This window comes from Phoenix dactylifera, unplaced genomic scaffold, assembly GCF_009389715.1.
Source record: "Phoenix dactylifera cultivar Barhee BC4 unplaced genomic scaffold, palm_55x_up_171113_PBpolish2nd_filt_p 001151F, whole genome shotgun sequence".
Taxonomy (NCBI): Eukaryota; Viridiplantae; Streptophyta; class Magnoliopsida; order Arecales; family Arecaceae; genus Phoenix; species Phoenix dactylifera.
In genome coordinates, this window is record NW_024068490.1 from 5,018 (window position 1) to 138,132 (window position 133,115).

Here is a 133,115-nt window from a genome sequence, read left to right on the forward strand (position 1 = left end):
ATGGTGGGGCAATCTGTAGTTGTATGATCCGACATATCGCAGATACCACAACACTCGTTTCTAAGCTCTATAGTCTTGACAGGCTCAACCTTCCTAAGCTCAATTTCTTCTACCTTCCTAGTGAGGGCTGCCATTTTAGCATGAAGATCATCCTCAGTTCTGAGGTTGTAAAGATCTCCCTGTACAGAGCTAGTAGGCTTAGGTAAAGACTTATTGTTTTTATCCCCGTTATCCCAAAGTTGGGCAGTCTCTGCAAGAGAATCCAAATACTCCCATGCCTCATCAGGTTGTTTTTCTAAAAATCTTTCATTGCATATGGTCTCTACAAACTGTTTCAACTGTGGAGATAAACCTTCATAAAAGAAGCTAATAGTTCTCCAAGTTTCGAACCCGTGATGAGGGCATGAGAGAAGAAGGTCTTTAAATCTTTTCCAACATTCATAAAATGTTTCATTGTCTTTTTGTTGAAAATTGCTGATATGTCTTTTCAAAAAGTTAGTCCTTTGTGCGAGAAAGAACTTTTTCAAAAATTTTCTCTGCATATCTTGCCAAGTTCTTATTGATCTAGGTCGCAAGGAGTTTAGCCATGTTTTGGCCTTATCCTTTAGAGAGAAAGGGAACAATGTCAACTTGAGAACATCCTCGGTGACGTTTGGCACTCTAAATGTAATGCTCAATTCTTCAAAATTCTTTAAATGAAGATACGGACTTTCGGACTCTAACCCATAAAACTTGGGCAGCAATTGAATTACCCCTGGTTTGATGTCAAAATGTCCTACATTATCAGGAAAAATTATGCATGAAGGCTGACTAGTCCTAGCCGGTTGTAGGTATTGTCTTAGGGTCATAACATGGGGTTCACGTTCTCGATCGTGGTGGCTTCCTGCATCTTCATTTAAATCAGCCATCGCACAAGGTGTGAGATACTGCGAAGGAATTTCAGGGGTGTGTCCTAAGGGATGATCTAAAGTTGTACGACTTAATCGACCGGTGTCGTCCCTATTCCACTTTAGCATGCAAAATATTTTCCTCTCTTTTTTTTATTTTTTTTTAATGTAAGTGCTATCTAAAGATATCTAAATGGACAACCTAATACAGAAAAACAAAAATCTATTCATAATCAAGCATGCATCAAAACATTACACCTCAATTCCTAATGTTTTTCTTAAATTTCTAGACAGCTCCTAACTGGTTTGAAGAGGACACCTAAGCCTCCAATCCGGTCTAGTAACCTAGTCGACCAGGTAGCTCCCAGGTAAGTGGAGGGGTCACGATGCATTTAGCAAGGGTCCCACTTAAAACCCACTTTCCTCGAACAGAGACTATCTCCCTTTGAGGGACAAAGCTTGCCTAGACATCGACTGGGCCATAGAGCGAAATTGGTGCAACTTTCAGTGGTCTTCATCCTATTGAGCTCGAATATCCTTAGGGGCCAACGTCCAGTTGATTTTAGTTAAGCTTAGGATATTTATGCACTGGGGTGATTTTTGGTCTAAGGACGAGTGATGAAATTCCGACCTTATCTTTTTTAATGGGTTCAGCCCTTAGAATATTTTATGCTGATGCCTTATACTATATGCAACAATCAAAAGATTTTTTCTTTAATGTTTTATGACATGACATTAAATTTCATTGAATAGTTGATCAAGCAAATTATTTATTTCTTTTTTCTTAAATTTTATGAGTTGAAGTTTGAAATTTGAATTCTGAAATTTAAAATTTGAAATTTTAGGTTTTCCCTCTTTTTTTTAAATTTCTTTTTTTCAATTTTTAATTAACAACAAGGGTTAATGAGATATAATAACAATAAAATTCTGATTCTAAAAATTTAAACAAAGAAAATTCAAAATAGAAATTAGCAAGATTTTATATTAATCTAATGGTCTTAAAAGTCTCAGAATATCAATCAGACCATTCCAATAATCGATCAATCAGACGGCTAATTTTTATGATATCAGAGTTTGATGCAGACTATGCAGGGAATTTAAAAAAAATAGTAGTAAAGATTTAATTTTTTTTTTGAAAGAAAAATACTAACTACTAAGGTAAAAATTAAATCTAAAATTATACTAATAACCCAGCCGTTCCCCGGCAACGGCGTCAAAAACTTGGTGCTTTCGAAAAATTGTTCTCCCAAGTGCAGGAGAATCGCACAAGTAGTATAACTCGAAAGTCCGAGGTCGATTCCTCAGGAAACGGTCTATGAATTATTAGCATAATTTTTAAATGTAATTTTCAGTTGGTTTTCAGAAATTAAAAACAAAGAATAATAGATCAATAAATAAAGTTCGATGATATAGAGAAGGTTAGGGATCCAGAATCCTTCTTGACAATATTACTTTCAATAAATAAACTCGGCGATTCTTGATTAAGGATTAATATGATAGAGTAGTTCTAATCATGGAGTATACAATCTAAGAACATGAATTCAACATCCAAGTATTTATCGTGCCGGTTACGTCTACGACAAATCAAGCATCAAAACAATCCATGCATCAATATATATAAACCATACAAGTCTATCTCATAGATGAGTATGCAAGAATCAAAGTCATACCAATAGATATTAAACAATTAGAATACAAGTTTAGAGTATACTTGATGAAAGCAACATGCCAAGGGTTCATCCATCACCCTTTGCCAAAAGAAATTAGCCCTTCATTCAAGAAATTAGCCTCACCATTTTTTTTTTATTCTTTTCGGAATAGGGCTCTTTTTTTTTCTTTCCTTCCCAAACGGCTGGAGCTCCTCCTCTGTTTCCTTCCTTCAACCGCAGCAGCCCCCGCCTCCTCTATTCTTCCTCTTCTTCTCCCCAAATGAGCCTCCCCCTCCTCCCAGCCGAGAGAGATCCTTATATAGTTCGTGAGAGCCCTATTGCTCGCCGAAAAATGGGCGCGGATGGCTGTGGAGGAGCTGATTGCGGACGCTGGAAACCCTGGGCGGTGATCGCGGGAGCTGGAGCTTGGACGATCGGGATAAATGGGGCTGAGAGGTAATCGCGGCTGGATCCGGTGCTGAGAATGGACGCGATGGAGGATCGCCACAGATGCTGGGATCATGAACACAGGAGAATCACGCTGAGAGCTGGACGCGTGAATGGAGGAGGTGGACGCTGGGGCTGCGCGTGAGGATCACTGGAGAAGATTGCTCACAGTGCGACGCTTCACGAGAAGCTCGCACAGGATCTGGAGGCTTGATACGGGTGCTCCGCGGACGCTTGGGAGGTGATCGCGGTCAAGACGGGATTGCGGGGAGAAGAGGACCGGACGCCGTGGATGAAGCGGACGCTGGGACTGGGAGGTTGAGAACGCGGTCAAGACGGGAAGGGAGCTGATCACTAGTGCGGATGGAATCAGGATGCTAGGATTAGGTGCGGGAGATCAGATCACAGATCCTGGCTCACGGACGGCTGGAAGCTTGGGTTGCATTGCAGAATTTGGGGAATCGCTTGGGTGCGCGGAAGAAGAGTCATAGATTATGTTCTGCAGTTGGGAGGATGCATCCTTTTTAGATGAATTTATATAAAATAATGTTAAAAATTATAATAAGTGCTAAGGATAAAATATTAATCATACAAATGTTAACATCTATTATTTATCATTATTTTGCTAGCATTAGGCTAAGTTAATTGGTACTTAGATCGCACTTTTGTGCTCTCATCAGTGACCAAACTCTCCTCCCGGCCACCACAGCTGGTTCTCCTGATCTCTCTCTTCCTCTCCTCGGTGAGGACCACCACGGCGGGAAGAGCCCATCATCACGCTACACCCCTCCTAAGCCAACGTCGCTACTGATTTTTCCCTAATCTATCTTTCCCTTTGTCTCTCATTGATGATTCTTCAAATGCCATGGTTTTGGCATTCTACTATAATCATTGATTCTTCAGGATGACTCTGGATCTCCATTTATTTTTTAAAATCTCTTTTTTTTCATTTCTTATTTGGTGAGCATTTTTATTCTTATTAGATTTTTTTGTAAACTAAGTTTTAAAGCTAATTTTAATAACTAGGTACCGGTTGCCAAAAGTGTTTTTTGTGACTCTCGAATAACCAAGATTCTTAGAGAGAGATGAGGGAAAGGGTTCATCTGGGTCTTGGTTTATTTTCTAAAAATCTCTATTTCTTATTAGGTTAGCATGTTTCTTCCTATTATATTTTTTTCCTATTCTACTGATATCTTTTATTGCATCCAAGATTTTTTTTTATCCTTTACTCTTTATTTTTTCATTTCAATATTTAATTTATGTCATCTTCACCAAATTGAATTCCTGATATATCACTTGGGTGCATGTAAACTAAGTTTTTAAGCTACATCAAATACATTTAGAAGTTTAATAACTAGGTACCAGTTGCCAAAAGTATTTTTGTGACTCTCGAATAACCAAGATTCTTAGAGAACTCAAACCAGAATTTCACAGTTCGGATACCAAAAAAAGTGAAAACGAAATTGGACTTTGGTTGGTATTTCATCTAATAACAAGATTGATAACCAAATTGGACTCGTTCACAGCTATGGTTTATGGAAATGCATGGAACATAATTTCACAAATTATATACAAAAAAGGAATCAAATTGGGCTTTGATTGGTACTTCTAATTAGAACCGGACTGGGATCTATCAGTAATAACCAGAAAAAAAAGGGGGAAAAGGTCTTCCATGATTTTAGATCATTTTGGTGGATCTTATTAGGCTTCCATGGGAATTAGTAGCTGGATGAGAAATAGAACGCAATTGGACCATATACAATCTTAGTTAAATTAATGATTAAGTATTCTCTATTAGTATTGTTATTACATATCAATGAGGAATCTAAAAATGAACGATATAGGAGTCCTCCTCATGTTATTAATTAGCTTTCATTACTAGGAACCCAAGATAGAAGAGTTCTCCCTTGCATCTTTCTCTAATTTTTTACTTCCAGATCAATAGATATTTTTTTTTAATTATTTGAAGTATTTTGTATATTTTTCTTATTTTATATTTTCTCATTTTATTAGTTGATATATTTGTAAAATTTTCTTATTTTATATATATATATATATATATATATATATATATATATATATATATATATATATATATATATATATATTCTTGCCTAATATTTTCTTAATGATTTCTTAGTTATACTTTTATAAAAATTATGAAATATTTTTATAATTATTCTATTATTCAATCCATTCCAAGTATTACTTGTAGTAGAAAACTTAACTCATAGCTTTAAAACCAATATTTTTTTTTATTTCCTCCTACATTATGATGGTATTTTTACTAGTAAGCCATTATCCACTTAATGGGACTTGGCATTGAGACGATCGAGGGTGACCTATCATGCCGCTTTGTTGGCTCATGCTCCAAGGAAACAAACACATTTTGTCCTCACATTACTCTTTCTTCTATGTCTATTGGAATGTTGTGAGGAACATGACTCTCCAAGTGTGTGTGTGTAAAGGCTCAACATTATACTAAGCTCTTCATTGACCATATGAATGTCCATAGAATAATATTATTAATATAACTTTTTATTTTAAATAATAAATAGATCTATAATAATCAATTGGTACATATAATGATCAACTATTACATATATATAATTTTCTTCTTATTATATATATATTATTGACTAATATTTTTTTAATGTTTTCTTAGTTATACTTTTATAAAATTATCAAATAATTTTGCAATTATTCTATTATTCGATCCATTCTAAGTATTATTTGTAGTAAAAAAACTTAACTAATAGCTTTGAAACCATTACTCTTTCTATTTTCCCTAGCATTATGATGGTATTTTTACTAGTAAGCCATTATCCACTTAATGTGACTTGGCATTGACATGATTGAGGGTGACCAAGCTTAGCATTTTGTTGGCTCACGCTCCAAGAAGAAACACATTTTGTCCCCACATTACTTTTCTTCTATGTCTATTGGAATGGTGTGAGAAGCATGACTCTCCATGTGTGTATATGTGTAAATAAAAGCTCGGCATTGTACTAAGTTCTTCATTCACCATATGAATATCCATAGAATAATATTATTCATGTAACTTTTTATTTTGAATAATAAATAGATCTATAATGATCAATTGTTACATATGTGTGTGTGTGTGTGTGGAGGCTCGACTTGAGATGAGCTCTCTATCGCAATATGAACACCCATATTAATAATGTCACTATATGATTTTTTTTTTTTTTACTTTGGATAATAACTAGAGCTTTTATAGCTTATACAAGAGGAAGATGGGCCTATAATGATCACTTGTTAATAGATATATGTTATAACTTATAAGTGGGTATTATATTATCTATTCCTTTAATTATAAGTAAGTATAAGTGGTAGATAATGGAATATCTTAATATTATCAAAATCAAGAGTATCAATTATACAAGTATAATTGATACTTAAGAAGATTATCTAACTAAAATAGATAAGTATAATAAGTCGTATACTTACCTAAAATGATATTACTATGTTAGTTTAGATATTTGGCTGAAGTTTTTGGTCAGCCATTATTAAAGTTACATTGCTCAATATGCAACAAAAGTCTAGCTATTGAAGTCTTCTATTTTTTATAATTTAGTACATTGTTATATTGCATTTCAAGAATAATTGAAAAAAGAAGAAAAAATACCTTTGTATTGCATAGTTCCGGTATTAGTGACGTTGGTATTACTATTAAGAGTTTTTCTTTGAAGTCTTAACTTATGCAGAGTTTTTCATTTGCTATATAGATGATAGTATTAGTGATATTAGTATGCTAATCATCATTAAAGTTAATTGCTTAATGTGCTGCAAAAATTTGGCTATTGAAGTTTTCTATTTATTATAATTTATTACATTGCTATATTTTATTGAAAGAACATTTGAAAAAAAGACAAAAAAACTCCCTATGCATCATTCAGGTTATATGCTAGTTTATGTATAAAGAAAGACTTATATGCATATAAATAGATTTAATTGCACTTGAGTGGATCTCCACTTCAATCGAATCAGGTTTAGATCGGATAATAAAAGTTTCATATTGATAATACGAACGTCAGATATGATCTACTACCTCTAAACTACATATACATCATAAATCATATAGATTTGGGGACTCCTAACATATGCATGGTCAAAGAAACATATATTATTTCATGTTATTTAAACTGTCCAATTTTTTGACCACTTAATGTATATGCTCAGGGTCTCCAAATCATATGATTTTTGGTGTATAGAGATAGTAGATAATATCCAACAATTTAAATCATCGATGTCCGACCTTTATTGTTTATTCTACAGTGAGTGAAGATTTACTCAAGTATGGCTAAGTCTATCTCTCTCCAGATCTATATAGGCATGTGCAATCATGATTTTTATAAGTTAGAACGAGAAATATTTTATAGTTAAAAATTTAAAAAAAATATGATATTTATTCTTGGCATAAAATATTTTATATAGTACTTTGTTGTTACTTGGCATAGTAATAAATTTTATCATGGCTACCTTATTGTGCAACAATTGTTGCAACTTACTCTCAGTATCTTGAAAATTTGTTTTATCGTAATATTATGATAATTTTAATGCAAAAGTAGTATTATTATTTCATTTTTAATCCATTACTTTTTTATTATAATGCTAATATCACAACCATTAATAATGTCTATTACAATGCATTAGTTCATGTTACAACAATCTATTATAATATAAATTGATGACCCAAAGATTGATTCAAAGATTGATTTTGATAATCACAAAACCTTGAAGTATAAATACTAATGTTTGTGTTGCAAGGAGAAAGATATTTATTTTGCAAGGAACATAGCAAGTTGGAAGAACACAAGAAGGCCTCCAAAGCTCTCAAGAAAAGTTGGAAGAAAGCTACAATTTATTGGCCCAAGTCTCAAGTTCAAAGGATTCAAATTGGAGGAGCAAATTCAAAGGAAAATACAAAAGAATAGTCTTCGAGTCGACTCCTGAGGAATTCGAGTCGACTCCGATGCTTGTCGAGTCAGCTCCAGAGTAGAACGAGTCGACTCCAGGGAGTAACAAGACAGAAAGACAGAAAAGATATTTTGGACCCTGAGAGGCGAGTCGACTCCTGAAGAACTCGAGTCGACTCCAATAACTGTCAAGTCAATTCCTAAGGAAAACAAGGCAAAAGTCAGAGAGCGATTTTCGACCCTGAGATTCGAGTCGACTCCTGTGGAACGCGAGTCGACTCCGATGGTTGGCTGGTCGACTCCAAAAAGGCGAGAGTCGACTCTCAGTGGAACACAAAGAAAAAGTCAGAGGGCAGTTTTCGGACTCTGAGATTCGAGTCGACTCCCAGACAGCTCGAGTCGACTCCAAGGCAGCGCTACACCAAGATGGCAGAAGGCTGTGTTTCGAAAACTGAGAGCCGAGTCGACTCCGGAACAATTTGAGTCGACTCCAAGATCAGACAAGCCAAAAATACAGAGGATCAGTTTTCGGGCTCTGAGAGCCGAGTCGACTCCAAGAGAATCCGAGTCGACTCGAGGAAGAAAATCAGAAAGAATGTCCTCTGAATTCATGGGATGAGCCGACTCCGAAAATGCCAAGTCAGCTCCAGATGTTGGCGAGTCGACTCCGGGTTAAGTCGAGTCGACTCCCAGTCGAGGATGCACAATAATTCAAATTTGGAACAGTGGCCGAGTCGTCTCCAGTAAAGCACGAGTCGACTCCTGCAACAGACGAGTCGACTCCTGATCGCGCGAGTCGACTCCGATCCCAACGGTAATATTGTCAGGAAGTGCAGACTGTGTCCAACGGCTCTATTTTTGTCTCTAACGGCTATATTCGTATTTCCACGCCATCAAAAGCTATAAAAACAAGAGGAGAGCTAGGGAAGAAGTTATGGAAGTGGGAAAGAACATTTAGAGAAGAGATCTCAAAGAGATTACAAGAGAAATCTCCCATAAGCACAAAAGGGCCATTCAAAGTAAAATAGAGAGAAGAAGAGCATCCAAGTGAATCCCAAAGCTTCCTCTCCATTCGTGTGCTGCCTCGGTGATCCTCTACTTCGTGCCAAATCAGAAGAGGGTCAAGTAAAGAAGAAGCCGAGCTCCTTCATCTTCAAAACTCGTTTGAGGGCTTCTCTTTACTCTATTTGTTTATATTGTCATATTTGCTTGTTTAAGAAGCTTTGTTTTGTTTTATAGTTTGTTTTAATATCTTGTAACTTGATTCAATCAAGGGATTGAATCAAGGGGTTAAGGTTTGTTGGTGAGCCAAAGGGAAAACCAACTGTGTAAGGTTTGTTGGTGAGCCAAAGGGAAAACCAACTATGTTAGGTTTGTTGGTGAGCCGAGGGTAAAACCAACGAGTAGGGTTCGATTGTGATCCCGGGAAAACAATCGGAGTGGTTCTAGTCGGTGAGCCTGAAAAAACCGACCGAGTTCGTTGTGCGCTCGTAAAACAACAAGTTGGGTTGTGAGCTTGTAAAACAACCGGCTGTAATCGGTAGGATTATAGTAAAATTCCCAAGAGGTCTTGGGGAGTGGATGTAGGTGCTGGGGTGCACCGAACCACTATATGTCCTTTGTGTTTGTAATGCCTCTCGTTATTGTCTAACTAACACACTTACTTACTTAGATAAATTGCTTGCTTAATTCTTATCCGCACATCCTTTAGTTGCAAGCATATTTAATCAAGTCGAAGTCTATACATCAAACCCTTGCTAAGTTTAACTTTCACTGTGCATCTATACAACTTAGCATAGTTAATCAAAAAGTTTTAGAAGTAGCATAAAAGTTTTGAAAGACCCAATTCACCCCCCTCTTGGGTTGTATCTACTGGGCAACAAGTGGTATCAGAGCAGGTGCTCAAATATTATTTGTAGTCTTAACCAACTAGAGCCAAAGATCATGACAACCCCACATAACGTATTACCTGCTGAGGGACTGTCCACAAACAGACCTCCACTGTTTGATGGATCTAACTATATTCAATGGAAAGCTAGAATGAAAATCTTTACTTAATCACAAAACTATGAGCTATGGAATGTCATAACAAATGGCCTACACACACCCACGAAATTAATTGAAAGTATGTTTGATAAAAATTTGGCTGAACTAAATGCTAAGGCTATGAACCTATTATATTGTGCATTAGATAGGAATGAGTTTAATTACATATCTTCTTGCATAACTGCTAAAGATATATGGAATATGCTTGAAGTTAAATATGAATGCCCTAACAAATCTGAAACATCATGTGTAGAAGAAGTGCAGTATCATATTGCAAATTCATGTTTCATGGCACATGAGGTACATGCTGAAACTGAAAGCAATTTTACATTTGATGAACTTCACGATGCCTTTTCTGATTTGTATTTAGAATATAAGAAACTTGTTTGTAAGAACAAGAACTTGAGGAAAGAAAATCAAGAACTAAATCAGAAAAACCAACTTCTCACTGAAAGCCATGATAAACTTAAGAAAAATAATGAATTGCTTTCAGAAGATAACAAAAGATTAACTAAAGAAGTTGACACATTAAAACCCGTTGTTGAAAGATTTACTTTGAGCTCTGAAAAGTTGAATCTAATGATAAATAATCAAAGAGCTGAATTTGATAATATTGGATTGGGATGTCAACCTTGGTACACCCAAAAATCTTTCAAGGATATGTTTATTAAAACAGTTTCTAATCATTTTAAAATAGATTCTTATAATGTTGATAAACAGGAACAAAGGTTATGCAAAATCTCTTCTGTTCCTAAATCTGTACATTACAAATTTGATAAACCTAAAAGGCAAAAACAGAAAACTGAAGGGTTATCTACCACTCATGTTAAATCCATGTTTGTTAAATTTAATAAGAAGATGCAGAAATACACTTCTTGTAGCCCTAAAATCTGCAAGCCGATGGACAAAATAGCTATTAAGAAAATATGGGTTCCAAAAGGAACAATAATAGCTAACCTGCACGGACCCAAAAGAGCTTGGGTTCCTAAGTTGAAAATCTAAATATTTTCTGCAGGTGTGTCTAGCACTCAAGGCTCCAACAAAAGATGTTAAATTGGACATTGGGTGCTCTAGACATATATTAAAGAATGAAACTTAAAATATACTTAAGAAAAGTGACTAAAATGGAAGAAATAATGAAATTAGTAATTCTTGCATTCTCTCATACTGAAATTGTTTTATTAGTTGATTAAAACACATCTTGCAAGTATTAATCATTCTTTTCTTGTGATATAAGTAATATTTCTGATATGAAAAGAAAATATATCCAAATCACTCCATCTTTCTAGATTATGCTTTACTTATAGATGGATAATTTGGTAAATCAATTCTCCTAAGAATAACTCAATGAATTCTCTATATGCTTGACTGAGAGTTTTTATCCATGGCATTATTGTTCATTGATCATAGATATGAAAATGTGTACTTGGTATATCTTTGAATATATGCATTATAAATACTATGATCAAAGAATTCTTTTTGGCATATAAAATTAACTTATGCTAGTATGGACCTAATCTCAAAAGATCTTGTCATTGGTTTACTTAGAATATCTTCTGCAAGGTCAAAGTTTACTATGCATGTTAACTAAGGAAACAAACAAGAATCAATTTCTAAATCTAAAGATGTTGTTTCCATCACTAAGTTTTCACAAGCTTACATTGGATTTATTTTTGGCAAGTAAAATTAAAGTATTTTCTGCATTTGCTAAATCTTGTGAAAGGGATCAAATGAAAAAGGTTTGCAAACTATGAAAGTAAAAGAAGTATCATGGCATAGTGTTGAAAACCAATTTTGTATTAAGTTGTGCACAGAAAATAATATTGAATACAATTATTTCTGCACCAAAGAACACCATAAGTAAAATAGGGTTAATAGAATCCTTGAAGAAATGAAAAAGGCAATGTTGTACGATAGTCATTTAAAAGCTATCATCATTGCTTGTCATATATATGGTTTCTATTAGGTCTATTTTTGATGAAAACTCCATTTGATCTTCTGAAAAATAGAAAATGAACTACTGCATATCTTTCATATTTTTCAGTCGTACACGTTATACCTGATATATTCTTATGAAAATAATGCCAAATCTGATAAAGATATTTCTATCCTTGGATATCATTCATCAAGCAATGCATATAGAATATTCAATAAAAAGATTCTAGTTAAAGAAATATCAATTCAGTTTATTCTTTATGAGACTAATGATTCATTATCAAGATACTAAAATCAAATTAATCTTTTACATATGACAATCTGAAAACTTGTTAATAATTAGAACCAAATTGAGTTTTCAGAAATGCACTTAATGAAGAAAAATTGGTGACTACTAAAAGATTCAATCAAGAAAAGATGAATTAGATCTTGATGAAATTCTTGCATGATTAGAAGTAAAGATCACCATTATCATTTGCTTGCTTTATGAGCTTTATATTCTGTCAAATGAATGTGTAGAATATATGTCTATGTGGTTATTTCATTTAAAAAAAAATCTATGTAAAATAACCACCTTATTTGAAAACACTCATTACCAATATGATAAAGCAATATGTGATTTGGAACAAGCATCAAAAGCATGATAAAATAATTATTTCATCATACACCTAATAGACCAGATTGTGTGATCATTATGTGCCCTTATGCAAGACTTCAATCTAACTCTAATGAATCATAATTTATTGATAACAAATGAATCATAATCTGAATTTTGATAGAAACAATTGTTTAAGGCAATTTGATCAAAACTTAGCTAGCATGCCTTATTGATAATTATCTTAAGCAAATAGAATCTAAGCTAAATTGATGTTGAAAATAAGAAATTAATTTGACCTTGATGAATCTTCCTATTGCTTCACATGCTTGTCCTTGAACAGTCTTGGTTAATGAAACTATCTCTCTAGTTCAAGTGACATATGTTTGCTTATGTTTAGGCAATCTTTTGAGTAAAGTGACTCAACATTCAATTATTATCATATCTTAGGTTGAGTTACCTAGTTAAGAAATATGCTATATGAATGTTTTGTATCTTGAAGAAACTAATAACTTTCTTTCAAGAAAGAAAAGAATTTTGTTAATAATGCAGGATCCTTGAGCAAGAAAATGAGAGATTTCAACTTGAAGGACACCTCCACATAAGATACAACAAACATTCAAATGCAAACAAGAGAGAGGATCTTCTTCAGCCAAAAGTTCACACGTAAGAAATCTAGTTTGGCTTGAAGAATATATATAATGAATAGGTAATTTTAGATACCTTTCTCACAAATTAATTGAGCAAAGTCAATAACTTAAATCTTATGATGGCATGATTAAATTCTTTAATTATTAATTTTTGATATCATGTCTATATGTGTATTGACTGACTTATACTTTTAAAAACTGTTTCATGGTTTGCCCAAACTAAATGATTTCTTAGCCTATATCATAACCATGAAATACACAAGTATATGCTTAAAATTTTGGATGTAAAATAACTTGTGAGAAGTTATGAATCCATGAGCATAATGAAAATGTTGTTTGCATGATATACATATATATGATACATAAGATTAATTCTTTATTCTGCTCTTTCATGTAAATTACTTGAGAATAACAAAAAGAGAGAGAGATAAAGAAAAGAAAATGGATATTATTCAAGAGAAGTAAAATCTAAATAAAGGCAAATACTTCATCTTAAGGAAAAGCAAAACAAGCATAATATATTTGACTTGTGAAAGGGATAAAATCCGTAATGAATTACACTTAAATAGAGGGAGAGTTTAAAGTAAATAGTTTAACCTTTCTATATTGCTCATCATAGGGATGGTGCCAATGGGGAGGCTAGTGGTAGTACCCGGCACTATTTGACCCAACTATTCGGTGTAGGGCATATTAGGGACGGCACAAGAGGGAGGCTAGTGGTAGTACCTCGTGCCCCTTCCCAACTCCACCGGATAGGGAGCAAGTAGAGTATAGAACATAGGAAAGTTAAAAATGAAAGACAAAGTAAATGAAAGTATATAAGAAGAATCAAGTCAAATTTTTAATCACTTGAAAACACACTTTAAGGATGAAATCAGTGCAAAATTATATTTAAATAGGGAGAGTTTATTTGAAAAGAATAGATTTTGATTCTTGACATGCTTGTTCTTAGTATTTTAATGCATGACTCAACACATGATATATTTTGCATATGGTATGATGTCTTGATTTATGGGTTCTCAATATTTTGTAATGCTCCATGCTTGGACAACTTGATTGAATGTTTGGAATATTACATAAAATTTTTGTTTGGCATTATTGAAAAGAAATTTTCAGATTGGTTGTTAACAATCATCATTAAAACCTGAAAGTTGAATAAAGGAGAAGAGAAGGATATCTCTATTTAGGAAAAATAAATTGATTTTGTTCTATCCTTCAACTTGCCTAAATTTGGTATATAATGTTCAAATTCGTACCAAAACTCAACATTTAATACAAAGATTCTGAATATGCTCTTATATGTTTGAAATATGTATTTTCAATCGTAATGATTTAAGATGAGCTATAATGTGGAAGATACATATCTCAAATTATGATTTTGAAAGCCTCAATTGAAAATCCTATGTAATTCAGAATCTGATTTTGTATACAAGCTTAAACTCAATATGATTTCTAAATAAAATCTTAATGTAAGAAAAACAGAATTAATTCTGATGCCTTTGGTTGATTGCTCCGATACGCATCCGAAACATATCATTTCTTATCTTCAAAGTGTACTAATATTGGTCCAAATGATGTGTCTTTCGATGATCTTGATTGCAAACAAAAATTTTTAAATATATGATTTTATTTTGATATTAAAAAGATTTATTGTGTTTCATGAATACATTGGTGAAAAACTATGATTAAGAAATTGAGTTCTATAAATATATATACCTCAATGATCATCTATATGTTTTTCTCTCCTACATTCTTAAAGATTTCCATCAGAATATCAATAGAGTGAATGATCTTAAAACTAGAAATATTTCAGTTCACTCAAATGACTCTAAAAGAAAGAAAATGTAAATGCTTTTGAAAGAAATTGAGCTTCAATTGAATCATTTTCTGATTAATACTTTTATACATTTTCTCTAAGATTAGGAGAAAGCATAACTTGTTCTTAAAGGATTAGAAAGAGTGATTACTATAAATTCTGAATAATTCTAGATCACTCTACATTCTTGATATTACAGAATTTCAGTGTTATTCACGTTTATCACTAAAATCTGAAATTCAACAATTTAAAATGATTAAAGAAGAATGCATCTTTTGAGGGGGAGCTTTAGATATTCAGTATCCTATCCCAAAGACACTTTATTTTGATGCATGCTTTGAATTTTATGGATTGATTTTGATGAACCTCCTTATATTGCAAGACATGCTTTAATTACCTTGAGATGAGTTCTATAAAGGTTGTCTTATCTCAAACCTTGAGTCTTATGAAAATAAGCTGAAACTTATAGAAAATATATTTTTGAGATTGACAATTTTGTTGAACATTATCTTAGGATTCTAAACTCTTAAATGGAATGATCAATTGAGGGGGAGAAAGAAAATTTCAGAAGGAGAGGTCTTATTGGACTTAATTGCATAAATCTATAGCTAAAGGAGAGAGAAAGAATACTAAATGAAAAGTAATCCTAATACTCTCCAATATGTATCATCTGAAACTTAAATCTGAAAATTTTTATGATACACCTTGAGGCGTGTTATTTGGTTAGTATATCTTATGCATCACTCATGAACCAAATTACAAATCTTGAGAGCCTCTAATTTAATGAAACAGGAGGAGAACAATGTATTAAATTTTCTTGAGTATCTCTTAGAAAATCTATTTTGAAATTTACTAATGAGTCCAAATTGGCTTGCTCTTTAGAACTTAAATTGTGTGCCAATTCCTATTTTTATGTATCAAATTGTGCTTGTTTTCTAAAGGAATAAAAGAAAGTATTTAAGAAAGCTCTAAGATATATCAAAAATTGCATGAATCCATATTTTGGTATTTGTGCCCCAATGCTCTTATTATCATTAAAGAACTTTGAAGTCATTAAGAATTAATGATCCAAGAGAATCCGAGTCGACTCGAGGAAGAAAATCAGAAAGAATGTCCTCTGAATTCATGGGATGAGCCGACTCCGAAAATGCCAAGTCAGCTCCAGATGTTGGCGAGTCGACTCCGGGTTAAGTCGAGTCGACTCCCAGTCGAGGATGCACAATAATTCAAATTTGGAACAGTGGCCGAGTCGTCTCCAGTAAAGCACGAGTCGACTCCTGCAACAGACGAGTCGACTCCTGATCGCGCGAGTCGACTCCGATCCCAACGGTAATATTGTCAGGAAGTGCAGACTGTGTCCAACGGCTCTATTTTTGTCTCTAACGGCTATATTCGTGTTTCCACGCCATCAAAAGCTATAAAAACAAGAGGAGAGCTAGGGAAGAAGTTATGGAAGTGGGAAAGAACATTTAGAGAAGAGATCTCAAAGAGATTACAAGAGAAATCTCCCATAAGCACAAAAGGGCCATTCAAAGTAAAATAGAGAGAAGAAGAGCATCCAAGTGAATCCCAAAGCTTCCTCTCCATTCGTGTGCTGCCTCGGTGATCCTCTACTTCGTGCCAAATCAGAAGAGGGTCAAGTAAAGAAGAAGCCGAGCTCCTTCATCTTCAAAACTCGTTTGAGGGCTTCTCTTTACTCTATTTGTTTATATTGTCATATTTGCTTGTTTAAGAAGCTTTGTTTTGTTTTATACTTTGTTTTAATATCTTGTAACTTGATTCAATCAAGGGATTGAATCAAGGGGTTAAGGTTTGTTGGTGAGCCAAAGGGAAAACCAACTGTGTAAGGTTTGTTGGTGAGCCAAAGGGAAAACCAACTGTGTTAGGTTTGTTGGTGAGCCGAGGGTAAAACCAACGAGTAGGGTTCGATTGTGATCCCGGAAAAACAATCGGAGTGGTTCTAGTCGGTGAGCCTGGAAAAACCGACCGAGTTCGTTGTGCGCTCGTAAAACAACAAGTTGGGTTGTGAGCTTGTAAAACAACCGGCTGTAATCGGTAGGATTATAGTGAAATTCCCAAGAGATCTTGGGGAGTGGATGTAGGTGCTGGGGTGCACCGAACCACTATATGTCCTTTGTGTTTGTAATGCCTCTCGTTATTGTCTAACTAACACACTTACTTACTTAGATAAATTGCTTGCTTAATTCTTATCCGCACATCCTTTAGTTGCAAGCATATTTAATCAAGTCGAAGTCTATACATCAAACCCTTGCTAAGTTTAACTTTCACTGTGCATCTATACAACTTAGCATAGTTAATCAAAAAGTTTTAGAAGTAGCATAAAAGTTTTGAAAGACCCAATTCACCCCCCCTCTTGGGTTGTATCTACTGGGCAACATAAATAATAATAACTAATTTTACTATATTTTATTGCAAATAAATACTATTTTAAAATTTAAACTATTGTATCAAATTATCTTCAAAAGTGTTTGTATGTTCAAAAAAACTATTTGTATATAATAAAAAGTGAATGAAAAGGCAACATTATAACTCTATTACAATAACCACTATAATATTGGTTATTTATTATAAAATTTTTAAATATTATTTTTGAGGTAAATAGTGGTTATTATAACCGTTATGATATTTGTTGCAGCTAAGAATCGATATGACCGAGGCGCCAAGCTGGTGAGTTGCTGGAGAGCTCGGTGGTCGACCATTCAGGTTGTGAAGATCAGCAGAAAGTCGAGGCATAGCCGAGATAGCGCAGGAAAGCTAAGATCGTGTTCGAGCCTTCGCTCTAATGTTGGGCCTGAAACAATAAAAATAAAAATAAAAATAATGTCAACGAGTATTTGGTGAAAGATCCTCTAATATCTAAATCCGAAGAACTCTTAAGAAATAATGGAGGAGGTTGTAAAAATGGTAGAGCAACAACACAAAAATCTAGAATGCCCAAAAACAGCTCTTTTAGGGCTCAATTATATTATAACAGTACAGCACATATTTAGAGTCTTGCGAGCAAGGGCCGAAACCATGGCTGAAACCATTATAATGATCCTTGTTTTTCTTGAAAATTGATAATCGTTTTAGACTTATTTTTGTGAGTTTGGACTTCTCTTGAATTTGCACTGTGAACTGTCCCATGTAATAATGCAACTTTAATGGTGCAGGACAGTTGAGCGACTTTTATTAGTGATTTTTCTGGGTTATTGTAGCATTTCTAAAACAATAGTTGAAAGCCGACGGCTGGAGGGAGGATATAAAAGAAGAACCCTCCTATTATGTAAGTTGATAGATATATGATGCCAACGATGTATTTTCCTTTGTAGTAGATAAGACATTAAAAAGAAATAAACTTAATTGGCTTATAATTGGAAAAAATTTGTAAACTAGTGATTCTCAAAATTTTTCTAGCTAATTATCATTGGTTGTTAATTGTGATTGGCATATCTTGCCTGCTTGAAGTATGTAATTGGTCCAATCGTTATGCATTCTGATTTTTTGGTTGATAAATTTAAAACACAATTTTATGGAGACTGGGGATGGTTACATCCGGAACATACCATATTTCCTTGAAATTAAACCTATTCAGCAGCTAACGCCCATGATTCGAAGCTTGAGTATCCAACAACAATACTTTATCATTTTAAAGCACTTTCAAACAATAATGCATTGCTGATTAATATAATCAACAATTATAGATCTTTAGGTGGCAAACATGAATAGTTTTCTCAACCATGGGCCAAGGACACTCTACATCTTGAGAGCTTGCAAATTGACAGCAAAGCTGACCTTGCACTAGCCTGTGATCAGACTTTCCTGAATTGAAATGTAAAAGAATAATGATGCAAAAGGTGCAGAACTAGTATCCCCCTACTTCAACATGCATGTCTCATCATACTTTATGAGCTCTCTTTCTTTCAATCTTCCTAACCTCATATATCTTATGTTAGGATAATATTTTTGTAACAACATGCGAGAGAGAGAGAGAGAGAGAGAGAGAGAGAGAGAGAGAGGTGGGGTTGGCTGGGCCAGTTCGACGGAGGCAGCTTTGGGAATGCCCAGCAAGAAAAGCAGGCAGGGAGGTGTAATATGGAACGCGTCGTACTCTCCACATGAAGTCTGCACAGCCAAGCAGTCTCGTCAGAACTCCACATGCTCTCCTTCCTTTCCCTGCTACCACTACCAGTAGTACTCGCCCACACAAACGAACCCCCCCACCCCTAACATACATTAGTTTATATAAATCTCATACTTTGTATACGTGATATGATCAGCTGAAGGTGAATTCAAAACTGGAAGGGAAGTTTTAACCCTGTATATAGCGTGTAACATCACCGGCCACCCACCTTCAACCATCAACTACTAACATCATAAGGTTGCCATCAAAAGCTTTCCCTGGAGTATGCTTCTGAGATGTTCTCCAGGACCAGTTCATTTGCTCTCCCAACAGCTGTTCCTGTTATTATTACCATCTTCCAGGATTGTATCTTATACTACTCCTTGCACGTCAACCCTTTTCCTTGAAGTAAACTGGATCTTTTGAGCTTGTTGATTGGTTGAGTGGCCGGATGGATGTATGAGAAGGTAAAGGATGGTCGTGCTTCTTGCTTAGGCTTACTGAGGGTAATCAACAGCAAGCGTGCATGAAGCAATAATCCACTCGCGTGGGCTACAAGGGACCTGGGCGGGTGATCTCACACCGCAAGCTATCCCGCTCCCGCAGGGCCCAGTCGATCCCATGAAATAGCGGACGCTGTAATGGGTGTGGAGCTGCCGTTTTGTCCATCTACTAACTACTATACTAGATATTATACTCTACAAGTGGTATGCACCATGTGACCGTGCATGCAGCCAATCACAACTGCTTCTTTCTAGGGATCTCATTCCTCAAGTGCTCATCTTGGTGCATATAGTGGATACAATATAAGGTATAATTTTCCTACTATACAAAGTTATAAACTTCCCTCTATATTTTTTGGTTCCCCTTTTTTTTACCCTTTACACCTCTTGGAAGTTCCTCTTCTAGTAAAATTGATGGCATTCATCCATAGAGTTAGCTAGATTAGTCAAAAGTGTGAGGACTATTGGGGAATAAAAGGTTTTCAGAGTGTAAAAGCATTAGGATTGAGCTCACCCTCGTGTATTATGTAATGGGCGCACTCTTGTTTAAGGGGTGTATGGATAGGTTTGGGTTGTATCTTTCGTGGAAAAGAATAATGATCTTTTTTCATGACATAGGCCATTGGATTGCGCCCCACATAGATCTTCAAGCACTACTCCAAACACCTTCATTCATCTATCTACAGAGATCTAAAAGTGACTATTGCGCAATCCAACAATGGATTCAAGTGAAGAAAGATGAATCCTTCTTTTGTACGAAAGATACACTCCAACCCTATTTGAGTTCCTACAGCTCAAACCAGCTTGTAGACTAGTTGCCTTGCGGTCTAGCCTGGCCGTTTGGAGGCATGCAACTTAATTGCGAGATATAGGTCCAAATGTAGAATAGGCTACAAGTCATAGTCAAATTGCTGCAGCTCAACTCATGGCCAATCGGCTGCAGGACCAGCTAAACTAACTTGAGCAGCATGGATCAATTTGAGCCACTGCTCTACATAAAACTTCTTGACTGTCCATCCATTAGAGAGAGTGGAGCACAATTATTTGTCTGTCTGTCCCATCCAGGTGTCATTGTCTGCCCCCACTTACCCACCTCCTTCCCCTCTTCCATGCCATAAAGTTCGACAATCTTTGCATGCTCAATTGTGCCTTCCTCGCCATGACCCAGATCTTCTGCCCAATCCCTATCTCAATTAGCTCCATGGCTTGCCTCGCTGACTTGGATCTTTTCGGGATTAGGATCTTCAGCAAGATCACGATGGTACTCAGCTTGATTCCTACGCTCTTGTTAATGTAATTGGATGAGAGTCAAATCTCTAGCTAGATCATTGAGGCGATCATTGAGAGTCATGAGTTGGGGATCTTGAAACCAAGCAGTAACATATTGAGGGGAAGAGTTTGGGCTTGATTCAAGTTAGGCCCATTAGGGCTTCAGGTCAGGCTTGAGTTTGAACTCAAGTCGGGCTCGAACCTAACTCGGGCAAAATTTTAGGGCTCGACCTAGCCTAAAGCTTGAAAAATATCATCTAGGCTAGGCCTAGCAATGTAGAAACACATCTCGAGCATGCCTAGTTTTAACTCTAGCCATGCCCCTCATTCACCATGCCAAAATTTCTTATCTTTTACCCTTTATTTAATGCTTTCTCATGAGGATATGCATAAATTTTCTTTTATATTTTTAATATATTAGATCTACTTTTTTACATTTTAATATTGTCATTTGATTTCCTATTTTTGATAGATAAGATCTGCATTTTCATCATTGTTCGTTCGATTTTTTCTCCTTTTTCAATTTTTTTCCTATTTTTATATAAAATTCATTTTTCCCTTTTTCTATAAATACTCTAGTTAGTGAATTGTTTGCTCATCATAATGTTTTAATAAAAATCCAATCTAGTGATTTATTTCTATTCTTTGTTACTAATTATTTCCATCTTTTTTTGTTTATTAGATTTTTATATTATTTTTGAAAAATTGTTCTTAAGTTCTTGATAGAAAAACTTGAAATGATACTGATCATGTTTGACAACACTTTGGATGACATGGAGATGCTTTGTTGAAGAATATTTTTGTATCTTATTATTTCAAGAACTACATCTATTTAAAGAAAAAGATGAAATATACTGATTTTCCTACGAACTCTATTTTTCATAATTCTAATTTTTGTTTTTTAAATTCTAAAAACATATTATTGAATAAGTATGCTAAAATTGGGAGCAACCATTTAGTAAATTAAGGTTGCACAATCATGTTAAATAAACTAGTTAAGACCATAAAGAATATTTGATGATAGTCAAGAATGAAGGTATACTCAACCTCATTTACTGGATGATTGCATCTCCTGCAGTTATGTCAAACTAAAAAGTTTATTACAACTTATAGTATCTCCACTAGCAACTTTGAAGATTGAACAATATGTAATTCATTTATACGCAACTCCACCTACATACACTACAGTTAGACCTATTCAAGGGCTGAACGGCCAGCTCGACCTGCTCGAGCTCGAAGGTTTTTAGACAGGCATGGGCATGGGCATGGATTTTAAAGCCAACTAGCAAGGTTGGACTTGAAATATAAGCCCATCTATTAATCGGGCCAAACTAGAGATTAGGCCTTGAAGCCTAGCTTGAGCCTAGCCAGCCCAAATCTTAAATTGGTAACCCTAGGTAGTCCTCCTCCTCCTCTGTCCTCCTCTAACCTCATCTCCCATTCTCCTCCTTCTCAGCCTTCTTTCGTCCTCCTCATCCTCCTCCTTCCTCCACCTCCTCCTCCTCCCTTTCCCCTTCAAGCCACAGATTTCTCCCCTTCAAGCCCGAGAACCAACCTGGAGCCTGAGTATGTACCTTGGGCTTAGGAAATAGGCCCAAACACCGGGCCAAGGTGGGTTTGGTCCTAACTAATTTTGGTTATACTTAAGGGCTGAGCTCCGCATGAACCTAGCCCAACCCATCTGATGAATAGGTCTAACTGTAGTGTATCTTCAAATGTTAGCCCCTGATCAAAGGATGTTGCCCACTCTTTTGGCCCAAAGCATTTAGCTACAACAAATTTATTATAATGATATTTAAAGATAATTCTTTGTAGGAGGTTGATATACAATGAGACTCTTCTAAAACTTGAATCCTAAACATAGTACAAGCTAGGCTAAGTTGCATAAAAATCTACTCAATTATTGATTTTGCTAAAAGATAGGTTAGATTAATTTTGTACAAAACAATAAAAGGTCTTTAAACAATTTCGCCATTTTATCTATGTGGATACCCCAAGGATGGAGAGCCATGACATTATTCAGAGATGTTCGCAATACCACCAGTTTTTTAAGGACAAAAACTGAAAAACCAGAAGGAAAAAGCAAGTAGATAAGGCCGGCCAAACAAAACTTGAGCTTAATGTAAGATTTAAGGATTATATTATTGAAAGCTTGATGAACAAAGCAACTCCTCTAATCCTAGGCACAAAGATCTAGATCTGTACTTAGTCATGTGGCCGAATAAGGTATTTGAGCTTTTCACCTATTGGGTAAATCAAGAGTTCTAGTCTCAACCACACCCTGATATTTAGGGACTTCTAAGGAAATGAAACAGAGGCTGTTATACCCTTCCATCCTATCTAGATGCTCAACTTTTCAAAAAACAAAATCTACAAGTTACAAACTAAAACTATAGGAAGTAAGCAGAAAATAGAAAAGAGAGCAAGCAATGTTATGGTCAAGGAGTAAAATTCATTATATCAATAAAAACATGCTATAATTCAAGATTACAAGATCTAGATAAAAATAAAAAAGAAAACGAAGTGATTTTTTTTTTCAATGTTGTCCTGGTATGCTCCAACGACATGATCTCCTCCTCCTTGAAGAACATCTTGAAGGGGATCTTTCTTAGCTCGAGCTCCTTCTAGCTTTTGGCCCCCTTAAATTTGAGATTAAGGTGGCGCTCTTTGGCTCAAATAGATCTAAATTTGTATCAATTGGGGAAAAAAAAGGGATAAAAAACTTGTGGCTAAAAGTATCCAAAAAATTAGGAGTGAATAGCTAATAGATGAGAGAAGGGATCTAATAGCAACAAGGTTACAATTCTCCTCACTTGAGAGCTATTTGTAGAGACTCGAAGCAAATCAATAGTTAAAATTTAACTTTTTAAATTTTGATAAGGATTGAGATGATGCCAAATAGTATCCGTTAATTGTCTTAAGGAGATAGCAACGGATCAATGACAAAAGATTGGGAATTGGATGGACTAGATACTCCCTTCTAGATTTGAGGGTTAAGAACTTTTTTTCTCCCATTTATTTTAGAGGGACTGTTAGTTAGATCCCAAAACTTTCAATCCAAATGATATTCTTGCTTTTTTTTCATTTTTGGAACTCTCACGTGAATTTTTGGATATTTTTGAGATATTTTTTTAGAAGGGTAGATGTGTCCAAAAATTATTACATTAAATTAGGCACACATAGGTTATGAAGAGAGGCTATGATTCAAATTTGAGTTTGATTTGAGCTCATTTGGTAAGGTTTTAGTGTTGTCCGATTTCTGTTTAACTAAAAATACGCTAAACAGATCGTTATTAGAACCGACAAACAAAGTTTAATTTAATTTTACTCTTACCTTTTCTACTCGAAGAATAGTGGTCGTAAGAGGTCGATCCACAGGGAGGCGATTGAAGTTGCATAAAAATTAAAACGTTCACTCGGATTCGAAATCGATTTTTGAATGATAGAAGAAAAACATTATTTTGAGGATGTTGATGGATTCTCTAGTCTACCGGAGATTTTTTTTTTAATTGAAATTAACTAAAAAATATGTACTTAGATTCAAAGAGCATTTATATATTTAACTAATCAAAGAAGAGCTTTGGCATAAATTAAAATGGATGAAAACAAGAAGATTGAAGCGAACACAAATTGCATGAAGGAAGATTTAATTATATTGCATAAAAAGAAAAATTACAGAAGTTGAAGAACGGAACTTAAAAATGCAGAAATTAAATACAACAGAAATTAAAGCTTTAGCATAAATTGGATGAAAACAGTGCTAGAAAAATTGCAGACTGGAATATAGATTGCATAAAATAAATTTATGGATTGCATAAAAGGACAAGTGCTTACAAGAGTAAGAAAGGAAAAAAAAATATAAAAACAAGGAACAAGTAATCCTTCTCAGTGGAACACTAAAAGAGAGAATAAAATATATAATTTCATTGGAAATAAAGCTTCTCCTCTCTTTGGATTTTAAATAGGGCTTTCTCTCACAAACAGAGCCTCTCTTCCCCTGTTTCTTGGTCTCCACCCGCACCGAGCTGAGAGCTCTCCCCCTCCTTTTCTTCTTTCGATGGCCACCCTATTTATAGGTTAAGTGAGGATGCTTGGGATGCCGGAAGGGGCGGAGGGCGTCAATCCGTGGCTGGATTTCGGGTTGGAGGTTGGCACGCGGACGCGGTTGGATGCCATTCACGGACGCGTGATGCTGGGGTGGGCGTGGGACGATGGCCGCTGAGAGATTGCTGGGAAGACGCCGCGAGATCGACGGGAGAGAGGCTGAAGATGATGGCGTGATCGTGGGAGGCTTGATCACGGGAACGTTGGAGGCAGCCGCGAGACCACTGGAGATGCGGACGGTGTGGGTGGACGCTGGGAGGAGGCGTTGATGAAGCGGAAGATGAGTACGGGATGGGGTCTTGGCTACTTCACAGGCTGGGATCATGCATTGCTTGATTGCAGCGAGGGATGCTGGGCGGATCGTGGAGATGGTGCTGCATCACGGGCGGAAGAAGAGGTCTTGAATCCGGAAGGGGGAGACAGCTGGGGCGCTGGGATTTTCTTTGCCCTCCTGAGATGGGAGTTAGTTCGTCACGGGTCATCTATTCTGACTGGAGGTCAATTGCAAGTCTTTCAAGTCATGGGTCACCCAGCACCTCATAGTTATGATATGGCCAAATTAGATTTGCCCAAAATTCTTTCCCAAAAACACAAACAAAATGGACCCGATTCGGACCCGAATCCGACCCGATCTTCAACCGGGTCAGGTCTGGGAAGGGATCCTTCTGAAGTCAAATTTGTACTCAATGTGCATTTTATCTCTAATTTATGATAATCTGTGTCAAACCCAAATATAATATTAATCCAGTGAATTTATCATTATCCGTTAGCAATAACACTAATTTTAGTGACATGTAGGTCGCACTTTTGTGCTCTCATCATTTAGAAATAGCTTAAATTAGGTGAAAAATTGAAGTATTGGATCCAGATGACATGCAAGTGTAAATCAGGTCAAGTTGGGTGATTTGTGGGACACTTGTTAGAGTTAAGGGAAGGTGGAAATGAGCATTAATTAGAGAATAGCTGGTTTGTGATTAATGAATTGGGTTGTACAAAAAGAATTGGCTTAGGTGATTCCAAGAAATTGGAAAATTGATGGGGTCTCATTCAATTGAGTTCAAAATTGGTCATTAGATTTGGATTTAAGTTGGAAGGAAGGCCAATGAAGCTTTGAGTGAAGCATGATAGGTTGAATTGGATGATAGGAAATTGGGGGTTAATTTGGAGGAAATCAATTAATTGATGTAGTTGGGTTCAATTTAGCATTATTACAAGTACAATTGATCAATTAGATGTAAAGCTGGAGAATCTTGACTAATTTTGGTATCCAAATGAAGCAAGATAGGTAGGTTAGTTAGATGAAAATCAATTAAAGCTAAGAAGTATAATTTAAATATATGATCACTTGTTAATTTTAGTTCTAAAGAGCTTGGAAGGGGATGCCTATCTACAATCTAAGTACACGATGAATAACATATATTTACTAAATATTTGATATATATTTACTGAAAACCAGGTGCATATATTTTGAATATCCAAACATTATATATACTTTGTTTAGATTATCACCCCTCTCATACTCAGATCTAGCAATAAATGTATCTAAGAACCCTATATGTGCATTAATTTGAAAGAAAAAACAATCTGATTTTTTCTTACAAAATCAGTGATTAAATAGATTTTATGCAAAATAATTTTTTTAATTTAAAAAAAGAGAGCATGACTTATTTATCTTTTCATTTTTTTCTCATTTATTTACAATTGGAAATTTATTTTTTACCTCATTTATTTATTATCTAAACTATACATATTCTACAAAAAATAATGAGATATTTTTTGGTATATAGAATGATAAATGAAACCTAGGATGAGTATTTCTTAATTTTGAAGCTATGATTTTGTAATGTAATATAAAGAAAAACTTGCCTAAGGAGTGTTCTCCATGTCCTCAAAGTAAAATTTTAGTTTTTTTCTAATATATTGTTTGAAACTTTTTGTATCTAATACTTTCTTATCAATATTTTTGATTCAAAATCATTCCAAAAATGAGCGATGTGTTAAATAGTTCTATATCATTTCATGCATTTTCAAGCTAAAATATCAGTTAATTTGCATTAGAAAAACCATTTTTTATGCAAATGTGACATCCCATATTTTTTTATAGCAAGGTCAAAATTTTACTCGATATGGTATCAACCTTTTCTCCAAAAAAAATGTATTTGCAAAGATATATTGTGTGATTATGAGGCCATCTCATTTTGGTCACACGCATATTTATATTTGATGAATCTTTTGTGAGGCCATTTATTTATCATAGAAAAAATAATAATAACAAAATATATTAGGATGCTTGCAAAAGTTAGTTACTGAATCTATAAAAATCACCAAATTTGTTGTAGACTACTTTGGCCAGTATGGGTCGGACTGAACTTAGCCATCTAATGTCTGATTGAATTTTTTTTTAAATTGGGTACCTTTTCAAGATGTACGGCATTGCTATATGCCTTAAGAATATGGCACATCGAGTAATCAGGCTCAAATCCTATCATTTGGGCCCCAAAATGGACCGATCAATTCAAAAAAAAAAGTTTCGAGAAAGATTTTGACCAAGCTATATCCCAAACTGTGAAAAAAATAGATAGAGTAACTGAAGACAAAATCGGTCTACTCGAGACCTATCTATTGTAGAGTTTTATCGTTTTTTATATTTATTTTTTACTAGATATGTCTATTTTTTAAAAAGCTAGTCCTATTTGAATTAGGAGACGAATTTGATTCGAATTATGCAACGATGAATCTCACTATTATAAATAGAGGCTATGTACCTTCATTTTTAGAATTATTAATAAAAGAAAAAGGGATGTAAACCCTTCTTCCACCAATCCCTTCAACCTTTCTGCAATTTTTAAGAGATTTAAGTTGAACGGGTTGAGTGAATTATTCCTTTTTCCATATTGGATCAATCACAAAATATATCTTTCTTGTAGTATGTGTAAATGTTCAGTGGCATATTTCTGGTATCATTGTTGTAGTTTCTTTTATTATAACTAATGCACACCAATACAATCCAACATCGTGCTGCAATGGAAGAATAGGAATCGGATTGCACTTTTTCAGTAAATTACCAAGAAATTATACATTACATGCATAGGAAGATAAATTGATATATGCCAAGATGATTTGAGACAGCATAAACATTAAAAAAGATAGATGAATAGCTCTCTAAGCACTAGTAGAGTCCTCAAATCGCAAACCCTCTAAGAATTACTTCATAGTCTTCTCCTTGTCTCTTTCTTCCTTTCTTCCTTTCTTCCTTTCTTCCTTCTCACTCTATCTCTCTCTGTATGGGTGGCACTAGAGAGCTTTTGCTCGAGTTCTCTACATGATGTAAGAAAACTTATTCTCCTACTCAAGCCCTGTGCCTCACCTTTCTATTTATAATAGAGGAGCTAGCAAGTCCTAGGCATTTATGATACCATCTTAGGCAACCTAGGTATTGATAGCCCACTATGGTTAAATCCTAGCAAATAGCAGCCATATTCTAGGAAGCAGCTAGGCATCTAGTAAGTCACTGTAGAGTTTCACTCTATAGTCGGCCACCTAGTCTTAGCCTTAAGAAGCAACTACACTAGAAACCTTAATCCATGGTTCAGTGTAGGTTCAGCATATATAATGAGCCCAAAAATACTATGACAACCCACATAAACCAATCCTTATAGCAAGGACCTGACTTACCTGCTCAATTAGATAAGCTTGAATTTAATGAAGGGCTTAAGAGAGGATGGCAGACATGTATGAGACCCTAAGATCAACTGCGATTTCTAACATACTATCTTATTCAATATGTATGCCACAATCATAATGAAGCAAGATGGATTAGAAATTACTTTATTGATAGGTTAGAAATCACTAAAATACATAATGTTTGATACTAGGTATTTTTAATGATATAGATCATGATTAATGACATTGATCTTCAATTTAGATTCCATTATTGATTTTTTTATTGAATGGAATAGATATCCTCCCACCTTAGAAGAATCATAATCCAACTCATAATATATATCTGCATATATATTTATATTATATTAAAAAATGGCTAGAGTTGGGAACATGAAAATGGGATTCTAGAAGAAGTGAAGCCTCCGACTTGCACCTTATGAGAGAAGAAAACCAACCGAGCATCTCCATAGTATTCTTAACCATCTAATTTTTCCTTTTTTTTTCCATTTTTATCAGAAGTTCCAATTTTCTTACAAATTTTAAGAATCTTGACCTTTCATGAGAAATGGTTAACCTGAGTTTTATTCTGGCCTTTTAAGATTGTATCACTCTAAATACTTGAGAGAAAACCAACAGAATTATTGTAACCATTCTCTAAATATGTAGGATGGACAAACTAGAGGAAACAAATTGTGTTTCTCTTTTTTCTTTTTGGTTTTTAGAAGGAGTTCTAATATTCTTTCCATTTAAGAAATCTTGGACATCTCAACCAACTTAATAAATTCATTCTTTTTTAGTTAAAAATTCATTCTTTAAAACAATTTATTTTAAAATAAATAAATGGAATATGTTATATATATCTTTAAGATTTTTAAAATAATAGTTTCCTCATGCATGGTATATGTTAGAGGTTAGAAAGTTATGAATATTATAACTAGCCACCTATAACTAGACCTGTTTATGGGCCGATCGCTCCACTCGGCCCACTTAAACCCGAAGCATTTTGGACAGGCTTGGTCCCAGACTTTAAGCCCGGCGGGTTGAGTCGGGCCTGCAATTTGAGCCCTCCTATTGAGCAACCCGAACTCGGGTTTTGGTTAGCCTACTCAAACCCAAAGCATGTTGAATGGATATGGGCCTAGATTTTAATCCTAGCAGGTTGGGTCGGGCTTGAACTTTGATCTCACCAAGCCAAACTCCGGTTTTAGCCGACCCTGCTTAAACATGGTCCTCCTCCTCCTCCTCCTAATCCTCTACCTCCTTCCCCTTCGTTGTCCTCCTCATTCTCCTCCTCCTCAATCCTCCTCCTTCTCCATCCTCCTCCTTCTCTTCTGTCCTCCTTCTCTCTCCCCTTTCTCCTCTTTCTCCCTGCACATTCAATATTTTTTAAATAAAAAATTGAGAAAGTTCTAGACTTGGCCTGAAGTCCAAAGCCTAAGTACCAGGCTCGGGTTTGGAAAATAAGCTCGAAAGCTAGGGTAGATTAAGCCTAAGCTTGACTAATTTTAGTTATATGTTAAGCTGACCCCAAACCAAACCTAGCCTCGCCTACCAAAAAATAGGTATACCCATAAATATCATTTCTTAGATGGGCTTGGGTTTGGGTTCTAAGGCCGATGGGCCAGGCTGGGCCTAAAATTTGAGCTTGCACATGACTCGGGTTTACATTGACCCGACTCAAGCTTGATCAGAATATATATATATATATATATATATATAGTAACCTCTCTATATAATACACTTGATGCATATACTTGATGCTTGTAGGAGGTTCACACGATTGCTCTAGCCCACTTCAACATCGATTGATGGCATCCCCTCACCATGGTAGCACCTCTAATCTCCAAGCATCATCGACAACCTCTCTCCTAGCTCTCCTCTCTCCAATCATCCAAGGTCCTCGCACACCACCCCTCCCACCTCTCCCAACTAGGGCTAGAAATGGCTCGAGTCGGCCCGATGCCCATCGGATTGGGCCAACCTCGGGCTGGGCTATGGTATAAGCCCGACCAATTTTAGGCTGAGTTTGGGTTAAATTATAGAGCTCATTTTTCTTTCGAGTCAGGCTCGGGTATATCATTGGCCAACCCGAGCCCGAGCCTAGATGAGGCCCAAATGCTATCCTGGTCCAGAATGGGCTGATCAAGTGGGGGTGGGCTGTGGCCCGTGGGCGGGTGGGCGCTAAATCACTAATTGCAAGCTGCTTAGCGATCTTATATTCTTATTTGGGCTATTCCTTCTCCCAATTCCCATTTTACATTTCTGATCGCTTTCTTGTAGAGAATACAGAGAACAGAAAACAAGGACCAGCTGTGGAGGATACAAAAAATCTGAAAAAAACAAAGATTCTGTTGTATTGAAAAATTTGCTTTTTTTTTATATATACATATAGAGCACATAATATAGTACTCTTAAATAGACTTGGTGACTTGACAAGGAAGTAAACACGTTTTACACTTACCCTATTTTTTCTCTAACAAACAAAAACAGTCCTACATCATAGCAAACAGGCCCAACATCCTAGCAACAAACTAGACACATTCTGACTTATTCAAAAACAAAATACAATTAATTATTCTCTTCAGTACATGTTTGAATTATTTCCAACACATTTTCTTAATTCAAACCTATGGCTGTACTCCTATCATGTAACGAAATTTCTTAAACTTTTCTTCTGGCAGTGCTTTTGTGAGAATGTCTGCCAATTGATCTTCTGTGTTGCAATGCTTTAACTCCACTTCTTCTTTAGCCACAGCCTCTCTAATGAAGTGCTGACGAAGTTCAATGTGCTTGGTCCTCCCTTGATGAACTGGATTTTTTATTATTGCAATGGTAGATCTGTTGTCACAGAGCATCCATGTTGCCTCAACTTGCTTTTCTTTCAAATCATACAGTATCCTTCTAAGCCAAATTACTTGACACGTAGTGGTTGTGGCTGCAATATACTCTGCTTCCGTGCTTGAAAGTGGCGTAGCCTGTTGCATCTTTGATGCCTATGATATCACTTCAAAACCAAGATTGAAGACTGTTGCCCAAGGTGACAAGCCAAGAGGGGGGGTGTGAATTGGTTTCTCTAAATTTTTTACTATCTTAATTTAGTCAATTGATGAGTGAGTGAAGTTAAAACAATACACAATGCAAACACACAAGAAGTATAGTGGTTCGGTGCTCTCCTAAGTACCTACGTCCACTCCCCAAGCGATCCCTTGGAAATTTACTATAATCCCGCGGATTACAGTTGGATTGTTTTCCGGGCTCACAATCCAAAAACCTTTATACTTTGGTTTTCCGGAATCACCAAAAACCTATGTTGGTTTTACGGGCTCACCAACGAACCTTCACAATTGGTTTTACAGGTTCACCAACAAACCTACACCGTTGGTTTTACGGGCTCACCAACAAACCTTTACAAGGTGATTAAAAAGAAGAAGAAGGTTGAAACTCCTAGATGAGCAAATATAACAATTATAAGCTACAAAGAAGAGTTTAGAATATAGTTATCGCTTGATGAGACTTCTCTCTTCTTTGTCAAGATTGCTTCACTCTTCAAGGGTTGATGGAGCTCTTAATGTTCCTTAGAATCTGCTCTACCACTTTCTTTTGACTCTTTGAGTGAAGCACTTGGATGAAGAAAATTAGGGCACTTGTCTTTCTTGTGTAAGCTTTGATATATCGTAAAAGGATTCTTTCTCTGATGAACAGTGTCACTTTAAATAGTTTCCTTCATCCATTGGACAATCCCCATTGGTTAGATTTCAAAAACTAGCCGTTACTTACTGTTGGGAGGACAAAAAGTACTTCTGCAGAACTAGCCGTTATGTTTCTGCTCGTGTTGGAGTCGACCCAACCTTTCCTGGGGTCGACTCAAACCACTGTTCATCAGACTTGGGGTCAACTCAACTTTCACTGGGGTTGACCCAACTTTCACTGGGGTCGACTCATGCTACATTGGGGTCGGCCCTTTCAGAAAACACAGAACCTTATATTTCAGCCATTTTTCACTGGGGTCGACTCAACTCTTTTTGGGGTCGACTCAAGGTTCAGTGGGGTCGACTCAAGTTCCATTGGGGTCGACCCTCTCAGGAATTCCAGAGAGACATCTTTGAACGACACAGCCTTGGGGTCGACTCATGCTCAGTTGGGGTCGACTCCATTGGGGTCGACTCAAGCATTCCTGGGGTTGACTCAAACTGGGGTCGACTCAAGGAAGGTTGGGGTCGGCCCTCTCAGTAAATTCCAGAGACTTGTTTTCTTGAGGCTTGAAGATGGGGTCGACTCAACTACTGTTCATCCGTGCTATTTTTGCGGAAGTGTGCCTGATGGTTCCATGATGTGCCGGGGTCGACTCCATCAATCTTGGAGTCGACTCATTCCACACTTTGCTGCAACTTAAGATTAGATTCATCCGTATAATCAATGAAATATACTTCAAGCAATTTTGAATGTATGCCATGGTATTGCTACATACTCTTAACAATGAAAATTACTATTGTCCCCTTAAGAGTACGTTTTCCTTGAAACTTTGCCGAATTAGAATTTAGAATTCACTATCTCTTTTCTATCGCAAATTTTATCTCATTATTAATCATTGAAATACATCTTGATCTCATTCTTTTAATGTACCGAGAGTGTCGAACTCAGTATTGATGTATCAAATTAACTTGTAGTATTTAATTAGATATTCCTGTTGGGAACCCGCCCATGCCGCTGATATTTCAAAAATTTTCAGATGGCAGCGGAAGAGGCATGCACGGGTTTGACGTTCATCGCATGAACGTTGTTTCGAGACCTTTCGTAATTAGGTAAGAATTAAAACTTTTAAAACTAATAGGAAGATCAGATCTTCACCTTGCGCGGGTAGATGATCACCGCAAATCTGAATTCGTGGTTTTTAGAAGAGGGTTCGCTTGAAGCCGTTCAAACGTCCGGCCTCTACGGGTATCCACACGAAGCAGGATCCGATCCAAGCTCTCTATCTCACCGGGGTGCTAGCTCCCTTGCAGAGATAGCTTTGATGGCTGATGTCCTCTCTTTCAATCAACTCTTGATTGCACTTGAGAGGAGGAAGAAGAAGGATGAAGAAGAGGAAGAAGATCAAATCCCTTCGCAGCCTTCTTCTCTTCACACGCGCTGAAGCCAAGGAAGAAGACCAAGAGGAGGGAGACGCCTCCTCTTCTTTTCCCTTTGCTGATGGCGGCTGAACCAAGGAGAGATGGAGAGAGGGTGGCCACGTGATGAAGAGGAGAAAGGTTTTTCTAGGGCGCCGGCCCTAGTCCTCCTTTAATAAGGATGAAGGGCTCCTACAAGTTAGGAGCCCTTGACTACTTTCCAAGAGGGGGCGCCGGCCCCCTTCTCTCTTCATGTCGCACCAACTAAGTGAAGAGGGGCTGATGCCCCTCTTACTTGGTTAACCCAATCCTCTTCCAAAGAGGATTAGGTGCCTCTCTCATGGTTTAATCCTAATCTAATTAGGATTAGCCAAATTTGGGTTCAATCTACGCTAGTCCTAATCCAATTAGGACTTGAATGAATCATGACTTAATTGAACTCTTCAATCCTAATCCAATTAGGAGTCATGTTGATTCATTAGATTAATAATTAAATTAGACTTAAGGAGTCCTAATCCAATTAGGATGTATTTAATTTTAGTCCTAATCCAATTAGGACTCTATTTGAATCCGAAGTCCTAATCCAATTAGGATTTCTAGGAATCCTACTCCAAGTAGGAATCCAATTTTAATTCAAAATTCCTAATCTCATTAGGATTGTAGGAATCCTATTCCAAGTAGGAATTCCAGTCCTACTCCAACTAGGATTCCCAGTCCTAATCCAATTGTGACTCTAGGAATCCTATTCGAAGTAGGATTTGTGTTTAAGTCCAATTAATTAATTCCCTTTGTTCCTTCTTCAACTTCTTATCAATCAAATTGATTTCTTGTGATTCCTAATCACAATTTCAACCATCGGATCGGTCAATACTTCTAGTGTGTGTGACCCCATAGGTTCTATTCTGACTGGTAGTGAGATATATTGTGATCTCTATCTCAATATCATTGAAAACTCCTTTCAATGGGTTGGAACGATTCCAACTCAACTCATTAGGGTTTATCGATCATCAAGATAATCCCTATGAGTCCCACCATCCACCAGTGACACCTAGCAGCATGTAGTGGCTACCCAGCAGAATGGAATGATGAACCTCTAGGTGCAGTTAACATGTGATACAGTCCTACTATCGTGGATCCCTACAGGACGGAGGTCATGGACAACTCGTCAAACCCCATCGTCTGTCATATGTCAAGATTTATTCGACTCGAGTTCGATAGTGGAAAACTCTTTTTCCACTTTATATTACTGCCCTGGCCAAGGTCTTAGAACTCAGTCTAACAAATCACATAGGATCACTCCTCTTCTATCAAGGTCGATAGATTCCTTATAGGTGCATACCCTACTCCTACAGTGAACCTACTGCAGCCAATCTACACTGCATGGACCCATATGGCTAGAGACCATGTATGTGTGTAGTCAAACTACAATAACCTCACTGTGAGTAGCCGAAGCACCGCAGGTCAAAGGACCAGTCACACTACTGCAACATCAAGCAAGTCACTGACGAGTGGATAGACATCCAAGTGACTTCTTGTTCTCTAACAAGCACCTGCACTATCACTTCAGTGTCCCTACACTGTGGACTCAAGTCTCGTCCATCCAGAAGGAAAGTGATCTGTGCACTGATCGGATCGATCACCGTCCTCGTGATGATCCATTGATCAGGAGCATTTAGAAATTAATCACCAATGATACATGGCTCAAATTCTCAACTCTTGAGAATATGTATCATCATCTTATTAATTTCTTGGACGATTCATAGACACATAAACAATATGAATGAAAAATGCCTTTTATTTATTCAATAATAAATAGTCAAGTACAAAATTATGTCCCTAGAATCAAAAATGTGTCAGCCAAATTGGCTTCTAGGGCATACATCTAACAATTCCCTCAATGGTTATGTTAATCATCAAAATAACACTATCATCCTCAAAGACATAACCTATTGTACTTTTTCTATCATATATACAACCTACCCAATCACTATCAGAAAAAGAAATTAGTTTAAAGTTAGTGATCTTGGAGTATTGAATCCCAAAGTTGAGAGTGCCAGCTATATATCTCATAATCCTCTTTGCTGCCCCAAGATGATGCTTGCTAGGATTGTGCATAAACCTGGATATATTGCTCACAGAAAACATAATGTCGGGTCTTGTATGAGTGAGATAAATCAATCCTCCCACAATACTTTTGAAGCGCTTCTCATCAGTCTTTCCACTGCCATCACACAGACTAAGCTTCTCATTCATATTCATTGGTGCCTTTGCTGGAGTACAACTTGACATACCAAATTTTCTCAACAAATCAGAGGCATATTTTCTCTAGCATATGAAAATCCCATTCTGATTCTAAATGACTTGAATTCCAAGAAAATAATGCAAGAGACCCATATCTGACATTTCAAAAGTTTGCATCATATTATCCTTAAACTCTTCATTTTTGATGAACTCCCAGTGTATATCATGTTGTCAACATATAAACATACAATCAGAATATCATCATGGGCATGGCATTTCACATAAAGAGTAGGTTCACTAGCACTCTTATGAAAACCATTGTCTAGAAAATACCTGTCAATTTTGCTATACCATACTCTTGGCGTTTGTTTAAACCCATAGAGTGCCTTCTTCAAGCTATACACTTTATGCTCCATCCCCTTTATCTCATATCCTTTGGGCTGCTCTATATAAACTTCTTCATCAAGTTCCCCATTAAGAAAAGCTGATTTGATATCTAACTGAAAAACTTGCCAACTTCTTTGAGCAGTTAGAGCCAAAATAGTTCTAATAGTGTTAATTCTAGAAACTGGTGTAAAGGTTTCAAAGAAATCTATACCTTGCTGTTGTGAATATCCCCTTGCAACCAATCGTGCTTTGTGTCTTTGAAGAGACCCATCGACATTAAACTTGGACTTGTAGATCCATTTGAGTCCAATAGCTTCCTTACCAGGAGGTGAATCCATCAACTTCCAACTGTTGTTCTTCTCGATTGCTTCAACCTCCTCATTCATTGCATCACACCATTCTTTCTTTGTCACTGCATCTTCAAAAGAGGTAGGCTCCACAGCAAAACAAGCAAATTCACATGAATTATATATGTCAGCAAGACTTCTTTCCTTGATAGGAGTTGAATCACAAGATGAACTTGATGATTCACTAGAGTCTTGGGAAGGAATCACAATGGTAGATGGTTCAAGGGAACTATCATCATCTTGTACACAAAATGGAATTTTTTCTTCATTCTTCCAATTCCATGCTTCATTTTCATTGAATATCACATCCCGCCTTATGATTAATTTTTTAGAAATAGGATCATAAAGCCGATATCCTTTAGTTTCTTCAGTATAGCCAATGAAAATGCACTTTGAGCTTTTATCATCTAACTTTTGCCTTTTTTCAGATGGTATAAATACATAGACTATAGAACCAAAAATCTTTAAATGACTTACATTGGGTTTCCTTCCACTCCAAGCTTCATATGGAGTTCTCCCATGAACTGCCCTTGTAGGAAATCTATTGATCAAGTACACTGTTGTTGCAGTAGCTTCAACCCAATAACTATTTGGAAGTCTCTTGTCTTTTAACATACTCCTTGTTGCTTCAACCATGGTCCTGTTTTTGCGCTCAGCCACACCTTTTTGCTGTAGCGTATAGCTTGCTATTAATTGCCTTTCAATACCCATAACACTGCAAAACATACTAAATTCTCTGGAAATGAGCTCACCACCTCGGTCAGTACGCAATATAGTGATATAGTGACCACACTTATTTTCAACAGGAGATTTAAATCTCTTGAATATAGGAAGAGCCTCATATTTTTCTTTCATAAAATACACCCAAGTCATTCTTGTACAATTATCAACAAAAATAATAAAATACTTGTTCCCATTCAAAGACAATCTCTGCATTGGACCATATATGTCAGCATGTACAAGCACCAATGGTTTATTTGCACGCCAAGCTTTTCCGACTGAAAATTTTTCACGATGATGCTTTATAAATACACACGCTTCACAGGCTTTACCATCATGTTTCACTAATGGAAAACCAATTTCCATATTCATTTTATGCATTAGATGCAATCCACCAAAAGTTCAAATGAGCAAACATTTTATGTGATAACATGGATTCATCAAAAGATGCAGTAAATGCATTAAATACAACCTTAGAGAATAAGATTGGAAACATCTTATTTTCTGTCATTTTAATAGAGAATACTAACTTCTTGCTTTTCTTATTATAAATCATGTATTCATCATTATCAAACATGGCATAGTAACCCTTTTTCATCAATTGACCCAAACTTAACAAATTTTGAGTCAACTCAGGAACATACATGACATCTGAAATAAGTTTCTTTCCTGTCCTTGTATCAACAACAATAGTACGAAGTCCATGCACCTTCACTTGATTGTTATTACCCATTCTTACTTGTGTTTCGATGAATTCATCAATTTCCACAAAATAATTTTTGTTTCCTATCATGTGATTACTATATCCACTATCTAAATACCACACTTCATCAGTCATTTCAGCAAGGCAAGAAAGAAACAACATATCTTCATTTTCATCCTTTTTTATTTCTTTTTCTTCATGAAAATGAGCTTGTTCTCTAGTCTTTTGCCGACAATACTTTTCAATGTGTCCATGTTTTTTAGGGTAAAAGCATTGTAGTAGCTCTCTATCTCTATTCTTATACCGGCAATCCTTATCAGCATAATTTTTGTTCTTTTACAAATTGAACATGACAGAGAAGTAGAATCAGTGCTATCTTCATTGGAGTTTCTCTGTTTTTGATGAAATTGGACTCTTCCTCTTCCTCGGAATTCATTTCCACGGCCACAGCCTCGTCCTCTTCCTCTATATCCCCTTCCTGAATTCTCTGGCCCTTTCTTCAAATCAAGTTTTGACTGAAATGCTTGTTCCAAAGAGTTCTCCGTAGCCCTGTTCACCCGCTGCTCATGTGCTTGAAGAGAGCCCATTAGTTCATTCATAGAATGTATAGACAAGTCTTTGGACTCCTCTATAGCAACAACTACATAATCATACTTAGGAGGAAGGCTCCTTAGCACCTTTTCAACAATTTTTTGATCAATCAATTCCTCTCCATAAGATCTAATTTGATTCACAAGTGAACTGACTCGTGAAAAAATTTCTTGTATTGTCTCAGAATTTTTCATAGACAAGTTCTCAAAATTACGACGGAGAGTCTGTAATTTGACAGTAATTATCTTTGATGTACCTCGATATTCCTCCTTCAACACATCCCATGCTTCTTTTGCAGTAGTGGCAGCCATAATCCGTGGAAATATGGTGTCATCCAAGGCTTGTTGAATGATATACAAAGCCTTTGCATCCTTCTTTTGTTTCTCCTTCAACTCATTACGTTGAGCTGCTAACCTTTTATGTTCTGCAAGTTCTTCATATCCATTGTCAACTAAATCCCATAAATCAAAAGAGATAAACAGAGTTTTCATCTTGATGGACCAAAATTGATAATTGTCACCATTAAGAATCGGTACATTCTGTTGAGATCCACTTACTGCATTCATATTACCTGCCATAAAGTTTGAGAAAACACCCACTACTAGATCTGTCCGTCACCTTTCTCATCGAACTAGGCTTTGATACCAATTTGTAGAGAATACGGAGAACAGAAAACAAGGACTAGCTATGGAGGATACAAAAAATTTGAAAAAAAAACAAGGACTCTGTTGTATTGAAAATTTTGTTTTTTTTATACATATAGAACACATAACAGAGTATTCTTAAATAGACTTGGTGACTTGATAAGGAAATAAACATATTCTACACTTGTCTGTTTTTTTTCTAACAAACACAAACAGTCCTACATCATAGCAAACAGGCCCAACATCCTAGCAACAAACTAGACACGTTCTGACTTATTTAGAAACAAAATATAATTGATTATTCTCTTCAGTATGGGTTTGAATTATTTCCAACATTTCTAGGGCTAGAGAGTGTTCTCCTAATCTCCTCCTTTACTGTTCTCTACCTCTCCTCGTCCTTGATTCATCTTCTCTCCGCCTCTGCCACCACTCCAAGATCTAATGTAGTAGTTCCTCATCGCCATTCACTGGTCGGTCTTCCTTGAAGTTTGCCATCATCCTCGTTGCCAGTCACCAATTGTCGGCTATCCAAGCAAGGCAAAGTCGTAAAGAGGAGCCTCCAGCCCCTCTATCATCGGCCAACTATAGTTTCATTGAAGACCAGAGGATCTGAGGTACCATGATATCTCTCCCCACTCTCTTTTATCTTCTTTTTCACTATGATTAGGGAAGTACAAGCTATGACCAGGCATCCGACTCCAATGCTTTGAATCAAAATTCAATTTAATAACCACATGCCAAAATTTCAATTGCTTTATCTTTCAAGAATTTTTCGATTGCTTTCACTTTTGACCGATAACTTGGAGTCAATTCCATTATGAGAAAAAATCTTTATAAGGAATTCAGCACCAACACACAATTTTTTCACATATATTGCAGTGTCACATGGCCAGTAGCATGAGAGGGAGCAACCTCTGAGGACTACTATGGGTCAGTCTTTCTTTTCTCTGATTGATGCTCACCATTAACCTTGTTTTTTTTGGCTTCACGGCATTCCCTCTTCAATCCCTTAAAGTCATTTGATAAATGCATATGTCCAACCTAAACATATAAGCCTAATTCATGAAGGTAATTCAGAGTGTTAACAATGATAATGGATATTCTTATACTAATCACTGAACACATGTAAGCTTGGATTTCAACTTGTTGGTCTGGAATGTAGATTTTCCCTTTTTTTTTCTTACACAGTGCCGTTGCTTACATTTTTTCTTTGCAAGAAAATAAAAGTGTCAACCTTGAGGCATAATAGTGTGAAATCAGGTTAAGCCTGAAAATAATGCAGCTTGATTTAAAACAACAGTAGCCCAACAAATGGTGGAGGATTTTGTAGGGAAAATTGGCAAACAATGCAAATGTGGCAATCAATTTCTTGTAATCCCATGCGACAACCATTAGATCTTAGCCACAAAGTGCAAAGTTGGAAATTAAGCATCACAAAATGCCCCTATTGTAGTACCATCCCAAATAAACAGAAATTAGGATTGAGGGAGAACATTAATGGGAATTGGCCACAACCAGTGTTCAAGCTGGAATGCTGGATCAGCTCACAGCTATGTTTTCAAAGAATGCCTTTCTCACAGAAATATTGTTGGAAATTTCTTGAAATTTATTGTTAGAACTAGTCTTGCTAGCTTATCATCATTCAAAATGAATAGTGAATTATACAGCAACATGTGATCAGATTCAAATATTACTCATCAACTATGAACCAGCCGGCCTTTATTCAATATTCAAGAATAATTTATAGCCATTTTGAAGAAAGCATATTTTACATTAATGGCATGCTCTAATTTTATGTTAATCTTTCTAAAAATTTATACTTTTTTGTAACATGTTCTTTTTGGTTTACTGGAGACCTTAGAAACTAGTTGAGCTCTGGTTCTTCATAGACCATGCTACAAGCTTGATGTCAGATGGTTCTTGAGACTGTTTAGAAATTTAAAATGGAAAAGCATTCCATCCCTTCATCTAGGCAAAAATTTCTTAGGCTTTGAACCCTGCTTAGTGTACTAAGATCATGCTCATCATATGAATCTCTAGGAAGAAAAACAAACCCCTCCCTCTAGTCAAAACTTTCTTTGGAATTGAATTCTACTTAGTATCCTTGAAGAAATAGAGTGCACAAACCAATCTTAAATCTAAAGGCAAGTAATCTCAACAACTATAAAATCACAGAAAATTATTCAACTTTGAAATTTCCCTATCGCCAGTCAATCCTTAGTTTAGATCTTCATTTTCTCTCGGAAAAGCAAGTATTAGCTATAGTATCTTTGTTTCCTTAGTTTAGATCTGATTAGGTAAACTATATATTTCTTATTTTGGGTAGTCTTATTACCGAGTTTTCTTATTCAATATTTTTATGATTTTTTTTGTAATTTATATTTTTATTTGGGCAGATTATTTTTACTAATGTCTCATTCTAAAATGGGTGAAAATGAGACTATTGAAGATATAAGAGATGGGGATGATATAAATGAATATAATACTAAAAATAATTTTGACAAAAGTTCTAGAAAAAGGTCTTGGGTATGGAATCACTATGATGAGAAAAAAAAATTCTGATGGATCAATAGCTAATTGCAAATATTGTAAAAAAAGTATTAAATGGTAGTACTAAAGGAGGAACGGGTCATTTAAAATGCCATCTTAAAAATATTTACAAGAAGTATCAAAAGAATACACTTAATCAAATGTTCGTAGTAGCAAGTTCAAAAGATCTAGTGAAACCTTTTAAGTTCAATCAAGAAGAGAGTAGAAAATTTCTAGCAAAATTTTTTATAGGTGCTGAGCTTCCATTTTATATTGTTGAACATCCTATTTTTTTAGATTTTATGACATCTCTTCAGGCCTTATTCAATATTATAGCCCATAAGACTGTGAAAAATGATTGTATGGCTTTGTACCAAAAAGAGATAAAAAAAAATGCATGATGTATTCAAAAAATTTAGTTCTTGGATTAGTTTCACTAGCGATATTTGGACATCAAATTAAAATTTTGGTTATATTTCTATCACAGCACATTATATTGATTCTGATTTTATTTTGCATATAAAGATAATTTGTTTCAGAAAACTGTCGTACCCTCATACAAGCGTTGCAATTGAAGATGCTATTAAAAAGTGTCTTCTTGAATGGAAATTGGATTCTAAAATATGTGCCATTGCTTTGGATAATTCCACCACAAATGATGCTGTAATTAGAAGGATCCAAGATCACTTTTGTTTTGCAATGTTGTTTGGTAGAGAGTAGAATCATATTAGATGTTGTGCACATATATTCAATATTATAGTTTAGGATGGGATAGAAATAATTCATGGAGCTATTGAATGCATAAGAGATTGTTAGATGTGTGTCTGCAAACCCATCTCAAATGCAGGCATTTAATAAAATTGCACAATATATAAGATTTCTTACTAGAAAAAGACTCACTTTGGATGTTTCTATGAGATGGAATTCCACTTATGAAATGTTGCATGATGAATTTAGCTATAAAGATGCTTTTATCAGATATGCAACTGAGCTTTTATGTGTATGCCCCACCAATGATGAATGAAAAAAGGCTCATGTAATTCTTAAATTCTTAAAAGCCTTTCTTGATGCCGCTAAAGCATTTTCTAGTTCTAAGTATCCAACATCTAATTTGTATTTAAAAAAAGTTTGGGGAAGTAGGGCTTTGTTGATGGATAAGAGTATTGATACTTATAAAATAGTGAAGCAACTAACAAATGAGATGCAAAGGAAGTTCAACAAATATTAGTCTCAATGCAATAATTTGTTAGTAATTGCTTTTATTTTGGATCCCAAATCAAAATTGATGTTGTAGAGTTTTATTTTGGATCCCTGATTAAAAGTGATACAAGTTTAGTTTCTTCTCTTAACTTGGGTATAAAAAAAACTTGGTATAGATTTTGCTCAGTTTAGAAGTCAAAGTTCTTTGAAACGCCCAAAGAGATTTGAGCTAGACAGTTATTTGGAAGGTGATGTGCTTCCTGATTCGAGGGATAAGGAGTTTGATATCTTGTTATGGTGGAAAAGCAATGCAACAATCTGTCCTATACTATTAAGAATGGCTCAAGATATTTTAGTTATTCTAGTCTCCACTATTTCATTTGAGTCAGCATTTAGCACTAGTGGTAGAGTTGTGGATCAATATCGAAGTTCTTTGAGCCTATCTACTATAGAGGCCTTTGTTTGTACCCAGAATTAGCTTCATAAAGAATATAAAAAAGGTATATAAGTCTTTTATATTTATTTAATATTTTTTATTTGCTTATTGTGCTTATATTTCAAAGATTTATGATTGATATGTGTGTTAATAGTTACAAGTTGCTCGAGTTTTTTAAAGTTGAATTGGGATGTTGGCACCCCAGAGCGGGCCTAGCAATGAGTATTAGACATGGATATTTAGTAATCATCTTTATAATTTTTTTATCCATATCAATTTACTACTTCCCATATTTAACTTTCTTTATGTTCTAATTATTACTTTATTCAAAATGTAGGTATTCATGACAATGGATGAATGAAGATGGAGGAAAAATATTTGCTAAAAAACATTTTGTTTAGCTATTGCATTGATAACTTTCCAATTCAAATGCCTTCTAATTTGATTTGTCTATGCAATTTGTCAATTTGCTTGATACACATTGATTGTATGTTTATGGTTTGATCATGGTTATAGTGTTGGAATTTGTATCCAAAATGTCAATCGTCAGCATATTGATGATTGAATTTTGTAAATGAATTGACAAATTAATAAAGTGTTATTTGACATTATTCATCATTTCATCTTCAAATGAACTCTTATATGATGAAGTCCTTAGGACTTATGTTATGATAAAGGAGGATTTATCTTTGAGTCCTTAAACTTGTTTGCGACGAAATGATATGTTGTTACTAGGACGACAACATTATCGAGATTAGGTCGTTGTGTGACATATACGTTGGTTGTCCTCTTAACCAAGGAGTGTGGAGACACTGGTATGCCACACAAGTGAAGTGTAGAAGTACATTTCACTAAATGTGACCAATTCCGGAACGTTCTACTGTCGAGAGATGTTCCGAGTGGATATGGGTATAAGTTTGGCCCTCTGACCTGAGACCGCAACCTGTGACTAGCAAGCAACTCACTGTACTTTGGTACCGGACTACCTGAATTTCTAATTCAGTGACGGAAGGTCACTAGGTGCAGTCAAGTACTTGCGTAGTCAGTTGTGAGTCAAGATGGAATTGACCCCTCCTGAAAACAGGAGATAATGTCTTGTGATTAATTTAGCAAAACCTTGGCCAGGGTAATCCCAGTGAGGAGTCACGGGATATCTAAAGTTAATCACATAATGGATGTACTAATTATAGGGTTGACAGTGAGCTCTAAGTCATCCTGGCATTAGGAGTCAAAGGGATTGAATTATACAGTAACCATAGTTCAGGGTTCCAGAATATTTGCTTCGCATATATTCGACCTATCCGGACGTCGGGTACCATTGCTAGATGGTCACATCGACTAATGTAGAAAATTGTTCCTATACTACCGGCTTAGGTTCGAACCTATGAGGTCACACGCATAGAAGATTCCTGATTGATCAAGAAAGCTGATGAATGATTAAGAATCATTCAGGGATAATTTGGTCAATTTGATTGGCAAATTATCTTATAAAATAATTAAAGTAATTATTGAAGGATTAATTAGTAATTAAATTATTAATAAACTCAATTTGATTGAGTAATTGTGCTAAGGATGAGCCAAATTGAATTGGATTCAAGTTTGGGCTCAATCAGGGTTTTGACCTGATTGGATTAGGTCAGAACCAAAAAGGACTTAAGCTGATCAAATTAATTTTAAATTAATTTGTTCTTAATTGGAGATTGACCTAATTGAATTAGGTCCAACACAAAGTAATAATTCAATTTGATTGAGTTTGCATGAGCCAAAATTGAATTGGATTCAATTTGAGCTCAATCAGGGTCTGACCTGATTAGATTGGGTTCAACCAAATTACTTTGTTTTAATTCGGATTTGACCAAATTTGATTAGGTGCAACCCAAGAGGATTAGGCTCAGATGATGTGGAAATTATTGGCGACATGGAATTGGATTTCATAAATTTTAAATAAACCAAAATTATTGCATGGCACATGGACCCATTGCTTGACACATGGCGACATTGTTTGTTATTTGAATTTAAATTCAAATATTAAGCAATGTGTTAAACGATTTTAATCACTCAAACCATCAGCCAAGGTGGCGTCTGAGTTTTTGAATGGATTAAATTCAAATTTCAAGAGGTGATTTCGAAATTATGAAGTGTTTTACCTTGCCGCATGGATTTCAAATTCCTTCCCTCTTGCACATGTGTTTAAAATTTGAATTTAAATCAGATTTGGTTGAGATCTGATTTGGGTTGTTCCTATTCCTTTGCATGTGCCAACTAAAAGAGGTTTTCTGAAAATAAATTTTGAATTTTGAATGAAAATTCGGAGGCCATTAAAAGGGGTCAAACATGGGCACCAAAAATACATCCATTGCAACCTTCTTCCTCACCCGCCTCCTCCTCCTCTTCTTCTCCATTTTAGATAGGGTTTTCAGGGTGAATATCTAGAAGATTCAAGATCAGATCTGAGTCCTCTACTTCCCTTACAAACCTCATCTCTATCTGCTTCAAGACGATTGATTAAGAGTTGATTGAATCCCGGCGGGCAGATTTCAGCTTTCAAGTGTTCTGCAGCTGCTAGCACTGTTGCGGAAGAAGATCCTTCAGGACTTTGCGTGTACTTCTCGTAGAGGCCATTCATGTGCGTGGCTGCGAAGTCAAGAATCAGATTCACAACTTTCATCCATCATAAAAGGTATTAATCAAGCATTAATCATTTATTATGGTGTCAAGGTCTAGGTCCAATTCTCCGAGGTTTTACCCTCTTTTGGGGCTCCTCACGGAGATATCTCCAGAATCCATTCGATGGATATTCGGAGATTAATTGGAATAGAGTTCTTAAGTTTCAGATCTGATAGTTAATCATGCATAAAAGTTTTAGCATAATTGTTTAAACGATTCCGGCATAATCCTATATGTTCTTAAGGTGCTGATTTCTAGATTTGATCTTGTAAGCATGCATGAATTAAATTGTTTGATTCGGTTTTTCCGCTGCGTTTTAAAACTTAAAAAGAACTACGTATGGCTTGATCCCCCTTATGAAGGGGTACGTAGGCAACCCGATCAGGTTCAGCCATGGTTTTCAAAAAAAAAAAAAAATCAGCATGCTAAACACCGAAGAACCTAGGATTTACTTTCAGTGGTATCAGAGCCAGGTTTATGTTTAAACTTTTATGTTTTAATTCTTGCAATTAAATCTGAAATCATTAACATGTTTAGATTAGATGTAAAGTGCTTTTTATGATTGATTTAATTGCTGATTATGCATGATTAAGTAGATCTGAAATTTTGGATGCATATGATGCATGTTTGTGTTAGGATTAGTAACATGAATAAATCTGAAATCATAATATTGTTTAGATTAGATCTAAATAAAGTTTATGATTCATATGATCTCTGATTTTAATGAACAAATCAGATCTTAAAATAAAAGTGAAAAAACAAATACATAAGATGTATGTTGTTTGTATTAATTCATGTTGTTATGTATATGTGATGCATGAACATAAAACATAATGACTTAAACATGAATTAAATCTAATTACATGTGATTAATTACAAAAACTCAGATCTGAAAATGTGTTTTAAGAACTGAAAGATTGTAATTAATATGTAATTAAAAAGAAATATGCAATGATCAAAACTTTCATAAGTCTAAACTTAATTGAGAATTAAGTGTTATGAAATAGAATTGTAACTCAATTAATTGACATTGCATAATTCTTTGGGCATATGGGTTAGCTTGAATCAAGTTCTTAGGATTGGGTTAGACCTAAGGTTAGAATCAAACATGGTCTAATTAGAGTTTATTGATCAAATCTAATTAAGTAGTAACTAGATTAGGTCAAGAAAACTCTAGGTTAAATACAATAGTTGTAGATTAATCAATTCCATGTCTTTGATTAGACCAAGATGGAACTTGATTTAGGCTCAGAGATGTAGTCCGAGTCATTTGAGTAATCAAATCGAAATTGATTAACCAGTCGGTGTCTAAGGTAAGTTTGGCAGTTTTGACCGGTGGTTTTTAATTGGGAGCTACTCGCACTGATTCGTCTTTGTCGAGTTAATGGCATATCCCTTCCACCGATCTCACTTACCTGGCCGACATGGTCAATCACATTTTGATTGGATCACTTAATGATTCTAGTTAGCCCATGCCTTAAGGAAAATCAGTATGACTGATTTAGGTGTCTCCTTAACCGGTTTGAGTCTAATCTGATTTGGTGAAGTCAGTGGGAGAAATTAGACTAACCAGATCTTCTCATCTATCCTAATTATGAAATCCTCTAAAATTATTAGGTCCTTAAAATGAAATGGTTATGGAGATAACTAGGTCATAGCCTCCCATTAAGTTGGGTGATAATGGGTCCAATGTTTTGATAATTATTGGAGGCGCCACACGCCTGGTACTTATCAAGCATTGGAATTGTCATTCAATATATGATGAGTTAAGTGTACCTTCAATAGGCGGTCAGGTGAGCCGAGCTACACTCGGGCTTGGTCGTCTATTAGTTGATTAGACTTAACCCTATCATTTAATGGTTGGATCTGACTAGGGTATTCGGTGGAGGCGCCACACGCCTGCCGGAAAACCTAGGACAAAATTATCACTAGAAGTTGCTTGGTGAAGCAATTGGTTAAGAACCTACCAATAGGTGCATATGGGTTGGCCGAACCACACTCGGGCCTATATGGGATCTATTGGGTTCTAGTGCCCACTAAAGAATTAGGAGTAATTTTTCGAATTAGAGGTAGAGGCTACCAATTTGTATAAAATAGTGGGAATATCTTTAGACTAAAGTCCAAGTCTACTTTGTTTAGTCAATTCATATACTAATAGCCAAATTTTCTTTTTATGCAGAAATGGCCACTAATTTATCACTTTGCTCATTGTTGGACAATGACAAGTTGACTGGTCCAAATATCAATAATTAGCATAGGAAACTGAAAATAGTGCTAGAGCATGAGAGGATCCTTTATGTGATAACGGATCAAGCACCTGAGCAGCCCGCTGCTAATGCATCAAGATCGGCCAGAGACACTTATCAGAAGTGGCTCAGTGACGGGATCACTGTTCGATGCATCATGTTGGCAGCAATGAGTGATGAGTTTAGTAGGCGTTTTGAGAATACGCAGCCGGAAGATATCATTCAAGTGTTGAATGAATCATTCGGCGTTCCTGACGACGTTGAGAGGCACAAAACTAGTTGTGCCATCTTCAGCGCTCGAATGAAAGATGGGACCTCGGTAACTGATCATGTACTGTACATGATTGAGTTGATCGAGCGTCTAAGCTCTCTTGGCTTTCCCCTTCATGATCAATTGGGGAAGGATGCCATACTAAACTCATTGCCTGGATCATACCGTCCTTTTCTCACTCATTTTCGTATGACGAAACCTATAGTGAATTATCACCAATTGTTGGGGTTACTACAGACGTTTGAGAATGATCACCAACTTCTTAAGAAGACGGTGAATTTAGTGGGAGGTTCATCCAAGGGTCGCTCCTTTAAGAAAGGGAAAAAGAAAAATCAAATCCAAAAGAAACAGGTGCACCATGCTCAGCCTAGTCAGAAAAAGAATAAAAAGGCTGATCAGAGCAAGGCGGAGTGCTTCTTCTGCAAGAAGCAAGGACATTGGAAGAGGAACTGTCCTCTTTACATTGCATCCCTCGATCCGAACCGGCCTAAGAAAAGTGGGCAATCAGTTGCCAATCAAGGTACTTATATGATAACACCTTGCAATTTTTCTATTTGTGATAATTCGACCTGGGTATTGGATACCGGTAGTCCTTTTAATATTTGCAATTCGTTGCAGGGGCTACAAGTCAGTAAGAGGTTTGAAGAAGGAGAAAGGTTCCTGAATGTTGGAGATGGAAGACCAGTTCCAGTTCTAGCTTTAGAAATTCTTAAACTTGAATTCAGCTCTCATGTAAATGTCCTTAGTGATTGTCACTATTGTCCAAGTTTTCTATTGAATATCATTTCTGTAGGCCTTTTGGCCAAAAATGGTTATGAAATATCAATAAAAAAGGATTATTGCAATGTCATTTGGAATGGTGTTGTTGTAATGAATGGAATTCTGAGTAATGGCATTTATATTTTGTCACAGCCTGTTCATGTAATGTATAAATCCAATAAGCGCCCTAGAATAGATAATGTCACGGATGTCTACCTTTGGCATCATAGGCTAGGTCATATTAACAAGAATAGGATGAACAGGTTAAGTAAAGAGGGAATCCTTGATGTTAATGATTGTGAATCATTGACAACCTGTGAATCATGTCTTCTTGGTAAAATGACCAAATCACCTTTTACCGGAAAAGGTGAACGAGCCAGTGATTTATTGACCCTTGTACATTCTGATGTATGTGGGCCAATGAGCACAGATGCTAGAGGTGGGTATTCATATTTCATTACGTTTACAGACGACCTTTCTAGATATGGTTATGTCTATTTAATGAGACATAAATCTGAATCATTTGAAATGTTCAAATTATATCGTAATGAAGTAGAAAAACAAACTGGAAAGAGTATTAAAACTCTTCGATCAGATCGAGGAGGTGAATACCTCTCCAGTGAATTTTTGACATATCTAGAAGAAAATGGGATTCTCTCCCAATGGACTCCTCCTGGTACACCACAATATAATGGTGTGTCAGAAAGGAGAAATCGAACTCTGTTAGACATGGTTCGATCCATGATGGGGTTTGCTAATCTGCCCATATCCTTTTGGGGATATGCTCTTGAGTCAGCCTGCTATATTCTAAATAAGGTTCCAAGTAAGTCTGTAAATAAAACACCACATGAGATGTGGACTGGACGTAAGCCGATGCTCTCTCACCTTAGGATTTGGGGGTGTCCGGCGTACGTCAAACGTTTGAAGACAGACAAACTTGAACCCAAGTCTGACAAATGTTTCTTTGTTGGTTACCCTAAAGAAACTAAAGGATATTACTTCTACTTTGCTGAAGAACAAAAGTTGTTCGTAAGCAATAGAGCAATTTTCTTAGAAAAGGAATTTCTTGGTGAAGGAACAAATAGCTCTAATGTTGAGCTTAGAGAAGTTCAACATGTAGAAGATCCGACACCATCTACTGAACCAGTTGAGTCGGATTTGATTAGATCAGATCCAGAACCCATATTAGATGCACCATTAAGGCGATCGGGTAGAGTACCACGTCAGCCGGACAGATACTACGGTTTCTTGGTCCGGGATGGGGATCCTATCGAACTTGATGAAAACGATGAGGATCCGATCACATATATGGATGCAATGCAGAGGTATGACTCTGATAAATGGCTTGGAGCCATGCAATCCGAAATGGAATCCATGAAGGTCAATGATGTTTGGACATTAGTTGACCCACCCGAAGGAATTAAATCCATAGGGTGTAAGTGGATATTCAAAAGGAAACGGGGCGCAGACGGAAAGGTAGAGACCTATAAAGCCCGTTTGGTTGCCAAGGGTTATCGTCAACATTATGGTATTGACTATGACGAGACGTTTTCTCCTGTGGCAATGCTCAAGTCCATTCGGATTGTGCTTGCGATAGCAGCACATTTAGACTATGAAATCTGGCAAATGGATGTAAAGACCGCATTTCTAAATGGAAATTTAGAAGAGGAAGTGTATATGATACAACCTGAAGGTTTTACATCTGCAGATGAGTCTAAAGTGTGCAAGCTTCAAAAATCCATTTATGGATTAAAGCAAGCTTCACGGAGTTGGAATATACGTTTTGATAAGGTAATCAAAACATATGGCTTCATTAAGAATGAAGAGGAACCTTGCATTTATAAATGGGCAAATGGTTCAGTTATTATATTCCTTATTTTGTATGTGGATGACATTCTTTTAATCGGGAATGACATTCCTGCATTACAAGGAATAAAGGTTTGGCTATCATCTCAATTTGCCATGAAGGATTTGGGAGAAGCATCTTACATCCTAGGGATGAAGATCTATAGAGATAGATCTAGAAGATTGCTTGGATTATCCCAATCCACATACATTGATACTATACTGAAGAGGTTCAGTATGATTAATTCCAAGAAAGGCTATCTTCCGATGGGCCATGGAATTAACCTCTCTAAAAGGGATTGTCCGACAACCCCTCAAGAAAGAGAGAGTATGGATAGAATTCCATATGCTTCGGCAGTGGGATCTATAATGTATGCCATGACATGTACTAGACCAGACGTGGCATACTCACTAGGAGTAGTGAGCAGATACCAGTCTGATCCAGGTAGCAACCACTGGAAGGTTGTAAAAACCATCCTTAAGTATTTGAGAAATACTAAAGATCAGTGGCTTGTCTATGGTGATTCTGACTTAAAACTTGAGGGATATACTGATTCAAGTTTTCAGTCAGATCAAGATGATAGCAAGAGCGTGTCAGGATATATCTTCACTCTTAAGGGTGGGGCCATCTGCTGGAAGAGTTCCAAGCAGCATACAGTGGCAGATTCTACATGTGAAGCAGAATATATCGCAGCATCTGATGCCGCCAAGGAAGCTGTATGGTTGCGGAAGTTCATCACCGAGCTTGGAGTGACACCCTCCATTGATGGTCCAGTGCCTGTATTTTGTGACAATACTGGGGCCATAGCTCAAGCAAGAGAACCCAAAGCACATCAGCGGACCAAGCATATTCTACGTCGCTACCACCTGGTTCGAGAGATCATCGATCGAGGTGATATTGATCTTCAGAAGATTGACACAAAAGAAAATCTGGCTGACCCATTTACTAAAGTCCTCGGCATCAAAGAGTTCGACGAACACAAGTCGAAGATGGGTATTAGATACTGTGCCGATTGGCATTAGGCTAAGTGAGAGTTGTTGGAATTTATATCCTAAATGTCAATCGTCAGCATATTGATGATTGAATTTTGTAAATGAATTGACAAATTAATAAAGTGTTATTTGGCATTATTCATCATTTTATCTTCAAATGAACTCTTATATGATGAAGTCCTTAGGACTTATGTTATGATAAAGGAGGATTTATCTTTGCGTCCTTAAACTTGTTTGCGACGAAATGATATGTTGTTACTAGGACGACAACATTATCGAGATTAGGTCGTTGTGTGACATATACGTTGGTTGTCCTCTTAACCAAGGAGTGTGGAGACACTGGTATACCACACAAGTGAAGTGTAGAAGTACATTTCACTAAACGTGACCAATTCCGGAACGTTCTACTGTCGAGAGATGTTCCGAGTGGATATGGGTATAAGTTTGGCCCTCTGACCTGAGACCGCAACCTGTGACTAGCAAGCAACTCACTGTACTTTGGTACCGGACTACCTGAATTTCTAATTCAGTGACGGAAGGTCACTAGGTGCAGTCAAGTACTTGCGTAGTCAATTGTGAGTCAAGATGGAATTGACCCCTCCTGAAAACAGAAGATAATGTCTTGTGATTAATTTAGCAAAATCTTGGCCAGGGTAATCCCAGTGAGGAGTCACGGGATATCTAAAGTTAATCACATAATGGATGTACTAATTATAGGGTTGACAGTGAGCTCTAAGTCATCCTGGCATTTGGAGTCAAAGGGATTGAATTATACAGTAACCATAGTTCAGGGTTCCAGAATATTTGCTTCGCATATATTCGACCTATCCGGACGTCAGGTACCATTGCTAGATGGTCACATCGATTAGTGTAGAAAATTGTTCCTATACTACCGGCTTAGGTTCGAACCTATGAGGTCACACGCATAAAAGATTCCTGATTGATCAAGAAAGCTGATGAATGATTAAGAATCATTCAGGGGTAATTTGGTCAATTTGATTGGCAAATTATCTTATAAAATAATTAAAGTAATTATTGAAGGATTAATTAGTAATTAAATTACTAATAAACTCAATTTGATTGAGTAATTGTGCTAAGGATGAGCCAAATTGAATTGGATTCAAGTTTGGGCTCAATCAGGGTTTTGACCTGATTGGATTAGGTCAGAACCAAAAAGGACTTAAGCTGATCAAATTAATTTTAAATTAATTTGTTCTTAATTGGGGATTGACCTAATTGAATTAGGTCCAACACAAAGTAATAATTCAATTTGATTGAGTTTGCATGAGCCAAAATTGAATTGGATTCAATTTGAGCTCAATCAGGGTCTGACCTGATTAGATTGGGTTCAACCAAATTGCTTTGTTTTAATTCGGGTTTGACCAAATTTGATTAGGTGCAACCCAAGGGGATTAGGCTCAGATGATGTGGCAATTATTGGTGACATGGAATTGGATTTCATGAATTTTAAATAAACCAAAATTATTGCATGGCACATGGACCCATTGCTTGACACATGGCGACATTGTTTGTTATTTGAATTTAAATTCAAACATTAAGCAATGTGTTAAATGATTTTAATCACTCAAACCATCAGCCAAGGTGGCGTCTGAGTTTTTGAATGGATTAAATTCGAATTTCAAGAGGTGATTTCGAAATTATGAAGTGTTTTACCTTGCCGCATGGATTTCAAATTCCTTCCCTCTTGCACATGTGTTTAAAATTTGAATTTAAATCAGATTTGGTTGAGATCTGATTTGGGTTGTTCCTATTCCTTTGCATGTGCTAACTAAAAGAGGTTTTCTGAAAATAAATTTCGAATTTTGAATGAAAATTCGGAGGCCATTAAAAGGGGTCAAACATGGGCACCAAAAACACATCCATTGCAACCTTCTTCCTCACCCGCCTCCTCCTCCTCTTCTTCTCCATTTTAGATAGGGTTTTCAGGGTGAATATCTAGAAGATTCAAGATCAGATCTGAGTCCTCTACTTCCCTTACAAACCTCATCTCTATCTGCTTCAAGACGATTGATTAAGAGTTGATTGAATCCCGGCGGGCAGATTTCAGCTTTCAAGTGTTCTGCAGCTGCTAGCACTGTTGCGGAAGAAGATCCTTCAGGACTTCGCGTGTACTTCTCGTAGAGGCCATTCGTGTGCGTGGCTGCGAAGTCAAGAATCAGATTCACAACTTTCATCCATCATAAAAGGTATTAATCAAGCATTAATCATTTATTATGGTGTCAAGGTTTAGGTCCAATTCCCCGAGGTTTTACCCTCTTTTGGGGCTCCTCACGGAGATATCTCCAGAATCCATTCGATGGATATTCGGAGATTAATTGGAATAGAGTTCTTAAGTTTCAGATCTGATAGTTAATCATGCATAAAAGTTTTAGCATAATTGTTTAAACGATTCCGGCATAATCCTATATGTTCTTAAGGTGCTGATTTCTAGATTTGATCTTGTAAGCATGCATGAATTAAATTGTTTGATTCGGTTTTTTCGCTGCGTTTTAAAACTTAAAAAGAACTACGTATGGCTTGATCCCCCTTATGAAGGGGTACGTAGGCAACCCGATCAGGTTCAGCCATGGTTTTCAAAAAAAAAAAAAATTCAGCATGCTAAACACCGAAGAACCTAGGATTTACTTTCATATAGTTGTCGTGATCATGATTGGTGATTTCCTTCTTTAATGTCATGTTTGTTAAGATGTATGTGCATTTTTAAATAGTAAATATAACTTTTGTAGTTATGGTGGTTATTCTTTGTGTTAATTTTGTTGTATATGGCTATAGCTGGAGAGTAGCTGCAGATACAGTTATTCTTCCTCTTGTGCAGATACATTCAGATATAGTAGTTCACAACTTCCAGAGAAAGGTATGTCTTTAAGGGATGGAAACCTGCACTGGTTTGTGCAGGTACATTCAGAGCTGGTGCTTTTGATCAATTAAAGCAAAATGCAACTAAAGCTAGATTTCCTTTTTATGGAAGGTATTACTTATTCTACTTTATTTGTAATATGTGCAAGCTATGTGCTCTATATGTTGAGCAACAGAATCAGGTTGGATTTATTGCATGCTGATGATAGTTCTCTAATGCCTCACTGAGCACAATGTTCAACATGTCAAGAAAATAATGAATACTTGCAAGTTAGAGTCGTCTTATATTGTTTTTTTGTGTGATCTTGGTAAATAGTTGCATTTGAATACATGTTTGATTCATGTTGGAGAATCAAAATAATGAATACTTACAATTTTAAATTGCATATATTAAAGAAATATAGGAACTAATGTAGTAAAAGCAATTTTTAAATTAATCAGAGGACATATAATTGCTAAAAGAAAAAGTATTATGTAGTAATAATTTAAACCGAAAGGAATTGCGAGGTAGTTGCTTCAGAAACACATTTGTTGTTAAGGAAAACTTGAAGAACAACAATTCAATTTTAGCTGAGGTATGGTTTCATGTATACAATGAGATAATTCTTAGCAGGCTTCAGCTTTTCAATCTTGACAGAAAGTGAGTTTATTGTCTTATTGTGTTGATTATATGCTTTGGACAGAAGGTGCTGCATTGCTAATTCTGTTGTAATATTGAGCTGTCTTACACACTAGTGTCTAATTTACCACTCGGGTGATTGAGCTTTTTGTTGCTAGCAATGTTCGCCATCTCGGTACTAGATCCTGTACCGGTGCCACACTAGCACAGTATCGGTATGATAGAATGAGATTTTTTTGACATATCGAGTATCGGTACGCCACCCGTATTGGGTATCAGTACCAAACCGGTATGGTACGGTACGCTCTGTATCGTCCAGTTCAGACCGGTATGATATACCATGGTTGCTAGGCTGCCGCTCCTGCCTTTTGGTGTATTTGATTATTCAAGATGGATATTGGCAGTGCTTTTCAACTGGACTATTTAACATATGATGTGCTTTCTCTTCATGTAGATTCGAAGGATGAGCTGAATTGAGTGCTGATAAGTTAGAACTACCTAACGACCTATTGGCTATTTATGCTTGATAAGCCTCTCTTACATGCAAAGTTGCTGTGGCTACGAATTTGGGTACTAGTTTATAGGTCTTTAGCATGATTGAGAGTTGGCTTCATAATGTTTTCTAAGCTTAGTAGACAATACTAGGACTGAAGGTGGGTTGGGCTTGGGTTGGCTTTTCCTTCGATGACCAAGGCCCAAACTACTGCTAGTCTTCAAATTGGGCCTAAATGAAGAACTTCTACAAAGCCAGGCCTGAGCCTAGCCCAGAGCCCCAAATCCTAGGTTGAGCCTGACTAGGACTCAAACTAGCTTGATTATGTTGCAATTTGCAACAAAAGAATGGAATGTCGCTGAATTGATGGTGATGGGGAGGATGGGGTTTTCACACGGCAAGATAGTGTTGGTGTCTGGGGAGAGTAAGCTGGAGATGATGGGGATAGGGGGGTTTCATGCAGTGAGGCAAACTTTGTGGGCATTGTCATTACCCAATGATGGTGGTTAGATTGGTGTTGGTTGGAGGTTGTTTGCTTGAAGGAGGGAACAATGGTTTGATCTCCTCGAGTAGATGAAGGAAACTGGTGCTAACATTCGAAACTCCATGTGCCATTAGCCACAAACAAGAAATTGCCAAATCTCAGTCCAAAGTGCAGCCTGACAGGCCTTGTTCTGTTTTCGCCCGTTGCCAACCCAGAAAAGACCTTGAATTGATAGCCTAATATACATAAGTTTTGTTGGTTATGGCTATTTCTATTGCTACTTTTCTCCATGCACAAATCTAAGAGATTTTGTAGGCATGTACTTGATGCACATAAATGACCAGAAAATCATTAGTTGTCATCAAAGATTTAACTAGAAGTGCCTTGATTTTGAGATGCCTTCTTATAATTATTGTTATATTTGGAATGCAAAGTAGTTCACAACTTCCAGAGAAAGGTATGAGTCGCCATAGTTGTAGTTGATATTTTCCTATTTCTGCATGATTTTGATGTTCAGCCTCTTAAAGACATTAATTTTACTTTTTTTTGTTCTGGTAATTGACCATATGGCTGAAGCCACAAGATCCGTTGGGATTGAGGTAGTCCACCTCTCAATAAAAATGTGTCGAGTTTTGAAGATATGATGCATTAAAGTGCTTTCAGAAGTAATAGATGTAGATGAGCAAGAAAATACAGACATCGTTAAGTTTCCCTTCCCTGCATGGGAGGGAAGTCCACCAGTACTATTCCTGGTGGCAGGAGTCGGGTTGCAAGAAAAGTTTGTTTTTTTCTAATTAGGCCAGGTCTCGGGGCAACGCTCGGGCTTGGATGATACTGAGTCTTTCAAGCTGGCCCAATTTGGCTCGGACTAGAGTTTTTGAAAAAAATTTGAGCCTAGGCCTAGCCCGAAGCCCGAAAAAATTTCGAGCCAAGCTTGTGTAGAGGTACCCCGGCTTGCCTGGCCCATTTCCAACTCTGCTCCCTTGTCTCTAACGCCGAGTCCCCCCTCGCCGTCATCTGCTTGGCATTGCCGCCCTCCAATCCTCCTTCTGCCATGCCCACCAGGAGATCGCTGACCCTTGCTGCCATGCCACTGTTGACCTACTCCAGTCCTCCATGTCTCTTGCAAGCTTCGCGATCTTGTGTCCCATGCCGTCGACCACCTCAACCTCGCTAAGTTCGCCAATATCCTTGAGAAGAATAAGTGACCTCTTGCAGGTAGAAGCGCAGGCGAAGCCCAAGCGGTAGAAGCTTGAGGCCAGATTTGAAAGCTTGAAGCCCAACAAATAGCAAGCTCAGACTTGGGAAGAACATCCAAAGGTCGGACTGGACCCAACCCGGACCTGGCTTCATTAACTGATTCTTTGCGCTGAGCCTGAGCGGAACCCAGCCCGGCCTGCCCGTTGAACAGGTTTACGCGGGACGCCAAGGCGGCCACCATCTCGGACGCAAACCACATCGTTAAACCGGAACCCAGTGTTCCTCGGAGTCAAGGAGCCTTTACGCGTGGATACACATGGAACCGGCGGCGCTGCTCGACTTCCCCTGCTTCCGGACGGTTGAGGGAAAAGAAAGAGCGAACCCGGGAAAAAAAAGGAGAGACAGAGAGCGAGCCGGAAAAGAAAAAGCACCGGCATGAAGGGGCGCTCGCACCGGCTGCGGCCGTCGGTTCCGCCGGACGACTGGGGCAACAGTTCCTGGACGGTGGACTGCTCCTGCGGCGTGACGTTCGACGACGGGGAGGAGATGGTCAGCTGCGACGAGTGCGGCGTCTGGGTCCACACCCGCTGCTCCCGCTTCACCAAGGGCGAGGCCGCCTTCTTCTGCCACAACTGCAAAAAGGCCGGCTCCGCTAAGCGCCCCGGCCCTCCGCCCCTCGATGAGGCCGAGGAAACCGAGGTCGCCCAGTTCCTCATCGAGCTCCCCACCAAGACCGCCCCCGGCCCCAACCGGCCCCCCTTCCGCCTTTGGACCGACGTCCCCATCGAGGACCGGGTCCATGTCCTGGGAGTCTCGGGCGGTGACCCGGATCTTTTCCAGGGCCTCTCCTCGGTCTTCACCTCCGATCTGTGGCGTTGCACCGGGTACATGCCCAAGAAGTTCAGTTTTCAGTCCAGAGAATTCCCTTGCTGGGATGAGGAGGAGGGAGAGAACCTGGCCAACACGGGGGCTGACGTTCTGTTCTCGTTGTCGAAGGAGATTCTCCCTCATGTGCCCATGAGGAGTTTCGAGAGGAAAGTGTCTCCGGATGGGGTCAAGAAGCTAGAGGTAGAGAAAGTTTCCAGCAATGGTGGTGGCAGCTGCGGCCGCTCAACGAGTGCTTCGAAGAAGGAGAGGAACAAGCTCCCGACCTTCGGGGCTTCTTCGGGTAAGAAGAGGAAAGAAGAGTCAGGGGAAGAGAAGGACCGGAGCGCAAAGAAGAAAGCCAGCACTGATGTTGATAAAGCTCTGGCTGATAGTAAGAAGAGAGGTCAGTACCGCATAAATTGTTCTTGAATAATTTAAATTTATCTGTTTATTGATTCTTCAGGAATTTGGTTTTCTTGTCTTTCGGGGTTTATTGTAACAGGTTCCGTTCCTATCATTGTTGAAGGGGTTTTCCAAGTTGCAGAGTCTGATGTTCCAGATGGGAAGGGCAGAGATAGGAAGAAGGAGATGCCGGTGAAGCCGACTTCTACTGATCTCCCAGAAGGTTCAGGTAATTGTGATGAGCACAAACACCTAGTAGATGTTAAGACTTCTGTGGGAGCATTGTCTGAACAGGGGCTGAAACAAAAGGGTTCGATGGAAATATTCGTGAAGGTTGAGAAAGTTGATTGGCCGGATCCTGTGAGGATGGAAGTTCCTGGAAAAACTGATGCTGCATCTGATGGGGAAGGAAGTTCTCTGCCTAAGGAATCCGTGAAGGAAGAGGTATGCTTTAACTTGATTGTTTTTACTGTATTCATCTGCTTCGAGAAATTATTGTTTGTTTGGAAACTATTCATTGCACAAACCTTACATAAGATGAATTCTAAAGGCTACCTGTGCATCTGTCAAATAATCTTTAAAGGTGATGGATCCCACAAAGGTTCTTGGGAAGAAATAAAAACAGAATGTAGAAGCTTATTTGTAGATCCGTGAACTCAATCTGATGATAAAAAATTGTCACATTCTTTTCTTTCTCTTTTGCACCGAACAAAAGGATTAGGAAAGTAATAGAGAAAATGTGCAATTTGATTTATTTAACAACCTTAAAAGAGGAACAGAATACTCATATTGCACATATAAAAATAGGAATACGATTTGATGAGATGCATGTATATTGATCTTGCAGAAAACCTTGTAAAAGACAATATGGTAAGATGGAGAGCTTATTTCTGAAAGTGAATACCTAGTTAGGTGGAAATCTATATGTTTGAGTTGCAAATTTGTGGCAATTGTATAAGTTAGACTAACAAAAAATTGTGATGGATTTAGCAATGATGGAAAGACATGCTAGAAGGCATATCAATTCAGATTCATATGTAATACATATATCTACACATATGCATTTATATGTAAATAACAATAAAGCAAACAAACATATATACTGTCTCCTAAATGCTAAGATATAATAAGAATAAGTGATGCAAAAGTGGGCAGAATACCAGGAAATCGAAATTATAGGTTATGCTGTGAAGCTATTTTGAGCATGATAGAATATTGTTTGGTAAAAGTAACAATGGTATTTCAAAGTACTTTGGCTTCATGATAGAAGGATCAAGTAATGAGGCAATTACTTGACTAGTAATTGATTGAAACATTTTAATCTGATTTGAGAAAAGGTTAGTGATAGTACCAAAAGAGTTGGTGGTTATGAGTTAGGCAGTTTGGGTGACATATTGACCATTAGTTTGAAAGCAATGACAAGTATGCAAACCACTAATGGAGAGATGTAGTTGTTCTCAATCAACATGCTTTCACCCAAGGTTTGCCGTCTCAGTACTGAACCCCGTACTGGTGCCATACTAGTACAGTGTCGATACAGTACGATATGATTTTTTTTTTGGCATACCGAGTGTCGGTACGCCATCCTACCGAGTATTAGTACCAAACTAGTATGGTACGATATGCCCCGTACCGCTTGGTTCGGGCTGGTACGGCATAACTTAATTCACCAAAGGTCACTTAAAGCATAAAGTTCAGCAAATGCTTTTTGTTGTGTGTTGGACCCCAATAAAAATTAGTCTGAGATGTGCACCCTCTTCTAGTTTTTTTGATTGCTTAAAGACTATATAATTATTTGTAATATTCATTGATTGAATTATTTTGACTAAACGTTGAAATATTGAGTTGCACACTAGTTATTAACAATTTATTTTGACCAAAGGCTATTCATCTAATTGAACATCGAGTAAAGGTGAATATATGTAATGTTGGCAAGAAAGGCAGTGCAACAACCACTGTATCTTCCGAAGAAAGCAAGCAAGAGGTTTCAAGACAACCAGCAAAAGGCTGTCCAAAAGGTTTGATATCTTCTGGATCTAATCATCTCAAACAAGCAGAACTTATGTTTCTTCCTCTGAGCCTACTTCGTTAGATTCAAAAGACCAACTACACTGTCCATCATCAAAAGCAGAAGAGACAACAACTGTGTTAGGCTCTGGTGAAACGAATGAATCATCACAGAGTCAAACTGCCTCGGTTCAAATTAAGATGTCTTCAAACTTAAGCCAGAAAAATGAAAAGACCCAACAACCAAATCCCCAACCCGCATCAAAGGTGTTCAGTAGTTCGATGCCTATGCATCCGCCATCATCTGCTAATGCTACCACAACATTAAGCGATGGAAAGGTGAGACTGAAATCTTCATTAGCTGTGAAATTTATTTGATAAAGAAAAAAATGAATTGTGAGGTTTCTCAGATTCTCTTCCTCTGTTTGACAGCTTGCACTACTTCTACATCAAGAGCTAAACAGTTCTCATAGGGTTCCTAGGGTACCACGTGTGCGGCAAGCAGCAGGCATGCAATTGGCTCCAACTAGAAGTGTGCTTTCAAAATGGTCTTCCCAGAAAGGATCAGGTTTCGGTAAGACTAGTTTCCCATTTATCGTCTCTCTAGAAGTATAGCTCACAGTAACACTGATTTCTTTTTTTTTCTTCTGTGCTATGGTAGATTAATTGAGATGATCGTTTTATTATATTTATGCTGAGTACAGGGTTACTTGATTTAAGCTTTAGCGCATTTTGTAGGTTTTTAAGAGGAAGAATAAAGAGGATGCATCCAGAGAGAGATCGCACAGTTCTCATGGGATAAATGATGAAACCAGAAGTATGGGCAGGATGCAGTTTTCACCTGACAGGAAACATCAAGAATCTTCCTTCATGCCCAATGGTTCTGCCAAGAATGATACACAGAATAGAGCTTCTGATACGGTGACATCGGTGAAGAAAACTATTCCTCTTGGCTCCACTGTAGCTACAAACAGTGGTCTTCCTTCCTCTTTTGAGGGCGTTGGATCAACTTCATCATCAATAGGTGACTCACCTAAGGATGTTCCAGGTGATGATGGTACTCTTGCTCCATGCACTTTGCCAGGTATCTTCCTGTTTTGTTTCAAGTGAAAGAGATCAAGTCATTGGTTCTGTCACCAATATTTCCTATACATGATTTGATGCAGGGTTAATTGACGAGCTTATGAGCAAAAAACAGGCAAATCACATATGAGGAGCTATGTGATGCTGTTCTCCCTGTATGACTTCATTCTATCAGATGCTAATCTTATGAGTGTGTTTACTTTAGTTCTGATCTTGTATGTTGTTTCCTGTGTTACTATGTTGCAGTACTGGAATGATCTGAGAAAGCCAAATGGGGTACGCTATGCTTATCCTAGTCATTTATATGCTGTTCATGATTGCCTGAGAAACAGGACTGAATGGGCTCATCTCATTGATCTAGCCCCAAAGGTATGCATCGAACAACAGTGTCATCTGTCTATGCATGTAATTTGTCTTCTATTGTTTTATACTTTCGCGTTCTTCCTTATTTTCTTTGCAATATCTTTATGCTAGGCAACCATGCCTTTCTGATACATTAACCTATAATTTTGATGACTCACCACTAGACAAAGTCACTATCATACTGTGGTTCTGTTTCAATTAATGCAGGATAAGGGGTACCTATATGCCACGTAATTATGGAAATTTTTGTATTGCTTTGCAAGTGTATTGCTGTGGATTCCTCCTTCCATGACTGCCCTTTCAAGCCGGATTAGATAGGAAGTTGCGAGGTTGATGTAATGATATTTGTTCCTCATTGCTGGACCTTGAAAGGTATTACAAATAGCAGTGAATGCTTGTGTAAATAAATATATATTAAAGGCCTGTTTGTATGCCCAAGTACACTATCCATGGGTTCTTCCTTGCAGGTGGGGCTGCTGTGTAGAGAAAGAGAGTGAATGTACAAATAGGAGGATTCAGCATAAGCTGTTTTCCTTAACCCTGAATTTTTTCAGGGTGCTGGAATTCATCGAACAAGGTGATTTCTGCTATTTTGAAGATCGTAGGATAGTACGTTGCGTCCTCGAAGTCATAGAGGTTACCATACAAGTGAATTGGCTGTCCAGACAGGCCATTATGTAGAACTAAATTATTTGTATTTGTATTACCAAGACAGAACTAGCTCGGCATTTTTTATTGACTGTCCAGTTTATGGATGACCCTTGACTGGAATATGATACACCAAGCAATTACTTGGAAATCTTGTAATTAAATAGTCTGGAAAGTTAGCCCACAACACACCATAAAGTCCTACAGACAAGAGGTTAGTGTTACTTTTTTGGTAACAATTGTTTTGTTGTCCATCTTAGATGATCGGTCAGCTGCTCCTGGTTACTGAGACATGGTCTTCTGCTGCTATACATGGATATTGTCACTGCATTACATTTTTCCAGGGTCAGCTCTGTATCATCAAAGCCAGTTGTGGATCACTTGTTTGAATTTTTCTGCATTTGGCTGCATCAAAACTTGAATAGAATAAAACCTTTGCAGACCAATTCCAGCGAGAAGAGGCGAAAGCTTGATTCTGACATGCCAACCACAAAATCAGAAAATGAAAGGCCAAGAACAAGGCATCTGGGGAGGTAGAAGATAAGAACACGGAGTTGCATCATGAAGATTTCCCAAAGGGCAAGTGAAAGGCTCGAAAGCGAAGACGGCTTGAACTAGAGGGCAGGGGTGTGAAGGAAGGCCGGAAGAGACGTAGTCAAGGTGCTGCTTCGGACGATGATCCTGCTACCTTCTCCCATTCTAGCAATGAGGGCCACGAAGACCTCGTCAGCGAGGATGAAAGTCAGTCTACCGGGTCACATGCTGTTGAAGCTGAGCTCTCTAGTTCTAGCTCTGATGATGCGGAGTGATGCAATGGTGATGATGGTTTTTGGAAGCACATCATCTGAGAACATGGCTGCTCGTTTGATCCATCAAACTGTGATGTTTTTTTTCGGTTTGCAGACCCATTGCACGGTCCACTCACAAATTTGCCCAGAATCTGTGTGAGAGATGCAAACACCACAGGTCTGAGAAATATATTATTATCAGCACATGCACTTTGATGGGGGAGGGTATGCTCAAATTTCTGGACATTATGTTGTATCGTGGTCTAGGGACACAGCAAAGAAGTCTGCGAGTGTAACATTAGTTCATGTAAAATATGTCTAAAAGCTAGTTGTTTTCTGCTTTCGTAGCATGGTGGTGAACAAAATATAAGCTCACAAGGTTACTTTTCTTAATAATAGCAGCAATCTTTGTTTATGTCGATAGTCAGAAATGAATCATGTACTGTTCTTTTTCATGATCTTATTCTTTCTATTTCAAGAATTGTGAACGCCCACAACTTATATCCCATAAACAATGGCTCTTTGCCAGTGTTGCATCAGCTGCAAAATAGTTTACTCTAGCCAATGAGCATGATAAGGTCAGCCTCACCTTAGGGCCCGTTTAGTTCGCGGAATGGGAAAATTGTGGTCAACGAAAGATGGAAAAGTATCTTTCTTATGGAATCAGTTTTCTATATTTTATAGAAAAAAAAAAATCAGATAGTATGTAGGAAAGCCACTTTTCCACGGCTTAGAAATTGTGGTAATTTTTTTTAGCAAAAATATTCTTAAGTCATCATGATTATTTTAATAATTATTTTTATTAGTTAGTCTTAAACTATTAAATATGTACTATTAAAAATTACGACATCCTCGAGAAGTTGTCTAACTATTAAAATGGTTAGAACTTTAAAAACTCAACCCAATAAATATTTTAAATATTTTTAGTTTTAAAAATATTTAAAAGTAGCTATTAAAAATTATGCATATGATGTTTTATTGGTATTTTACACAATTTTATTAAGGATATAGCATGTATTTTACATAATTTTTGAGGAAAGTAGATGCTCAACCAAAAGTTTTTTTTCTATGTGTATTTGAAAAGTATTTTTTCTATGTCACTTTTCCATAGTCAACTGATAAGTGCTTAATAATTTATAATTTAGTTACCTTTCCATAGCACTTATCAATATTTTTAAACTGATAAATACATATTTTACCATGAAATTGAACAAACATTGAAGTAAGTTTAAAATATGGTAATTATTCTCTTAAACTAGATTCTGAACTTGTCTCTCCCTTGGTTGCAATCTTTCATGAAAATTACAAAAAAATATATAAGGAGATTGTGTTGACCCGACTAAGGTTATAACTAAATGGGCTTTGGTCCTGATTTGATTGAAAGTTATAATTGTATAGGAAAATATTTGATTAACTCTTTTATTAAGTCACGGTCTGATCTGGTTGAGTCCAATCTGAAGCAGTTTAGTAAGAATTAAATGACATTGGGCTCGAGAACGAGTTCAAGCCAAATCAACAATCATGACCCACTTCAAACCCAAAGTAACTCCCAACCAATTCTTTACCTGCCTTCATATAAAATTTATAAATTTAAAAATTAAAAAAAAAATTCTTTTAAAAAAAATTCTATTATTGTTACTTTTCTTATCTTCTTTTTCTCCCTTACTAATTTTTATTTATATTATTTGATCAGGAATCGAGGAAAAAATCTGGGATGATCAAAAGGAGAACTGCCGGAAAAGAAATGTTGTAGAGGTTTGCAAAAAAAAAAAAAATTAAATTGCTGGGAAAATTCTCTTTGGTAACCTCTAAACTTTTCTTATTTAAATTAATTATTGGTTTGAAATTTTGTGGTGATTGTTTGATTTTAATTATAGCAAAATTGTGAATGCATGCTTGATACACATACACAAATCAATTTGCACATAGTAAGGGCAATCACCCCAACAAGATAAGAGCCGGATTTCATCACCGGACTCTTGCCCAACTTAGGTGAACTCAATCTCACATAGTGTCATCTTTAATTAAAATCAATTAGACGTTGGCTCCTAGGGACATTCGAGCTCAATAGGACGAAGATCACCGAAAGTTGCACCAATTTCGCTCTGTGGCTTAGTTGATGTCTAGGCAAGCTTTGTCCCTATAAGGGAGACAGTTCATCTGTTCGAGGCAAGTGGGTTTTAAGTGGGACCTTTGCGAACGCATCGTGACCCCTCCACTTACCTGGGAGCTTACCTGGTCAACTCGGTTCATTAGACCGGATTGGAGGCTTAGGTGACCTCTTCAAACCAGTTAGGAGCTGTCTAGTGATTTTAGGACAAAGACTAGGATTGATATGCTTTTCTCTTTTATTGCATGCTTGATTGATCAAGTACTAGTGTATGCACGGTAGTCGTTCTAGAGTACAAAATCTATTACCTTTTGACCCTGAAATAGAACGAACCCTTAGGAACATTCGAGCTAAGATCAAAACATTAGGATCATCCCCACCTCTTAAGATGGCTGAAGAACAACCCAAACTCTTGAGGGAATACTTTACTCCCACTATTTATACTTCCCCATCTTGCATTCGATTACCTGAGGTAGCAGCTGTACAATATGAAATAAAGTCTAGTGTGATCCAAATGCTCCCATCTTTTTATGGGCTCACCAATGAAGACCCATATAAACACCTAGATGAATTCCTTGAGATTTGCACCACTGTCAAGATTCAAAATTTCACTGATGATGCTTTAAAACTTAGATTATTCCCCTTCTCCCTTAAAGATAGAGCCAAACAATGGCTGAATTCTTTAGAAGCTAACTCAATTCGTTCTTGGGATCAAATGCAACAAGAATTCCTTAAAAAATACTTTCCCATAGGAAGAACGAACCAGTTTAGACGTGCCATTACAAGCTTCTCCCAAACCGAGGGAGAAGAATTTTATGAAACTTGGGAGAGATTTAGGGACCTAATCCGTAAATGCCCTCATCATCAAATACCTAAGTGGCAGCTAGTGCAATGTTTCTATGACGGTTTGACGGAACGAAACCGTCAGATGATCGATGCTGCATGCGGGGGGACTTTCATGCTTCGAAATGAGCATGAAGCATGGCAACTATTTGAAAATCTTAATGAAAACTCCCTCCACCATGCTTCATGTTCTCGTCAAGCATCCCCGAATTTTCAAAGAAAAGGGGCCATTTGTGAAATAAGTCATTCTATGGACCTGTCTAGCAAGGTAGATGCATTGTCCCATAAGATTGACCAACTAATGATAGGAGGACAGGTCGTTAGTTCTTCCCAAGCACAAGTGTGTGCTATCTGTTCTAGCCCATCGCATCCTATTCATGAGTGCCCCTCAGCACCCCAATATCCCGAACTCGTGCAAGAACACATCAATGCTGCCCAAACACAGCCCAGACCGGGTAATGATCCATTTTCCAATACATATAATCCGGGATGGCGGAATCATCCAAATTTTTCTTGGAGGCAGCAAGCTTCTAATACCTCCCAACCCTTCCCCCAAAATTTTCAAAACCCTCAGAATTTTCATCTCTACCGTCCCTCAACTCAATTTCAGCATCCTCCTCCTCCAACCCAAAGAAATACAGCCTTTGAGGAGAAGGTGTTGACTGCCCTTCAAGGTTTGGAGGCAAATACACAACTATTGCACTCTCACACACAATCAATTGCTAAGCTAGAATCCCAAATGGGTCAACTAGCCAATGCATTAAATAAACGAGAGGAAGGTAAGCTTCCAAGTCAACCAATGAGTAATCCTAGGGGACAATATGTGGCTCAAGAAACCCGACTAAATCATGAGCAAGCCAATGCTTTGACTACCCTAAGGAGTGGACGTATAATAGATAATAAGGTTGGGGAGGGTAACAATAAGGAAGATGAAGAAGAGGAGAGGAATGTTTCACATGAAAACCCAAAACCTTCTTCAGCTAGTCCACCATCTGTCACAACCCATACTCCAAAGGCTCCATTTCCTGAAGCACTTAATGCACCCACTCCCTTTGGCAAGAAGGGAACTTCACTAGAAGAGATGATGGAGGTGTTCAAACAAGTTAAAATCAACCTTCCACTTCTTGATGCCATCAAACAAGTTCCCTCCTATGCCAAATTTCTCAAAGACCTTTGCACCCAAAAGCGAAAATCTAGGACACATGTGCCTAAAAAGGTCTTACTTACTGAACAGGTAAGTTCCATTCTCCAATACAACACCCCTCCAAAATTCAAAGATCCTGGCGCTCCCACTATTTCCTGTGTCATAGGAGATAACTCCATTGACCGAGCGCTCTTAGATCTAGGGGCAAGTGTGAATCTTCTACCCTATTCAGTCTATGAGAAATTTGGGTTAGGTGAATTAAAACCTACCTCGGTGTCCTTACAATTGGCTGATCGATCTGTGAAGATACCACGGGGGATGATTGAAGATGTTCTTGTCAAGGTAGACAAGTTCTATTTTCCAGTAGATTTTATCGTCCTTGACATGGAACATGTGCCCAACCTAAAAAAACAAATCCCTGTGATTCTTGGTCGTCCCTTTTTAGCAACAGCCAATGCATGTATCAACTGTAGAACCGGGGCAATGGATATATCATTTGGGAACATGAAAATTAAATTGAATGTTTTTCATGCCGCTGACCAACATGTGAGGGAAGACGAGTGTTGCCTAATTGACGAAATGGATGATCTTGTAGAGGAAGCCCTTCCCTATATCTTAGCAGATGACCCCTTAGAGGCATGTCTGGCCCATTTTGACATTGACAACTTTGATATAGACAAGGCCATAGAAGAAGTTAACATCTTACTTGACAATCAATCTCCAGTGAGTTCCCTTCCTTGGAAGAGCCGACCTGAACCTCTTCCTCCCATTGCTAGCGCGCCACTTTGTCCTTCCATTGATTCACCACCTAAACTTGAGTTAAAGCCACTTCCAACAAATCTTAAGTATGCCTTTCTAGGACCAGAAGATAGCCTCCCTGTAATTATCGCAGCCAACTTATCTACTGAACAGGAGGGTAAACTTTTGAGGGTGCTAGAAGAAAATAAACATGCCATAGGATGGTCTGTGGCCGATTTGAAAGGGGTTGACCCCTCTGTTTGCATGCATCGAATTCATCTCGAAGATGATGCAAAACCTACCCGAGAAATGCAAAGAAGACTCAATCCTAACATGAAGGAGGTAGTCAAGAAAGAAGTGGTGAAGTTATTAGATGCCGGAATCATTTATCCAATTTCTGATAGTAAGTGGGTGAGTCCGACACAAGTGGTACCCAAGAAATCAGGTATTACTGTGATTGAGAATACGAAAGGAGAATTAATACAAACACGCACAACCACGGGTTGGCGCGTGTGCATTGACTATAGAAAACTTAATTCAATGACTAGGAAGGACCATTTCCCTCTACCTTTCATAGATCAAATTTTGGAACGGTTGGCTGGTCAAGGTTTCTACTGCTTCTTAGATGGTTATTCTGGATACAACCAAGTACCTGTCTACCCGGACGATCAAGAGAAGACCACCTTTACCTGCCCATTTGGGACATTTGCATATAGGAGGATGCCTTTTGGACTATGTAATGCACCCGCAACTTTTCAACGATGCATGATGGCCATCTTTTCAGATATGGTGGAAAACTTTCTAGAAGTATTCATTGATGATTTCTCAGTTTTTGGCCTATCTTTTGATGATTGTCTGAACAATTTGACCTTAGTTTTGAAAAGATGTAAGGAGACCAACCTAGTACTAAGTTGGGAAAAGAGCCATTTTATGGTTCAAGAAGGCATAGTTTTAGGACACGTCGTGTCCAAGAGGGGCATTGAAGTAGATAAAGCCAAAGTCGATCTTATTTCCAATCTTCCTCCACCAAAAACTGTGAAACAAATCCGATCATTCCTTGGCCATGCTGGTTTCTACCGTCGCTTTATTCAGGATTTCAGTAAGATTTCCAAACCCTTGTGCAATCTTCTTGCCAAGGACACTCCCTTTGTCTTTGATAAAACATGCGAGGAGGCATTTGAAAATCTTCGCTCGAAATTGACCACTGCACCTATCATACGGCCCCCTAATTGGACCCTTCCATTTGAACTAATGTGTGATGCATCCGACTATGCTATTGGGGCAGTCTTAGGGCAACGGCTAGATAAAGTACCTCATGTCATTTACTATGCTAGTAAAGCACTCTCAGATGCACAATTAAACTACACCACCACTGAGAAAGAATTGCTAGCGGTAGTATTCGCACTAGACAAGTTTCGATCTTACTTATTAGGATCCAAGGTTACCGTATTCACTGATCATGCTGCCCTTCGACACCTTCTTGCAAAGAAGGATACCAAACCCCGTCTGATTCGATGGATTCTTTTACTACAAGAATTTGACCTAGAAATTCGTGATAAGAAAGGAACTGCAAATGTCGTAGCGGACCACTTATCTAGGATTCTTCTTGAGCCCTCTTGTAAAAATACCTCACCCTTGCACGATTCTTTCCCAGATGAACAATTATTTGAGGTACAAAGAATAAAAACGCCATGGTTTGCAAACATAGTGAATTACCTTGCCATAGGACGAATTCCTGATGATTGGTCAACTCAAGATAAGAACCGATTCTTTTCACAAGTAAAGTTCTATTATTGGGATGATCCTGATTTATTCAAGTATTGTCCCGATCAAGTCATCCGTCGATGTGTCCCTGAATGTGAATTTCAAAGTATTCTTTCATTCTGCCATTCACAAGCTTGTGGGGGACATTTTGGGGGTAGAAAAACTGCAGCAAAAGTTTTACAAAGTGGATTTTATTGGCCCACACTTTTCAAAGATGCCCATAACTTTTGCCAAACTTGTGAACGGTGCCAACGGATGGGTACCATCTCTCGTAGAGATATGATGCCTCTCAATCCTATTTTAATTGTAGAAATCTTTGATGTCTGGGGTATTGACTTCATGGGCCCTTTCCCACCATCCTTTGGTTTCGAATATATTCTGGTAGGGGTTGATTATGTTTCAAAATGGGTAGAAGCTGTCGCCACTAAAACTAATGACCACAAGGTTGTGATTAAATTTTTACATGAAAACATCTTTTGTCGTTTTGGTACACCCCGGGCCATTATCAGTGATGGGGGATCTCATTTTTGCAACCGATCTTTCGAGGCTTTGGTTCGCAAATATAACATCACCCACAAAGTTGCTACCCCATACCATCCCCAAACGAGTGGACAAGTCGAGGTGTCCAATAGAGAGTTAAAACACATCTTAGAGAAAACGGTACGTCCCGATAGGAAAGATTGGTCTCAAAGGATAAATGATGCACTCTGGGCTTACCGTACCGCCTACAAAACTCCTATTGGCATGTCCCCCTACCGATTAGTTTTTGGTAAAGCTTGTCACTTACCGGTAGAACTTGAACATAGAGCTTTCTGGGCTATAAAAAAATTTAACTTAGACATGGCAGTAGCTGGTCCTCACCGAAAACTCCAACTAAGTGAACTTGAAGAATTGCGTAATGAGGCTTATGAAAATGCTAAAATTTATAAAGCAAGGACTAAGGCTTTTCATGATAAAAATATTAACCGTAAGTCCTTCGAACCTGGTCAAAAGGTTTGGCTGTTCAATTCCAAGTTGCGACTCTTCCCGGGTAAACTTCGCTCTAGGTGGGATGGACCATTCGTAGTGAAAAAGGTTTCTCCTTATGGTGCAGTAGAGATCCAACACCTCAATGGTGGACATGTTTTAAAAGTCAATGGTCAAAGGTTAAAACCTTATGTAGACTGTGTTGCCGACGGGCAATTGATCGAATCCCTTAATTTAACGAACCCTGTTTATCAAAATAATTAAGGACCCACTGTGTCTGGCTGAAGACAATAAACTTAGCGCTTGTTGGGAGGCAACCCAATTCTCTTAGATTATTTCTTAACATTGAGGACAATGTTAGGTTTAGGTTTGGGGGTATTCATCTTGATTTTCATCAAAAAAAAAAGTTTTAAAAAAAAATATAATAAAAAAAAAATCATCTTTAAAAAAAAATTTTTAAAATAATTTTTTTTTAAAAAATGTGTTTATAAAATAATAATAAAAAAATTATTAAAAAAAAAGTTTTGTTGAAAAAAAAAAAAACCTAATTTATATACATTTATGCGAGAATGATAAACACACAAGGTATATAAAATCTAAAAGCCCAATGACTAGTGGGAAGTAATACAAATTTAAGTTCTTTTTATTAAGTCTCTCTTAGGGAGTTGTAAGCTAATTAATACTTTGGAATTTCACTACACACTGGCCGACCCTTCTAAGGTCTAGGCTCGACATTATGTTGATAGTATAGTAGCAACCTTGGACCCTGATGAATCATACTTATCTAATCCAATAAAAAAAATAAAAAAAAAAAAATTCAATAAAAATGGATTTAGTCAGGAACATCGAAAAGGGCTACCTATTGTCAAAGGTCAAGTGGGCTTGTGATGAGGACTCCGAGCATAAGTCCGTAGGGGAGTCTTGATGCCCGACACCTTATGCCAACTGGTGTGAGAGTTGTCGACTGATTGCTCGTTACACGGAGAAATCACCACAAGAGTAAAAGTGCACAATTTATATATCTTTCTTAAAAAAAAAAAAAAGAAAAAAAAGGGAAAAAAAAGCTGTATTGACCGAAAAGACAATAGTGTGAAAGCCGTCGTTGTAAAAATTCGAGTAAACTGGAATATTACAGATAAAGCCCGTGAGGTACTAAAGTAAACATCCACAACTCTCGAAATCCTACAGATAAGATGATTTTGAATCAGTGAGTAGGTTCCTTCGACCAATCCTTGGAAACTACTGGTATTAGCAATATTTTGGAGATCTGAGCTCTTAGCTTGGGTACGGTCCAGATTTCACTGAGCACTCCAGTATAAATAAGTCTTACAACTCCCTAACGGAAACTTAATGACTTCAACTTGAATTGCATCTTGACCTAGGATTTGGGCTGATTTAGTAAATAAAACCGTGTGTGCTTTGAAATTTTCATCATTTATGTATCTTAAATTAGATTTTAATAAAAAAAGAGAAAGAGTTTTAGAAATTCTTTACTAGTATGCATTTGGAATTCGATTTTCACTTCATAGATCAATCGATCTAAAAAAAAAAAAAAAAAAATTAAGAATAACAATAATAATAAATGATTTACTGAAGTTTGTGGGTATCTTCACTGAAAATCCTCACGAGACTACAACTCGTCCACTAGGGTAACCTAGGGGTTTAAAGCCTTGTTACATATGGTAAATGTAACCGCGATGCCTGCGAAAGTGAGTTAGAATTCTTCTTTTCTAGTTTTATTTTGCTCGAGGACTAGCAAAACATAGGTTTGGGGGTGTGATAAGTGCTTAATAATTTATAATTTAGTTACCTTTCCATAGCACTTATCAATATTTTTAAACTGATAAATACATATTTTACCATGAAATTGAACAAACATTGAAGTAAGTTTAAAATATGGTAATTATTCTCTTAAACTAGATTCTGAACTTGTCTCTCCCTTTGTTGCAATCTTTCATGAAAATTACAAAAAAATATATAAGGAGATTGTGTTGACCCGACTAAGGTTATAACTAAATGGGCTTTGGTCCTGATTTGATTGAAAGTTATAATTGTATAGGAAAATATTTGATTAACTCTTTTATTAAGTCACGGTCTGATCTGGTTGAGTCCAATCTGAAGCAGTTTAGTAAGAATTAAATGACATTGGGCTCGAGAACGAGTTCAAGCCAAATCAACAATCATGACCCACTTCAAACCCAAAGTAACTCCCAACCAATTCTTTACCTGCCTTCATATAAAATTTATAAATTTAAAAAACAAAAAAAAAAGAAAATAATAAATATAATAAAATAAATAAAAATAATTTCGGGGAATTCACTGTTCATATGAACAGTGTCCCGTGAAAACACTGTTCATATGAACAGTGTTACAAAAAAAAAATAATAATGTAAACAAGAAGCCACTGTTCATCTTCTCCCCCGCAGTGCATCCGGGCCGTTCCCCTTCTTCCCATCGATTCCGCCTCGTCCTCCGCCTGTGACGCAGCCCGCAGCCGAGACCCAGCTCCGCCATCAAGCCGCGTCGAGGCATCTCCCCGTTGATCCCGCGGCCACCCACCATTCGGAGCGATCCTCCCAGCAGCCGGAAGTCACCCATCCGTGATCAAGGCAACGCAGCCATCTTCCTTCCTGCCTCTGCAACCACGGATCCATGTTCTCCACTCTTCCGGATCTCCAGCTCCTTTCAACGTCCCCGTGATCCCAGCGATCCTGCTTCCAAGTTTAAGCACCAGTCCAAGTTCCCAGCGTCCGTCTGCAGTGGTCCTCCAGCACCATTTCTTCCGCCGGTGATGCATCCCACGCTTCAAGCCTCCGCGTCTGCAAGCACTGTGACCCAAGGACCCAGCACCTCTTCCGTGATTTCCTCCCGTCGATCAAGCTCCCATTTCTTCTGCCCGTTTCAAATGCAGCTGGTGATCCCACGGATTGACGCCCTCCTTCCGTTTCCAAATCCCAGCCCCCAAGCAATCGGATCCCCAGCAATCACGCATCCTCTCCCTCTCGATGCTTCAACGATTGATCTATAAAAGGGAGAGAGGGAAGAAACAGAGGGAGGAGGCTCGGTGGAGAAGAAAGAAACAGGGGGGCTCTGTTTCGGTGAAGAAGAAGAAGAAAGCCGAGAGAAAGAAATAAAAAAAAGAAGAGAGAGGGGAGGAAAGAGAAGAGTCTTGGATATTTTGGGAATTATGGGAGGTGATCAACTTCATTTGAGGATGGGAGGTCGTCCGGAAGCCATGCTCGGCTAAACATCTAGTCTAGGGCTGGATGAAGCCCTAGCAATGTATCAGGGCATTGTAGTTCTTATTTTTATTATTATTTTGGAGCTTGTTTAAATTCTTATTTTCAATGAAATATTCCTTTATGATATTTAAACTTTGAGCATGCTAGTTACTAATCATGTTTGCTAAAGTAGTCTAAGATGATCCATGCCTAGGAAGATGAAGTGTGCTGCATCCTAGATTAGCATACTTAGGTAGACACTTCATGCTATACCGAAGATGGATCTTCCTAACACTCTTTATGTTTTTATTTTAAAAGGCTTATAGCCAAAATTGCATGCCTTCCAAAAGATAAAAATTAAGAACACAATCCTTGATGCAATGCTATGTGGTGGATTCCAAACCCTAGATCTATTTACTTTGATTAAATTTCAATTCGTACTCATAGATTAATTTAGTTGAATCAAGTTAGCAAATCCTTCTTTTTGATTTATTTTTAAAAGAAAAATAACTTGTCTCCAATCCCTGTGGACCGACACCCGTAATCACTATCCTACAGGATACGTGCTATTGCGTGGTTTATTTTCAAAATTGAAATAACCGATCATCAACCAAATATGCAAAAACTATTTTCGAAGTATTATATCTGGGCATAAAAAAATATTCCAATGACGAAAAAATTTTCTCGTGAACGAAACGAGTCCTTTATGATGTGAATATCTTCAAAACCAATAGCATGATTGATGCAGTCTTGAAAGAGGGTATAGTTGTTGGAGGGGATAAACTCACCCATTTCATAATAGATAATAAGATGAGAAATCACTTCCAATCTATACCATTCTTAGGTGAAGTTCTAGAGTTGTGTTAAACATCTTAAAGTAACACTTGAACTTTGTAACTTCTTATTGATGACCATGTCTAGACGAGATGGGCATATTATAGTATATGGCAATCTATATATACTAGCAGTCGCACATCTAATGCATGTTAAAAAATATAAAGTAATAAACAATGAGCTCAAGATATTAGGGGATTAAAGAGATAAAATGCATAGATCGGCGATGTGTAAACAACATATTTAGAGGTTTTCATTTTACAATAGAGTCTAATTATTTTGGATATTTAGAAAAAAAATCATGTAGATGAGAGATAAAAGTGCAGAAATAATAGATGTGCACATGGTATAGCCAACTTAGTGGCATTAATGCAGCCCTAATTTTTGGCTTAGTAAATATCAGTTTTTGTCACAATATTTTTAGCTGCATGATTTTTCTCAAGATCTAAAATTTTTCTGATTTTATTAATCTCTGACCTTGACTAAGATCAAGTTAGATTTGAATCTAAAAATGATGAGATATGATTTGATCAAGATCGACCCATTATACATAGTATAATTGTTGAGTGAGTAGTATGTTCATTGTAGTATAATCTGATTTTTTGTTAGGCTAAATTTATATTTTATGATTGTTATCAGGACCTCTAAATCACCGATTACAATAAGGTCCCATGATTGTTTACACTAGATTTTTCATGTTTAATTTGTTGCATGTAATTCATTACAAATAAATTATCCGATACAACCCAGTTAGGTCTATGATGACTAGTTTACCTTGAAATCTATCACCAAATTAGAGATGATGATATTGGCTACTTCAAAATCTCGGTTATTGGTTGGATTAGTTTTGTACTGAAAAAATTAATCCAAACACTTTTCCTTAATTGTATTTTGGATTGGATAATTATTTGGATTGAAATTAAGAATTGATCTAGAGTAGTTACAATGCATCTTCGCTTTACTGAAAAATTGATGAGCATTATCACTTATTTCCATCAGTATTTAATTATTTTATATTTGAATTTAAGCATTGGAATTTATTTTCAATTCAAGTATATGCTAAAATAGTTAATAGACTCTATAGTTTTCACTTATATCATAGGATGGTGCAAGTACGATACTTTTATGATCGCATTACGGGAGTAGGTTTTTCACTGGATTGGTGAGACTTATCCTGAAATAATCATAATAGAATATTATTTTATTTAGTGAGAGCTACTGATCATATTTGGATTATTTTTTTCTTTTGATAATATCTTGGATTCATCGATTTGACATAAAAAACGAGCTATATATGCTTGTTATTGCATGGCATATATTTACAATTGCACATGGATGGTACTGCGGTATGTACCCATATGATATGATTGTTGAATATGATGTCAATGTATGTAATTGATTTTAATTATTGGTCTAATTAGTTTAAATTTTAATTCCCCAACATGACTTGTTAGGATGGTTTAGAAGACCATTGTAAAGAGATTATTAGATTAGGTACTCACCTTATCACCTATAAATCACCTATTTTTGTATGTATTTCTCAAATCAAGAAGACTACAAGGAGATGATCAGGATGCTTTAGAGTGGCACATTGACACTAATTGACTACAATTTAAGTTTATTTTTTTGGTTGTATGTGGCATCACCATCACCATCACCATCACCATCACCATCTTAACAAACATTTATTTTTTTATAGCTATCACTTGATATTTCTTGCTAAAAAAAAATTAGGTTAGTCTTATTCAACCTTGATGAGTGTAGTTGGTTTAATTAGACATGAAAGGAGAGTTGGCATTTCTCGTTAATCCACATATTAATTGAAAGTTATTATTCCTTCTCCAGCCTAGATAAAAACATAATTTTCGTTAATGTGATCTCTTGTTGGTGTAATAGTATTTTGTCATATGCTAAGTTCATATATACAAAACTCGAATCCTAGACTCCCTTTGATGCCTCCACTTACTGGACTCCCTCTATGTAAACCATATCAAGTCTTATGCAATCGTTTCTTTTCGGAAATATCATCTCAATGTGCTATGCTTTCTTTACTTTACACAATCATTCATATACACCCTAGTTAGTTAGTTAATGTCTTAGAAATAAAAGAAATATGTTGTCGAAAATAATGATGCATCTATTGAATTATATAAATTATAGATGATCGAAACCATCTATACATTCTAGCATGTACATTGTGCATACCCTACAATCAATAGCCAAGTCAACCCAACATAATCTAATCTAATCCAAATTGTGTTTTATGTGGCTTTTAGTTACATGGTTTGAGGTTTACTTGTCTTGAAGCTCAAGTTCCTTGAGTGGGTTGCCTGCTTATCCTTGGGCCAAAGAAACCCAAAGTCTAGTTGACCACTATAGCCTTGTCATTTGGGTCATATTGACTGGTATTCGGACATTATGAACCGTGTCCTTCCGCGCGTACTAAATTTAAAAAAGAGACAAAAAAAAACCTAAGTTTTGGCCGGCATGCAAACTTTCTCCACCGTCTCCTCTTCCTGGATGACCTCATCGTGACTTCGGCTTGCATTTTTTGGCGCGAAAGAATGATTGATGACCATTTGATCTTACTCAACGCACATCTCAAAGCAAGCCGAACCCCTCACGCATCTTATGCACAGATCTCGAGGCGACTACTGTGCTATCGAACGGTGATTCGCGAAAAGGAAGGTGAATCCTTCTTTCATGCGAAAGATATAACCCAGAGCCCTTGTTGTATATTTCCAAGTTCTCTTTTTCTAATTTTCTGCGTCCTTCCTTTAACGTGATCATCCAGAGAGATCTTTCGTTGTTATAAAGCGGCTTCCGCTCTCCGAATTTCGCGTCGGCTACTAACCCCTGCTCCTTCCCTCTATCTCTATATATCTGGTCCCAGATCCTCTCTTCCCTCCCTTTTTTATTGGCTTTGATCTAGGGTTTCGAATCTCTCTCTCTCTTTCTCGCGATCCTTTCCTCACTTCTTCGATCGACTTCTCCCGGTTTCACTCTCCTCTGATACCTTTTCGATTTCAGAACCGTCTTCTCCGATCGCCACAACGGAGCGCGGAGTGCTTCTGGCTGGAATTCGAGAGCCAGGGGTCTTCTGTAAGTGGATGCTTGTTCTAGTTGTGGGTGCTTAGGATGACGATTCCCAATTCGGAGAACTTCCTCTCGGGAGGAAGCTCTCTTCCGTGCACTCCCGAGGAAGAGAAAGAAATCGTATTAGAATTGACCAGAGCCGCGGAGGCTAATCAGAAGGAGGGGGATCTGTACTACGTTGTCTCCCAAAGGTGATTCTTTTCTTTATTGTCTTTGGTAATGTTTGAAATCCATATAGCTGTTGTTTTATTCTTTATATGATTTTTGCCAAAATTTTGTATCTTTATATGACTATGTTAATGTAGTTGAAAATTTGGGATTTTAGTTTCTTCTGAGCAACGCAATGCATATGCTCGAAATTTGGTAAATATGTATTCTTGCGATGAAAAAAATATGTGATAAAGCTGGTTGCTTTTCGGTGCAAATTAACTGCGCTACAGTAGGTGTACCCATGCCATGACAATTCTTAAAAACAGTCTTTAATTTTTCAATATCTTCGCAATTGTTGAAGGTCAGCTCTTTAGATGACTTTCCTTTGCCTGGTAGTGACATGCCTAAATAAGATAAGAAAGGCTGTGAAGGCAGCTCAAATAAGTCATTAGAAACAGGGAGACAATATTCGAGAGTAGTCAGATGCTCATTGGATGGAATTTGATCAAGTTATGAAAATCCATCAATTCATGTGGAATAAAGTGTCAGGAGAAGGGTGGCATATGCACTTGGGGCGGATGTGCATCAGATGGGATTGGAAGATGTTATGCAAATACATCCATTCTTTATAGAGAATGAAAGGAGTGAAATCTAACATTAGAAGTGACACCTTTGGAGAGAGAGAATGTGTGAGACAAGGTTTAGGGAAAGAGAGAGAGAGAGATGCACCCATGCTTCTACTCTTTCTGACCAATCCACCCCTATTAAATCCTGTTAGATCCGTGCTTCATGTCCCACATTAAAGTGATTAGTTATGTTTGTTATGAGTTTTCTTTAAGTTTTATTAATAAAAGAAGGACTTAATGAGGGATGAGAAACGATTTTGAGAGAGAGGGTGGTAGGTGACATCGTGTATGTACGTGTTTAAAAGAGCTTTATGATATAAAAATTATATGCTAACTTGATAATCTATATTGTGTATGACCAAAGGAAGGTAAGGAAAAACACTAGTGAACATTTTTTTTTTGCTTTTTAGAGTAGACTAGCTGCTACATGTGCAATGTACATGGACAGTCATCAAATTATTCAAGATCTGGAGTATGACATGTGGGATGCATGCGAGAAATATTATTGATGGCTGTGATTCCCCATTGGTGATGAATGAGTCAACAAGACACATCAGCATGAGCTTTCACTCTGCATTTTCTTCAACATGGTGACAAATGCATATTACAGTGAGAAACTTAAGCTGGAGGAAAGAAGGTTGAGTGATCTTTTCAGCCCACCACTGGCACACAGTCTGCTATTACACTTTCAATCCAATAGATGATCTTAACAAAAAGTTGGCTTTGATATTTCTGAAGAGTGAACTATTAACTTTGAAACTTGAGGATAACAAACTCAATATTTGAAAAATATAGACAATAATCATACCTCATCACATGGGTTGTAATATGCTTTTGATCCCTTGATTGAATAGAGAGGTTCTTGAGTTATATTAGGACACTGCCCCTAGGTTTTGTTGGATTGGTCCTCTAGCATGGATGGTTTCTTTGCGGTTTCACTTGCCAAAAGGAGAGAAAGTGCAATTTATTTCTCTAAAGTTAGAGACCACGATGTTGTGTACAGATGTGAAGTTACATGAAAAAGAAAATAAATTTGCAAAGAATAGGCAGTGTGTCATCAGGGGATAAGAAATTTTTGTCAAAAGTAAAGTTTCCTCTGGATTATCATGAAAGCTTTTATCTGAATGTTGTTAACTTGATGAAGGGGACACCCAGGTGGCTTGAAATACCAAGAATTTTCCAAGATGATGGTGCCTTAATATGCGATGGATGAGATTATAAGAAATTGCAGCTAGTTTAGGGATTGATCTCCTTACAAGACTAAATGACATGGATCTAATGCGGTGACTAGATCCACAAGTTGAAAATCTGATACAGGAAATAAATTTCAATGCAGAACAAAAGAGGGGTGATGCTTGATCGAATCCCCATTTTAAAGAGGTTATGGAGTTCACCATGCATAAAGAAGGTTGAAAAATAAACATATCAGCAATTTCTTTTTAGCAAAATGAGAACTAAAGTAAGAGGTGCTGTTACAACTGCTGTGTCAGCCAACATATCCCTACATTTATTCGATGTTGCTAGGGATCTCAGTCTTTAGGAGAAGTAGAAAGAAAGAATGGAAGGAAAAGCAGTCTAAAAAAATTATGGAATAGATTATTATGGGTTTAACTAAATCTCTAAGTAGCCTATTCCTTTTTAACACATTTGATAAATTAGAAAAGGTTTGCTAAAAGAGCTTAGAAGTGAATCTTTTGCCCAGTTAAATTTTAAATACTTCATGTTGTAACTATTTTCAGGCTCTAGGTTTTGGAGAAAATAGAGTATAGCATAGTGGAAATTGTGGAGACTTTGTATAGGCGAGATTATACCCATGGTGCACCATTAGATGCCATCAGTTTCCAGCTTGAACCTCATGCACAGGAAACAATCTATTGGACAACAAATTAGACATCGAGAAGAAAAGAAAGAAGGCCAGAAGTTCTATAACTTTCAATCTGTATAAGACTTACCTCAGATATTGTATAGTAGTCATGGGTGATGATGGAAAAAAAAGAGGAGAGCATGGAGGGGTAAGTTATTTAAGGGATGTCGATAAAGGACATTTTTTTAATAATCTGATGGGGATAAGGAGATAAGGCTGCAATTTTATTGGTGATATTGAATATTGTTCGCTAAACATAGAAGTTCAATGAATCTTGTCTTCATCAAGCTTGTGCAAAGTATGAAAGATCTCGAGATAACCTCTTCTAGGTTGTCATTTTAATTGGTAGGGCCATCTTACTTGAGAGGAAATCATGGGGATTGTGCGAGAGAGGAGGTAGCATATCTATAGTGGGCTTTAGCTTAAGTATGGAGGTGCTCTGCTTGGCCTCAACCTCTACTTCCTACTTTATTTTCTTTGGATCATGACACCATATTGCATGCAATATTCTACTTTCTTCCTCAAAAGGAAGTGGTTTAGGGACTCAAAATGGGAAATTTAGGGTTTAAAGCTTTTTTTTTTATTGGTAAGCAAGTTTAAAGCTCTTCCTCAACTTTTAGGTTTTCTAGAAGACATATAATTTCAAATGAACATTTAATAGTTCTCACTTGTCTCAAGTTTTCTTCAAGTTTGGGTTGAATCGTCCCTGGATGGTTGTGGAAGTTATTCTACTGCAGGAAACTTCGCTGATCTGAAATTCATTTTCAAGCTTGAGTCTTCCATGTTAGGGTTTTGTTGCTTCAGATTCAAGCAGTGCTTATTTTGATTTCCAAATCAGGTCTGCTGCATGATGCCTTAAAGCCTATAATATAAAGTTTCATTTAGTGTCTGGTTGTATGATAGGACTCGATCAGTACATACGATGATGAATTTTCTATGTTTTTCTGGTAGTCAGGTTTCCTCAGCGCCTGGATATAGATATAAATGTCAGCTTTATGCCTGTATTTGACTTGGTAACAAGGGTTGCCCATTCTCTAGTGATGGAGTTGTAGATCATTTAACTGCAAGAAGCCTTTTTATGCTTCTCACTCATCACATATCTACATGTAAGATGTATCTTTTCTTTTTCTTAACCATGTTGTCAAACAATTTGGTATGGAGAAAGTTCTATTTCCTTTTAGTTTGAGAGTACATTGCAGTTCTTTTTAGGCTTTACAAGTTATATAACTCTCTTAGTCAACTATCTTTTTTTTTTTTTTTGTTAAAGCAACTGAGCAAGCTTGCTCATAAATTTTAGTTGCATGATTCCGATGCAATATGTGTCTATTGCTTATGCAGATGGTGGAGGGACTGGCAAGAATATGTGGGGTTCGACAGGTTCAGGGAACATTCTAGCAAGGGCCATCTAAGCATCCTATCGAGACCTGGAAGAATAGATAATTCTAAGCTTGTATTGAATAGAACAGACACAGAAGGTAATGAACTTGATCTTCAGAGGCATCTGCAAGAAGGAGAAGATTATACTTTGGTTCCCCATGAAGTTTGGAAGAAGCTCCTTGAATGGTATTTCATATTGTAACTTTTTAAAGAAATGTTCTTTTTGTTATTAAACGATCATATGAAATTTTGACATCAAATTTTGACATCTTATGCAATGTTTCATCGACTTGAAATTTTAATACCAAAGTTTGCAATCTTGGTATTGGACGGACCTCATATCAATAACGTGGTATGATACATTGTCAACATGCTTGGTGTTAGTTCGGCGTACTGAGACTTGGTATGAGCCTGTATCAAGTCTTGATCGATATCGTTATGATACGGTACACCCAGTAAGAGGTGATGCACCCTAGTATGGTGAACCTTGCTTAATAATGTTGCAAAAAGAGTTTGGAATTTTTGATCTTTCTCTCTTATATTCTTTAACATCTCAATCTTCAATCCAGTGATGTTGTAGTGTTATTCCACACAGCTTGCCACCGATCCATAAAAGGTGATTTACAAAAGAACAACTGTCACTCTGAAAAGAAACTTGAGAAATCTCAAAATTGTTAAAAATCTTTAAAAGTTTCAGAAATCATGAAAGACACTTTAAGAAATAAAATCTTGAAGACGATGTAAACAAGTACAAGAAAAAAAATTCTTGGATTTAACAGTAAAATATCTTGAAAAGTTCTCTGTAGTTCATGAGATTTTTTGAAAATTATCAGGGTTCATGGTATCAAGTGGCTTTCAGAATTTAAAAAAAAAAGACTTTCTTTTTTCTTTTCTTTTTTTTGGGGGTGGGGTGGGGTGGGGGGGGGGGGGGGGTGGGGTGTTAACCATTGGAACTCTACCTGTTCGTTTTAAATTTGCAAATTGCTAATCTTTACGGTAAGTTATGTTTGTTGTAAATAACGTGATTAGTAGTCAGGATGTTAAGAGACTTTCTCTAAGTTGCATGTTGATTTTGCACCAACCTTCATATATATGAGTGGTTATTTTAAGCTTCATATTATACAGTCAATTATTTACTAGTTTTTTTTCCTATAATCTGTGTTATCATATTTCCATTTTTTTCTCTCCAAATGCTTATTCACTTTTATCTTTCTGGGTTGTTTGGCAGGTATAAGGGTGGACCAGAACTACCAAGGAAAGTTATTTCTGAGGGTGTTATTGTTAAGGAGCTCAGAGTAGAAGTTTACCCCCTGTGCCTTAAAATAATTGATGCAAGAGACGACTCCCAAAGAACAATTAGGATTAGCAGAAAGGTACTTCCTGTTTTTTACCTTTCAGCATGATACATGCAACCTATATATTTCTAGTCATTTATTGTGGTGTGGTTGAAGAAGCTACTTTTTTAGGTAGCTAGTACTAATGTCTTTAGGTAGCTAATATTTTTTTAGTGAGGTGCATTTTTAGATAGCTAATACTTGTTTAGATAGCTAATACTTTTTAGATACATATATATTTCTAAAATGTTTCAACTCATGTGGAAGAGATGGCTAACAATATTGAGAAAGTGGTTACAGAGATACGAGGAGAATCAAAAGAAAAGGGGCAATCTGGTAAAAAAACTTGGTGCTGGAATGAGAAAGTTCAGTTGAAGGTTTAGGCTAAAAGCGAGTGCTATAGAAGACTATATAAAAATAGGAATAGAGAAGTGTGTGGAAGCTATAAAATGTCTAAGAAGAAAGTTAAAAAGGTGGTATTGGAGGCTAGTTCAAAGTGTATGAAGAGTTATACTGCAAATTAGAAATTAAGGATGATAAGAAATGTATAAGATTACAAAAGCAAGAGAAAGGAAAACTAGAAACTTAACTTAGGTTAAATGCATCCAAGGTGAAAATTAAAATGTTTTGGTTAAGGAGGACGAACTCAAAGAAAGATGGAGTAGTTATTTTGATAACCTATTCAAAGAAAGTTATGCAGACACTTTAAAATGCCATATTAGTGCATTGAGGATAGGAATGTTAAATACACACGAAGAATTAGCCTATCTATGAAAAAAAGCTATGAAAAAGATGAAAATAGGAAAAGTGGTCGGACCTGATAGAATTCCTATTAAGATTTGGAAGTGTTTAGGTGACACGAGAGTTACTTGGTTGACTAATTTATTTAATAAGATTTTAAAGATCAAAAAGATGCCTCATGAATAGTGGAAGCACATTATAGTACCAATTTATAAGAATAAAGTTGATATTCAAAATTGTTCCAACTATCGTGGTATTAAGCATATGAGCTATACTATGACACTTTGGGGGAGAGTGATTGAGAATGGATTAAAGTATGATGCAAGAATATCAAAGAATCAACTTGTTTTTATACTAGGAAGGTTGATTGTGGAAGACACTCTTCTCCATCGGAGGGTAATGGAAAAATATAGAGAAAAGAGATAAGGGTTTTGTATAGTTTTTTATGCATTTAGAGAAAGTATATGCTAGAATCTCTAGAGAAGTCTTATGGTAGGTGTTAGAAAAGGAAGGAGTTTCTGTTAGTTATATTAGTATGGTTAAATATATGTATAACGGAGTAGTTACTAGAATGAGGACTACTGGTGGTAATACTTATAAGTTTTCAATGACAATTGGTTTACACCAAGTATCTGCTTTAAGCCCTTACCTTTTTATTCTAGTATGGATGAGCTTATTAGGCATATTCAAAATGATATTCCTCAATGCATGCTATTTGCAGTTGAATGTCTTAGTGGATGAAACTAAGGTTGGAGTCATGGTTTGCTGAACTGGTCGGAACTAACCGGTTCAGCCTGTACCGTACCGGTGTCGGCCAGCACTTGTATGTTACAGCCACAGAACGGTTCCTTGCTAGTACTGGTGCGAACCGCACCGGTGTGGTTCGTACCAGTTCAAGCCTGGTACCGGTGCGAACCGGACCCGGTACCGGCACCGGGGAAGGAGAAGAGGAAGAAAAGGAAAGAAGAAGAAAGATGAAGAAAGAAGAGGAAGAAGAGGAAGAAGAGGAAGAAGAAGCCTACCTCCTCCCTCGGGCTGATGAGGATCATCCGTTCTCCGGTGCGGTTCCGGCCCCTTCTTTGCTCGCGGGAGAAGGGGGGAAGAGAGGAGAAGAGAAGAGGAGAGAGGGGAAAAAAGGAGAGGAGACAGTTCGGGAAGGAGAGGAGAAGGGTCAGGAAGAAGAATAGGAGAAGGGGAAAAAAAAAGGAGAGGCCCGCGCGCAGGGGCGTGGGCGCGAGTGGGGAAATGCGTCCTCGACTCGCGCCTGCGCGTGTTCCACGCGTAGGGAATCGCACGCGCGCGATTCCCCGTGCGGGCTCTTCGCGCAGGGCAGCAAGCCCACGCGGGTGGCCGAACGCATCCGCGCGTTTTTTTTAAGTAGAATCGGTTCGGTTCGGTACCGGTCTTCACCGATATGTCAGTTCGGTCGGTTCCACGTACCTTGGTTGGAGTTAATTGTAAGTGTATTAGAATGAGTTTCAAGTTAACGAGGATGAGGATGGAGTATAGAATATAGTTTTAGTAAAATTAGAAATAGAGATAAAGGTGGAGTGAAAATTAAGAATCCCGAAGTTTCTAAGAGTGATCATTTCGGTATGCAGTATTGATTATTCATAAGGAGATATTGAAGAGGATGCTATCTATAGGATAAAAGTAGGATAGATAAAATGAAGAAGTACGACTGGGATGTTATGTGATAAGATATTTGTCAAGTTGAAGAAAAAAATTTATAGAAAAGCTATATGACCAGCTATGCTTTATGATACCTAATGTTGGGTAGTTAGAAAACAGCATGTATACAAAATGAGTATGGCTGACATGAGAATGTTGAAATAGCTATGTGGTAATACAATAAAACTTAGAATGAGAAATGAAGTCATTCGTAAAAAGGTGGAGGTAGTTCCAAATAAGGACAAATTAGAGAAGGATGACTTAGATGGTTTTGACATGTACAACATAGGTTGAGGGATACACCAGTATGAAAGAGTATTTGATACATGTAGAATTAAACGGGGGTAGATGTAGACTGAAAATCACATAGAATGAAGTAGAAAGGAGGGCTTAATGTTGCTACATATTTCAAAAAGTGTGGCTCTCAATAGAGTGGAATGGAGGAAAAGGATTCATGCAGCCAACCCTAAGTAGTTTGGGATTAAGGCTTAGTTGAGTTGAGTTGACTTTCAACTCGTGCAGTATGACTTGCATGCATAGGAGGTGTCTATGTTTATGCTTTTGGGGACCTTAAACATCCTTGTCTAAAGTGGTTCTTGTTAGTTGGTCACTCATTGTGATAATTTTCTATAAACCTTTGGCTTTCCTATGAAGATAATTTATTAACCATTTACATGTGTATATTAACTCTAATCCACTTCTTTGCTATTTCATGTCTCATTGGTCAAATTCTTATTTCATTTTTGATAACCTGCTCCGAATTCACTGTCTTAAGAGTGGCACATCTTAAAAATTACCTCTCTTTTGATATCTTCAACTATTTTATTATGCCAGTGTATCTAAGCTTTGTTAATTCAGCTGGCTCCATACTGCTCTCAAATATCACTAGCATGTACCTATTCAATCAATGTGACTATCCATGTCATCTGTAATGACCAATCCTTGTCTTAACTATTTTGGTGCTGGCTTTATGAATGAGGAACCAAACTATCATATCTTACTAGTCTTTATATATGTGATTACTGTCATGGCCACTAGAAGCCTTTAAATTAATTTATCAATTAGGGATGCAATTTAGTTGTTTTGCAGGAATAATCAGGATGGCTGCTATAAATTGTCTGATATAACGGGATGTCTTCTTTCTCATTCTTTCTTTGTTCTTTTCTCCCATCTAAGCTTTTCTTTTTTCATTCTAACTGGAGTTGCTGACTGCCCTTACTCCTTTTTATTCTCTTTATCCTTTCTGACTCCAAGCAATGGAGAAGTGGAGAAGGGAGTACAAGAGCAATCACAAAGTAGGCTTGCACACACGAGCTCCAAGGGGATAAGAGCAAGATAACTTCAGAAGATCACACTTCTCTACTAAAATAAGATAATTTTAATTTCAAATAACTTGTTCTTCCTACAAACTACCCCTATATATTGCATAGGCATGGAACATCTCCCCATCTCTTTGGAATAAATAAGAGAATTCAACCTTCACTAGAATGGATGAATACAAAATATGAGAAGACACTATGAAATGCTCAAAGACAACACATAATACTAAACTTTTTCACAAGAAACTGAAAAAAATTAATCAAATACTTAATTATTTATGATTAATGATAGGACTCCCATTTAATGCATAGATTAAAGGGCCAATTCAAGGGACACTTCTGGGATCACTCTCTCTGGTTCTGATTTTCTAGCTGAATCCTCCCGAAACCTTGCATGCATGCCATTTGCATTTGGATCCATGAAGTTGCTTCTAGCTATTTGATAAGAGGGCCCATGGCTTAGTGGTTGATGAGAATACTTTTAGGTTATGAATCTCAGTCAATATAGAATTAAACAGAATCTATGAGTGCTCGCTTGGTTGTTATAGTGCATGTATAAAAATATTTGTGCCATCTGCATGTGATATTAATAGCTTGAGTAAGCAATGATGAGGCATTGGACATATGCACATTCTTTCATCTATTAAATTCTCAGGTCCAGTTGAAAACTCATGAATTCTTCAGCATGTTATGATTTTCTCTGCAATATATATTGGTACCATTTTGATTTTGTGATTTTCTGGAATCACTGAAAAGTGAAAAGAAGTTTGTTCTTTGACTTTATGTACTGCAGTAACTCATATATCCAGACAAACACTCAGACATGCATGTGCCCTCATGTGCAAATGCACACACATAACATGCATTTAATTACCATCTAATAACATTATGGTGGTAGATGAACACATAACATTATGGTAGTTAAATGCATGTTATGAGACATGCATGTGCCCTCATGTGAACACATAACATGCATTTATGAATTTTTGAGTATATAGTGGATGATCCAACAGGTACTATAGAACCAATTTTCTTAACTCTGATCCAGTTTGTAGAATTCACAAACGAAATCTTAAAGATACTGACTTATGATTTGTTCATTTCAGGCTTCGGTAGGTGAGCTTTACAAAATTGTTTGTGCACTCCTTGAGCTGGAACAGTCGAAGGCATGTCTTCCCATTGTTAAGCTTTGGGTTCACTCTACATACATTTTATATCAGTTAAACACTGTTTTATATTTGATTTGCAGGCCCGTATTTGGGACTATTATGAAAAGAGTAAAAATTATATTTTGACCAACTTTGATCAAACCTTAGAGGACGCTCAGTTGCAGGTGGACCAGGAGGTAAGGGCATCAGTACATATTATTCTATGTCATGGCATGTTTTGGGACTTATTTGGGTCATCAACTCATTGTAGAAGTTACCAGTATTCTATGGAATGAACATATAGACTATAATAAAGATTGCGACTGACTTTTTTCAGATAATGGATCACTGCTGAGCTTTATCACAGCTCTTTCTATATTCTCCAGATTTATTTGTGAACAAGAATAGCCCTGGACTATTCTATAGCACTTGAATGTAATATCTATTCGAGTCCAAACTCCAAATAACATCTCCTTTGGAGTTGCTGAAAGTACTTTGCTCTCTCCTTAAACATCACCATTTGGAGGTTTTCTCCATGTCTATTCTTATGATAATTCTATCCTCCCAACATAATTACTGGTTCTTTCTTTTCTTCTTTTAATATGTTTTGAAATACAGAGTGTATTTGATAAAGATTTCTTGTACTGTTTTCTAAAAATATGGTTTGGCTTGTCATTGTTTAGTCTTAGTCTTTTTAAATGTTTGGACTTAGCAAGTTATGTCTGAATTAGAGTTTGGAAGTTCATTTGTTAATCTGCAAAGGCATTATTTACTTGTGCAGATTCTTTTGGAGGTGCAACGTGATGGGATTTGGCCTTCTAATTTTAACACAAATCCAACAGGAAATGAATATGCTTTGGTCCCATTGGAACCTTCAAGGTCATCTATTACAATTGCTGGAGGCCCCACTTTATCTAATAGTAATTCAACTGGATTTGGCACCCATTTGCTACAGGGGAATAGTTTTAGCTTACCACTAAGGGATGCAGATGGTGATGGCATTTTAAACAATGGGTCAAAAGTAGATGGTCGCGGACTGACAGGATTGCATAATCTGGGCAACACTTGTTTCATGAACAGTGCCATTCAATGTTTAGTTCACACACCCCCTGTGGTTGAGTACTTTTTGAAAGATTATAGTGATGAGATAAATGAGGAGAATCCTTTGGGAATGCAAGTAAGATCCTTTTCTCGTTCTTTAACTTAGTTATTTACTTGTTTTCATATTCAGTCCATCAGGAAGCTATGCAAAATTCTATTAGCAGATTTTGTATAGGAAACCTCCATTACAAAGCTACGAATTTCTGTGATGATTGTGCAGGGTGAGCTTGCAATTGCATTTGGGGAGTTATTAAGGAAATTATGGTCATCAGGACGGACATCAATTGCACCACGTGCATTTAAAGCAAAACTAGCTCGGTTTGCTCCCCAGTTTAGTGGATATAATCAACATGATTCTCAAGTTAGTATTGCCATCACTATTGCATGCTTTATTTTCAATAGAACTTGATTTCCCCTTCATTTTTGCAGATTATATGACTTTTTCTTGTGTCTTGATGGTCATGAATACGTTTCCTTATGATTACACTAAACTTGAAGTTAGTGGAGTAATTGAAATATAGGCTTGGAAGTTACATGCAGATTATATTTATGAAATGTTCACAATTCTGTATGCAAGGATATGGGACTAGTCATGGGTTCAATTACAATATTGCATATGCTGAGTGCTTGGTGAAACACAGTTGTGTGAAGAGATTCAATGATACTGGTTCATATCATTGTTGCAGAAATTATATGTGGGATGTGGAATGCACTCTACAATGTCACTCTTGTTCATATGTTTGTCATTTAAAAACGTACTTACCAAGTATCGAAGAAGGCTACGAAAACATGAACAATATTGGTTCAATTCATCTTGTTCGTTATTTTCTGAATCTATTGATAAATGTACTATAAACTGAATTCATTAAAATCATAAAATTATATAAATGCCAGAATATTTCCCAAACTTTTACACCTTCAGTCCAATAATTCTTTTCTTACAATATCCCTTACAAAGACCAAGAATAGATATATCCTTAAAATACCCTTATGATTTTCCACCAACCATTGTGTTCTTCACATTCCAAGTCACCCATGTGCAGGGAACTCGTGAGACCATGGAATGCTGTACCGGCCCGTACCGGCCGGTACGGGCCGGTACGTACCGGTCCGGCCGTGGACCGGTATCGGAACGGATAAAAAATCGGTATTTCCCGGTTTTTTATCCGTACCGGCCGGTACGGGCCCGTACCGGCCGGTTCGGGCCCGTACCGGCCGGTTCGGGCCCGTACCGGCCGGTTCGGGCCCGTACCGGCCGGTTCGGGCCCGTACCGGCCGGTACCGGCCTCGTACCGGTGCAAACCAGCCGGTTCGCACCGGTACGATTTTTTTTTTTTTATAGAACCACAGCGCCGCGCGCTGTGGTTTTTGAAACCACCGCGTACCGGCCGGTACGGGACCGGTACCAGCCGGTACGTACCGGACCGGACCGGTACCGTACCGGTCCGGCCGGCCACCGGTACGCCGACCGGTACCGGTACGGCGGACCTTGCGTGAGACATATTTTTCGTTTATCTCGAGTAGCCAGAAAGCTCTCAGAAGTACACAACATGAGTTGCCCTAACTAGGAACTGGAGAAAGGAGGGACATGATTTAATTTTATAAACTTTTATCTTTCTTAAAATAAATCTTTTTTATGTTTGCTTCCTCATTTTACACAAGAGCTTAGCTATTCTTTCGTAACCACGAAATTGAAGGGATTTTGGGGGTCCAATTTTTGAGTTCTACTTATTTAATGATGATCTCTAATACATGAGCTTGTAAACATGGGGTATTCAAATTTGAATTTGTAAACAGAGAATTTGAATTTCAGAGTTTCTTCTTCATATTCAAATTTAGCTATCGATTTAATCATTCTTTTCTCATACTCTTTAAAACTAATGCTTTTTAAGTGAACATGATATTTTTTTCCTATGTTTTATGAAGTCTTAAATTTTGCTAACTAAATTCTGTTTTGAGTTCTCTTCATCCTTTGCATCAAACACTTACACTATGTTTTAATACCCGTGCCACTCCATTTCTCTCTGCTGAGACCCCTCTTTTTCTTTTTCTTTAAAGATGGAGGCTGTGCTTGTACATAACAGGCTTCTTGATCTGGCTTTCATCAACCAGATAGGGGTGCATGAGCACCATGCATCATAAGTAGTCACTTAAAGTGAGGCTTTCTTTCGCCAGTGTGATCTGTTATGATGGTCATGTGATTAAAAAACCTAGATATGGTATTTGATGAAGGATTCTATAATGATTTTTCTTAGGGTTTGAGTAACTTGATGGATATGTGGTGAACAGCTTATCTTCACGGTGGAGAGCTGAATAAAAATAATTATTAGTTGTTTTGCTCCTCCCCAACCCCCCTTCTAGGGGATTCTTTTTTCCTCCTTTTCTTCCTCCAGCATTTCATTGTACACTTTTAAGCCCATCACATTACAGCTCTATTTCGTAAGGGTTACATCAGTTTGGCATTAGAGTTGAAGATTCCTTCATATATATGGTATACATGCCCATCGTAGTAGTTGAAATCTAACGAAATAATGTTTAGCAAGTTTAGAAAAAAAAATGTTGTAAGGGAGATTGAAAGCTTGATGATCTCTATAAATAATGAAAAACCATGAGGCTTGGCAATCTACTTTCTAGCTCATGAGACTGTATATAATCTGCGGAGAGTCATTCTTTGCCTATGAATTCATCCATCTCATCGCCACCTTTACTCCCTTAAATGAGGCTGATTGAGTTCCACTTCACTGAAACTCTTTTCCTATGTCATGATGTTTTTACAGATAGCGATAAGGTAAATACATCATCTTCCTTCCCTTGTAAATGTATACATGTGCATATGCATGTAAACCTGTAGGAGAAGAAGGCGCTCAAGATTGTCCTAGTCTCGAGGAAACAGACATATATTGGAGGGTCAGGGGAGTCCATCGATTGTTGAATCCTTATTCTTTTGGAGATTAGCTAAATCTAACTAATATAGTGATTTGTATAATCTCTAAAATACAGAATCAAGGTGGCTTCTCCACTTTTTAGCCACTTTAAAGTGTCTTACCCACCTCCTTTGGAGGCATCACCTGGGTGTGGACTTCTAGCATCTTGATGGATCTTGTAGATATTTGTGCATCTGTGCTGCTTGAGCATGTGTCATTATTCGTGGAAGTCAGTTCTGTCCATGATCCCTATAAGAAATTGATACTTGCTAAACCTTTCTCCAAATCTTTCAGAGAACATAATTGTGAACTTTTTGAAGTGTCATGATTGTCAAGAGGAACATTTTCAAGATGAATAAACCAAGGTTTTATTTTAATTATCCCTTACAATCACAACATTGGATGATTCAGATGGTTCTTTCATGAGTCCCAGGTAATCTTGAGGATGAGCACCTTGCATTAGAAACAACTGATGTAAAATCAGTTTGTAAATCAAGAACGAAGCTCTGTTTCCTTGGAAGTTTAATTTGATGGATTCTTGCATTAGGGTGCAAGTGCTCCCTGGTGGTAGAGAGCTTACAAGTAACACGGCCTTGAAGCTTTGTGCTTCCTCACATTTATTTCTTTTGGGACCTAAAATTATTTAAGCTTGAGATGATTAGCCTAGGAATTTAGGTGTAGGAAAGCTTGATGTTGCTTATGTGGCAAGACAACTTTTGCTTTCTGCTCTGCTCCCCTTTCTTTTTGCGGCAATACTGCTTTGTACTCATGCATCCGGTCGGCCTCTGTGTCTGCTCCCTTTTCAAGAGACATATTGCAATTACTAATCTATGGTGGATTACAATTGTTTAAGTAAGAATAGGGAATTTGTTGCAGCCTTGGGTTTCATGTAAAAGAAAGGAATTGTATGCTTGATGCTATTTTATGTGCAGCATTATCTGTTTAAAGCATATTGTATGTTCAAGTTTTAACTGCAACAGCCTTAACCATATGAAATTAGCATTCCTACATTTTGAGAAAATTTTCTTACTTTCTTTCACTTTTATGTCGTGCATTTGCTGAGTAGCAATTGAACATATGGTGGCAACGAGGCATGGAGAAGGTAAAAATCTAAAATATGAGGAAAGGGATGGTTTGATTCTGAAAAATCTTCTGTAGTCATTGTTCAGATCTTGACTCCAATTCTTTAATTTTGTTTTTGCCTGTTCAATGTAGCTCTGCATCTTAAAAGATATCAATCGTGCTTTGTTTCTGCGGTGTAATTTTTTTATCGTACTTCCATGAATACCTATCGTATATAGCATGGTCTCAGACACTTACATTACTCAGTAGATATTCAGTCCATTTCATGACTGTGTGAACATTTACATTAGTCAGTTACTTTTGTGGTAAGCCTAGGTATGTCCATCTTGGTCCATTTTACTTATCAAGTTTTACAACTACCATTGTCTGACAAGGAAGACATTGTTTCCCATGTCATTCAAAAATAATTTCGACATTTACAATTGTCATTTCTTTTGTCAGGAGCTTCTTGCATTTCTATTGGATGGGCTGCATGAAGATTTAAATCGTGTAAGAAAAAAACCCTACATTGAAGCAAGAGATGCAGATGGTTGTCCAGATCAGGAATTTGCTGATGAATGTTGGAAAAACCATAAGGCTCGGAATGATTCTGTAATTGTGGATGTTTGCCAGGTAAGTACTTGCTACACTTGCTCTTCTTTTTCTCTCCTCCCAACATTAGGATTAATGTTTCTTGCTTCTAGATTGAAGATTTTTTTCAGGTGTTATGTGCTTTTAGTTCTCGTATGTTCTTCTAAGTTACCTATGCATTTGTTCCTTTTTAATAAATGAAAGATGGGATGTTGTCCTTATATAGTTAGACATACTTTTGGTCACTAATTCTTGAGGGTGGATTTTATCTGTCCTTTGTCATATTCAGAGGTAAGGGTGTGTTTGGTGTTGCTTCTGCTTTTATCAAAAGTTGTTCTCAAAAATCAGTTCTTAAGGTTCTTAAATAGAACTGTATGGTACTTTTGATGTTTGGTAATCACATGTTATACAACCGAATTTTTATGGATGAGCTTACTATATTTGAGATGTATGGAGCAATTTCATGAAAGAAGCTAGAATCTGGTTTTTCTAGCTTCTCTTAAAAGTGCTTTTTTGTTTTCTGCTTCTTGTATTAGTGCATCTCCGATGATGTTACCAAGCATTTTAAAGTACTTTTTTTTTACTTTAAAAGCTGCAAAATGACTTCAAGCAAAACCAAACATGCCCTAAAGCTGCTTAAGCTGAACCCTTTTGCCGCAATTAATTTTTGAGGAATGTTTTCCTTGAAGGAAGGTGCTGCATATGTGCAACTTTTAATAACTGCATATATTTTCAAATTGTCAGAAATAGTGTCGCCCATTGTTAGCAAAGACAAACAAAGGATAAGAGACACTTCATTGTAATCAATATTACAATATACTAAGATCAGTTAAGGACAAGCATGCGAGACATAGTTATGCAACTGGACATAATTTTTCTCATATTTTCACTAATGTGCTATTAAAATATTTTTATGCAAGTGATTTTTTCTGAAAAGTTGATGGCAATTTAAGTAGTTAATTGCCAGATCCACACACATACACACATACATACATAGAGACACAGAGAGATGGTCCTATGGTTTGGAACCCCCTATCCTATTATTGCAAATTGATGACAAATAATCTGATATAAATATACTATTTGTTGATGATCGCCTACAACTTCTTAGAAATAAAATAAGATAAGGGTCTTCATTCAGATCTCTTTCTTATTCCTTAGATGGACACGAAGATAAATACTTTCAATGGCATAATACAATGTTCTGATTTGGTTTATGGTTAGAAGATTTTTTTCAAGATTTTTGACAGTGAAAATGATGGACATCTCCAGGGTCAATACAAGTCAACATTGGTATGCCCAGTTTGCAGCAAAGTCTCTGTAACATTTGATCCCTTCATGTACTTGTCATTGCCGCTACCTTCAACAGTTACGCGGATGATGACTGTTACCATATTCAGTGGTGATGGGAGTTCTCTCCCCATGCCTTTCACTGTAACTTTACCAAAAAATGGTTGTTGTAAAGATCTAATTCGAGCCTTGAGTACATCTTGTTGCTTAAAGAGTTCTGAAGCATTATTGCTTGCAGAGGTAAAATTTTGTGACTGCTTATTATCTATATATTTTTTTTAATTGTAATACTACAAAATTGCAGCATCTACTTTCTGATTTTCAGGTTTACGACCACCGTATCTATCGCTACCTGGAGAATCCCTTTGAGTCACTATCTAGTATAAAAGATGAGGAGCATATTGTAGCCTACAGAGTTCCAATAACTCATGATAAATTACTGAGATTAGAGATAATGCATAGGAGAACAAACAAGTAAGTTCTTCAGGATCACATTCAATGATTGTCCATACTGCCTCTGTTTAAGAGATGCTTCATATTTAATATTTACACGTATTCATAAGGTTATTACTAACCATGATTTTTTTTTTTTGAAAAATTTGTAGTTTGCTAACTATGGAATGCTCACTTGGTTTACTTGAACATGCATGAATGCTGTCCAAACCAACACTTACTGTTGTCTTTTGTTTATGATGTCTTTTACTATGTTATGATGTCTTAGACAAAGGATGGTTTTCCTTCATGTTCTTAATGCTAAATGCATGCAATTGTTTCATTCATAGGTTGTACCTTTTTTTTTAACTATTTGCGTCTTTTCCATTTTTTCTAAAATGAATCTGGTGCTGTATTTCTGTCTGCATACCTGTGCACATGCATGGGTGCATGTGGGTGAACTTTGTGCGAGAATGCAGTTAACTTATTATCCTTGTACACTTTCATGAGACTTGTAATCGAGGATCCTTCGGAGGACTGAGTCTTGAATTGTGAGGTCATCATTGCATGGGTCATTGGTTGCAAGCATAACCGCACTTCAGAAGGATGGGTTCATCACCATCCATCTTATAGTCCTTTCTCTTCAGTTGAGGTGATTGAGTGGAAAAGTAACCAGAACTCTTGACATTATATACAGTAGATACATTAACCACTGGACGGAAATGCAACCAATATTCCAAGATTTTAGGAAGAGTTGAAGACACAACATAGGGTCATAACGGGGGTAGAAATATAGACTTGACAACTTGTTCTGTAGTAATGTAGAAAGCACCTGCACACACATGGTAAGGGGGCCCTTGGACATGTGTTCAATGGTCAGATTTCTGCAGAGTGGAAGATTGTGGCGTCACCCACTGGTGGAGATGCCAGGTGGAGATCATAACCTGGCATTGACATTATTATAGTACAGGTTTGATCCGTATATGATTTTCTGCATGCACAACAGTAGTTTGTCACCACCAATTGAGGGTATATCTACTTTATTTTTGGCATTCAGTGCTTGGTATTTATTTTTGTAGTAGTCAGAACATGTTTCATGTTGTTCACGATGGTCTTTCATCTGCCTCACTTTTCAAGATCTACAAACATCAACTCTGTTTTGGTTAAATAAATTTCCTATTTTTTCAATTATCTTTAGAGCTTTGGGGACATTCCTTGCTTCTGTTTGCAAACTCATTGATCAGCATGGCATTGTGGCATGGTATGTAAAGAGATCTCCGTTTCCACTCTTCTACTTAATAAATTATTTATGTTTATTATCAATTTTTTTGGGATTTCTTTTTTGAATTCTGTATTGGTTTAGTGGATCTGTTGATGTTTTCTTTTGGGATTTTGATAGCTTAAGCCATCAAGTTTTGGATTTTTGTGTGCTTTCTTTTGTTGTACTTTTTATTGGTTTTGCTGGGTAGTATCAATGCTTTTATTTTAAAACGACAATTTTGTGGTCAAATGTATACTTATGAACTCACTGTGATACTCATCTAACTCTTTATTATCCAGATTTTTATCCGAGCCTCAGTTTAATGTTCTCAGGAAGCTTATTGGAACTCCCTTGGTTACCTATTTATCCAAGGACTCTGTAACTGGGGCAAACATCCATGCTGCAGTGAGTGCTGTGCTTGCACCATTGCTGCGAGCAAAAGCATTTCCTCCCATGAATCAGGTCAAATTTAGCAAGGAAAATGGTGGTGGGCCAAGTTTGGATTCTATTGTTCTGACAGATGATGGTACTTGTTCAAGTGACAAGGACATATCCACATCCAATATGGAATTGGAAGAGAGAGCTAATGGGCTTCCATCCTTGCAGCTTGCTTTAACTGATGAGAAGGGTGTCAGCAGAACCTTCATTGACACTGATTCTAGTGTTTTTCCTGTATCTTGCATAAGGGTATTGATGGACTGGTCAGACAGAGAACATGAACTATATGATTTCAGCTTCCTTGAGGATCTACCTGAAGTTTTCAAGTCTGGATTTATGTTGAAGAAAACACGGCAGGAGGCAGTCACTTTGTTTTCATGCTTGGAAACATTCTTAAAGGAGGAACCTCTAGGCCCTGATGACATGTGGTTGGTCTCTTTGCCTTTTAATGTGCACGACAATCTGAGAAGCTAGGTTTTTAATATTTTCAATAGTTATGATTCCTTTTCTTTGTTGTAGGTATTGTCCTAGCTGCAAGGAACACAGGCAAGCAACAAAGAAGCTGGACCTATGGAGGTTGCCCGAAATCTTAGTAGTTCACTTGAAACGATTCTCTTACAGTCGATTCTTGAAGAACAAACTTGACACCTTTGTGAACTTCCCTGTTCACAATCTTGATTTAAGCAAGTACGTGAAACACAGGGCTGTTGGTCCCCATTCTTATGTATACGAACTCTATGCTATCAGCAACCATTATGGTGGCTTAGGTGGCGGTCACTACTCTGCATATGCAACGGTATTTACCATTGTTATGATATGCTTTATGTTTTCTTTTCTTTTACTGGAGCTTCATATTGTCCTTGATAAGCTATAGAATATGATGATGATTGTATTTGGCGATATTTATACTTGATTCATTGCACATAATTGAGCAAGAGCATATGTACATATATTTGATTTTTTTTTTTTGATGTTTCAGTTAATAGAAGAGGACAGCTGGTATCATTTTGCTGACAGTCATGTTTCCCCTGTGAATGAGGATGAAATCAAGACATCAGCAGCTTATGTGCTGTTCTATCGGCGAGTTAAAGATGATTCCAAGATGAGTGTGGAGGAAACATCATCCTCCACTAATTCAACAAGTTGCTGAGTATGGAGTAGCATGGGCTTCACTTTTAAAGCCATGATTCAGTTGTTCTGATACTGCTAGAAATGATGACCAAGTTGCTTGAAGTAGCTGACTCTGCTGCTATGGTGTTTGTGACGGCCCTGGTTGTGGGGTGATAAGCAGGAGTTTCGGCTTGTCAACTGGCTGTCGAATATCTGTTGCTCTATACATGTTGACAGGCCGGAAGTGGTGTCCAAATTCTAGTTAGTACAGCTGATCAGGCGGCTCATTCCTGTGTTAGAAATTTTGGGTTTGATCTTTTTTATATTCTTGAGTATTAATCATTATATAAGGTTATGTTACCAAAAAACTCATCATATAAGGTTCCATTTTTCTCTCTCTTCCCATTTAGTGGTGAAATTGAGTTATTTGTGTTCTTGATCTATATCAAATTTTATACTTACTTTCTGTAAGCACTTTACCCATGGGCAGGGTACCTAGGGTTATCTAGACTTTTGCTTGTAACCTGCAGTTAGTTTTTTCTATGCAGGCAACTTCACATTCCCTTGGGCTACATTTGTTTGTGGCATAGGTAAAACTGGAAGCCAAACTTGGAATAATGAGAGTTGTTTCAGGTGGAATTGTTGTACTTGGTGTTTATTATGGTTCTGTCTGTCCATCTGATTTTATTCTATCTGGAATTTCTGCATTTTGGTTGGTTTCCCTTAAGTCTGGTTTAAAAATGAAAGAACTTTTAGTTTATCTATGAAGTGATAAATTTACCCTTCTGTTTGGATGTTGGAAATTTGATTTGGATTGTTTGTTTGGAAGAATCTAAAATCATATATAATGAGGCATTACTAAAATGAACTATTGCAATGCTCTAACCTGCTACAATCTAAGATAAAATGTCATACAAAATATATTGAATAGGTGGATTAGATAGTTGGATGATCATCATTTGGACAGATTGGGCGCATGGTAGGGTCATTGTCTTGCCATTTTGTTGCTGCAATGGTTACAACATTGGGTTCTGCAATATTGCACATTCTGTGACAAAAGGATCATTTTTATCCAAAAAGAAAGAAAGTTAAAAAAAGAAAAAGTCGCTTGAAATGCAAGTTTGAGCTTCTTATGCGTGAATACTTTGTGACAACCTGTTTGATTTGTATAAAAAGCCTGTAGCTCTGTGTCAGAAAAGTAAGAGAAAAAAGCTTGTGGATGAGTTTAGATCTGTCTTCTTGTCTGCCCTCTAGCTAACCTGTTATGAGATTCTCAGTGGCTCTTGCAGGTGGAGTAAGCTAAAGAAAGGGTCATTGGGGGAACTTTTTTTGTCATGAAGAGTTTATGTTGATAGCAAAGTGATAAACAAAATAAATTGTCGACATGTATTTGCCATTCCAAGAGATATTGCTTTATAAGTTCTACGCATCAACATTTCTTTTTTTTCTTAAAAAAATGATGTGGGAAATAGTTATCATCTATTAAGCACTCAAGAGATGAATGGATGGTTTCTTTCATACAATATGAAGGATTGCATTGCTGGACTTTCTTATGAGAGGCATGGACTAGGCTCTGAAATCCATTGGAAAATCTCTATTTCTATGTCATCTTCTCATATCAAGTCTAAACAGATAGCATCTTTCACATTTAATGCTGGTGATGCATCTTTCACATTTGTAAAGAGTTTGTGGTTTTATCAACTGAAGTAAAGGCTGACCTTAAGAAGCTCAAGACAGATTATAGACAATAAATAGACATGAAATCTGTAGTTTTAATGAACTTGTTACCTTGTACCCATGATTTATTGGAGGCTTCAGCACAACCATGACGCCAATTATGGTGTAAGCAAGGACCTTTTTTCATGATGGAGTAGAAAATGCTTTTGAGCTTATAAAGAAAAAAAAAATGATCAAAGCATCCATCCTTTGTTCACCAGAAAACAGAAAAATCTTTGAGGTTGCCCATGATGCATTTTATGTTAAACTATATATAAGTGCTAAGTCAAGGAGCTCACCAAAATTATAGAAGATTATAGGTGAAAGTGCTGTTCCTCGGATGTAGTCATGTAGGCTTTAAAGTACAGGCAACTAGCACCATTAATTTTTTCATCTATCTAGAGTTTGTTTTGACTATACTTCTTGACATCTGTCAAGAAAAACTCTGTTCGAGACACATCAAAAGAAAGTATTTGTGAGTTCTAAAAATCATTTGAAACACAAGCCAAAACTTGGGAATAGAGCAGTTGACACTCTAAACAGATTATATTTGCTGATGAATTTTACTGATCCGATCAAGAAGAAAAAAGAATTTTCGCATTTCGCTCAACTTAAATCTCTCCAAAAAAAAAATTTAAAAATATAAAAAATTATGAAAGTAGGGTTTATGTCTCCTTTTCTTTCATTGATGATGATAAAACTAAGGTATATGACCTCTATGTATAATGGTGAGGTCCATCCTTATACAATTCAGATCGAATTCCTCTTCTAGTTCTAATAAGACTCACTTTTCTAAAATTGACATGATTAGCAAAAATAAACTCGAAAAAACTAAAATTCTACAAAAGGTAGATTTGATTTTTACATCAACTTTGTTTTCTGTCGCTTTGTTTGATTCTTCTCGGATTGGAAGATACTTTCGATCAAAATCTTTTTTGACTTTCGATTTGACCGGAAATTCAAACAATAAAATTTGGGTTTGATCGCTAGATGCACTGCACACTTTAAAGAAGGTGCCATATTCTCAAAAAATTATTTATTTTTTATATTAAAAAAACATCTCAATTGGGTATCACATAATTAAGTTATGGCCTCTAAAAATTTGACTCTCAACTTAGGTTCTTAATGCGGCGAATTTCGCTTCTACACCCTTTCCAGTGCTATCCGTAGTGGCTAAAGTAGTCTACATCGAATCTGATAATCTTTTTAAATCACTGTCTACTAAAATCATCAATTTTGGAAAAAAAAACAAAGATAATATGAAAGAAGATATACTCTGACAGCATTTACAAGGTTCCTTAACATGAAAAGTGAAAAATAAATTCAGATTTATACTTGAAGGTGATTATCACTTCTACAGAAACCGAGTGTGCACTTTTAAAAGAATTCTCATCTACGAACTATATGCCAGAAGGCTGCACTGTAGGGATAAAATTTATTAATTCTTGAGAAAACATTCTACCAGCAAACCATACAAAAAAATGGAAAAAAAATGTTAACAAGTCTGGCACAACATATAGAGTGCCAAATACCAAAGGACAAAAGAAAAAACATGGCACTTTCTGCTATTTGAGAAGCCTCGTATTTCATAGTTGGGCTTCTGAGGATTGACAAGTACTTGACTTTGTTTTCACGGTAAATAGATATTTTGAAGATGATTCATTTTTTTCTTTACCAAGGACATCTGATATTTCATACATCGCCGAGTAGTTTTCCAATGAAGTTCTCAGGCTTTATAGATTATCCAAGACTATTGTCTTGAAGACTTTATGATCAAAATGGGAACCAAGCTACAATTATGACGTGTTTTCATCCTTACGTTGATGGATAAACTGAAAATATTGGTAAAAGTATGGAAAATTCGCTAAGGTATCAATTTATTGGCCATTTATTAGTCTTGGGATACTGTTCATTTAGTAGTCTTAATCACAGAAGTGCTTGTTCTTTTGAAATCAACACAGATTTTGCCACATCTATATATTGACTTGCTACAAGTCCCAGTTCATGCCGTATCAAGGATTCTGAAACTTCACTAGATATATTGAGGGCATCTATGAAGAAGAAGAGGATTCTAAAACGAACAGGATAATTCCAATATTAAAGTTAATAAGAGTCACAAAGACATGCAATGCAAGGAGACAAAGTGCTAGTTCTCATTTGACCTGAAAGGTTTGCACCTAGAATCTCTCACAAACCACAGCCAAGATAGGAATATTAAGGGTAGTGAAGTAATTGAAAATTTGAGTAGCTTAACACAGATCTCTACAAGAAGTACTAAGCCAAATGTTCATCAAAATTAAATCTTTACAAGACAAAGGAGTTCTTATAGAGTTTAAGGCCCAAAAAATTAAAAGAAAATTTTACAACAAATTTCAGCTTTCCAAACATTCTTATGGTGCCAAAAACCACTCTAGAAGCCAGACTTTAGTGCAACATCAGTATGCATCAACGTCCAATTTTAAAATCAGAGGTAAAGAGATTGACTACTACACCTTTATCATCTAAACCTTCTAATGGCATGAATCTTAGGATTCGTTTGATTTATGGGAACAGGGGAGAAGTGTGGTCAATGGAAAAATAGAAAAATGCCTCATGTTTGGATGGAATTTGCAAAAGAGAAAAATAGAAAAGTAGTTTTTCTATGGGAATAACATTCCCATATTTCATGAAAAAAAAACTACATAGGACATGAAAAAGTCTTATTCCTATGGGCTAGAATTAGGATTTTTTTATACCAAAAGTACCCTTAAGCTTTTAGATAGAATGGGTAAGATCTTTTCTTTTATTAAGGATATAACATGTATTTTATGCAACTTTTTCAAGAAAATGGATGCTTAACCAAACTTAAGCTATTTTGGAATGTATCACTTTTTCATGGTCAATCAAACATACAAAAACCATTTTCTCAAGCATAATATATACGAGCATCAGCTTTCAAGAAAAAACATTCCAGTAAGAAAAAATTCTTTCCGTAAACCAAACAAGTCATTATTGCTTGGGTTCTGATGCTACCCAACTTCAACAACGATCCTAGTTATTGATGAAGTCAAACGACAATTAGCCCCTAGCCATGCAAATCATTCTAGTGACAAGAGATTTACCTTTGGCAATGCAAGACTATAACAACGTGAGTTTAGAATTCTATATTACCAGACATTTATACCCTTCTTGTTACCAGTATATATCGTCGTGTACTCGCCTATATTACAGTGTATGTATTAGTCAATATTGGTATGTATTGGCATGCATCACGCTGTAACTGAAAGAGGTTGTGAAGAGCTCTTTCCACCATGGCATCCTGGGGCTCTTATTGGGGGGCTTGGATGAATAGAGGAGCCTTAACAAGAAGAGTAGCAGACTTCTGGTAACAAAGAAACCGAAATCCAACTGCACTAAATTCTGTGAATGTGTTTCCGCTTAGGCTTTCCTTTTGTTTTAATTCCTATTTCTACTCAAATTTTTAGTGCCCCATGAACAATTCCTGCTGATTTTGTGGAGCCTAGGAACCTATAAATCGGACATGTTGTACTTAGTTTTACGCAACAAACAATAACATTTGCTAAAATTCTTCTTATTTATGTTAGAAACCATGATGAATCTTGCGGAGTTGAAAGGAGGAGCCTAGTGCAACATTGAGAAATTTGGACCTAGACCTTATGAAAATTGAAGGTACAAGTCAAAGGTTCAAAAGGAAGGGAGATGTGAAGTCTTCACTTTTCCCTAATTTATTTTAGAATTCTAAAAATTTGTCATTTTGATTAGTTGTTTTGCATTCTTTATTTAAAGATACTTCCACTTTATTTGCGAAAATGTTCCTTGTGCCGCTCTCAGGGCGCATGGGATAAGGGACCGTTCCCCTTACCTGCATTATACTTCTACAAAATTGGCTCCTCACCGGTGACTAGACGGGGTTCTTTTGGGAGAAAAAAAAAATCCTAAGAAGGTTAGGACCATATAAATTTAGCTTGTGGGTGATTCTTGAGTATATATGATATTGTTGTAAAAATTTCAAAGCAACATAATGCATTTTACTCATATTATTATTTGAAAAAGGAAAAGTTAAGGAGAAAGGGGAAAAGGAGAAGATAGATCAAAAAGGGGAGAGAGAGAAAGGGAGATAAAAAGAATTTAAATCCAATCAAATACAGCTCCTTGGTTGTTATGGTGCAGCTCCTAGATTTATGCTTATTTCTACTGCTAAAAGAAGCAATACTGGATGTAAGGATCTATACGGGCACATATTTAGCTCCATGTCGGTTATATACTTGATAGATCTTGGAACCCAAAAAATAATTTTTGACTAGTCTTTTTGGTTGACATTGTGAGTTGTTATATATTATCTCAAAGCAGACCTAGTCCATGGCCCATGTGGACTAGAGGACGCTGCAAACGAGCCCAATGGGGTTGATCACGAGCCGATCGTGTTGTTTGTGATTGGATTTATAGTACTTATATATAAATTTATATGGATTTGGACCCTTAGCTTGGCGATGATGCTAGAGTTTAAATGGGAGAAGTATGCGAGAATTTGTAGGAGTATGTATTTCATCCTACATCGGCTATACGCTAAATAGATTTTAGGTACTTATATAGGGCCAAGAAACTTAAATAATATTTTCTAGCTAGCCATTTTAGGTGAGATCCTGTATTGTTACAAATAATCTTAGAGCAGACTCAGCCTATGGCCTATATAATTGGGGCCCTTGGGGGATACTGCAGCACAGGCCTAGTGAAGTTGACCACAGGTTGAACATAGTGTTTCTAGTCAGATTTGTGATACTTGTGAATATTTTGATTTGTTCTTTATTAAATTAATTTTTAAGAATTGAAGAAATTTTATTATTGCTCTAAAATTATTATGATTTAATCACCTTGCATGCTTGCATAGCTCACCTTGCAGGTATGTGGCGTTTGTTATGCCCTTGATTTGGGATATGACCCTAGAAAAATGTTTTTGAGGGTACAATTGAAAACTCATAGCTGTCAACATATTTAAATGAGTGAACAACATTTATATAATAACAGTTCTTAAAATCACAATGATTAAAGGGGGAAGCTAGATAGCCAACTCTAAAATTTAATTATATAAAGCATGTAATTTTGGTCTGTTGTGAAGAAAAAAAAAAATCTTTATGTTTTTACTAAGACCATCCTATACTCGATGCATTAAGAAGTTACCAAAGAGTGCCATAAAAATCTCAATGTATGCCATGCTTTTCAAGGGGGCTCTTGATGAAAACTTTGCATTTGCTTTGCATCAATCCTAAATATGATACACAAAAAAAAAAAAGAAAACACTCATACACACCCTCCTCCCCTTCCCCCATCCCTCATCCACCACGGGGAAAAAGAAAAAACCTGTTCTGTGACACAAAAATTTAGATATGCCAGGATCTTTAGCTTCAATCTTTCTATTTTATTTAATGTTCATCTTTCTATTTTGTTGAGGAATATCTTATAAAGCTAAGTTTAAACCTTTACCTCCTTGAGCCAAAATTAGTAGTGCAAATTTAATCAATGAAATTTAAAGATGACGCTAGTTTTCATTTACCAAAAAAAAAGAAAGAAAAAAAAACTTTTTACAATCAAGCAAACGAGCAGGAAATTTCATCATAAACCATAGGATCCCTTTAATGAAAACATTAAAAGCAATATCCTAATTATTTGAAATAATATGTCGAAATTTAATTAAAGGCCAACTTAGTTTTCTACAAACATGTATTTTCTTATGTAAAATATTCAGAATTAGATTTTATAACTAATAACTTCATAATTACCAATTTACCATTTGCAAGCATGGTATATGGAAAAACAAGGTGGAAAGAGATCTACTTATGGTCACGTAACCATATAAATAATCTCCCAACGTCATTTTTAATTATGACAATTTAAGGAACATGAAGCTGGAGCAAAATTCCATATGCTATCTAAAATAAAATTATTGTTTTTAAATATTAAAAATTGGAAACCAAAAACTCGAAGTGATATCATATGCTATCAAAAATGACATATTTAGTTACTTAAATCAAAGATATTAACACTGAATGACTGAATAGCAGGGGAAATATTCAGCTTAAAAAAATGCTTCCTGGGTGTCTTCTAATATTCTCCGTAAGTCACGTACTGCTATTGGATACTGCCTCGGTCATGCATGCACCTGCTATCTAGAGTTGGGCAACGGACCGTGCCGGGCCGGCCCGGCCCAGGCCCCCCGGGCCCAAATTCTAAGCGGGCCGTGCCTGGCACGGCCCGTGAGGCACGGAAGGCCAGCCCGGCCCGGCCCCCGGCCCCTCTATTGGTGGGCCGGGCCGGGCACGGCACGGCACGGGCCGTGCCAGGCACGGCCCGTAACGGGCGCAAACGGGCCGTGCCAGGCACGGCCCGCAACGTCTCTAAACGGGCCGTGCCTGGCACGGCCCGTAACGGCTCCAGACGGGCCGTGCCTGGCACGGCCCGTCTGGAGAGGGGGAGGGAAAATAGCCGTTTCCAACGGCTATTTTCGGGAAAAAGTCGATTTTACCCCTCCCAACAGTCCAATAACGGCTGAATGGAGGGGTATTTTGGGAAAAAAATTTTTGGGCTTCTATAAATAGCCCATTCCTCCCTCATTCTCACCACACCAAACCTCTCATTCTCTCCTTCTCTACTGCTATTATTTCTCTCCTCTAAAGTGCTCTTCTAGCAATTTAATTTTTAGTTTGTTCAAGTGCTACACAAGAGGAGGTTCCTGTTGAGAAGAGAAGGTCGCTTCTGTTGAGAGCACAAGAGGAAGCTCGGAATCTCGGCTCTGCCTCTGCCCTCCGACCCTCTACTCAATTCCTCCTTGCGGTTAGTTTTTATTTTTTGAATTAATCATAGATATGTCATCTTTTGAGGAAAGTCAGTTTGGCATTCCTGTTTCTGAGGGAGAAGAAACTAATCCCCAACCCCCTGTTCCTAGTTCCTCTAGAACTGGTGAACCGAGTGAAGGTCAAACCTCTTCTCGTAAGAGGACTAGTACTGTATGGAATGAATTTGATAGAGTTATGGTTGAGGGAGTCTGGAAAGCTAAATGTAAAAAATGTGCCAAACTTTATAGTTGTAGTAGTAGTGGGGGAACAGGGCATTTAAAAAGACATCAAGAGAGTCATAGGATGCATGATTCTCATGCTCAAACTCAAAGTAGCCTTAATATATAAGGGGGATTACTTGTAGGTAATTTTGCATATAATCATGAAAATCAAAGAAAAGCACTTGTAAAATGGATAGTTAAGGATGAATTACCTTTTAGTTTATGTGAATCTTTTAATTTTGAAGAATATGTTCAATTAAACCTACAACCTGCTTACAAAAGAACTAGTAGGCGTACATTTAGAAGAGTAGCTATGACCAATTTTTTAGCAATGAAACAAAATTTAATTGAAACACTTTCTACTTTAAATGTAAAAATTTCATTAACTTCTGATATTTGGTCAGCATCTGTAGGTAGTAATTGTTTTATTGCCATTACTGCTCATTATATTAATAATGATTGGCAATTAAATAAACGTATTCTTGCTTTTCGTGCTTTTGATTTTCCACATTCTGGGCAACAAATTTCAAATATAATTTATCAAACTGCATGTTCATATAATATTAATGATAAAATTATGTCTATTACTTTTGATAATGCATCTAATAATAATTCTGCTGTTGTATTATTAAAAGACTCATTGCATCCCATATTAGATGGAAATTTACTGCATATTAGATGTGCATGTCATATCTTAAATCTTTCTGTTCAAGCTGGCATGGGCATGATTCAAGATGTGATTTCAAAAATTAGAAATGCAGTTTCTTTGTTGGGAACCCGCCCATGCCGCTGATATTTCAAAAAATTTCAGATGGCAGCGGAATCGGCATGCACGGGTTCGACGTTCATCGCATGAACGCTTGTTTCGAGACCTTTCGTAATTAGGTAAGAATTAAAACTTTTAGAACTAATAGGAAGATCAAATCTTCACCTTGCGCGGGTAGATGATCACCGCGAATCTGAATTCGTGGTTTTGGAAGAGGGTTCGTTTGAAGCCGTTCAAACGTCCGGCCTCTACGGGTATCCACACGAAGTAGAGAACCGATCAAAGCTTTCTTGTCTTCCCGGGGTGCTAGCTCCCTTGCAAAGACTCCTTTGATGGCTGATCTCTTCTCTTTCTTTCAACTCTTGAAAGTGCTTGAGAGGAGGAAGAAGAAGAAGGAACTCAAGGAAGAAGAACACAGCTTCTGCAGCCTTCTTTCTTTTCCCTGCGTTGGAAGAAGGATTGGAGGAAGAGGAAGACGCCAACGCTTGGACCTTGCTCTTCCTTTGCTTGCGGCTGAACCAAGAGAGGAGAGGGGAGGGTGGCGGCAGCAAGAGGAGGATGGCCCCAATCACTAGGGCGCCGGCCTCATGGTGCTTCTTATAGCCATCAAGGGCTCCTCCAAAGTAGGAGCCCTAGATGGTTTTCCAAAGAAAGAAAGGGGGGGTGCGCCGGCCCCTCTCTCTCCTTCAATCCGCACCATCCAAGATGAGAGGGGCTGATGCCCCTCTTACTTGGTTAACCTAATCCTCTTCCAAAGAGGATTAGGTGCCTCTCTCATGGTTTAATCCTAATCTAATTAGGATTGGCCAAATTGGGTTCAATCTATACTAGTCCTAATCCAATTAGGACTTGAATGAACCATGACTCAATTGAACTCTTCAATCCTAATCCAATTAGGAGTCATGTTGATTCATTAGATTAATAATTAATTTGGACTTAAGGAATCCTAATCCAATTAGGATTTGTTTAATTTTAGTCCTGATCCAATTAGGACTCTACTTGAATCCGAAGTCCTAATCCAATTAGGATTTCTAGGAATCCTACTCCAAGTAGGAATCCAATTTTTAATTCAAAACTCCTAATCTCATTAGGATTGAGGAATCCTATTCCAAGTAGGAATCCCAGTCCTAATCCAATTAGAACTCTAGTTATCCTACCCGAAGTAGGATTCTTGTTTCAAGTCCAATTAATTAATTCCTTTTTCCTTCTTCAACTTCTTATCAATCAAATTGATTTCTTGTGATTCCTAATCACGATTTCAACCATCGGATCGGTCAATACTTTTAGTGTGTGTGACCCCATAGGTTCTATTCTGACTGGTAGTGAGATATATTGTGATCTCTATCACTATATCATTGAAAACTCCTTTCAATGGGTTGGAACGATTCCAACTCAACTCATTAGGGTTTATCGATCATCAAGATAATCCCTATGAGTCCCACCATCCACCAGTGACACCTAGCAGCATGTAGTGGCTACCCAGCAGAATGAAATGATGAACCTCTAGGTGCAGTTAACATGTGATACAGTCCTACTATCGTGGATCCCTACAGGACGGAGGTCATGGACAACTCGTCAAACCCCATCGTCTGTCATATGTCAAGATTTATTCGACTCGAGTTCGATAGTGAAAAACTCTTTCTCCACTGTGCATACTGCCCCGGCCGAGGTCTTACGAACTCAGTCTTATAAATCACATAGGATCTCTCCTTATCTATCAAGGTCGATAGATTCCATATAGGTGCATACCCTACTCCTACAGTGAACTTACTGCAGCCAATCTACACTGCATGGACCCATATGGCTAGAGACCATGTATGTGTGCAGTCAAACTACAATAACCTCACTGTGAGTAGCCGAAGCACCGCAGGTCAAAGGACCAGTCACACTACTGCAACATCAAGCAAGTCACTGACGAGTGGATAGACATCCAAGTGACTTCTTGTATTGGTCACGCTCAGTACCCTTGTTCTCTAACAAGCACCTGCACTATCACTTCAGTGTCCCTACACTGTGGACTCAAGTCTCGTCCATCCAGAAGGAGAGTGATCTGTGCACTGATCGGATCGATCACTGTCCTCGTGATGATCCTTTGATCAGGAGCATTTAGAAATTAATCACCAATGATACATGGCTCAAATTCTCAACTCTTGAGAATATGTATCATCATCTTATTAATTTCTTGGACGATTCATAGACACATAAACAATATGAATGAAAAAGATGCCTTTTATTTATTCAATAATAAATAGTCAAGTACAAAATTATGTCCCTAGAATCAACAATGTGTCAGCCAAATTGGCTTCTAGGGCATACATCTAACAATCTCCCACTTGCACTAAAGCCAATTGGTCATATATCTTAGGCCCATCTTCTCAAGGTGGGCTTCAGTCTTTTGCTGACTCAGCTGCTTAGTGAACGGGTCTGCCACGTTATCCGCGGAGTCTACTCTCTGCACCTCTACATATTTCTTCTCCACATAGTCGCGTATGAGGTGAAAGTGCCGCTCTATATGCTTAGACTTCTGATGAGACCTTGGCTCCTTAGCAAGGGCTATGGCGCCATTGTTATCGCAGTAGAGTGTTATGGCATCTGATGTCATCACATCCAGCTCTGCAATGAATTTCTTGAACCAGAAGCCTTCCTTAGCAGCTTCAGAGGCGGCGATGTATTCGGCTTCCATAGTCGAATCAGCAATGATCGGTTGTTTAGAACTCTTCCAATTCACCGTACCACCATTGCACAAGAACACGTATCCAGATGTTGACTTCCTGTCATCGACATCAGTCATGAAGTCTGAATCTGTGTACCCTTCTACCTTTAACTCTGATGATCCTCCAAAAACCAAGAATAAATCTTTAGTTCTTCTCAAGTACTTAAGAATATTCTTCACAGCTGTCCAGTGTTCTTCACCTGGATTCGACTGATATCTGCTTGTGACACTCACAGCAAGAGCTATATCAGGTCGTGTACATAGCATGGCATACATGAGGCTTCCTATTGCCGATGCATAAGGAATCTTGCTCATGCGTTGAATCTCCTCAGATGTGTTGGGGCACATCTTCTTGGAGAGATGAATTCCATGCCTTAGGGGTAAGAGACCCCTCTTGGAGTTTTCCATGCTGAACCTCTTCAGCACCTCCTCTATGTACATTTTCTGTGACAGGCCAAGCATCCTTTTAGATCTATCTCTATAGACCTTTATTCCCAAAATATAGGATGCTTCCCCAAGGTCTTTCATGGAGAATTCTTTTGACAACCAGACCTTGACCGAGGTTAGCATGGGAATATCATTCCCAATCAGGAGAATGTCATCTACGTACAGTACGAGAAAAACGACAGCATTCCCACTAACCTTTTTATAAACACATGGTTCCTCCTCGTTTTTGATGAAATCAAACGTTTTGATTGCATCATCGAAACGAGTGTTCCAACTCCGAGAGGCTTGCTTTAGTCCATAGATGGATCTTTGCAGCTTGCAGACCTTGTGATCTCCATCACTGGAAGTGAAACCCAAAGGCTGTTCCATATAGATATCTTCATCAAGATATCCATTCAGGAAAGCAGTTTTCACATCCATCTGCCAGATTTCATAATCATGAAATGCTGCAATGGCAAGCAATGTTCGGATGGATTTTAGCATGGCTACAGGTGAAAAGGTCTCCTGATAGTCAATGCCTTCGCGTTGACTATACCCTTTCGCCACAAGCCTTGCCTTATAGGTCTCTACCTCTCCATCCGAACCTATCTTCCTTTTGTAGATCCATTTGCATCCAATAGGTACAATACCTTCTGGTGGATCTACTAAGGTCCAGACTTGGTTGGAATGCATGGAGTCTAACTCTGACTTCATAGCTTCCAGCCATTTCTCGGAATCGATATCAGATATCGCCTCGTTGTAGGTTTTGGGATCCTGTATGTGATCCCTATCTCCCACTAGGAACATTTCCTCGGTATCCTCTTCTAGTATACCTAAGTATCTATCGGGAGGATGGGAGACCCTACTAGATCTACGAGGTGGTCGAGGGACATCGTGTACTGGCTCTTTATGAATGGGTTCTATAGGATCCATGACTCGTTGCTTTTCAGAGACTTTCTCTTCAAGCTCAATTTTCCTCCCACTGCCTCTATCAAGGATAAACTGATTTTCCAAGAAGATGGCATGACGGCTCACAAACACATTGTGATCCTCTGAGACGTAAAAATTGTATCCTAATGACTCTTTAGGATATCCTATAAAACGAGCACTTATGGTCCTAGCCTCTAACTTGTCCGCTTGTAGTCTCTTGACGTGGGCCGGACATCCCCAAATCTTGAGATGACCCAGACTTGGTTTCTTACCATGCCATATCTCATACGGTGTGGTAGGAACGGATTTAGAGGGAACTCTATTCAATAAATAAATCGCTGTGAGTAAGGCATCTCCCCAAAGGAACATAGGTAAATCAGTGAAGCTCATCATGGACCTGACCATATCCAATAGGGTCCGATTTCTCCTCTCTGACACCCCGTTGAGTTGAGGTGTACCCGGAGGTGTCCATTGTGAGACTATGCCGTTTTCTTTGAGATAGTCCCGGAATTCCCCACTAAGGTATTCTCCTTCCCGATCTGATCGAAGAGCCTTAAGAGGTTTTCCAGTTTGTTTTTCTACTTCATTTTTGAACTCTTTGAACTTTTCAAAGGATTCAGACTTGTGTCTCATAAGATACACATACCCATACCGTGAATAATCATCGGTAAAGGTAATGAAGTAAGAATAACGTCCCCTGGCTAGCACATCGAATGGGCCACATACATCTGTATGTACTAGGGTAAGTATTTCAGTGGTCCTCTCCCCATGTCCTACAAAGGGTAGTCTGGCCATCTTTCCTTGAAGACAGGACTCGCAAACTGGATATGACTCGGAAGTCAATGAGCCTAAGAGCCCATCTTTATCCATTTTGTTCATTCTATCTTCTCCAATATGGCCAAGTCTGAGGTGCCACAAATATCTTTGGTTTATCTCATCTCTGGATCTTTTGGATCCTTTGGCACTCACATCTTGCTCGGTAACATTCACAGATACATCCATATGTAAATGGTAGAGACTGTCAATCATAAAACCACGTGCGACTATTTTATTTCTCAAATAAATAGAACAGCAGTCTTTGTCAAATGTAAAAACATGACCTTCCTGTGCTAGACATGAAACAGAAATCAAATTTCTGCTAGCAACAGGTACATAATAGCAGTCTCTAAGTATTAAACTAAATCCAGACGGTAGTCGCAGATGGTAGGTGCCCACAGCCACAGCAGCAACTTTTGCCCCGTTGCCAACCCGAAGGGTTACCGCACCTTCCGCCAGCCTTCTACTTTCCTTTAGACCCTGCATGGTAGTGCACAAATGAGCACTAGAACCAGAATCTATAACCCAACTAGAAGTAGAAGAAACCGTTAGATTAGTTTCAATAATGAGCAAGTCTATACCTTCTGAAGGTGTGTCACCTTTCTTGTTCTTTAGGCTCTCGAGGTATGAAGGACAGTTTCTCTTCCAGTGGCCTTCGACATTGCAGTGGAAACATTTTCCTTTGTCGTTAGCCTTTTTCTTTTGAACTTCCTTCTTTGGCTTCTTGTCTTTCTTCTGCTTCTTAGCAGGCTTCTTTTTCTTCCAAGTAGACTTTCTCTTGGAACCAGAAGTCAACTCAGCAGCAAGGACATTGCCCCTTGAACCTTTCAAGGCTCCCTCAGCAGTTACCAACATGTTGATTAGTTCAGTCTTAGTGCATTCAATCTTATTCATGTGGTAGTTTACTATAAACTGACCAAATGAATCAGGAAGTGACTGTAGGATCAAATCCACTTGCAATTCCTTGTGCATGTCCATACCGAGCTTCTCAAGCTCCTCTAGGTCCTTGATCATGGTCAGACCGTGATCATGGACAGACTGCCCTTCGCGCATCTTCGCTTTGAAAAGCCTCTTGGACACTTCAAAACGAGCTGTGCGACTCTGCTCACCATACAACTCTTGTAGGTGTGCCAGTATGTCCCTAGCAGTCTTTATATTTTCATGCTGGCATTGGAGTTCATTAGACATAGATGCCATCATATAGCATTTTACTCTAATGTCATCGTCCAACCACTTTTTATGCATCTCACGCTGAACATCAGTGGGACGTGCTGGTAATGTGGGGATATCTGAATCAAGTATATAGCCTATCTTCTCACAGTCCAAAACTATTTTGAGATTTCTAAGCCAGTCCTTGTAATTGGTTCCGGTCAGTCGGTTGGTCTCAAGAATACGGGTCAAAGGGTTTGAAGCCGACATTGTATCTGCAGAGAGTAAAGATTCTAGTTAGACTTTTGTACTTGATCCTAATCTGTCCTAAGGTCTTTTAGAACAAATGTGACTCCCACTATTTTCTCGAATTCCTCACACTCTCCTGGTAGGAAAACGGAAATCCCACACGACTAGGATTTCTAGTGGGTACTGCGGTCCCACCAATTTACATGCCACCTCACCTAACAGTTATTGGTGACACATAGATGGATGAGTGTACAACTCTTGTACAATGCTTCTCAAGCATGTTGCAGTGCAACTTGGTCTCTAAGCCATGAAGACCTCACCTAACAGTTATTGGTCTCATTTCTTAGTTAAGTCAGACCCACCGTATAACCGTAGGAATAAAGTCGTCATTGGGTCCTCACCTAACAGTTATTGGTGCCCAACCCCACCTTTACCCTACAACATCTCATGTCTATAGAGAGGTCCAGCCCCCCAATGCAACTTGACCACTGTATCCAGCCGAGACAAGTCAACATCAGAAAGGCCTTAGCAGCTCTACTACAGTGGAAGACCTATTGACTTAATATTGGTTAATCAGGTCTTAGTGTTTGCAACTTGAGCCTTTCATAAGAGGTAATCGAACAATTGGCCAGGTAAGCAGGTGGGAGGCTCCCCTTACTCAGAGAGTAAGGTCCTAATTAAGTAACCACCTTTCATGCTTTCCTAGACACCAATTAGATCAATTAATCTAATATGACTTGCTCATGTCGGTTCACTCTCGACTTGATTGAGGAGATTTTGATTTAGGTCTCAATTGGGTTTGCTACATCATATGTAGACCTATCTACCCGACTCTCATTCACATCACATGCAAACGGCGCATTGCAGGCAGTTATAATCGCGGCAATAATTAAAGCTAAACTTTAACTAGGTGATGATCATGGATTCTAATTAGGTCGTATTACAAGCACATGCACATCAATCGATCAAGTGGTCTTCAACTCTTGAATTGGATCCAAGCTTCCTTGATTCGATCCTTGATCAACTCTTGATCCCATCGCCATCAACCGCTTAGACCCCTGTTCATCTCATGCATCGTCTTCGACTTGATCGTTGATGTACATCACATCACAGAAATACAACCAGATGTAAAATAAAAATAAAAATAATTTACATCTCCTTTTAGGAGGCACGCAGGCCTCTCAAAACATCAAATAAGATGCATGCAAGCATCTAAAAAATTACATGACATCGCAGATCACATCGCAGGTCATTACATTTGATACCAAAAGGGGTTGAATCCTATGATCATCACCGTATGCTACAATTATAATTTTCAGATCTGAAACTTAACTGATTATATCATGACATAGGTCGCTGATCATGCTAATCATGATTCTAAACTTTGTAATCCCATTAACAATGCAATTAGAATCATCTTTTTATCACATAAAAATCAGCATGTAAAAATCAGCACCCCTGAAAAATCTGCATGCAGAATTTTTCAGCATGCATGATCATTTAATTTTCAGATCTAATATGCCTTTAGATATTTAATTCTTACCTTAATCTACGAAGCCTAGGCTCTGATACCACTGTTGGGAACCCGCCCATGCCGCTGATATTTCAAAAAATTTCAGATGGCAGCGGAATCGGCATGCACGGGTTCGACGTTCATCGCATGAACGCTTGTTTCGAGACCTTTCGTAATTAGGTAAGAATTAAAACTTTTAGAACTAATAGGAAGATCAAATCTTCACCTTGCGCGGGTAGATGATCACCGCGAATCTGAATTCGTGGTTTTGGAAGAGGGTTCGTTTGAAGCCGTTCAAACGTCCGGCCTCTACGGGTATCCACACGAAGTAGAGAACCGATCAAAGCTTTCTTGTCTTCCCGGGGTGCTAGCTCCCTTGCAAAGACTCCTTTGATGGCTGATCTCTTCTCTTTCTTTCAACTCTTGAAAGTGCTTGAGAGGAGGAAGAAGAAGAAGGAACTCAAGGAAGAAGAACACAGCTTCTGCAGCCTTCTTTCTTTTCCCTGCGTTGGAAGAAGGATTGGAGGAAGAGGAAGACGCCAACGCTTGGACCTTGCTCTTCCTTTGCTTGCGGCTGAACCAAGAGAGGAGAGGGGAGGGTGGCGGCAGCAAGAGGAGGATGGCCCCAATCACTAGGGCGCCGGCCTCATGGTGCTTCTTATAGCCATCAAGGGCTCCTCCAAAGTAGGAGCCCTAGATGGTTTTCCAAAGAAAGAAAGGGGGGGTGCGCCGGCCCCTCTCTCTCCTTCAATCCGCACCATCCAAGATGAGAGGGGCTGATGCCCCTCTTACTTGGTTAACCTAATCCTCTTCCAAAGAGGATTAGGTGCCTCTCTCATGGTTTAATCCTAATCTAATTAGGATTGGCCAAATTGGGTTCAATCTATACTAGTCCTAATCCAATTAGGACTTGAATGAACCATGACTCAATTGAACTCTTCAATCCTAATCCAATTAGGAGTCATGTTGATTCATTAGATTAATAATTAATTTGGACTTAAGGAATCCTAATCCAATTAGGATTTGTTTAATTTTAGTCCTGATCCAATTAGGACTCTACTTGAATCCGAAGTCCTAATCCAATTAGGATTTCTAGGAATCCTACTCCAAGTAGGAATCCAATTTTTAATTCAAAACTCCTAATCTCATTAGGATTGAGGAATCCTATTCCAAGTAGGAATCCCAGTCCTAATCCAATTAGAACTCTAGTTATCCTACCCGAAGTAGGATTCTTGTTTCAAGTCCAATTAATTAATTCCTTTTTCCTTCTTCAACTTCTTATCAATCAAATTGATTTCTTGTGATTCCTAATCACGATTTCAACCATCGGATCGGTCAATACTTCTAGTGTGTGTGACCCCATAGGTTCTATTCTGACTGGTAGTGAGATATATTGTGATCTCTATCACTATATCATTGAAAACTCCTTTCAATGGGTTGGAACGATTCCAACTCAACTCATTAGGGTTTATCGATCATCAAGATAATCCCTATGAGTCCCACCATCCACCAGTGACACCTAGCAGCATGTAGTGGCTACCCAGCAGAATGGAATGATGAACCTCTAGGTGCAGTTAACATGTGATACAGTCCTACTATCGTGGATCCCTACAGGACGGAGGTCATGGACAACTCGTCAAACCCCATCGTCTGTCATATGTCAAGATTTATTCGACTCGAGTTCGATAGTGAAAAACTCTTTCTCCACTGTGCATACTGCCCCGGCCGAGGTCTTACGAACTCAGTCTTATAAATCACATAGGATCTCTCCTTATCTATCAAGGTCGATAGATTCCATATAGGTGCATACCCTACTCCTACAGTGAACTTACTGCAGCCAATCTACACTGCATGGACCCATATGGCTAGAGACCATGTATGTGTGCAGTCAAACTACAATAACCTCACTGTGAGTAGCCGAAGCACCGCAGGTCAAAGGACCAGTCACACTACTGCAACATCAAGCAAGTCACTGACGAGTGGATAGACATCCAAGTGACTTCTTGTATTGGTCACGCTCAGTACCCTTGTTCTCTAACAAGCACCTGCACTATCACTTCAGTGTCCCTACACTGTGGACTCAAGTCTCGTCCATCCAGAAGGAGAGTGATCTGTGCACTGATCGGATCGATCACTGTCCTCGTGATGATCCTTTGATCAGGAGCATTTAGAAATTAATCACCAATGATACATGGCTCAAATTCTCAACTCTTGAGAATATGTATCATCATCTTATTAATTTCTTGGACGATTCATAGACACATAAACAATATGAATGAAAAAGATGCCTTTTATTTATTCAATAATAAATAGTCAAGTACAAAATTATGTCCCTAGAATCAATAATGTGTCAGCCAAATTGGCTTCTAGGGCATACATCTAACATTCTTTTATTCATGCTTCTAGATCAAGACTTCAAGAATTTAAGGAATTATGCATAAATCATGGTAAACGTTTTAAAAAATTTAAACTTGTTGTAATTACTCGTTGGAACTCCACATATAGCATGATACATGATGCATACCCATATAAAAATTTATTAAGTGCATATATTAATGATCGTGGATTAGGATTTACATTGACTGAAACTGATTGGAATAAAGGAAAAATTTTGGAAGATTTTTTGCTTAGTTTTTATAATGCTACCAATGTTCTTTCTGGTATTTATTACCCTACTTCATGTTCATTTTTACAACAAGCATATATAATTAGTCAAAAATTTGCAGAACATAGATATGATGATGTTTTAATGCCTATTATTCACCTAATGGAATCTAAATGGAATGAGTATTGGGACAGGATATGTCCTATGCATAACTTAGCTGCTGTATTTGATCCTAGAGTTAAATTAAATGGCGTGCTAATTTTACTTGATGCATACGCTGAAAATATGAATCAAGATGCTGAATCTACTAAAGATGAGCTAAGACAACTTCTTTATGATATTTATGCTATATATGATGAAAAAATTCGTGGATCTAGAACACAAATACAAACCTCTATTCCTCCTTCTAGTAGTTCTCGTTCATCATCTATTTTTTCATTCATTGCACAGAGAAGACACACACATGCTTCAAGTTCCTCTTCATCTTCTTCATCTTTAAGTAGTGAACTAGAATTTTATTTACGAAATGATCTTCAGTCTGCATATGATGAAAATCAAATAGAGAATCTAGATGTATTATCTTGGTGGAAGAGTGTTAGAAATCAATATCCTGTTATGTCTGCAATTGCACGCGATATTTTAGCTGTGCCGATGTCCACGGTAGCATCGGAATCCGCTTTTAGTGCAGGTCGGCGTGTTCTTGACGAAAAGAGAAGTAGGATGACGGGCAAAACGGTGGAGATGCTTCTCTGCTTCAAGGATTGGCTGGATGCTGAGGCAAGACTTCAAGATAAAGGTGGACATAATACAACATCCTCTGATGATGATGATACAAACACTACTGAAGACTGAAGACTGAAGACTGAAGACTGAAGACTGAATACTGATTCACTGAATCACTGATGATTAGTAAGATTTCTTAATTTTTTATAATTGTACATTTTTATTGTATTCTGGAGGTCAGACCAAGGTCCAAACCTCGGCCCTTTCTTAGTTTCTTATTGTATTCTAGAATCTAGAGGTCAGACCAAGGTCCAAACCTCCCTTCATGTACCATTTTGATTTAAATTAATAAACTGGTAGGGGTCTATGCCAAACCCCCCACCATTAAGGTGGCTTTATATTCATAAATCAAGATTTCTTAGTGTTCAATATTTATTAATTTATTAAAAAAATTTTATCGGGCCGAGCCGGGCCCAGGCCCGGACCGTGCCAGGCTCGCGTGCCAGCCCGGCCCAGGCCCTTATGGGCCGTGCCGTGCTGGCCCGCGGGCCGTGCCGTGCTTGGCCCGCGGGCCTAGACCGGGCCGTGCCGGCCCAGGCCCGAAGCGGGCCGTGCCTGGCACGGCCCGTTGGCCAGGAACCTCTAGCCCAGCACGGCCCGCTTCGTGCCAGGCACGGCCCGCTTCGTGCCGTGCCGTGCCGGGCCGTGGGCGGCCCGGCCCAGTGCCCATCTCTACTGCTATCAGTGCTGAGTATTTAACAAGAGAAGCCTGAGATCATACACATTTTTAAATGCTAAAAGCCTGAGAAAATTTTAAATTACTTCATCTCCACCAATTTTTCGGACAAGTAAATAAAAAGAATATGTGACACATCGAGAAGTGGCTGCCCAGGGTCTTAGCAATACGAACTCAGAGATCATGTGACCCACATCGCACCTTTTTTTAAACTCCAACCGCGGGAATTCCAATTACGGGGAAAAGAATAATAAAAAAAAGGTTGCACCTACAAAAATGAGTGCCAGAACACGAGGTCGACGATAAATCCTCAATCCCTAAAGTAGCGTTTGGTGACCCAAACAGGATCATTAAGATAATATTAGATTATTGGTGTTCTTTATTCCAAGATAATTTGATTCTCGATGATCTTAGATCACCATTTTTTATATACTATGTATTAGTGATTAAAGATTTCTAAATATTTATGAATAATTTGTTTAATATTCTATAAAAATCTAAGATCATGGACCACATGACACCAAACTATCCTTGATATATTCTAGAAGAAGAAGAAGAGAAGTTGCACTTAAAAAAAAGAGTACCAGTCCATAAGGTCTGCAGTCCTCAATCCCTAAGGGACTGTACGTTGAACTATCATCAATTAAAACCATCACTGCTTGAGATTTAAACAAAATAATTATGCACTTTTTTTTTCCGATCAAGCTAGAGAGTTTCGAAAGTTATGGAGATATTGAAGACGATTTTTTTTTCAGTCTAAACTCAAAAAAAAAAAATGATGGAAAATGAAAAAAATAGAAGAAGAGTTGAGACCCTGTGCATGCTTGATAGCCACCTATCCAAATAGCTTATGTTGAGACGCGAGGTATAAGGCCAAGATTAAATGCTTGTGAAATGTATCAGGTGATCTTCGGCTTCATTAATAACTAATGAGGGTCAACTTGCTTGGATTTGGAAGGTAAGAGGGTCATTCACCCTCGACATCATCTTTTCTAATGGAGACTAGCTTGTAGCGAGCTTCCTACTAGAAGTCATTCAAGTGCAAGAGGTTTGGTTGTATATAGGCTTCATGCCCAAGGTGCTTAGGGTTTTTTTACAGTGTGCTATGTACACCATAGAGTGCCGTGCAGTGCTGGATGGCCACTATCAAAAGATGGACGACCATCAAACAAGGTACATATCATATATCTTTTGATGACAATCATTCAATACTGCACAGCACTCGTGCACTGCGCAGAGGCTCCGTGCTCGCATATCATACACCTATTGCATGGCTTGATGAATCATGTAGAGTAATAATGGCTCGGAGACCCTTATCTGGGTGCTTTCCTTGATCTAGGTCCCATTATTCCCCACGCAAGTGCATTCGGTACCGCCTCGGTGGAGTTAGGAGGAGCTCGGGAGGGCTTATGATGGCTTGTGATAATGCTATGTACAACCTATAGGCTACGTCCATTTGGTCTGAGGGTGATTCTTCTGTCACTACCAGCTCAGCATATGATTCTACTCGTTCATCGTCTATTTGGCCTTCTTATTCCCCTGAGCTGGTCATTTTGTATCTTCTTGCTATGTACAACCAATAGGCTACGTCCATTTGGTCTGAGGGTGATTCTTCTGTCACTACCAGCTCAGCATATAGTTCTACACGTTCATCTTTTATTTAGACTTCTCATCCCCTGAGTTGGCCATTTTGTATCTTCTTGCTGGTACATTAATTTTGCTCTTCTGAGCAAATGCAATGGAAAATCTTGAGCTGATGTGAAATTTTGCATGCACGCAGGCAAGCATAAGTTATGCCTGGTTTAACCCTTCCTTCTTATTTTTAACTGAATAGTGAAGTCCTGCATGGATATTTCAAGTCATTGAATATGGTAGATTATCTTTAAACTCTTCTATACCAAAAATAATGTGGTTGGAAAACTTGTCGAAAAATATGCATTATTTTATACTATTTAAATTGTATAATTTTTGAACTAATGGATTAAAAATCGTAGCCTAAAAATAGTAGAATATGTATTGACACTTTGGAAAAAAAACAATCCAAAAACAGTATTTTCATCTATTTACGCTGCAAAATTTAAATATGAAGGAGTTTAGTTGTTGCATACGAATTTATAAAGTTCAAATCTTTCCTTACCCAGACCAAGGTTTAGAGTTAAAAAGTTTAATCCATGAAATTTAGAGACGCTCTAACATTTTATAATTGAGTAGACTGTCCAAGCAATCCATCATAAATCATCGACTGCTCCTTGATATTATCGATGCCATCTACAAGTATTTTAATAACAAAAAGCCTGTGAGCACATGCATGCATGTTGAATAAAAGGCAGAGATACCTTAGATAGCCTCAGCTTTACAACGGATTTTAAACCTCGATATTTAGTTATCTTGGTGAGTTGGTAATTAAGTCTGGATGACTCAATTTTAGATTTATGCCAATAAGTCAAAAAAATAAAAAAGAAATTGAAGTTTTTCAAAATCCCAACCGATATAAAGCTAAAATAAATCTTATTTTTAAATATTAATCTCCAAATTTATTAGCTAAATTTTTAAAAATTTTAAAATAATTATTGATCACTATATTTTTAATTATGTATATATATATATATATATATATATATATTATCTAGCAGTTCTCCATGACGATATAAACCGAGAATATGGTCTAAATCAAAGCCAAACCTTGAGCTCAAGAATTTATTTTTTAAATAAGAAAACACAACATCCTGTCTGCCGCATTTCAATAAAAAATTATATTTTACACTATGGGCACCACACCAGCCATCCAGCATTAAAAACAATCTAAATTAAGAATATCACTATTCCATATCCCACAATTAATAATTATTTTATATAACTTTTGCCTTTTGAGTAAATTACAAAAATTTTCTTAAAATTAGAAATAAATAACACTAAAAAACCTATGCTTGCCCCCACTGAAGTTTATTTTTATCTAATACTTCAACCTATAACTTAATAAAACATTAGTAAAACCGTTAACTTTTAATAATATTCTAATGCCACGTAAAAAAAAATCAAAATAATCTTAAAATATCTTTTTGAGATTTATACTTATTACACTTATACCCAATATTTTATAAAAACCTACACTTGCACCTATTTAAATTGACAGCATTAGTAAAACTATTTATCTACTATAAGAAGCTAAATTATCTCTATAAAAAAAATAAGGCACCTATTTTACTTTTTTGACCTTCAAAACTCTTCAAAGTATTACGTCTTCAAAAGTTTTTTTCATTTGGAGATTAATAGCTAAGAGTTCTTTTTTTACTTTGCCATCCTACCACGAACGTCCCTTCCCGACGAGCGATCAACAACAAGCTTTCTTCCCAACTGACATCCGACGATAAACATCCTTCGCAACCGGCATTCGCCCTTCCTAATTAGGCTTTTCTGATAATTCATTAAGATTAAGCTATGATCCACCGCACCTTACAATTGTTCTCTTTCTTATATGGATGTTATATTACTTAATCATTTTTTAAAATTTTTTCTAATTTGACATTTAAAACTTATTAAAATTAATGATTTGACTAATATTTTATTAAGTTATAAATTAAAGTATTGCATAAAAATAAACCTTGCCCCTTAAAATAATTTTGATTTTTTATAGAAAAAAATAGATTCAGTAATATCGTTAATTTAACTAAATATAAGTATAGATTTTATAAATTAATAAATATAAGTGTAATAAACATAATTTTTTTTTAAAAAAAAAATTCAAAACTTCCGACCATGGGTACGGTTTCCAAAGAGATAAAATTAAACGAAATGCAACTAAAGAAACTAAAAATTTGAGTTCCCACGATGGTCCCCTGCAAACCCTCCACTTACAGCAGAATTTCACTTGGAAATCCCCACCCACTGACCCACCATTAAATTGCCACAAATAACAAAACAAAAAAATACCATGCCGGCGGCCGCATTCACCACTCTTCGCTGCCGCACCCACTCCTCCTGAAAAAATATACATTATTTCAATAAATTAGTAAATAAAAATTATTTTTTAAAAAGAAAAAACAGGTCGTCAAAATGTTCTGGCTGGAAAACCTTACCGTGGCGGCCGCCGCCGAAATGCTGTAATAACCGGAGGAGGACTGGCCGGAGGAATCCCCGCTCCAGCCCGTAGCACCACCAGCTCCTGCGCCGGTGGCGGTGGAGTTGTCGAGCGTGAAGCCAAGCTGGTACGCCGGCGTCCCGTCGGCCTTGAAGAGCCCGTAGTTCCTCTCCGACGTAGGGCCGGGCTTTAAGTTCTCGTTGAAGAGCGCAAACATGTAGACCCGCAGCGGCACCTTGGGCACCAGCGGCGTACCCTTCCCCTCCGCCACCAGCTTCATCAAATTCCGGTTGTAGGTGGCCGCGTTCTCCGCCGTCGCCCCCGCCTCGTCGGCGTCGCCGGCCGACGGCCACCCGGTCTCCGAGACCCTGACTTCGACCCCCTTGGTCGCCCCGGCGGCGGCGATCGCGTGGTAGACGGCGTCGATCTGGGCGTGGAGGAGGCTGCCGTACTTGAGGCCGGAGCGCGGGTCGACGACGGGGGCGGCGCCGGGCTGGAGGAGGGCGTAGTCGAGGGCGACGCCGGAGGGGTCCTTCTCGTAGGCGAAGTAGGGGTAGGCGTTGATGAAGAAGGGGGAACCGGTGCGGGCGTGGAAATCGAGGAGGGGACAGACGAGGGGGAGGAGGTCGCGGCGGAAGGTGGCGGTGGAGGGCGGGTAGGAGTCGCCGAGGACGGCGAGGGAGTGGGCGGTGGTGACGGCGATCTGGCGGTCGAGGCCGAGGGAGGTGAGGGCGGAGTGGAGGTTTTCCATGGCCGGGAGGAGGAAGCGGGGGAGGGCGGTGTTGTTGCTGGTGAGCACCTCGTTGCCGACGGTAAGGAAGGCGATCTTCGCCGCCGGGAGGTAGGCCTGGACATTGGACCGCACCCAGGCGAGGGCCTGGCCAGCGTCGCCGGCTAGTTTGGGGAGGCAGCGGTCGGGGAGGCCGACGACGAGCTCGATGCCGGTGTTGGCGAAGGCGCGGATGGCGGCGGGGTCGGCGTCGTAGAGGCGGACGCGGCCGACGCCGATGGTAGAGACGAGGCGGGGCACCGTCTCCGGCGAGGGTAAGTTGTTACCCACCCGGCCGTAGTTGATGCCCACGAGAGACACGGAGGTGGCCGAGCACGGCGGCGCCCGCCGGAGAAATCCCAGGAGGAGCAAAACTAGCAGGGAATGCACCGACATTGTCTACCAAAAAAGCGTGAGTGTGAAAAGAGTGAGGTGGTGGAGAGGGGAGATTCATAGTTGGATTTTTGTCTGAGGCCGGTAGAGGAGGAGATGGGGATCTCGGGTTCTGGTGACCGGGCGGTGAGGGAGAGAGACAGGAGGAATCTGATGGTCTGGTGGTGTCAGTCGCTAGTGGACGAGGACAGGAATGGGAGGGTACGTATAAACTTTTTTCGCTTTTGCGCTAAACTCAACGGCAAACATTTGACACGCCCCACCCCCACGTGATACTGCCGCATGGTGGCGGAAGCGGGGAGGAGCGGCTGCTTCCTTGCTTGCGTCCTGAGATTGTCCTGTTCCTTTCTAACTTAGTTTCTTTCCAGACTTAAATATCGCTTTATATGAAAAAAACAAAAACACATATATATCGCTTTATATGAAAAAGAACTGACCCTTGAGTTCAGATCTGACTTTTGTGGCTGAATCAGTGCTAGATTCCATGACAGTAATGGGTGATTCCAAGACGGTCTTGTTTTCAATTTTGCACTCATTCTAGGTCATCTGAATTATCTTTATTTAAGTCAAATATTTAGATATAATATGGGCAATGAATGTAAGATCAAGTTTTTCTTTTAGGGTACTGTACGTAAGGGGGAAGTCTCCGTCATAATAGAAATATATTACAGAGACGGAAAAAATAGATTGGAAACAAAACAGAACAGAGATATCGGGAAAAAAAAAAACATATATTCAAAGATGTGATAGCAAAGGACTCCCTTGTCCAATTGATTATGGTACTTGAATCGCCTTCCATCCAGATTCTTCTTAATTTAAGTCCAGCTTTTGTACCGAAAGAGCTTTAAATGTTCTTTCTCTAATAAATATTGGGGTCGTTATGATCTCGAATAACAGATCCTAACCCGGCTTCTCCATTCTTTCATGAAGTGTTGAAATTCACCTTCACAGGCTCCACAAAAAAGAAGTACCCCATGTGTCATGCTCTCGACCCAGATGGTAACAGATATAAATATAACGGATCATATAAACATGTAAAACTACAGGCCATATCATAAAATAAATCATTCGCATAACCAATTATTTCAAAGTAACATAAATCAAAATATGTTAACTAATTCAAATTAAATAAAATATTCTAATTAAATTAGTCAAAACTAGAACTCTAATAATTGTGGATATTATGGAAGATCCAGCGCATTCCCTCAAGTCTCGAGCAATTATAATTCAGAATTTGAAAAATAGAGAAATAAGAATAATGAGCTATACTAAGCTAGTAAGCAATATAATACCACAAAGTGGGGTCTAAACATGCTAAATCAATAATTAATTAAAGAGTATGATACTGACTAGAAATAAATTAATTTTTGAATAATACATATATCTCTTTTAAAATTTATTATTATTTTTATAAACTGATACTAGAAATCCAGCATCAGGCTATGGCCACATAACCTAGTGACATGGGTTAGATACAGAATGCACCACTATTCTAATCACCGGTGGCTGGGTGTCGAAACCAGATTCTCAGATTACAAGTCGACAGGGCCAATGAATAATGAGATAATAACCGTGTTGAGAATGCATACATATGAAATAAATTTCATAATTTATCTAATCATATTTTTCAAATTCATAGCATAGGCATAACATACTTAAAAAGATTTACTATTGTGACAATAACATGCCCGACCCATTTGACTAAGTATAAAACAAATATCACAATCATATTTAATAAACTAATTATTATTTTACCAAAAGTAGGAAAATACACTTTGAAGCATTAAGTTATGTACTTCTTCTTGCTTCAAAATCCTACTTTAGGTAGATGGATCAGGTTTACATATTTTAATACCATTAAAAACCATTAATTTTATTATTATTTTAAAAGCCAAGCAAAGTCAAAAGTTAAAAGAATATTAGGAATATGGCCTCATGCCCCCAAATTAGATCGATCAGGTAGTAGTGCCCGACTGCCCAAGTCGGTTCGGGCAAGGTAAACTTAACTGATCAAGATAAGCTATGGTTTAAGTGGGATTGTCAAAGGTAACCAAATTTTAGAGGTACTTAAAAAGATTGGGGGTACTGGTCCATAAGCTGCAGGGTATCGAGGCGGTGTAAGGCGTCCACCCAGGGGTCAACTTGGATCTGAGTAAAGAAAGATAGGATCTTATACCATGATCCCCAGGCCTAGCTTAGAGAGAGAAAGGGGAAGAAGAGAGAGAGTCTTAGTTCAAGTTCAATCAAAGGGCTAGGTTCGGTTGTCTATGGCAAAAATCATTTCTGCATTAGGTCCATGGGCTAGAAAAGATAAACATACTTCAAGCTTTCAAAAAGGTTCAAATATTTCTCTTTCATCTCATCCTCCAATTCCTAAGTAGCCTCACGTTCAATGTGATTACTCCACTGAATTTTGACATAGGGAATCATGCGCCTTCTTAATTCTTATTCCTTTCTATCAACAACACATACCAACTGCTCATTATATGACAAGTCTTCTCTAAGTTGCAAACCACATGGTCTGCATCTGTAACATACTTCTGTAACATGGAAACATGAAATACATCATGAACTTCAAATAGTGAAGGTGGAAGTGCCAATCTATATGCCTATAGCTTCAACTCTTTCCAAAATTTCAAAAGGTCCAACATAACACGGACTGAGTTTTCCACGAATTCCAAATGACATTATCCTTTTAGTAGGAGATATTTTCAAAACTATATGATCTCTAGTCTGAAATTCTAACTCTCGCCTTTTATTGTCAGCATAACTTTTTTGTCTACTAATAAGCTATTTGCAAACATTCTCTGATTAATTGAAGTTTTTCTATTATTTGCAGAACAATCTCGGATCCATAAATTTTCTTTCACCTACATCATTCCAACAGATAAAAGATAAGTACTTTCTTCCATAAAGAGCCTCATAAGGAGCCATTTTAATACTTACCTAGTAACTATTATTATATGCAAACTCAACCAAGGACGACAGTTCCAAAACAAAAATCTCTCATATCAATCGCACAAGCTCTCAACATATCTTTCAAAATTTGAATGGTCTTTTCTGACTAGCCATCGGTTTGTGGATAAAAAGTTGTGCTAAAACTAAGAGTAGTCCCCAAAGCTTTATGTAAACTACCCCAACAATAAGCCACAAACAAGGAGTCCTTATCGGATCCAATGGTTATAGGAACTCCATGCAACCTACTATCTGCTCAACAAAAAAGCCTCTATAAACTTTTTCAATGTCATTTCCATTTTAAATGCAAAAAGTAAAACTGATTTTGTCAATCTATCTATAATTACCCATATGACATCATAACTTTTAGGAGTACAAGGCAACCTAGAGACAAAGTCCATTGTGATGTGTTCCCACTTCTATTCAGAAATTAAAAGAGGATGCAACAATCCTGCCAGTCTCTGATGTTTTACTTTAACTTGCCTAATAAGTCAAACATTGTGCTACGAACTGTTCAATCTCTCTCTCTCTTTATGTTATTCATTCAGAATACTCTTCAAATCCTTGTACATCTTAGTACTCTCAGGATGCACTATGTACCTGAAAATTATGAGCTTCCTCCAGAATTTCTCTTTTGAACTTAGAATCATTTGAAATATAAATTTTTGTTATTGAATTTCAATGATCCATCCTCATGCTTTCTAAACTCTGACTAAGAACCTGACTCAAAATCACTTTTGTAACTGAGGGTCATCTACTTGTGCAATCTTGATTCTTTCTACTAACGTAGATTGGACATACAAGTCAGCCCAATATATATTAGGGTCATGCAAACATATCTTGATTTTCTACTCTTCTCCAATCTTTCAATATGCCCTTTTAAGAGGTGAGTAAAACAACTATACTACCTGAAGATTTTCTACTCAATACATCAGCCACCACGTTAGCTTTTTTTAGATAGTAATGTATAGACAAATTATAATCCTTAAGCAATTCTAACCATCTTTTCTATCACATATTGAGTTCCTTCTATGTAAAGAGGTATTTTAAACTTTTATGATCAGTGTACACCTTACATGACCTACCATACAAATAATGCCTCTAAATTTTAAAAACAAATATGATGACCCCAAAGATTGATTCATAGATTGATTTTGATGATCACAAAACCTTGAAGTATAGATACTAATGTTTATGTTGCAAGGAGAAAGATATTTATTTTGCAAGGAACATAGCAAGTTGGAAGAACACAAGAAGGCCTCCAAAGCTCTCAAGTTGGAAGAAAGCTACAATTTATTGGCCCAAGCTTAAAGTTCAAAGGATTCAATTTGGAAGAGTAAAATCAAAGGAAAAATTCAAAAGAATAGTCTTCGAGTCGACTCCTGAGGATTTCGAGTCGACTCCTAGGAGTCACAGGCAGAAAAGTCAGAGAGCAGTTTTCGGGTCTGAGATTCGAGTCGACTCCAGTGGAACGCGAGTCGACTCCAATGGTTGGTAGGTCGACTCCAAAAGAAAGCAAGAGTCGACTCTCAGCGGAACACAAGGAAAAAGTCAGAGAGCGTTTTGGGACTCTGAGATTCGAGTCGACTCCCGCATTGCACGAGTCGACTCCGAGACTCCGCGACCATCAACAGACAGAAAACCAAGTTACTGCCTCTGAGATTCGAGTCGACTCCCAGACAGCTCGAGTCGACTCCAAGACAGCTTCACATCAAAAAGGCAGAAGACCAAGTTTCGCAAACTGAGAGCCGAGTCGACTCCAAGGAAGTTCGATGTCCACTCCAAGACTGGACGAGCCAAAAGACAGAGGATCGGGGAGTTCGGGCTCTGAGATTCGAGTCGACTCCCAGGACAGTCGAGTCGACTCGAGAGGACAAAATTCAAAATTGGATCCACGGACTTCAGTGGATGAGCCGACTCCGAAATTGCCAAGTCAGCTCCAGAAGTTGGCGAGTCGACTCCAGGTTAAGACGAGTCGACTCCCAGTCGAGGCAAGCACATTAATTCAAATTTGGAACAGTGGCCGAGTCGTCTCCGGTAAAACACGAACCGACTCCTGCAAACAGGCGAGCCGACTCCTGATCGCGCGAGTCGACTCCGATCCCAACGGTAACATTGTCAGAAAATACAGACTGTGTCCAACGGCTCTTTTTCTTGTCTCTAACGGCTATATTCTTGTTTCCACGCCATCTAAAGCTATAAAAACAAGAAGAGAGCTAGGGGAGAAGTCATGGAAGTGGGAGAGATCATTTAGGAAAGAGATTCCAAAGAGATTACAAGGGAAATCTCCCATAAGCACAAAAGGGCCATTCAAAGTAAAATAGAGAGAAGAAGAGCATCCAAGTGAATCCCAAAGCTTCCTCTCCATCCGTGTGCTGCCTCGGTGATCCTCTACTTCGTGCCAAATCAGAAGAGGGTCAAGTAAAGAAGAAGCCGAGCTCCTTCATCTTCAAAACTCGTTTGAGGGCTTCTCTTTACTCTATTTGTTTATATTGTCATATTTGCTTGTTTAAGAAGCTTTGTTTTGTTTTATACTTTGTTTTAATATCTTGTAACTTGATTCAATCAAGGGATTGAATCAAGGGGTTAAGGTTTGTTGGTGAGCCAAAGGGAAAACCAACTGTGTAAGGTTTGTTGGTGAGCCAAAGGGAAAACCAACTGTGTTAGGTTTGTTGGTGAGCCGAGGGTAAAACCAACGAGAAGGGTTTGATTGTGAGCCCGGGAAAACAATCGGAGTGGTTCTAGTCAGTGAGCCTGGAAAAACCGACCGAATTCGTTGTGCGCTCGTAAAACAACAAGTTGGGTTGTGAGCTTGTAAAACAACCGGCTGTAATCGGTAGGATTATAGTGAAATTCCCAAGAGGTCTTGGGAGTGGATGTAGGTGCTGGGGTGCACCGAACCACTATACATCTTTGTGTTTGTGATGCCTTATCTCTTGTATTTCATGCCTTCCATTCATGCTTGATTGTGTAATATCTCTAGCTTTGTTTTCTATAGAGTTATAAGTGATTTGCTTAGCTTCCACTCCATTCTTACCATACACATAGATTAAGATTGATCATACAACTATAAGGTAATTTTAGATCAATTGCACCCTAAAGCCATAGTATAATTGCTCTAGCTTAATCTTCCACTGTTTTACTTGTAATGCCTAGAGCTTAAGTAAATGACATCATATTATTCTGCTGTAGTCTATTCAAAGTAAAAATTAGGGAACATAATTTTTAGAAAACCCAATTCACCCCCCCTCTTGGTTGTCACCTTGGGCAACAAGTGGTATCAGAGCAGGTGCTCAAATATTATTTGTAGTCTTAACCGACTAGAGCCAAAGATCATGACAACTCAAATAGATAGTTTTCTAGGAGAAGGACAATCAATTGATACACCTCCACTATTTAATGGCATAAACTATACACATTGGAAAATACGCATGCGCATTTTTATACAATCAGTTGATTATAATTTATGGAGCATTAAAGTCAATGGAACACACACAAACACTAGTCATAATGAGAAAATGGCACAACAAAATTCAAAAGCCATGAACCTACTATATTGTGCACTAGATAGGAATGAGTTAATTGCATATCTTCTTGCATGACTGCTAAAGAAATATGGAATATGCTTGAAGACAAATATGAATGCACTAACAAATCTGAAACATCATGTGTAGAAGGAGAGCAGTATCACATTGAAAATCCATGCTTGGTGGCACAAGAGGTACATGCTGAAAACTGAAAGCAATTTTACATTTGATGAACTCCATGATGCCTTTTCTGATTTGTATTTAGAATATAAGAAACTTATTTGTAAGAACAAAAACTTGAAGATTGAAAATCAAATTCTAATAGATGAAAAACTGAAACTAACCAGTAAAACTGAAATCTTAATTAAAGAAAATCAGAACTAAATCAAAGAGATCAACTTCTCACTGAAAGTCATGATAAACTTAAGAAAAACAATGAGTTACTTTCAGAAGATAACAGAAGATTAACTAAAGAAGTTGACAGATTAAAACCTGTTGTTGAAAGATTTACCCTCAGCTCTGAAAAATTGAACCTAATGATAAATAATCAAAGAGCTGAATTTGATAAAGTTACATTAGGATATCAACCTTGGTACACCCAAAAACCTTTTAAGAATATGTTTGTTTAAAACAGTTTTTAATTACTCTAAAACAGATTCTTATAAACAAAAGCTAAGTAAAATCTCTTCTGTTGTTCCTAAAT

General features: G+C 37.6%; 2 protein-coding genes, 2 non-coding genes and 1 pseudogene across 7 annotated transcripts; 3 read left to right on the forward strand and 2 right to left on the reverse strand.

Moving 5' to 3' along the window:
• Nucleotides 1–387: 387 nt before the first annotated feature.
• LOC120108052 lies at nucleotides 388–496 on the forward strand. Its single transcript, XR_005509573.1, has one exon. It is a non-coding gene; the product is annotated as a small nucleolar RNA R71 (small nucleolar RNA).
• Nucleotides 497–58,419: 57,923 nt separating this feature from the next.
• Nucleotides 58,420–64,890, forward strand: LOC120108050 (annotated as a pseudogene).
• Nucleotides 64,891–67,016: 2,126 nt separating this feature from the next.
• LOC120108051 lies at nucleotides 67,017–67,122 on the reverse strand. The gene has a single exon (XR_005509572.1). It is a non-coding gene; the product is annotated as a small nucleolar RNA R71 (small nucleolar RNA).
• An 11,410-nt stretch (nucleotides 67,123–78,532) lies between these two features.
• LOC120103833 (ubiquitin carboxyl-terminal hydrolase 9-like) lies at nucleotides 78,533–99,958 on the forward strand. 4 transcript variants are annotated; one of them, XM_039121603.1, is made up of 14 exons: nucleotides 78,533–78,648; nucleotides 78,793–79,049; nucleotides 82,837–83,061; nucleotides 84,104–84,248; nucleotides 89,047–89,106; nucleotides 89,190–89,285; nucleotides 89,870–90,265; nucleotides 90,410–90,550; nucleotides 94,638–94,808; nucleotides 96,039–96,296; nucleotides 96,382–96,530; nucleotides 98,049–98,615; nucleotides 98,707–98,983; nucleotides 99,167–99,958. In XM_039121603.1, exons 2-14 carry the CDS (start codon nucleotides 78,901–78,903, stop codon nucleotides 99,335–99,337), a joined length of 2,805 nt encoding a protein of 934 aa, XP_038977531.1. In that variant the 5' UTR covers nucleotides 78,533–78,648; nucleotides 78,793–78,900; the 3' UTR covers nucleotides 99,338–99,958. The 4 variants fall into 4 exon arrangements, with proteins under 4 accessions (XP_038977531.1, XP_038977533.1, XP_038977530.1 ...); XM_039121604.1 differs by having other exon boundaries at nucleotides 78,589–78,603; XM_039121605.1 differs by having other exon boundaries at nucleotides 78,534–79,049; nucleotides 98,082–98,615.
• A 24,498-nt stretch (nucleotides 99,959–124,456) lies between these two features.
• On the reverse strand, nucleotides 124,457–126,003 carry LOC103714959 (glucan endo-1,3-beta-glucosidase 11-like). Its single transcript, XM_008802449.3, has 2 exons — nucleotides 124,767–126,003; nucleotides 124,457–124,668 (listed from the first exon to the last, which is right to left on the reverse strand). The coding sequence occupies exons 1-2, from the start codon at nucleotides 125,931–125,933 to the stop codon at nucleotides 124,555–124,557; spliced, it is 1,281 nt and encodes a 426-aa protein (XP_008800671.1). The 5' UTR covers nucleotides 125,934–126,003; the 3' UTR covers nucleotides 124,457–124,554.
• Nucleotides 126,004–133,115: the final 7,112 nt, after the last annotated feature.

What these genes read in the sequence shown, in the direction of transcription:
- LOC120103833 (XM_039121603.1), top strand. Translation starts at nt 78,901, where the DNA reads ATGACGATTCCCAATTCGGAGAACTTCCTCTCGGGAGGAAGCTCTCTT. An exon ending in TTGAGCTGGAACAGTCGAAG is followed by an intron (nt 89,107 to 89,189) that starts GCATGTCTTCCC and finishes TTTGATTTGCAG; the next exon opens with GCCCGTATTTGGGACTATTA. An exon ending in CTAGGCCCTGATGACATGTG is followed by an intron (nt 98,616 to 98,706) that starts GTTGGTCTCTTT and finishes TCTTTGTTGTAG; the next exon opens with GTATTGTCCTAGCTGCAAGG.
- LOC103714959 (XM_008802449.3), bottom strand. Translation starts at nt 125,933, where the DNA reads ATGTCGGTGCATTCCCTGCTAGTTTTGCTCCTCCTGGGATTTCTCCGG. An exon ending in TTTCGGCGGCGGCCGCCACG is followed by an intron (nt 124,669 to 124,766) that starts GTAAGGTTTTCC and finishes ATATTTTTTCAG; the next exon opens with GAGGAGTGGGTGCGGCAGCG.